Source organism: Thamnophis sirtalis, unplaced genomic scaffold (assembly GCF_051295495.1).
Source record: "Thamnophis sirtalis isolate CommonGarterSnake01/CBP01778 unplaced genomic scaffold, rThaSir2_p1.2 scaffold_6, whole genome shotgun sequence".
Classification (NCBI taxonomy): Eukaryota; Metazoa; Chordata; class Lepidosauria; order Squamata; family Natricidae; genus Thamnophis; species Thamnophis sirtalis.
In genome coordinates, this window is record NW_028261386.1 from 107,447,232 (window position 1) to 107,591,410 (window position 144,179).

Genomic DNA, 144,179 nt, shown 5'->3' on the forward strand with positions numbered 1-144,179 from the left:
CTAGAGAAAAAGAAGCTGAAATGCAGCTGTTGTATATTGAACCATGGTATCATGTTCAGTGGTTTGATCCTTTCCCACCAGGTAGCAATGGGAAACGATGGGATCCTTTAGAATTTGCCACTTGCCCGGGTCCACCCTCCTATAATTCAGCTGGGACAGATGTAATCGTTGTTAAGTGAATCACTGCAGTTCTTAAGTTAGGAACACGGTTGTTAAGTGAATCTGGCTTCCCCATTGACTTTGCTTGTCAGAAGGTCGCAAAAGGGGATCATGTTACCCCGGGATCCTGCAACCTTCATAAACATGAGTCAGTTGCAAAGCATCCAAATTCTGATCACATGGCTATGGAGATACTGCAATGGTTGTGTGAAAAGCAGTCATAAGTCACTTTTTCGATGCCATTGCAACAGTTACTAAATGAACTGTCATAAGTCGAGGACTATATGTAGTGTTTCCCCAATCCTGATTTGGCAACCACTCAAATAAACACCATGGTTGCTAGACTGAAAACCACCGAATGCCCTGAAAAATATCAATTCCCAGGGTGATCAGTATATTTTTCATTGCCATGTATGAATACTGATTGAAAGGGATCTAGATAATCAATCTTCCCTGTGTCTTTAGTTGTCATCTAACAGCTCTCTCTGGAAACTGGGTGATAATTGTTTAAATCTGTCAAGTTATCAGAGGGATTTTTCAGGAGGAGTGTACCATTGCCACCTTCAAAGTGGTATGCAGAGTCCGTCCCCCCAAACTGACACCCCCTCCTTGTGCCTTTGTTTTCTGGAGGAGCCAAATGGTGAGTGGGATATTTTCATTCTCTGCCAGACCTAGAAGACAGTAACTATCAACAAGCTAAGAATTTACATTTGGAGACAGCACTATGCCACCAGCAAGCCATGGTTACAGGTACTGGTTATGCAATTCAGAATTTACCATTAATAAATTATGAATTTGCATTCATATATTGCACTAGAACCTAAAGTCTTGACTGCTCTGTGACCTAATGTGCTGTGTGTACACATATATTGCTTGATTGATGAAGTCAGATCTATTAACAATAGCATTTCGATGCTGGTGTCTTAACAAGAAGCAGTAAAGAACAAAAGAAATCTTGAAACTGGAAAAAAATAGCAAACTTACTTTGGGACCTTCAAAATACACTTATATCGAAGCTTGTTTATCTTCCACGCATCACAACTTGAACTGATAAAACAGTATAACACTGTGTCCAACCTGGCAACTTTAAGATGTGGACTTCAACTCTGAAAATTGCCCAGCCACCCACAACAAGATGGGGACATCCCTGGAGTAAAAGAATGGTCCTTCACAGTGACACCTATTTGATTGATGGACTGCCTTGGTACAACTTAGTCATTGTTCAATCAGAACAATTATGGCCTACATAAGAACTACAAAGATTCGCCGCAGTCACAGGTTCTGTTTACCACACCAGGGTGGATGAAGTAAAAGTGGAGCAGAGGCATTATTGTGGGGATAGAAAAAAATGATAGTAGTTGCACAATACTATGTAGCAGAACGTGGCTAAAGACACGAGGCTAAATACACCTTCAATGTGAAGTTAATGATACCTTGCAGCCTTCCCTGAGCAGGGTCAATTAAATTAATATGGATTACCTTGTCAGAAGGGTGTGCTAAGAAACAGGCTGAACTAGAAGAACCACTCCATTCTACGCAAAGGACAAGTTCAAGAGACTAATTAGGTATGAGGTCTGATCTCTCCTTTGGATCAGTTGTGGAGCATGTTTGTTCCCACATTTAATATCAGTGAGGAAATGTCCACTGACATAACCAGTTTTGTGCTCTGTGTTTGCCATGGGCTCTTTAACTAAAGAAAAACAGGATATCCAAACAAAGATAGTTCAGGCACATAATTTATCATGTGGCAAAGTTTTCTATTGCATGTTGCTTGCTTTAATGTTTTTAGTGCAAACATATCTATTTGATGCTACACATTTTGATCTGTGGTTGGATTTAGAGGAGTAATCTATCCCCAGGTTTTTTGTCTAGGTCAGAGAGTGGCCAACTGTGACAACTTTATGACTTGCAGACTCTATGCTTTCTCTTCTAAATATATATATTTATCAGCACAAATAAAAACACACACACACACACACACACACACACACACATATATATATGTGTGTGTGTGTGTGTGTGTGTGTGTGTGTGTGTTGGTTGTATTTTTGCTGATAAATAAATAAAGGGAGACTAGTATAGATCTATTTCAAGCTATTTAGCTCTCATCAGCTAGCCATACCCTTACTGGGATTCGAGGGTATGGCTAGCTGATGAGAGCTAAATAGCTTGAAATAGATCTATACTAGTATCCCTTTATTTATTTATCAGCAAAAATACAACACAAATGTACAAAAGGCAACAGTAAAAATATTGGGTTTCTGTTGTGATGGACTCTTGTGACGAGCCGATTGACAGATATGGAAGCAGTTAGCTTCCTCTCATAATTGGGGCATACCAGGGGTTGTGACACATATATATATATATATATATATATATATATATATATATATATATATATGTATGTATGTATGTATGTATGTATGTATGTATGTATGTATGTATATGTATATGTATATGTATATGTATATGTATATGTATATGTATATGTATATGTATATGTATATGTATATGTATATGTATATGTATATGTAATGTATATGTATATATTAATTAAAATGGGGTGAAAATTTGAATAGTGTCAGGCATTTTCAAGCAATGCAGGCAGAAGATTTCCTTTCAAGATTTCCTGAAGTAATTTTCCTCTATTCTCTGACACTGCAGAAAATTTAACTGACCTTTTGGCTTCAAGATCTGAAACAAGAGCAAAAATGAGTGTTTAGTCTAGGACATGTTTATTCCTAAATGACATGAGGTGGGAGGAGCAGTTGGTTTTAGCACCTTTTGAAGATTCTACCTGTCCAAATTGTGTGGAGAACTTCTGGCAAGAGATAAGAGATCATATATTTTACTGGGAAGCACTGTAAGACCAGCTGCAGTTTTGAGGAATAGATAATACATTTGTGGGAGGGAAATAGAAAAGGGACAATGTCTGGTTTAGCCCAGAGGCTATGTGAGAATTGCCATAATTGACATCTGTGAACGTTAAAATTTGCTTTAATATCCATTTGCTTTTTTTAAAGTGCATTACGAGTTTCAAAGTTTCTAGTTATTCATTACTGAACAACATGTCTCATTTTTTTACTTGAGTAGTAGAATTGGGTTGTTATTTGTAGAACATCTAAGTAATCAATGCTGATTTAGCTTCTTAAAAGGAAATTATACTATTTCTTTCTTTTTTGTTTTGTTTTTGGCTAGAAGTAGAAAACATTGTCTTTACCAGAAACTCTGTTTAACCGTACTTATTCCACTTTTCAAAATTCCATTCTGTGATGTCCAATTTTCAAAGATTGCCAGGACAATTTTCTTGGCAAGGTTTTTCAGGAGTGGTTTGCAATTATTTCCTTCCTAGGGCTGAGAAAGAGTGACTGACCCATGGTCACTCAGCTGGCTTTGCGCCTAAGGCAGGGCTAGAACTCACATCTCCTAGCTTCTAGCCTGAAGCCTTAATCACTTCACCAAACTGCTCTCACAGTTCATTTCATAATTTATATTAAAGGAATTATATTTTTTGGTCTTTTGTACAACAGGGTTAGATAGAGGATCTAGTTTCCCCAGAATTACTAATCAGCCAACATTTATCCTGAAACAAAAAATCAAAATGGATATGGGTGATGTACTACTTCTGGAATGGAATTGCAATTCCACATCCTCAGTACTAATCATACTGGAATTGCAGTTCAGTCCTATCTCTGCTTCTTCATTCTTACTCTGGATTGTTGTTCAAGTCCATCTTCTGGGTTCCTGGATTCAAAGGCATATGCTTTGTCTAAGCATTGGTCAGATGAAATAGAGTACCACAAGGAATTCCCCCCCCCATCCCCTCCATTCCCTTCTAATTACAAGAGTTTTGAGATCGGGATAACCTAGGACTCTGTAGCAGTGATGAAATTCATTTTTTTTTACTACCGGTTCTGTGGCCATGGCTTGGTGGTTGTGGCAGGGGAAGGATATTGCAAAATCCCCATTCCCTCCCAACTCTGGGGCCAGCCAGGGGTGGAATTTGCCAGTTCTTCGAACTACTCAAAATTTCCGCTACTGATTCTCTAGAACCTGTCAGAACCTGCTGAATTTCACCCCTGCTGTATAGATATTTGGGGCTGGTGAATTTACCTTTCTGATTCCTTCTGAGATTCTGACTTCAAGTTTTAAACTTTCATCAGTTATGTTATTGCTTCATGGGGAATGGTACAATATGGCAATTCATACAAGGGAAAAAAAACATGGGTTTGCAGCCTAATCCAGAGCTGTAGTTTAGCAACCAGTTTTCTGCTCCAGAATGAAAAGGTGGAAGTAATTGCAAGTCAGATATTAGCATGAAAGAGCAAACCAGAAGTCAGGGATGAAGAAGAAGCAGAAGATCAGTCATAATTTGAGGAGGGAGGCCTTTTGTAATCCTGTCTTGATGGGACCACACACTAACTACTGGCAGGATATGTATGTTCATCTGTCCTGACTCTTAGTCCCTTGACTGCCAATTTGAATTATGTTCTACAGGGGACACAGCAAACCACTAGCTTAAAAAATGCTTTGTTGAAGCTCTAAACTAGAACCATCAATTTTGAAGAAGAATAATTTCCATCCGCACTAGACTGTTTAGTGCCTTCCGTAGTAGGAGACACCACTTCTGGCCCTATTATTTCAAAATTCCTGCAGAATGTTTTAGCTATCCAACATCACCTGTGCCCATTAACACAGCAAGTTCTCTGCCAGTTCCAAATCTGTGTTCCTTTCTTGTGTGACCTTTTTAGTCTCCGCTGCTTCTTAAAGCAGATAATGTGGTTGAAGGTAATTCTGTTTAAGAAAAGAAAAATAACATATCTCCATTTGGAGCTATTTTTAGTTTTGGGTTAGCAACCGTCCTTTCAGAGAAGGAAAGTCTGGAGTGTGTTTTAAGCCAAGGGTTGAAGTCTGGGCCAATGAATACTAGAAAATAATGCCAAGTTTCCACCTTTCCCATTTCACACAGAATCAATTCTGGTCTAAACCAGATCTTAAAGTTATATTGGATATGCTTTATAGGTCAGCAAAAGAAAATGTCACATTATTTCCAACAATAAAAGCAACCCAAACAAATACGGTAGCCCTTCATGATATTAAAAACTAGCCTAGCAGGGAGATGATTCATTCCTTGAAGCTTGAGATTTCTTAGCTTCTTGCATGGGTTTGATTTCCCATCTATAGTATTATATCTCTATATAATGAAATTGATGACTTTCTGCTTAGGGCTTCCAGTTTTCTAGAAATCATGATGTGGGGGAATTAAGCATCAGGTTGGCCTACAAGTCCCAATGAGACCTATTGCCTACAAACTTCTCATTGTCTAAAACAATATCACAAGTAATAATGAAGGAAACACACCTTGGGCGAGACATCAAAAATAAATGGATCTCCTCCCAACATCTAGCAAATGGATTCCCAATTAAGCAATGAGCTTCCCCTTGGTCTCCCATCCTGTGGAGCCCCACATATACTGAACTTGAATGAACTTGAACAAATATAGCAGCTTTACAGGCTATAGGAAGAAAGGCATCAATTGTTTTGAAGAAATGGTTGACTGGCATTTTGCAATTGGAAGCAAAAAAAGGATACAGGAAAATGAGGGTTAAAAAGTTGTGCTTCTCCACAAATCTTCTGAGTTGTTGGAGGAGAAAGCATTCTATCTTTATTCTTCCATAAAAGGAAGGAAGGAAAAAAGGAAGCCGTATCTGAGAAACCAATTTATCTTTTGGTTATTTAATATTACTTGTGAAAAGGCTCCATAGATTTTGCCTGATGGGTCCATTATGAAATCATCCTGTTAATACTCTGTTGCAGTAAATCAATGGTGACTTGTCCTCCTTAAAGGTAAATAAAAATGAAACTTGCTGGTAGGAGAATAAACAATATTTTACACCCACAAAGACAGCATGTATTCATTTAGTGTGAGAGATTAGAATAACAGCTTTGCAGTTGTTTTTTAAGAGCATGCAAGAGCTCTCCAGATGACTCCTTGCTCAAAGAGTATTTTCAAATCTCTTAACCACCTAGCATTTCGCCTTCCAGCTTTCCCTTTTTTTTTAAAAAAATGTAGCCGTTTCAAATATGCAGATGATTTAGAAAACAAAACTGTCTTAACTAGGCCAAATTCATTGAATTTCTCCAAGGTAATCTGAAAACTAACTTGGCAATGGTATGAAAGACCTGACAGATTTTGTGATAAGGCTGGCCTGTGCATCATGTTTATTACTGCACTCCATTGAATTCAATGGTTCCTATACTTAGAAACGGAATTAGTAAGAATTGCATTCTTATTGGTGTAAGCTTTATTGTTATGCAGTTCCTTTTATTTTGCATCAGGCACTCATTAGAAGCAAATGTACATAGAAAATTAGGAAGCATAGTCTTCATGGGGCCTATAATAAAACCGTGTTAAGGATGTGGTTTGGGGGGAGAAGGTGTCTTTCAAATTATTCTTGACTTCTGGTGACTGCTTGGACAAGTCCTTGCAATTTTTGGCAACAATTTGCAGAAGTGGTTTGCCACTGCCTCCTTCCTAGGCTTGAGAGAGAGTGAATAGTTTAAGATAACTCAGCTGGCTTTGTGCCCAAGACAGGACATGAACTCAGAGTCTCCTGGCTTTTGGCTTGGTACCTTAACCACTAGACCAAACTGCTTCTCTATGAAAGGTGAATGTGTTCTCATTTTCTTGGAAGCTGTTTCTAATTGTAGTCCTACTAGATGCCAAAGATTATTGGCTCCTTATGTGAACTTCCAGCTTATCTGGAACTCTTAACTTGCCTAAGTGCTGTCAGGGTGATGTGAATGAACACTATACATCTCTTCATGAATGTCAGGGCTTCTTCCCAAATTTTTGCTGTTGTATCATTTGAGGAACACAGTAGATTGAAGAGAGATATAAAGGTGCTGGATCTCCTTTTCCTTTTGGGCAGAAATAAAAAAGATTGCATGGCAGCTGCTCATTTTGAGTGGCAGCTTACTCCAGAGAAGACCACAGAACATCCAGGCCTTTTCCATATCAACCCTTCCTCCTAAAACAGTTGCACTGCTAGAAACGTGAGTGCATGTACTTAAAATCGGTTGTGTCTGCTGAGGTTGCAACAATAAAGATCCTTTATTTTTTAAGAATGGCAGAAGAACTTTTGCTATGAAATGAAAACTAGATTAGGGTTGAAGCACTTAATACTTGTGTTGTGCATAACTCTGTCTAATGAGCCACAGTGGTGCAGTGGTTAGAGTGCAGTACTGCAGGCTACTTCTGCTGACTGCCAGCTGACTACAGATTGTTGGAGGGAAAGATGCTGACTGTGTAAACCGCTTAGAGAGGGCTGTAAAGCACTGTAAAGCGGTATATAAGACTTTGGGCCATAATTCTTCCATGCTGCTGTTTTTCCTTGCCCTTTTCCGTACCCTTCACCGTCCCTTTTTCACCTTCAGGTTTCCGCCCCCAGCCATTAACCTCTACCATTTCGCCTCCGGTGTTAGGACCCAAGCTGTTTGTGTCGGCCAATGGGACCCAGAATCTTTAGTCCCAGGCCCTTCCTCATGACCTTTTGGGAGAAACACTGTTTGCACTAAAACAACCAAGATTCCTTTTGTGTGTATGGGAGGGAGGAGGGGAGAAGAGATATAGTAGATTCACAAGACCTGCCTTTTTTTTACAGGTCCCATCTGGTGAAACTAGACCAGGCCTCTAAATAGGTATAAAAAAGAAGAGCCTTTCCTAGCCTGGCACTTTTCAGAAATATTTAGCCATGCTGTGGCATAACATCCTCAGAAAGGCCAAGTTACAGGTAGTTCAGTTTAGAGCCAGAGATTTCTATAGAAAAAGATCAAGTGTTTTTGGCCCAGACAGTAAATGAAAGTTGGAACTAAAGTAACACTGCTTACATTAAAAAAAACAGAAGACACCATCGGTAAAGCAAGGAACGTTTTTATATTTAATTTACATTTTGACATTTTTGCACATAAATAACAATGTAAACCAGTACGTAAACATAAGATATTTTGTTGTAGCAAAGTAAAAAGCCTGTTAACTTTGGTCAGAACCTATTCTTAGGAGGGTAGGAAAACACTGATTGTTGCTACATTCAAAGTTTTTAAACAGGGGAGACAATTAGACAAAGAAGCAGTTTTAAAGCTGATGCATATAAATCTTTGTAAAATTCGTATCAAATACAAGAAAGCACTATAGGCAATTAATAAAAGCATGTGTGTGTCCAGTGATCGGAGTAGTGGTACTTTGGTTTATCCAATAGTTAATGGCTATGTTTATGAAACATTGCTACATTTAAATTATATTTGCATCACAATTTATGGGAACAGAAATGTTATGAACTGCAACTCTTCCTTCAAAAGGCATATATAAAGTTTTTCTTGGGCTACCTGTAGATTATGGATATGTTTGGTGCTTTATATAAGAAGGCAGCAGAATAATGTCATACTTGTAACAGCCTAATCCCTTAAGATTAATATGAGATATAAAGATATACATACTGAATGAAAAGTAACACTGCCCTTTTTACCTGTGATCAGGTCACTTTTTAAGAAGTAGGAAAATGGACAGATCTTCCAGAGCGCTTTAAAGAACTCATCCTTCTTCTTAATGTTTCAATCCATACAGCATTCAAAAACGAGTAATAATGGGCCCTGTTTGGCTTTTAGCAAGCATGTTTAGATTATTTTTTCCCATCTCCCAAGGCAGAAATTTGCAATCATAATATGAGGGGATGTAAGAGTAAGCCAGTTATTCTTCAGAGAATACTTGGAGAATTTAAAAAATATGATGTGGATGAATCTCTTGAAGCATAAAAAATGTGCACAATCATGCCTCATGATGCATAAGAAAGTTTACAGTATTATGGTTTTGATATTAAGAATTTACCCTTTGTGATAGTGAAACAATCTATTTAAATCAGTATTTTATTATAAGGTTTGGCTCACAAAACTATGTGCTTGCGCACACACAGAGGATAGTGGTATAAGTAATTATAAATACAATTATGTGCTATGCCCTTATCATGACATGTTATCTTTGGGTTCAGCAAAACAAAAGATTTAGAAAAAAAAGAATGTGCATTCCATCTTCTCTACATGTTTTGGTTTGTTTTCTAGATTAGCAAAGCATTAAGACAAAGCATTAAGACAGACAGCATTTTCTGCATCACTGGACACACTCGATGAGGTAACTGTTGTTCAGCAACTTTGCAATGCCCTTTTAATTTTTCATTAAATTAACCACAAAATGTGCTAATACAAATACTGAGAGAAAACTTGACTCATATGATACAGGGAGGAGAAAAAAACACATCTAGTTAGGTATGCCAAGAAGAGAGTTTACCACCCAATTTCTATCCAAGAAAGGGGATGGAGAATGAAGGGATTAGGGAAAGTTGTCCTATTTCTCCCAGAATCTCAATGGGAGCTTTGGGGTGTAGCCAATCAACGTCTCTGCAATACCCCTCTTTGCAGAGAGAATCTTTGGAGTATCCTAAATTGTCTACTTACATAAACAGTATGCAAGAGAAAGAAAATGTTCTTTTCTAAGAGTACTGCTCACAACCATGAGGTAAAACTAAGGGCTTTGGGGGAGGACTGTGTTTTATGCATTCTGCCTAATATTTTACCTTTTCACTCATTCTAGACATATCAGTTTCTCCCTTCTGCTGTACACATATTTCTATAAATAATTCTATATGTTTATCTATTTTGTTCAGTTATACAGCACTGTTACAACCGAATGACTATTAAGGATTTACCTTTGGCAAAACAAAACACCATGTCTGAAATAGGCATTAAAACATTTCCACCCTTGCAGCCTAGTCAATCATGGGTTTTGCTATTATTTTGCAGTTATTAAACAGATGTACAGGATCTATGGAGAACAGCCACGAGAACAAACACACAACAACAAAAAGCATTCATATTCCTTTTACAATGAATATTCTTGTCATTGTAAATATTATTCTAACTATTGCTTTTTGAATGGTAAATTGCATAATAAATTATGAAGTACTATCATTATAAAATGATTATGGATATGAGACAGTCTTTTTGGAAGCAGGAGAGGCAATGAACAGTCTTGGCCTCTTTTCATGCCCTGAGAATGCAACGTGGAAATTCCTTCTTTCAACTGGAGAAGCTACTGTAAGCTGAGGTTGTTTTGCAGCGTTGATACAATATACTGTACAAGCATTTGCTACAGGCACCCTGACTTGCCAGGTCATAAATTAAAATACAAACAAACATCACTCCTTTGCCACACATACTAAACTGCACACATACACTCACACACAATACACACGTACACCCCACAACACTTAAGGGTCCATTGGTTCATCTGTCTCTTGCTTGACCTTGATGGGTACCTGAGGTAGTGGATGAACATGAGGCAACTTCACAACCGATACATCTGAGGCTTCATAAAGGTTACATCCAGAGACCATCCCATTCCCCAGGTTTCTCTGTAATGATGTTTTCAGCGTGGCTCCTTCTATCTCGCTTCTAAGCACAGCGAGTATTTCTTTCCCTATCACCGATGCTACATCAGCACTGTCCTCTACTTCATCCAACCTGTCCGCATTGTCACTAATGTCATATTTCTCAATCTCTTCATTGATCCGGTTGAGTTCCTCTGTAGAAAGGTTGTGAGCATGAATTACAGGGCAGTTTCCCTTCAGGTGGACCTTGAGGCTACAAAGGTGGATGTAACTTTTGTGGCAGTGGATGCACTTGTGTGGACGCTCCCTGGTGTGGAGTCGTTTGTGCAGCTTTAGGTGCACAAACTGGGTGAATTTAGCAGTGCACAGCTTACATTGATAAGGTTTTTCTCCTGAATGCAGCCGCAGATGGGTCTTCAGGTTGCTTGTGCTACTGAATCGTTTATGACAGACCTAAAATTGGGAAAAAGTAAATTGGAGTTAGGTCTACTTTAACATAAAAGCATAAACAAATATGTAATCACCCTTTGCAAAATCATGCCTCCATTCTTCTAGCCTGGATCTGCTCCCTCCAAAGCATGCAATCAGAACGGATATACATTTGTTTTGGAACTGGTGCAAAAGAAATTCTGACTATTTTTTAGAAGTAAAAAGAAGTTTCTCCTTTTCACTGGGCTGGATGGGTAGAACAGGCTGGTGATATCAAATAATGTTTTGGTTGTGTCTTCAATGGATCCAACTCAGGGTTGGATGGGAAGCTTCCAGCATACCACAGTGCTTTAAGCTAGACTAGGAAGTTGAAAAAAGAACACCTCCCTCAAGAAAATATTTACGTACTATTGCAAAGCAAATCTGCATTTCCCCCCCACTCTCAAGTCATATATATATATTCATCAAGTAGCCAGCAGTCAAATGTGACTCAAGGATATCTTTACTTTGATTGCATCTTTTGCTAAAGTCATTCCTTGCAAACTCTACGCACCTGACACTCATGAGGCTTCTCTCCTGTGTGTACCAGATAGTGCTTCTGGAGGTGAGCCAACTGAGTGAATCCTTTATTACAAGTAGTACATTTAAATGGTCTTTCTCCACTATGTACTCGAAGATGAACCTTTCAAGAAACAGAATACTTAGTGAAGTCTCAAGAAACCGTTAACACGTTCAGAATGATTTTCTTATTGAATTAATATTATTGTTTAGCTAGTACATTCTCTATAAGCATTATTTATGAAAAGGGAAGAAAATAGAAACAGTTTGCTACTTAAATACTGCTGCCACTCAAGATTAGCAATATTTTAATATGTACTTAACAATATGTGAGCAGAAGCTTCAGAAATCAAGGAGTTAATCTTTTTAAAAATCTATATACTATTTTGACAGGGTTGATCCATGGCTGAATTTTCCTTTCCAGATTGACATTAAATATTGTTGGGTAAGAAAAGAATATGGAACAATAGTGGCTAAGAACGTATTCCCTCAAATACTATAAAGAAAAAAAATGACTGGACTGCAGAGATCAGGAACTATATATCTGTTTGTTGAGAAATTGAGATATCACCTCAGTGCAACTAGACTCCAGGCAAATGAGTGGCAGCCCAGCTTTTGATGAAATCTCAGCCTCCTCCTGCAATGAGTCCTAGTACAATTCATTCTCCTTTTTAGTTATTCTTAGACTTTTCTTATTAGGTACCACTAGTTTTTACACGGATCATCATCATTTCTCCCCGCACCCAATACTTTATATCTTGGATGCACTCACTTTCTTAGTTCAGTTATTAAAACTTCACACAGCAGGAAACCCTCAGAATTAAAGTGACCAAGTCAAATCCACTTTGCATTACAGCCACTTTAGTGAATCTATTACGAAATGATTACTGCATAATTGTTAATCTTTAAAAGTGAATTTCAAATATTTACAAGTGTAAAAACATAGGCATAAATATAATATCAGCATGTATGTATGAATTGCTAGGGGGAAAAAACACTCTTTAGCATGTTAGCCTCTTTTAGGCCTACCTAAAAAGTTATTTTTGAGGAAATGGTAGTCAGAGAAATCTGCCTAGCCGTAATGTCTCTCTTTAAAAGCTTACCTTCAGATTGGAGAGCTGGCCAAAGGTTTTGGAGCAGACATTGCATTCATACTTTATTTTGCCATTCTGTTTTTTCAAGGGATAGGGAAGGGTTTTATAACCAGTCATATTCCGCTTGCTCTTTATGAGATTTATGGCTTCTTCACTGTTAGTGGCAGCCAATACTGCCGAGGTAGGTTTTGGTTGCATGATGTGTTCAGAAGTGGCTGCAGTGGCTGCAGTGGGTGACCCACTCGTGGGGCTACATGGCTTGTCTTTCATGCTGGCAGCAGCTCCTGTGATGGAGAAGGCACTGTTGTGTGCAGGAATCAGAAGGTCCCTTGGATGATCTGGCTGTAAGAGGTGACGGCTCCCATCTGATGGCAAGGAACTCGGAAGGGTAGATGAGTTCAGGATATGAGGAGAAAGGTTTCCACTGCTGAAGAAGCTGCTATAAAAAGGATACATCCTTGGGAAGAGGTTGAAATTGTTGATGCTCATGCCATATGATGGTAATAGGAATTTGGGGTAGGGAAAGGTTTGTGGAAGATGGCTTGAAGGGGCATATCCAGAATATGACCCTAATCCTTCTGAGTTATACAGTCCATTCAAGTAAGGATAAGGCTCCCTGTGCTCTTGAGTCACAGAAGCTAAGGGTGAAACTGTAACTCCTGGACTGCTGTGTGGGCTTGAACTTTTTAAACTTTGGTCTGGGCTACTTCTTGCTGAAGGACTTGGGGTAGTAGATGGCTGGATAGGTGAGTGAGCAAGGTAACTAGGTCTATCAATCCCATAAGCTAGGGGAACCTTCAGGTAATCTTCTGGAATGTGAGGTCTGATGGGGTAGACAGCTCGAGGGTAGAAAGGCCTCCTTTCAGGACTACAATTTTTCCTTAGGACCTCTAAGTCTTTTTCTTGAGTATGTGGAGCAATATGGCTATAGAACAAATCCCTTCCTCTGGGATGATTGGAGTCAGTTTTTAGGATTTCCTTCACGCTATGTTCTCTTCTAGGAAGATTTTTCTGAAAAAGTTCATCTTTGTCACGGGTTTGTTGCTTTGGTCTGTTGTGGCTTTGTGCTGAAATACAAGGGAAAAAACAAAGCAATGAGTGTGGGGTGCTTGGTACTCTCTGAACTTGCTTGTTTTATGAGTATTTCAAGACATTTATAGGCAGTTGATGGATTCATTTTGCACTCTTATCAAAGTGAGGACAGATAACTCTTGTCAACCATATACTTTTTGAAAACACTTTGAGCTTCTATCGTAAAAAAATTTTTTTTTGAAAATGAATTGTACTAGATTCAACCCAAGGAAATAAAACCACTAACTACTTTCGGTATATTAAATTGTAGAAAATTTGTCAGTACTTTCCTATTACGTTTGTTCTCAACTCAACTCATCTCTTTCTTTAATATGGGGCTAAATGCTTTACTAAATTCTTTAGTAAAGAAATCCTTTAAAAATTATTCAAAAATTATTCAAATAACATTTAAAACCTAATTTTCAAAGATCCTTTTGACAACAGCATGAGTCTTCGATTCCTGACATCTACATAGCTTCATTCTAATTTTTGATCATCATTCAGACAATTCAATTGCATGTCAAAATGTAGGAAGGAAGCATTTTCCTCTGCCACAATATTATAACTTTTAGGAAAATGACATGAAAGTTGTTTCTACAAAGGAAACATTTTCTTTTTGGAACTGATTATGTACTATCAAGTCAGTGTCAATTTTTAGCAACTGCATAAATACTGTTTCTGTATGATTCTTTTGAGTGAGGATATCATAATTTTTTGGCAATATGCTACTGTCCCAGAGAGTCCTGAAGCTTTTTCAGCATCCCAGTTACATAAGACTTGATTATAAAAGGAACACAATTTTCAATAAATTCATCAAAAGAAAATAGCAATTCTGTTTTTTCTCTCCAGTTAGGCTTTGCACAGCAAGATAGCAACCCTACTTTTAACGTCCCTCTATTTTAACTGTGGCTTCAGAAGATATGGGTACACACATGTCGTGTCAGGTAGCTACATAATTTTTTCCTACCACACATATATTGCTGAAACACTGAGGGATGTGATGACTGGTCCCAGCTCCCTGAAGTGTTTCTGTGGTGTGTATGTGGTGAGAAAAGAAGACATGTTCTTCATATTCAACCTTTTTAATACACACCTGCTTTTGCTATGATGTGTGAAGTGGTTTCTAGTTTTAAGCTTTAAGAAAAGATACACCAAGGATGCGGTATTGTAATTAAAACTAAAAATAAAAGCCTTTTCAATTAGTACAAAATTTTCCCAAACTTTATTAAAATTTCAAAAATGTATAAAGTATCAAATGGTAAAGAAAAAAAAGTTAAAAAGAAAGGAAGAGGAGTAAGAAAAAAGCACGATTGGGAATTGCAAGCCAAAGGGGGAAAACTATTTAAAAAGTGAATTTCTTTGATGTAGATAAAAATTTAAAAATCATTACCCTTTGAATAGAGTAAACCATAATGAATGGTACTTCTATCATCATAGACAAATCTAATAATCAAATTTCAAGGTTAAAATTTAAATTCTTTCAGTTTCAAACAAAAAATATCCCAAAATGGTTTCCAAGTAGAAAGTCTTTTCTTCAATCAAACAGTCAATTTCACTATCCCTGCTAACTCCATTAATGTCATAATCCATTATTCCCTTGTGGCTGGCTATATGTGAGTTCTTCTATCTCTGGGCATACGTATGTCTTGCTGCTATGGGCACATATAAAATCAAAGTTCCATTTAAAAAATTGTTTCTCCACCAAACCCAGGAGAAACACTCCCCGGCTTCAATAGTATGTTCAATTTAAGAATTCTCTGAAGTCTTGGGATCCAAAATGGATGCTTCATTTATAAGTTTCCTGGTTTTTGTTCCAAAGATTGTTGTCCTTAGAAGTTCCTCACTTTTTATACAAGAGATCAAAGTAACATATAACCTTCCTCCCATTTTCTTTTTCTCAAACAGCAGTGCTGTGAGCTATGTTGAGAGACCGCCTACTGCCAATTACCTCCACACGACCTATTAGATCTCATCGATTAGGCCTCCTCCGAGTTCCATCTGCCGGTCAATGCCGACTGGCAACTACACGGAGGAGAGCCTTCTCGGTGGCAGCTCCGACCCTATGGAACGATCTCCCCGTGGAGATTCGTACCCTCACCACCCTCCAGACCTTCCGCACAGCCGTCAGAATCTGGCTATCCCGTCAGGCCTGGGGCTAAGACTGTAACCCGCCCGAATGGTATGAACGTTGTGTTTTTAACTATGTATTGTCTTATATGTTAAAAGTTTGTCTCCCCCTCCCCCTTGGGTTGTGAGCCGCCCTGAGTCCCCCCAGGGAAAAGGGCGGCATATAAATAAACTTCTACAATCTACAATGTTGGGCTGGAAGAGAAAGTGACTTGCCCAAAGCATTCCAGTGACCTTCCATGGCTGAGGATAGAGAAGAACCTGTGTCTCTTTATTCCTAGCCTATTACCTCAACTACTTCACCATGCTGATTGTTGGAACTGAAACTGAAGAAACCTGCTCATTGGCATCCCTTTTCTGTTGTCCTTTACATAGTCCCTCCCTAGAGGCTTCTTTCTTTTCATAGTTCCTTTCAATGGATTGGCTCTTCATTCAAAACAAAATATGGTGGGAAAAATAAAGTAGAGAACAACTAAAGATTACTTTATTCTACTCTTATTATTTTTGTACATCTAATACTAATGGCAAGGGAAAAGATAATGCTATTTGATAAATCATAGGAAGTTGAGGAAAATACTACTGGTCTCTTACTGGCCTAGTCTGCATACTTTTTAGAAACTAAAATATAGAAGGTTGCGTCATGAATTCCATGTAGAAAAGCCTGCACATTCTATTTGGCCTATTGATTTTTACCTCTCTGAACATAACTTCGACCCACACAAATTATTTGATCTCCTTTTGATGGTGAGCAGATTGGCAAATCAATTCATATGCCAGTTCTGATTTTTGTGGGGGGAAATAAGACTAAAATTCATTCAAGCATCTCTTTGCACATAAACTCTAATACAAGTTATTAGTAATACAGAAACTGTATTAAAATCATCATATTCATAAATGGCATTTTCTTGGCAAAATTGTACTAAGTAAATTCAATTTATATTTCCATCAGAAATCAAAGACAACTTCTTGTACTAACCTACATATATATATAGACATAAATTACTAATAGTGTGAGAAAAATTGATACCAGTGTAGCCATGCATTGGTCAGTGACAAAAGAAATACAAATAAAGAATGAATTGTTTTCCTCAAATCTAGTTGCAAAAACGTTATCATTTGTAATGCTATTAGCTGCCTGAGACATTTTAATTCTTTCCCCTGAGACCTCAAAAATAGCTGTGGGTGTATAGTGTCATATCAAGAGTAAATGCTGATCAACATTTTGAGTGATTGATTTTAATAATGCTGATTCACATTTTTGTTCTAAATAAAATAGCTGTTTTGCCAGAAAAGAACCTCAGAGTTCTACTTTCCCCCCAACAGAAGCTATTGTTTAAAATTACATTAGTTCAAATTTTATTTCTAAACATGTCACATATTATTGAGAAGATCATTATTAGGCCATGAGAATGAAAAACGTTTATGCTGTTCCTTCCCACAAAATGATAAGAGTCACAAATATGTTGGTCCTCCATAAATACATATATAAAATCCTTTTAAAATCAGTCTAAGTTAATGACAACCTCATCTTATGCCAGAAATTTCTATAAATTAATTGTATGTTATATAATGAAATGTGCTTTTTATTTCGAATCTTCTGCTAATCAATTTCATCAGTTACGCTTAAGTTCTATTTATAAAAAAAAGATTTTAAGCTACAGAATTTAGTGTGTTAACATGCTTACTATTATAAATGTCTGTAATATCTCCTCTGCTCAAACCTTAGCTGATTCCTCAAAACCTAAGTATGCCTTGGTTTGAACTTGGATGACAAATTACTTCATAACCTCAGGTACAAGAAGTCAAAAGAAAAAAAAAAGATATCCCAGAAGGCAACAAAGAAAACTGTGTCTGTATTATCACCAAGAAAACCTATATGTATCTCTTTACTTAGCTGATTATTTTCCTAAATGTCATGTCACTTTAATTCTTTCTCAAAATTAAGATGAAGCAAATTCCTAATCACCTTCTCTATATACGCGCTGGAACTAACAGGGTAACGCTTCACATGCCATCAGAAATGGCTCTTCATGCCAGCTGTGGCACACGTGCCATAGGTTTGCCATCACGGTTCTAGTTTATTCTACAGTCCCCGTATGTCCTTGTATAGAAAGTCCTCACTTAGAGACTATAGTTGGAACTGGCAAATTGGTTGCTAAGTGATATGGTTGCTAAATAATGGAAGTAAAAGTATTTCCACTGAACAAGCATTAAAACCAAATTCTACCTGCAGTTTGAAAACATTAATATTTAAATATTAAATATTAACCAATCCTATACATGCCTACTCAGCAGTAAGTCCTACCACATTCAGTGGAATATATTTAGCCTTAGATTGTGGTGAATATTTTTTTTTGTTAATACATGAAAATACTGGGTGTAAATTTTATGAATGTGATATAAAGCAACAATAACATAAAAATATAAATGGATGTGAATTCACGAGAATTCACAAAAAGTTATGTGAAGTGAAAGCACTGTTTTTTTCCATAAAATAATTATATCAGCTCCTTCAAACATTAGGTGAATTTTCTGAGCAAACAAATCAATAAATCATGAAAATTATGAAAAACTACCAGTCTTGTAAAGATAGGTATATAAGCCTCCCTAGAAACTTGAATTCCTACCATCAAGATTTTGGAATGGCATTCTTTTCTTTCCCATTTTGCACCTGTGGCTTTATCATAAAGTTGGGTTTTCCTTTTCCCACTTGGTAGGTTAGGTTATTAGTATAAACATAATCTCAACAACAGAACATGAACATTCAGATTAAGCTCTATAAGAGCCTCATAACAGGATGTTCAGCCAACAGTACAGCTACATTTTTGTCTCCTTAAATGGGGTTATGCTGAGTTGTGTTGTTTTTAATTAAGAAAAGAACATTTCCTGTTTAAGATGTTTTCTCCTGCAATCCTATTTGAACTCCGAGTTCATCATTCATATGATGATTTATACCCATGATCAACATTCCAGTGACAAAAGATAATTCTTTACAAGGGAGTAAATCTAAATTACTTACTATTCAACATCACCAAGTCTCCAGTGGATGGATAATGCAATCTATCTGCAAAGTCTTGACAATACCAGACAAGCAACTCCTGGCCAGGAGGAATAGGCTTGATGGTATAGAAATAGATGTTTATGCCGTTCTGACATGCTGCCAAGTTCTGTTCCTGAACGGAGTGGGCTGGATTCACATAACGCATCCAGTTGCTTTTTTCTTCATTAAATCCATCAATGAAATGGAGAAATTCACCACCAGAATAAATCTACATGAAAGGAAGGATATATATTTATGGAACATAGAAATGACAAAACCCTAATGATAGTTAAATATGTTATTTATTTAAAAAATCCTCTTCCTATTTATATAAGAGTATCACAAATATAGAAAACAAAATACCCTAAATCCATGATGGCAAATCCATGGCATGCATGCCAGAGGTGGCATGCAGAACGCTCTCTGTTGGCACGCCCGCTGTTGCCCTAGGTCAGATCTCCGTCCCATTTCTTTCATGAGCTTGTTTCCCTGCAAACGAGGAAACAGAAGCTCTCGAAAGAAAAAGATCTTACCTCTTGCCACGCTACCAGTGTTGGGATGCCCCACCTTCCGCCGACCAGCTGGGGTTTGGGTCACTGCTGCACATGCATGCATGTCCACGCATGTGCCCGCATTACTGCACATGCACATGTGCATGCCCATGCATGTCTGTGTATGCTCATGCACATGCCTACATGCATGCTCACACATCTTTCAGGTTGGGCATGCGTGCATGCAAAGTGTCTACTCTAAAAAGTTTGCCATCACTGCCCTGACACCAACAGCGTTTAGTCCAAATCAAAGATGTAGCTTTTGTAGTTATTGCTTAGTTTTGTTGTGGAGTTTTCAATTAAACTCTGTAAACATTCAATGTTTCTGATTTAAAATGCTACCTAAGTCTTGTCAAAAAAGTATTCACTTAAAATTTTATTACTATGTAGCAGGGGTGGGTTTCTCGCCCCATTCCAATCGGTTCGGTTGGAACGGGGCTGGCGGCGTCCTCGTGCACGCGTGCAGTGCACGCATGCGTACTAGCATCTGTGCGATGCTCCAGCTGCTCCTGGAGGATCGCGCAGACGCTGTATGCATCCTGCGCATGCGTGGAAGCGCAGAACTCATCAAAACCGGGTAAGGAGCGTGGGCAGGCGGGTGGGCCCTTCGCCGTTCCCGGAAGTTACTTACTTCCGGGTTCGCCGACCAACCGGTTTGCGGGGACCGCCGCGAACCGGTTGAAACCCACCCCTGCTCTGTAGAGATGCTACGAATCACTGTTACAAAGGCGTAGTTTTCTTATCTTTTCTGCCTTTCTCTTTGTGATTTCCCACTATCACCCCAGATTTAAGAAACACCAGATTCATTCAGATACACCCTGACCCCAACAAATCCTAAAATAGCATCAGATCATATTTAGAAGGCAGCCCTTTTGTACAAAAACTGGGTGCAGTAAAGCGAATTATACTACAGTACTAGGTATATAAGTGAAAGGAAATCTGGAGGCAAGTCTGATCTAATTGTTAAGTGAAATGCTTTCTTCTCTAAATAAGAATGTTTAGGAAAATATAATTCTACAGCAGGTGACAGGACAAATAATGGGAATTGAGGCATGCTTCTTTTCAATGTGCCTGTGAGATTATGAAAATGAGCAAAGAAAGATCCTATTGAAACTTAAGCCATACACTGAATAACTGCTGCTCTCTGAAGTAATTATTTGAAAGTTACCACTGAGGGGAAAAGGTTATTAACTGGAACCAAAAAGGTTTTTATATATTTCCATTGAGAAATACTTCACTCTTTTTTTGTCTTGTTCCCATGAGTTATGGGCAAATGGCAAATATATACTTCTGGTTTCATTTTTACCTCAACTGTTAGACCTGAGGTAAATTAATCAGAAGGACACTCAGTTGAAATGTCACGGTTAAGAAAAGATTTGAGTTTGGATTTGTTGATGTCAAAATGTAAAAACTGCTCTGGTTCCTTCTGTGCTTTTTTTACAGGCATTTTTTGTTTGAATGCTATTTGATGTAAGAATATACCGAGAAGTCATTAAAAAAAAAAGTGGCAACGAAGCCGGCTTTTTAAAACACACAATAAACACCAGAATCACTTTCTTACTTCCTGTCATTTGAGGCTGAGGAAATACATGTGGCCTCATCAAAGAAGCCTGAGAGATTTTGCGGTGTTTTTGTTATGAGAAAGATGGAACAAAGACTCAAGAATTATGCTCTCTCTCTCTCAAAAAAAGAGCTTGTTAACGCCGAAGCTTATTAACTTCCAGGAACTCAGGAGTTCTAGTGGTATGCAGCAACATTAGAGGGAAGGCCTCATTATTCAAATTTAAAAGAAAGGTCTTCCAGTAATATTCCAAAGCTAATGCAATTTATTGTATGCTTCATCACTACACACATGCTGGCAGTGAGACTGTTGTAAAACTTTATTCTGCTGCCTCATCTAATCGTCATGAATCAAACAAGGTTAAAATGTGCTGAGTCATACTGCCACAATTACAAGAAATGACATCACCTTGGCGCTTGCACAGCATATTCATTATTTTTCTTTCTGAAAGGTATCAACTTTATGAAACCCAAATGAGATATTTCTGTTCCTGCCAGACATGTCTATTTTTTACATGACATGCTGGAAATTAGCTTCCAGTTTCCTTTGCATCTACAGGGCTGTTTTCAGGCACTGAGGAAAGAACCTTTTCTAAGAATCCCAGGCACTGTGAATCAGAAGATTCAACCCCAGTACTTATCAAGATTTTTCAAAATGCAAGTACTGTAATGTGTGTAACTTGTGTGATGTTAGCTGTGTCACATCCTGTTAGGTAGTCAGAATTCTTTTCCAAGAGTTGCTGAATTGCAGAGCTCAACTGCAAGCTTTCCTAATCTGGTTCCCTGCAGATGTGTCAGACTAAAGTTCCCACTGTTGCCAGCCAAAATGGATCAAAGAAATTGGAGTCTGATACATCAGGAGGGCCCAGGTTGTCCTCTTCCCTAACAATTACTCTGAATAGGATCACGTTTATTTTTCTTCCATGATGAGAATTTAAAAAACAATCAATATAAAGATTCGACTAAGAAAATCAATTATATCTAGACTGATTACACATCTGCCTTATTGATAACTAAAAATGAGAACAAATGGTCAAAACAGATGTGTCTGCTTTGTCTTCCAAATGCATAATTACATAGGAAAGCAACGACAACATGGCCTTAAGTTACAAGTTCCCATCTCTGTTATTCTTTTTTTGTAACGCAGCATTGCAATGAAGCCTAGCAGTCACTGAGGCACGCCCACAGTTGATCATTTTTTGCTGAATCCTGAGCTAGCTGTCTTATCCATACCTGTACCATAATAAAACTTAGGCAAGATGAAATCTCACAGCTTCAATTCTTCATTTGAGAAACAAAATTTATTCTTCCCATATGGTTGCTGTAAGAGAACACACAATTCATATCATAAAGGACTTGTTTTTTTTTCCTAATGCTATGCTAATTAGAGATCCAGTTTGGTCTAGTGGTCAAGATATAATTGAAATTGGGGAAGAAAAAAAAAGTCAATGATACAATGTATCATGCCCAAGTAACAAAGTCTTCTTCCTTCCAAATCTCATACTTTATGACAAATGTAGTTCATTTTATCTCATCCAATATTTATACTTCAGGATTAGGGTGCAAGAAATTTATTTAGCTTAAATTATTGGATGGTGGTAAGGTGGGAGTAGGATGCATGGTCTCTTCGTTTCTAGCCTGGTGCCTTGACCACTAGACCAAACTGGATTTCTAATTAGCATAGCATTAGAAAAAAACCAAATCCTATATCAAATATCAACCATACGGGGAAGAACCACTCTGGTTTCTCAAATAAAGAATTGAGGCTATGAGAGCTCATCTCGCCTAAGTTTTATTATGGTGCACGTATGCATAAGACATTCAAGATTCAGCAAAAAATGATCAACTAGCAAAAAATTTCATATCAACAACCTATTTTTTTTAAAGAAAAAATTCATGTACATGCCTTATAAAATGACTAATCAAAAAGATATGTTGTTTTTATTTTGTTAGTTAACACTGTAGTAACTCAGTTACTATAAACACTAATTTAAGTATTTATCTTAAATTATCTTCATCCTGTGAGCAGAAGAAATAGCATCACATTTGTGAGATTAATCTCCTGATTTTGGCAGTAACCAAAAGTAACCATCACGTTTTATAGAAGGACGTCTGAGAGAAACTGGTCTATAATATGTATCCCAACTTTCCTCCTGAAAGTTGATGGGTTGAAATAACCAAGACGCAAAAGGCTTAGTATTGGCTGTTCTATTCTCCTAAGAATGGGACTATAGTCACATAATTACTAAATAGAACTATACTAATTCATCAATTTAGCTCATGCAGTTCAAATAATGACAATATTTGTTTCATTGATGACATCTTTAATATTTTGTAATACTTTTATATAAAGTTATTTTCCTTGCTTACCCGCCAGAAATATTTTCTATTTGTATCCTTAGGAACGGTATCACTGGTATAGATTTCACCAACCAATGGTCCAAAGCGTGTTCCTTTGGGGATAATATCTTTGCTAATAACTCCAATAACCTGAAAGAAAAGGAGTTGGATTATGTGAAGAATAAATGCATTGAAAAGTGTATAGTTTAAAATGTGATTCAAACAGAAATTATACATATTGTTTGCCTATTCACTATATTACTATGAACCACATATGTTCCCTTCTACTGTATTTAGAATAACATATTTCAGCAATGAGTTGACACTGTTGTAGAAGGAAGTACTTAAAATATGAATAATATTCATAAAGATTAATTTGCTCTGTTTTTGTGGAAATATTTACATATAGCTGTATAGATTCAATTTAGTTGTAATTCATATCACATAACTAAATTACAATAAATTCCCTTTGAAAAATGCACTGTAAAGCCATTTACAGTGGTCTAGCAGTCTAGAAACTGAGAAGTTGTGAGTTCTAGTTCTTGCTTAATGAACATCATTGAGTGACTGCTTGAAGCTACGATGTTGTTGCTGACTTCACTGAAGGGAGAAAACCTTCATGCAATTGGCCAGATAAGTTTGGACAGCACATGGCATTTGGAGCGGGGCTTCCAGAGGTGTTGTACAGGAATACACATGCCATGAAAGCCACAATTTGAGGACAATATATTTACAGTGAGGCTTCTACAGGCTGTCCTCAACTTACAACCATCCATTTAGTTATTGTTCAAAGTAATAGTAACACTGAAAAAAAAAAGACTAACGTTTTTCACACTTACAACCGTTGCAGCATCCCCACAGTCATCTGGTCAACATTCAGTTGTTAAGTGAATCATGCAATCATTAAATGAATCCTTCTCCCCCCTATTGACTTTACTTGCTGGGTTGTAAAGGGGGTTCGCATGGCCCCTTGTTGCTGCAGCTGTCATAAATACATGCCAAGCATACAAATTTTGATTATGTGCCTGTGGGGATTCGGTGATGATCTTAAGTGTAAGTCACTTTTTTTCAGTGATGTTGTGACTTTGAATGGTTGCTAAATGGATGCTTGTAAATTGAGACTATTTGTACCTTACTAGCTTACATTAGAATCATTGTATTTTACTATCCTACACAGGGAAAAAGATGTATATTATAATCTGAAACAGTGCTTATTAAGGGACAACCACTTGTAAAATCTCTCATATGCTTATTGTGGATTTAACCTAGGACCCACAACTTTACAGTGTAAAATATATTGGCTGTTCAAGTTCCTCTTCACCACTAATTATATCATGGACTATTTGAGTATCTTGTTACATACTGGGGATTTCCTCCCTTCCTCTTGCCTCCTCCAGTAAGTGCGCTAAATTTTAATTTTGCTTTGAATATTATGTAAACAGCAGAGTAACTTTGTAAACTAGGAACCATGAATAAGGACTTTTTGAAACTGATGTCTGTAACATAAATGGAAAGAGGGGGATGAAAAGAAGTCGTTTGTTCCACAGACTTAGTAAACATTCATGTTCAAGCTATTGAGTCATGCTATTCTCACACTATTGACTAGTTTCATTATACCTAATAAAATAATAAAAGGATATAACTGCATTATGGATCCCCTACACTTAACTTTGAAAATAAGGATAATACATAAACCAAAACACCACAGTACCACCTCCCTTTTCTCGAGTTTATATATATTGTAGAACTTCATTAATAATGAGTATAATACTACTTGTGTTTAATAGGGGAGGGATTATTGATTCAAGATAAGGTATGAGTGAGATTCAACTTTTATTTCCATCATTATAAACATTTGATTTTTTTTCTGTCCATCTTTTAGAAGAAATGCATATAAGCATTCCATCTATGTCACTTCTGGAAGATTTTTAAAAATGTATCTAGCCAGTGGGATCTACAATGAACACTTCTGAATCGATCAGATTTTATCAGTCCTGAATAGAGCAGTTTTTCAGTACTGAAATAATGAAAATTAAATGCTCTAGTTCAGTGCACACGGGATTGCCGGAAAGCAGAAGAGCAGCTCCATGGAGCGCACCTGCAGGAGCATTGGAAACCGAAAGAGCAATGGGCAATGGCTGGCGAGCCCAGAGAGATGGCTTGTGTGCCACTTCCGGCATGTGCATCATAGGTTTGCCATCACGGTTCTAGAGTAAGATTTTAGAGACTAAGAGAGAGAAGAGGTTCACTTGAACACAGCCAATTTTCTCATCACTATAGCTTTATCTCTTGACCAGTTTCAGGAATTTGTTTTATAGAAAACGGTAGGTTCCACATTGTGAAAAAGTTTGAAACCCCCTACTATACCATATATATAAAGATTACTAGGAGTTGTAGTTTTCTAATGTGTTGAAACTTCACAGAAACTACAATTTCAAGTATTATTTGTAGCATAAAGGAATGGATGCTAAACTAGTTTAAATCTGCAAGAGGAGGAAAAAAATACTGACAAAGTAGCACAAATACCTAGGATTTGGCTTGATATGATTTTTTTTATGATTATGAAGCAATTCTTGACATTTTCCCTTAAACTTTAACAAATTCAAACCAGTTGTGTATCTTTTAAAAACAAGTAGAAACAAATAGGGACATGCCTAATGGCAGTGTTTATTTTTACCACTCTTAAGCATTTTTCATAGAGGTGAAAAAGGCAGATGTTCTTCTGGCTTTTCCCCATCTGACTTAATTTACATTCTGTTACAGCTTTCAGGAGAAGTTTATAGCCAGTATCTGAATTATACTGAAGTATGGCTGTTTTTGCTTTTCATAGTTATAAGAGATGCACTCTCCCTTACATTTTAATTTAAACATATGTTGAAGTTTTCAAAGCATTTGGCATTTGTCAAATGAAAACAGTTTGGGGATTTTTGTACAATAATTCAAAGCATGCCCAAACAATATTTTGAGGAAGGTCTTTAGAAAGAATTTAGTATGATATGTTAGTTATCCTCATTATGTGTGTGTATGGATGGGCTGGGTATATGGGGAGGGGAGTGGAATGGGTTTGTTTAATGGTACAAGGGACGAAAACAACAAAGAGGAATGTTTGCAATATTTAACCAAGCTGTAGTAGAGTAATACTTGTTAATTCCAGCAATTTCATTCGACTAAGTTTCATATTCAGATAATGGTTAAAAAGCGTTCCCAGATATTTTTTAAACACCTCATGAAAGTTTTGCAAGTTACTATCAGAAGAGAAAAGGGGAGAATGAGAGAGCAAAACTGGCATATACTACTTGCTATTGTCTATTATAATTAGCAACTCTCAGGTTTTAATTCCAACATTACATTTCTGTAAAATCTTCCATGCTAGTCTATGGCAGAAAAACAAAACAAAACAGAGCCTTCTGGCACCTTTAAAAATAAATGAATGCCAAAGTTTTCATATTCACCTCATTAGATGTATGAAGTATCATCCTGAATAAATTATAGCTATTATCAAGCATTGGATACACTGGAAGTATCACATTCTTTGAGTAGGAAAAGGTAAGTGCAATCAGGGTTGAGAATACACACACCGGAATTGCAGTTATTTAGGCTTCCTCATACATATAATAACCTTTGCTGAATTAATATCCTCCATAGAAAGGATCTTAGTGGCTATTTTCTTAGTGTTAGTTATGTGTTACATTTACATTTATTCTAAAGAGCACATTAATTTTCTGAATGTGTGAATGAGATACTATGCTAAGTTACCAATAATTATTTTTTGTAGAATGGTTGCACAAAAGTTATATTTTCAGGATTTAACTACAATGTATGCCCCCAGATAATATGATATATTATGGGGAACTATAGAAATCCAGCTCTGAGCCACAAATAAGGAAATTGAGTTTCCTCATAATTTCTAAAGAAGATATATCATTATGAACTGGTAGCATAGCATTTTTTAAAATGACCATAATATTGAAATATGAACAATTTTAAAAAATACAACCACAAATAAAAAAGGAATGTAAATTAAGCCTTGTTGAATTTTGAGAGACACAAAGTGATGTTTCAGATTTGTCCACTAGGTGTCCTTAAGCACATCTGCTTTGGAATAATGCTGTATCAACACCACAAATTCTCCACTAACTAATGGGAAAGGCGGCAGACCTCTGAACAGTAAAAATACATTTCTGACAAAGAAACTGTGGAATATAATACCTGTGTTTTAAAACGGAATAGAAAAGTTTCTCCTGGTGCTATGATAAGCACAATTGTTAGATGGATTTCCTCCTCTCTTAAGTTCTAAAAATTACAGAAAGTATTTGATTCCCAAAATTACTATACTAGTTCTGCTATTAGTATATGGATATTACTTATGGAATATAAAGTATAGTCATGTGTCACTGAAGGATAAGACCCTTCTGCTTCTTATTCATATAAACCCTGAAATTGGCCTACTGAAAATGAACTGTTGGAAAACAAGACAAAGGAAACTGTCTCTTTCTACATTATTTTTAAAAAAGCAAGTATTACAATACATTCTTATTCACTGAAATACAATTGCAATGTGTTACTAGTGCTTTAGGTATAAAGTTACAGAATTGCTTCTATATTATGCTACTCTGATGTGATCTTTAAACTTCAGATTTTGGGCTGAACCTTGTTGATCGTCTTACAATCAGTTCTTCCTTATGGAAGCAACTTCGTTTTTCTTCATAGGAATGCACACTAGAATTTGACAGAGGGAACTTAGTCCTATTAATTCTCCTGAAGATTAGTGATATCCTGAATGGGCTATTAGCCTTCCTTAATTAAACAAAAATAAACTAAAAGGCAACTTTTTTTTTAAAAAAAGGTCACCAATTTTGGAACCAAGCCACTGTATTACTTATATAAACATTTTTATTGAAATATCTTTCCCAATTCATGTTTTATCTGTATATAGAAGCTACTTCTTTTGATCATTTCTGTGCATCAGCACCTTTTCTGTGTAACATTTTGTCTGTCACTTGATACAGCCCATGCAGATTTTATGTAAGTACCAGTACTCTATATATTTCTCTAATCCTTATTATTAACTTATTAAAATGACCCTTCATAAGATACAGGCTGAATGTAGATAAAGTAGACAAGCTATTATTTCTTTTAATGAGCACTAACTAATACCACTAGCACATATAACTTAATCGAATGACGACAACAACAACAGAATAACAGAGTTGGAAGGGATCTTGGAGGTCTTCTAGTCCAACCCTCTGTTCAAGCACCTGTACCTTTTCAGACAAGTGGCTGTCTAGTCTCTTCTTAGTGATGGAGCACCCACAACTTCCAAAGTAATAATAAATAAAAAAAATCAACTGAACCTGGATTGACATCCAAGGAAATCATTATTAGAAATGCCTGTTACCTTAACCTCCACTTCCCTATTTCCATGATGTCTTGTTCACGTAAGCTTTTATCTGGAATAATACCCAATTTCTTTTGTTTTCAACAACACTGGGAGAATAATGCACTGAAGAGGGCTTACATCCTATAATTTATTCTTTTTTAAAAGGGTGGAGTGAGAGATAATGTTTGCCTGTTGTTTCCTTCTTACATGAACATAGCAACAACATTTGCAAAATATTCAAGTGATAAATATCTATTTAATGGGTTAGTATACAATTTCATTAAATGTTTAGTATGATTTTTCTGTGAAGTGCCATAATCTTCTTACTGGCTGGAAGGGCGGCTTAATAATAAAATAGCATACAAATAAATAGTGAAGTACAATTCTCTTCAAGTGCAGCTAATAAAGAGCAATATCTTTTGTGGGTCTAAATACCAGTCAGTACAAAAATACAGCACCTAGATTACTTCTTGGAATCAGTCCTATGGAACACAACCATATTATTTTCTGAAATCAAAAGTCTTTTATCTGTAATCCCTAAAAAGATGAGACAACGCTATCATAAAAGCACCTTTTCCTTCCCACAAGCCTATATAGAAATTAAAGTCTGCAGTGGATAGGAGCTTGATATGGTCTTCTCTGCTGTGAATGGACACTGCCCAGTATCAACCTTTCCATCTGGCCAATATGTATTCTATTTGTATCCATTTATATGTTTATATTTGAGGTTTTTTTCAATAATCTGATGGTGTGTGTGTGTAGTGTGTGTGTGCCTATTATTTTAAAGGAGCCCAATTTGAAGATTTCATTTAAAAGGAGTGTCCATCCACAAAGAAAATACTGAAAAAAAATAGAAAATACTGCAACATAAATGTCCATAGATAAATGATACACCTTTGAACGTTAAAAACTAAAGTTGCTTTAAGATGCCTATATGCTTACTAATGGAAACCATACAATGAAAAACAGCTCCATAAAGTAATCCCCAACAAAGGTCAACCATATGACACGTCTTGCCTTTTCAATAAAAGGTGGAGTTCCAGGATTAGTAAAGCAATGAGAAATAAACAAAAACAAGACACACACAGGTGCACGTACAAAACACAGGAGTATCTGTAGGCTCTAGGAATATTACTCTAAATACAGTTCCTTAATGACAGCATTAACATTTCATAAGCATATTTTTCTCCATAAAAACAGCTCTCTTCTTGCATCATCGTATGTGATCATGTCTGAGTAATCCATCCCTGAAAAATAGCAAGGCCTTTGTCTGCCAAAAGCTACAAGCTCAAGCCTACATATAAGATGCAGTTGCTTTAGATTATTTCTTTTTGCATACAATATTTTGCAGTATGCCCTAAACCAAGTTTATTAATGGACATACTATGCTATGATAATAAATATGTTCTCATTGCATTTGTGTTTGTGAATTGGTGTAAATAGTTCAAGATCTAGAACACCAAGATATTTGGGTTCTGCGCTCTGGTTCTCTCTCCTTTGCCACAAAATTATTCATAAACTCTAATACCAATTAACCTGATATTCTGCCAAATTGACCAGAGCTGATATAATAATTACAAAGCCAGCTAAGTCAGCATATTATGAACAACATACAGATATTGTATCTTAAATGGTAGGTGGGACTGGGTACAACACTGCAATTTCTCTCTATTTTTCAGATAGCAAAGGAAACTAGAATGAAATGAAAAAACCTTCTCTGTAAAGAGCCATGGAATTACATTTTATGAAAAACAACTACAAATTTTGTACTTTCCTAAACTATTATTCAATATAATGGTTTAAAAATGATTCACAAATATATGAATGTTTGCCAGCATATGACAACACAGGTTTTTTTTTTTAGACTGCCTGCAATGAAACAAAAAGATTAAGACTACAAAATGGATTTTACAATGGATATTAGCCAGTTGGTTTCAGGCCAATCAGCTGAATTCTGAATATATTAGTCAAAGAATTACAACTTTATTACCTAACTCAAGGGCCTAATATATAAAGGGAACACCAAAAACTTCAGTTGTTCCAGCTCATCATTCAGTTCAGATAAGAGAAGGGCAGCACCAAGAATTAAACCGTAGAGATAAAAGGCTGCCACCCAATTTCTGAATAATGTTAATAAATCACAATTTATATCAGTTCACGTTTTGTCCCTGTTTTTTAATACAAGGGTTTCCATGCTGTTTGTTTCAAGAAGAATCTTTTTAATAACTAGAAAGGAATGAATGTACACCCTTCCCTGAGCTCTGTGGTCAGTTTATTTAGCCACAGTAGCAACACAGGTTATAGCTGTTCCACCACAAGTCACAGGAGAGGGACAAAAAAAATATGGGCTGGTCCTACCATTATTAGCCAGCTGAACATCACGCCTAACGATAATAGCTACTCTATATGAAAGAATAAACAGGCAACCAATTGCTCATCTAGGCTGATTTTTTTTCTCTGCCCTTCTGAAACAACAACAAAGAATGCACCCACTCCAGAGACATGGACTAAAATATACCTGTATGTCCAGCTACCAACAAAGTTCCTGCCCTAGATAAACAACTCATTTAAACACAGGGTATTTAAATGATTTCACTTATCTGACATAATTTTATTGTTTCAGGACAAAATGGTCACTTATAAGCAATGTTATATCCTGTGTTTTACAGATGTATGTGTTTTACAACTATGCAAAACAACTAATTCTAAACTGGACAGGGTTACAAGCTTGGAATTGTCGCTCATCTGATAAACCGCATCTTACACACAAATTGCATATATACATCAGCACACATAGGATACATTGAAATACAGGTCAGGAAGTGTTTGTTCTTTTTGATGCAGTAAAATAGGAATGATACAATGATATTAAAAGGGAGGCATTACTTCAAACCTTTTCTGTGCTTTAAGAAAAGAAAAAAAATGTAATGACTATTTCAAAAACAAACAAGAAATCAAAAGGGCATTTCAGGTTGTTGTAATCATTCCTGGTAAACTTGTTCTTACCTCTTTGCAATTTCCTGCATATTTGAAAATCAAGTTCCTTGGCAAAGATGATTCGGCCTGAGTTATGGTGCAACCTTCTGCAGAGCTGGGTTCTGTTTGATGATCATTTACAATGTAGGTACACTTGTCTTCAAATTCAGCTTCTGTCCATAGAGTCATATCAGCATCCTTCATGTCCATTTTCATTATCAATATTGTCCCTTTGCTCTGTCCCTTGGAATTCACAATATATGGGCTACACTGTGCGGCAGCCTGGAAAATATATATATATACACACATTTGTCATTCTCTTTTTAATACTGCTGGCAAATAGATCTGAATGGCTATCTGGGAACACACTGAGAACATGAGCTATAAGTTGCACTTTGGGGCTGCCTTCCTTGACACACCATGTTCAATGGCTAAAGCTAGTGGGGGGGGGGGAGAACAACCTTCCACATCTCTTTCAGATTATTTCTTTATTATCTGAATGTGGGGGGAGGATGGTGATCTGAAAGCCAAAAACCTGTGCACAACACAGCTTGTTGGAAAACAGCACTAAGTAAGTGTCATAAACAAGGAAAGGAAAAGGAAGGAACTGCTGCTGTCTGCGTCTGAAAGAGCTAAAAATGGAAAGTGCAGGCTGGAAGAGCGGAACCTGGCTTGCGTTTTCCAAATGAGGAAGACTGAACTTTCCCACAACTTCCAACATATGAACAACTTTTAAAAACAACATCCCCCCCCTCCCTACCCTGTATTGACTTCCTCTTATCCTCTGGTATAGAAAGCTGAAGAAGGCTGCATCCTGTCGCTACCACTCCAGAAACAATCCAAAGTAACTAGAAATACTACTCAATTAGCATATTCTTACATATTCCAAAAAGTGTGTAAAACAATCCTGAAAATAATTCATGGCTAACAAGATGGACCAAAATGCTTCTATTTCAAATAGTGGCTACACAGTCACAAAATGCAAAGGCCAGATACAGTCTTTCATCTCAGTTCCATATCTATGGTACAGTTACAACATTAAAGGCTACTTTACAATATTTGAATATTATTATTGCATAAAGTATTATTTGTCTGCTTTTCTTTAGAAAAAGTATCACACTTTAAACCCAGGAGAGTAGTATTATTGTAGAATATACTATTAGAGATATATAATAATACAATTGTAACATTTAGCTTTACAGAACAATCCCTATAGTAGAAGTAGCAAACTAATTTGCATATTAAAAACAAGTTAACTTACCATTCTGTTTCCACCAAGTAAAAAGACAATGTATTAGACTATAGCTTTTCCATAAGAAAAACCCGAAGCTCCAGAATTATACTACTAATCCTCTGGACTGAGATCAAGTAGGTCATATTCCAAATTCAAAGAAATATTTTGAAAAAGGCAAAAAACCCCAAAACCTGCTTCATTCTGTATTTTCTCACAGAATTCAACTCTGGCAGGTTTAATAGTTCTTCAGATAAATGCTGATAGCACCGATTCCAGAGACTCTAGCGCAGTATGAAAAAAAGCTTCACACTTTACACGCTAGGAGAACGAAGTAATAGTGAAACTCAACTGACAGTTGCTAGTAGCAGTGAAAGAATTAATCATCATAAAAACAAAGATCCCTTGAACTTTAAGGCACCTTAGAAAGAGCACTTTCAAGAAAAAAAAACGCTTGCCATTATCACCGTGCTTCTCACTATGTTTCATTCAAAAAGCCCTCTGTAGCCATCTGAAAAAAAAAAGTTGCTTACCAAGGTACAGTCCACAAATACTTCCAGCTGGCAGCCTTGCGTTTCAGGTAAGTCTCACACATATCTAAAGAGTAAACATTTCCTCTGCCTTCCACTTGGCCCGTGGAAGTAAGACTGACTCATGCCTCGAGATTTAACTCTTGTTGCTTGGGCTGGCCTCTCGCTCACGAGTTTTCTCTCCCTGTCACAGGTGCTGCTGTTCTTACGACTTTAACTTCTTTGAAAGCCTGGAGAGCTGAGTGTTTCAGTCTCTACTAGCGAAACAGACTCTTCCTTTCTCCTCCCTGCTGCAAGTTTCCAATGAGCCAGTCATTTCTGATTTACACTCAGAGCTGTCAAGCGAAGGGGGTGGGGCTACACCTGATTATCCAAGTCAGTCAGAAGGAATTTTTCCTTTCTGAAAATCACAGCAATGCAGATTTTCCAATTAACACGTAAGCTGATTAATGGGCTGGTGGCACTGGAATTATCTTCCAAGGGAAGGGGAAATATTTGATGGTGAAAAATAATAGAAGGTGGTTATACACTGTGTAGGAACCCAGTATGAAGAATTAGATGTAAAACAGAACATTATTTCTCTATTCCTTACTTCTATCTCTAAACTAAACTTTTCAGGAACATCAGAAACCCAATTAAATTTATGTCGATGACTTTACAAGAGATGAACAAAAGAGAAAAAAATGTTGTTATGCAATTTGATCCGTCATAAGCTTTTAAATTAAAAACAACACCCAAATTTTCTGTATAGCATACATATCCCCCCCTCTTTTTTTTTACATCCCTTATTAAGATTAATATAACTTTTACTCAAGGGAAAGTGAGCGCAGGACTGCAGCCTTACCTTTGTGCTATTTTAAAATAGCATCAGTTAAAGAAGAAACAACACAGCATTGCCCTGCAGGTGTTTTTGTAGAGAGTAGTTCAAATGCTAACTTAGTCCAGAAAGAAAATCTGCATTATTAAAATTTGTAATAGACACAATCACTTAAAGAGTGTGTCACTAATGAAATAAGTATTTGTGTGTGATAATTACACAGGCATGTGTTCTTGCCATTTCTTTTCCTTCTTTCCCTATTAATGTGCTGCCTTGAAGGAAGGACATCCTGTGATGATGGCATACAATGTCCTGTTTGTCTATTATGAAGTACATTAAACCTCACATTCCTATTTCTCATTACCAAACAAACCAGATGCATAACTTCCTTTAGTGGTCCTGGCCCTTCAATGTGGAATCCTTCAGCTCACAACAGTTCTGAGGTTGCATAGCTCCATGCACAGTCACACATAATATCAAAAATACCAAGTCGGTTCAACAAAGGACAAGTCTCCTACTTTTCCTTTTTACCTCGCATCTTCAGACATGTTTATTTTACTGTGCCTTTCCTCTTGCGTAGGAAGGAACCTGTTTTGACTTGTTTTAAAAATACAAGTGAGTATATATGTGAGGATTTTTATTATTCGGAGAATCAATCTCTGATTTTGTTCTAACATACAGGCCATACTGTGGATTTCTTGAAGTCTTGAATTTCTGAAGATGAACGGGATTATTTGTTTGTCTAGATGACACAGTACAGAAAGTAGCATTTATTTGTGTAAAGACCTATTCTAATCAAATATTCACAGATCACTGGGCATTACTAAGACATAGCATCAGACAAGTACTTGATAAGTCAACAAAGGAATTTACAGAAGTTATGCAAATTATGCAATAGAAACAAACATTCAAAACAAAAGAATATGGCCATCTTGATTTTGATAATTGATGATGAATCAGAAGATTGCTACTAACTCAGTATTTTGTATTGAAATATAAAACTGCGGCTTCTATATATGAGATAACTTGCGCCTTACTACTTTCCTGAAACTACAAGTATTCGTCATATTAACACTTCAACAGTTCATTTAGTGACCGTTCGAAGTTATAACAGCACTGAAAAAAGTGACATGATCATTTTTCACACTTTTGACCATTGCAGCATCCCCATGGTCATGTGATTTATATTTGGATGCTTGACAACTGATTCATATTTATGATAGTTGCCGTGGGGGTGGTGGTCATGAGATGACCTTTTGCAAACTTCTGACAAGCAAAGTCAACCAGATTCACTTAACAACTGTGTTACTAACTTCAGTGATTCAGTTAACAAATATGACAAGAAAAGTCATAAAATGGGGAAAAGCTCACTTAACAAATCTCTCACTCAGCAACATAAGTTCAGGGTTCGATTGTGGTCGTAAGTCGAGGACTACTATACTCCAAAATCTGTGGATGTGTGAAAACTGGATAAACCAAACAGAAGCTACAGATAATCTCTTTTCCATATTACCATAATAAATATAAATGGTCAATGTGGTTACTTGATTCTAATCTTGTGGAACAGCACAAGCAAGAGGGCTATTTCTGCATACTGCTCTACCAACAGGTATGGATCATGTGTGGTCAATATGACTTCCCATGGAAGCATTACAGATACCAATGGAACAGCATAAGATCCCACAGACTGGGCCTCCTCCGGATTCCATCTGCCGGTCAATGTCGGCTGGCGACTCCCTGGGGGAGGGCCTTCTCTGTAGCTGCTCCAGCCCTATGGAATGATCTTCCCATGGAGATCCGGACCCTTACTACCCTTCCGGCCTTCCGCAAAGCAACTAAGACCTGGCTGTTCCGGCAGGCCTGGGGCTGTTGATTTTTCCAGCCCCATCCTAAGCTATGAATGTTGTGGAATTTTAATGTTTTTTTTTTTAGTTTTTGTATGTTCCTCCCTTCCTTTTTATTTGTAAGCTGCCCTGAGTCTCTCGAGAGTGGGCGGCATACAAACCCTATAAATAAATAAATAAATAATTTGAAACTGCTTTGATGTAGGAAATAGCTATGCTTCCCAACTCACACATGTTCTTTCTAACGCGAAGGATCTGACTCACTTTATTATACAGAGTATATTAAAGAGTATACGGATAAACTTCATGTAGCAACCACAAATGGTTCTGGCAATTTTGTTGTTAAATAAAGCAGTCGCTTAGTGAAAATTATGCAACTACAACTGTGCTTATAATTTTACTTCAGTTTTTCTTTGCTTCTTGCTACTTCCTTCAGCTGAACCGGGTTCTTTCTCTTTCTCTTTGGGTATGTATTGGTTTTGGGTAAATAAGCAAGTAAAAATAAGATTGGGTTATACTGGTTGCATACATTATACATTAATCTGTGTGTCGATGCTTAATTTAGAATTTGCAGGATGGATTCCAAAAAAAGAGAACACTAAGAGAAATGTCGGGACTGTAATGAAATTTGAAAAAGATTCAGAAATTATCTCTGAATATACTTATAATGTCAGAAGGATGTGATCCAGGCGTGAAATCCAGCAGGTTCTGACAAGTTCTGGAGAACCGGTAGCGGAAATTTTGAGTAATTCAGAGAACTGGCAAATGTCACCTCTGGTTGGCCCAGAGTGGGGTGGGAATGGAGATTTTGCAATATCCTTCCCCTGCCACGCCCACAGAATTAGTAGTTTTAAAAAAAAATGAATTTCACCACTGATGTGATCCCAAACAGTTGGGTAATCCCAAATGGGCACAGCAGGTTTCAAATCTTGACAAAAACAGGGAAAAGGTCAGACTTTTTCCTCCAGAGCTTTGGAATGCTCACCCCAGCTGAAAAAAGGGACATGGTGGCTTTAAGAACTGCATGACACATCGTGACTGTTCCAAAGGCAATTAAGTATTCTAATCAGGACTAGCGGTTCCCTTAGCAATATTGGACACCATGAAAAACAGCATAATGAATAAATAAAAATTATTCCATTTGCCTGCTGCCTTAATTGAGAAAGCAATTCCAAGTGAGGTACATAAAAAGGTTAAAAAACAGTAATACAATAATAAATTGTAAAGCCTGTGCACATTGGAAAAATAAAACAAGACCTAGTAACTCATACATTTTTTCCCTCTAATAATACCTGTTTGCTATGTTTTGGCAGGCAGGCCCTCAATGCCTCTGCTCAATTAGAGACTGCCATCTACATAGGCATGGAAACAGGTCTTTTCAGCTGCAGCTCTCCTCCTTTAGAATAGGATATTCCAGTGATGGCGAACCTATGACACGCGTGTCAGTGCTGACACGCGTAGCCATTTGGGGTGACACGCACAGGATTTCATGCGATTCATCCTCGGCTCCTGCACGGCCACCGAGGATGAAAGAATCTGCGCTGGAGGAACGGGGGGGGACGTGTGATCTCCCCCGCCCACACTCACTTACTGTATCGCCGCCGCCCCTTTCTGAGCGCAGGGGCTGCTGGTAAGGCGTGCATGCCATGTGCACACACGTCATCAGCGCGGCGAGGGAGGACCCGCAAGAGAGGAGCGCGGGAACAGTGCGTGCCTCTCTCCAGTCAGGCCAGCACACAGAGTCTACTCCTGGGACTGTCGGTTACGACCGCACCACACTTATCTCAGTTCACGGCAGGGCTGTGGAGTCTGCTGCTTCCAGCTCCACGTCCTCATCAACATGCCGCTCCGGCCCGCCCCCACTATGAATATTCATATTCTTCGCCCTCGCATCACTAGGAATATTCATAGCAGGGGCGGGCTGGAGCGGCATGTTGATGAGGACGTGGAGCTGGAAGCAGCCAACTCCACAGCCCTGGTTCACGGCACCCCAAAAAAGTTCAATAATATCAAGGGCAACATACGAAATCGACTGATGAACAAAGAAGTTACTAAGCAGGTATGTTAAATAATTTGTTTTTGGTTTATTAAATACAATTATATATTCCAATTATACATTTTTGTAGTTTAAACTATAAATTGCGCAAAATTATGTTTTTGTCGAAGTGACACACAACGCGAGTTATGCTTGATTTTTTGCCGATTTTTGACACACCACGCCAAAAAGGTTGCCCATCACTGGGATATTCAAATGGCTTCCTTCTAGTTTTGAAAAACAAAATAGTGAAAACCTGGTTATTCCATCAAGCCTTGGTGGTTGAGACTACTCTTTTAGATAATGCATTAGTTTTTTTGGAGCAACTCATAAGCCCTCTAAATAAATGAAATCAATCAGTGCATGGAATGGATCACAATCTACTCTACCTGAGGGCTTGTTTAAAGAGCCAGGTTGTTGCAAAAGCATAATGGGGGCAGGGCCACATGGGCTTGGGAGGTGGGGAGAATGCTGGCCTGTGAGGCAGGTGTAGTAATAGAAAAAATTATTTCCTAATTCCCACAAAATGACAATGCTTTACAGAAGGCACCTCCAACAAATCATTTTTGCCAGATCTTACTGAATAGACAGAAGTAACTGGCGAAGATGGTTCCATCAGTACCCAGGTCCTAATTAATTAAAATCTTTATATGGAACAATTAAATATCTTCAATATTTGAATTGTTTCCAGAAGTAACTCAATAAAAATAGTCCTCATTTAACAACATTAACAAGAAACTCCATGGATTGAGCAATATGGTGGTAAGTAAAAAAAAACACATGTGACTACACTACTTAGTGACAATAGTTCTGGCAGTCCTAGTTGCTATTGTTAAACAAGGACCACCAGAGTTGTTAAGCAAGGACTTCAAATGACAACTTCCTGCTGATTTCCCCATTGAATTTGCTTGTGAAAAGTTAAGCAAGGAAGGTCACAAACTGTGATCAGGTGACTATGGGATGTTACAACAGCCATAAATTCAAGATCCAGTTGTAACTACTGTTCAGCCTATCCTAAATTTTAACCGTTGCTGAACAAATGGTCATTAAATGAGAATCATTTGTACTTTGAACGATGTCCATAAGTGGTAACCAGTGCAACTTGCAGAATAGAGGAATTACATATGCAAAATGTAGTAGTATCCAACTACTTACACTACTGCATTTTAGACCAGCTATAAATTTTAATTGGCCAAGTGTAGTCCAATGTAAAGCACAATGCAGTATTGGAAGGAGATATCTAGAGCATGAATGATTGCAAGAATAGCTAACTGATCCAGAAAGCGTCATATATGGTGTATCTGGGAAAGGCTGCCTGGCTATGGTTGCTATTTCTCACAGGACAGGAGCCAAGAATCTAGGAGGACCTTCAAATTATATGCTATTTTTATTTGGGGGAGTGCAGTCCTATCCAGAATCAAAGATGGTAAATCCAAGAAAGCGGAAAGTATTTAGTGTTGCTAGGGTTGAACATAGCCTCTGCAAACCATTAACACATGAATTAATGGATTACTGTATTAATTAATTAATCCACAACTATTCTATTTTGTAGGAGGGATTTTATGCCTCAAATCTCAAAATGATTTGAGTGCCCTACTACACATTTTGACTACTATAGGTAGTAAACTGCTATTTGTGTTTGACAGCAAATTATGTTGAGCTGGGCCTGCTTCTAACAATATTTATGGAAAATATGCTACTGCTTGATAAAGTCTTATTTAGCATGGCATATAATGTAGAATATATTATTGTGTATTACACATGTACAGAGGCATAATATGTATGTTGAATTATGAAAAGAAATAAGACTCATGTATACTGATTATATATCATGGTATATTTTGACTTCTTACGTGTTCCACACAATTTGTCATTCCTGCTCCCCCCCATATTAATATTTAGAAATATATTATTTGCCTGGCAGTTTGTTGTTTTTACATAGAGTTCTCTCACACCATCTGGAATTTGCAAACTCAGTGGTGTTCATTTCAGAAAACACACTTTTTAATCATCCTTTTATTGTTCCTTTTCTGTTCAGAGAAAACCTCAATTACCTTATTAGTCAGCATTTCTCAGATAAGACCTTCTCTCTCTCTCTCTCTCTCTCCCCCACTCTCTTTTTTTTTTGAGAAAAATCATGATGTCAGAAGCTCTGTCTTCACCTTCATCCGCTTCACTTCCTCTGATGCTATCATTGCATGCCACTGAAGCTCAGCAGTAAGCTTCAAAAGTCACTTAAACTGTTTTTCCTCTCCTGCATGCCACTGCTTGAAGGGTATTCTCCCCCCCCCAAAAAAAAGAATGAGCAGGCAGAACAGCACAATGATTGTGTGAGAAACTGACTTCAACAGATGATCTTGAAGATCCTGGATCAATCTACACAGTTTTCTTGGCAGCAATTTGGTTTGCTATTAAAGTCTTCCAGGATATTTGCAGTTTAGCATGGAGTTCTGGATTTCTTAACAATGTCCCCTCCAAGTATTCATTAGATCTGAGCCTTCTATGTTTTTTTTCAATTGGCCAAGATTTTCTGGGTGCTTCTATCTTTACTTATAGAGCATACAAGATTACTAGATTGCCTACCCTTAAAATTGGAACAATAACTGCAAATGTATCAGCAACACCAATCTCATGGTATTGATACCATGCTTGCTGTTTTTAAATATACATTAAATAATTAATCCAATAGGGTCTTTATGCCATTTTTAATTATGCCATTGCTATATACTGAAGTTTGAGTATCCATTCTATATGTATAAATTGTCTTCCATCCATATTCTTATGGTTTTTTTAAAACATCTGATTTTAAAAAGGTTAGATATTAGAGAAACATTAGCTAGAAATGCCAGCACGCACACATCTATTCAGAAATTTCGCTGAGTTCAATATTTCCTGATATACTAATGGGTGTAACATTCCAATCTAATAAAAAAGACAAATAATTTATTACTTTAGATGGCTTTAGTTGGTGATCACTTGCTCTTAAAGCAATTATGCTACCTAACAGAATCAGGCGTGAGGGTTTTTTTTTTAATTACACCAAGATTTAACTCTCTTTGGTGTAGTGGTAACAAGTTGGCATTCAAATTTTCTCTTTTAAATTATCAGCTATGGATGAAAGTTCAGACTTTTTAAAATGGATCTGAAGATGTACTACTAGCTATCTTCTCTGGTCTAAATTATGTATGTCCCTCTTTGAGGGAGATCGGTGATCCAGAAATGGGAAAAACATACAAAGAAATAAAATATATGAAGTTAAAATCCTTTCCAGGATGATTTGAGGAATTGTATTTCTGCAAAGCAAGCTAAAATGTTCTAACAGTTCTTCATTAATATCATTAATAGTCCACAGCACAAGGCAAGCAACCAAAGCATAAGTCAGTTGCATTTTTAATTCATTAATTTTCTGGGTTTTGGATTAAATTTAGAATGTGTGAAACAGAAGTCAAAACTTCTCAGAACTAGAAATAAACTGGTGGTTGAAGAGGAGTGGCTGAACTCTATTTCAAGAAAAATAGAAGGTAATCTTGAGAGAAAAATAAAAGGTGACCTTGACAGGAAGGTTTATTGCAGTCCCTTTTCTTGTTTTCAAAGTGCAGACATGCCTCTTGCAAATTATCAAAACAAGTTTCCAAACAGAATTCAAATTGCATTCTATTTGTACACATTGCTTAGTCTAAAATGTGATTATTAACTTGAAACCAAATGAAACTTATCTAGGCTACACAGAAAACCCTTAATTTTACTTTTACATTATAGGTAACTAATCTGCCATTTTGGTGGTATCTTCACTTCTAAACCTATCAGTGATGGCCGTATCCTTTTTCAATTACAGAAACTGTAAATCTAAAGAGTTCTCTAGTCTCCTTAAATAGCTCATGCCTTCTCCTCTTTCCTGAACCCTAAAAAATGTTAGCTCCATGAAACCTTTGCAAAACAATGCAAGTCAAGAGATTCCTTCTTCCATTCTTACAACTATACGCCCTGACTTTATCAACAGGCTGTATAAACAAGCTATTGTTTCCCAACAGGGTTTATGGAAGAAGGTGGTTAATGTTCAAATAGGTTTTTCTCGGTTCCACTCGCTGACAGAAAGTACCCTAGAGTTTTTTTGCTTTTTTTTTTACTGCTTCCTTAGGAAGACAATAAACCAAACAGTAGCATGGACCTGTTTTGGAATCACCTGAAGCTGAAACTATTGTTCTATTTTATTTCCAGAATCAATAACTTTTGAAGAAAGACCAAGCTTCATGAAAGTGATAATCCCACAATGGAGAGTCCATTAAAGGTATTAAAACATTGGCAGCAGCCTGATCGACCAGAGAAGCTCTGTCCTGACAATAGACAATTAAAGCTGATAAAACTGAACTACTTGTTGCTGTTCTAATTCCATGTAATTATGTGCTCCTTGTCCCTGCCTCCTGTACACAGGGATGAGCCATGCTTCTTTAATCTCCAAAGTACCTGACCTAGTTCCTCTTGTGGTCTTTTCAGGACCTGTTTTATTCCCATCTGGATCTATGTTTTCCACTTCTCTTTCTCCGAACCATTATTAGAAAATTAGAATAAAGGAAAAAGAGAAAGCTTCAAAAAGGAATTTTGTTGATCAATATTTCTTGAGCTCCAAACAATAAATAATGATCAGCAAGCTGCAGATTATCAAATTCAATTATCTTTTTTAAAATTGTTAAAATACTCAATATTCAAAAAGTCAAGTGATACTCTGTGAGAAGTCAAATTATTATATGAAAAGCGGATGCTAAAATGGCATGGTATGCCTCACTTGACATAGACAGACACATACATTTGAGCAATCTCATTCTTCCTCACAGTCTCACTGCATTTCAAAGAACCCTACATAAGTTTGAGTACATGATATTTTTTTCTGATAAGCCATATACATGGAATACCAAATACATTCATGTTAATTATTTTAAATCATACTTTTCTTTTAAAAATAATTCAATTGGAGTAGTTCTTGAATTGTGTTATGTGCAAGTCAGCAAATCAAAACCTGTGCAACTACTTACATGTAGCTTTCACAAGAGTAGTAACTATTTACATCTGTTAATATACAGAGGGAGGGGAATAACCTATCTATGTATTCCAGATGCAAAACAAAATATGTAATTCTTGATTAATAATTTCATAATATTTGGGTTGGCAGCAGAGGAAAACAGATAAGATTATTGTAGCAATGCTACAATAAAAACTATCAAATTATGTGTGTAAGCATGTTACTACTGCAAATTTCACACCAGGGTCATTTCCTACTTATTAGAATTGCAATAAGGCTTTTATACTCTATTATGACAGTATGACAAACCAGCATGATAATCCTTTATTTTCAGACATGTGTAATTTCATTCCACATACTTATGATATTTTCATTTTTTTAAAATAAGGAAGTGCAAGAGTCATGGACTTTTTTATTTAGAATATAGCCACTAAACTGATCAGACTAAATGATTTATTTGATCTCCAGTTAATTTCCAGTTCTTTCTTTCCATTTCCAGTTTTGTTTGCTTGTTTCCTGAGTCAGATTGCCTGTCTGATAGGAACCAACACTTCTAATATTCTACTGATTTCCCATTTGTTTCAAGTGCTGCTTTTTAAAACAGCTTACTAGAATCTCATTTGTGATCCTACATTTTTACAGTTCCAAACTAGGCACTATGATGCAGCACATACGAAGTATTTTTTTAAAGGAGACTGCCAATAAGGATTCTGTAAATGACAACTCATCCTGTATTTCAGCATATTGAGCTGCCACGTGCTTTTCAATGAGCAGAGAGAACAGCTTGCTATAAAGAATGCCCCCAATCTGTTGTTTTCATTTAGGATAACAATTGGGCTTTGCAAAGAAAAGACTACAAGGCAATTTATACTAAATTGGAACTGCCAACTGCAAGTTGGAATATTGCAAATAATTTACTTTCCATGATAAAAGCCAAAACAAACAGCACCCAGCAGGGGCCCAGCTGATAAAACTGTGTCAAAACTCAAACCATTTGTCAAAGGGGAAGGAAAGGAGCGAGCTAAAAGATGGACTCAGGAAGCAGAATTATCTGGTAGAAGACATTAACTAATATAAATACTGACAATGGGGAGGGTAGAGTAAACACATTTACTCAGCAATATCTTGAACTACCCTAGGAAAAGCCATTCATGAAACTGTCTGGGCTGTGCCACCCATATATTCATTTGTCACAGCACTGTAGTATTTTCAGCACAGTAGTGTTTTCTACACTGCATATTATCGTACCCTTTTAATGCACTGTGAGCTACATACGACACAGAATATAACCGATTAAGGAAAGATAAAAAAATGCTTTTCATTTTTATTTCCAGATAATAAAATCTTCCATTTCATTAACATACAATGGAACGCCTACAACTTTCCACCTCTGTTGTGCAATTTTATCCTGATAAATCACATCAGAGGAAAATATTTTAATAGTATCTTAAGCAATGAAAAGCTATCTGGTCTTGTATAATGATGGACTATGAATTTATCAGTGTAAAATCAAGTAGAAAATACTATACTAATACACTATGTTTGCAAACCTATCCATTTTAATAAGTTACCTAAAGTATTTTAGTTCCTTAAAGCAAGTGACAGTGAAATATGTCAGAATCATGCTTAAAGTGCATATGCAAAGACAATTATTTAATACATAAAATGTAAGAATAATGTTTGAGATGTTTAGCAGTACCTTAGGTTAGCCATAGGCTTCCAGTCTTCATTCACAGACCGCTAGTTTTTAGTCCATAGGTATATCTTCCATAAGTCTCCATGCACCATAAGCCTGCCCCAACACACACTTGGGCATACAAGAGCACACAACACACATGCTTTCTACTTCTCACTCCAAATCTCATCTAACTCTGCCTCCAATGTGACTTGGATTTTAGAATTTCTCCCCGGGAGAGTCCCCTCCTCCCTCCCCTTTCCTTCCACTCCTCCCCATTCTGTAATTAGGCTTAACAGGAGCAATTAACAAAATCAACTCTGCTTAGGTTGGTGGTGGGTGATAATTCTGGCTAACCTTTGAAAAATAAGCAAAAAAAAAAAAGACATTACCCACCACCACCATCTGATTTAATGTTTTATTATCTAAACAAGATAACATTCAAACCCAGGTGTGTGTTTGTTTTTTAAAATCTTTCATCATTAAAAATATGTCTGCTTTTTAGTTAATATAAAAAGATATTTTAAAAAGTTAAACACCATTTCTTAGATCAATAGTATTCTAAAATACGTTTAATGGAAAAAGAAAGAGAAATAAAATAAATTGACGGAATCAAATTTGGAGTATAGTTTTGCTACTCGATGGATTCAATTGTGAGATTAAATGGCAATTGCATTTAATCTTAAAAATGTAATGGCAAGTACACCTAATTTATAAAAACAAAGAAATATTCACACTGGTTCATACTTGCAAATATTACTGTTGGACTAATTTATATAAATGTGTTGGAACTACTCTCTCAGAGACAGTTACATAGCTGGAGTCGAGACAGCACATTCTAGACTGATTTTGTAATTTGAGTTTCTTTCTTGACTTGATCTGTCTTCTGATGTGTGGGTGGCAACCGTGGCCTGGAGAGCCTTTGTACACGATCATCTTGTGCACCAGTTGTACCTCTTCTCAACCAGGAAACCTTTCAGACAATTACTCATCCCCTGGTCACTCCACAACTGGATTACTACAATGCACTCTCTAGTGGGCTTACTTCGAAGATAACCCAGAAACTATAGGTGATACAAAAGGCAGCAGTGCAAGCAGTAAAAGGGCACTTCCTGGAATGCCATGTATCAGCACTGTTACACAAATTTTATTAGCTAGTGGGACTCCAGCAGAGTGGTATTCAGCAGGTTCTGACCAGTTCTGGAGAGCTGGTAGCGGAAATTTTGAGTAGTTTGGAGAACCGGAGAGGTGACTGGCCCTGCCTCCATCTATTCTCTGCTTCCCAAGTCCCAGCTGATCAGGAGGAAAAGGGGATTTTGCAGTAACCTTCCCCTAGAGTGGGAAGGGAATGGGCATTTTACAGTATGCTTCCCCCGGAGTAGACTGGGAATGGAGATTTTACAGTATCCTTCCCCTGCCACGCCCACCACGCCATGCCATGCCCATCAAGCCACGGCCACAGAACTGGTAGTAAAAATTTTTTAATCCCACCACTGGACTCCAGGTACGTTTAAAGGTACTGGTCATTACATGTAAATCCCTTTATGGCATAGGTCCTGGATAGCTGAGGGACTGCCAATCTCCGATTGTTTCTGCCTGACAGAAAGGGTACGCTCCAAGTTCTTTCTATTAAATGTTGTAATGTTATGGGACTAAGAAAGCATGTCTTCTCTGTAGTGGCCCCTGCCCTCTGGAATGGCACCCCTCCAGAAATATGGATGGCAATCCCCCTCCTTGGGTTCTGGAAAGCACTTAAGACCTTACCTTGATTGCTAATGGAGCTCTGGTTTAGGTGTTAGGTTTGATTTGATTTGATTTGTTATTGTTTGTTTTAGTTGAGGGTGCCTGTAGGGTTATTTGTTTTAAATTATTATTATTATCATGTTGTATTTCTATTTGTAAGCTGCCCAGAGTCTGTATGAATGGACAGTTAATTTAAATAAATGATAATGATAATAATAATAATGTATTTCAGCTAAATGCCCTTTCCCGAGAATTTATTACAATAGCATAAACTGATGTCTCTGTTGTTGCATAAGCTCATGGATAGTATCAAACTGATCAGAGCAAAATATATTTGAATCCAAAGAAATCCAATACGGAACATATTGCTTGCATTTCCACAATATAATAAATAGTTCCTTTTTGTTTAGTTATATTTCTATTATTGAAAATAAGTGTTATTTGTTCATGGGCTTGAGACAAATCCTTTTAAAAGATAGCATTTTTTGGTATTTCCTGAAAATAATTTGTTGGGAGAAAGGAAAACTAAGCAAATAAAACAAGCCCTCTTCCATCCTGAATGCCCAACAGATGGTAATAGGGCATCCATCCTGCTTCTGCTTTATTAAGCCCATTTGCCACTGAGCTCAAGAACAGAGTGGAAATATCTCATACTATAATCATAATTATTTTAAGATTAAGATTTAAGATTTAATTTATTTGTATGCCGCCCTTCTCCAGGAAGGACTTAGGGCGGCGAACAACTCAAAAAGGGAAAGGGGATACAAACACAATACATATAATTAAAATACACAAGAGTCATATGGCCATACAAGTCGAGAGGGGAGGGGAACTCATCAACCCCAGGCCTGCCGGCACAGCCAGGTTTTGACGGCTTTCCGGAAGGCCTGGAGAGGGGTGAGGGTCCGAATCTCCGCGGGGAGTTCATTCCAAAGGGCTGGAGCTGCAACAGAGAAGGCTCTCCCCCGGGTAGTAGCCAGGTGGCATTGGCTGGTAGATGGAACCCGGAGGAGGCCGACCCTGTGCGATCTAACGGGTCTGTGGGAGGTCATTGGCAGAAGGCAGTCTCTCAAGTACCCAGGTCCAATACCATGAAGGGCTTTATAAGTTTGAAGTGTACACACATTTTTTTTACAAAATAAAGAAAAATACATTGTAGTCAAGGGTGTTCATGTTCTTAGGAAAAACAAGTTTGAATGAAAAGCAAAGATAAGCTAGAAAGCAGAAAAGAAATCCTAAAGATAAAATAATAGGAAACTTCCTTCCTAATTTGTGTTCTGGACAATGGTCACAGTCATTACTGCAGCTATTTTATGAATGGATAAGCTGCTCCCACACAAAGACAACCGGACTTGGTGATGCACACACAATACTTTTAAAATTCCAAGACTGTTTGCTGACCCCCACCAAATAAATTGTATTATTTTTAAATTGAATTTTCATACAAACAGCTTTTATTTATAGAAGCACAAGACTCCCCAAAGAGTATTCTGCAGGGTCAAATCATCTCCCACCAATCTTTTGTCCCTGTACAGAAAAAGTATGATTACATTATGCTGCAAGAAATTTCTGCAGGCATCCTTTCAAATATTCATGTATATGAATGCTGTGACTTGTAAATAGACTAACATCATGTAACATTTCAAAGTATAACTATCTTTCATGTTATTTCTTTATCTTTTCATTTTACAATAGAAGAGAACAGGTGAATTACCTTTCTATTTAAGCATAACTAGTATCACACACACATTCACATGCACACAGACATACACACACAGAGGGAGCAATTTTTAACTGTCTGATAGTTTGCAATTAATGCATTTGACAAAATACCAATAAGAAGCTCAATGTATTTTGGCACTGATAAGAAATGCACAATTACAAATATTCTAATATTGAACTAGTGCAGTAGAAAGCAACTGTCATCCAACAAAAAAGGGAATAATTCTTTTTCACAAGGAGTAATAATGATAAAAACAAGCAATAAATTTTATAAACAAATAAATATATAGGCAGTTGAACTTTAAAAAAACCCACCAAAGAATAATGCCAACATAACTCAAGGCAAATTACCAATGAGATTTTAAAGGCAACTATCTGTTACATGCCTCAATAAAAAGATATCTATTTATGGCACAAAATCAGTAGCATTTGCTATCCTGATAGGGCTACAACATTAGTATTATGCATAGTAATTGGTGTTCTGCAAATCCACATTGATATGCTACGTTTGTACAGATGAAAATATGGTCTGTAAATAAGTGGCATTGATTTGATCTAGGCTTCTGTGCATAACATAAGATGTTTACAAGTCTGTGATACAGCTTCCAAGATATCTATGACTGGATCATACAAAATGCTTACAAGACTGAAATAGAGTATTCTATGGAGGAGGAAGGCAAGCCGGAGATATCTATCTTAGGGTTTATCTAAAGCATCTCTGTTTTTTGTGTGCAAACATTATTATATTATTACAATATTCAATAACAGCTGATTTATCAGGAACAGATTCAAGAACATTTGCCTTGTTGATGGATGTCACTCCTACAGAACATACATATAACAGCTGTGCACAAAACATGACAGTTCAATTTCCTACAAATTTTCACAATTCTAGATTAGAAACTTTGATATTAAGGGTGGAATATAAAACTTTTCCCCCCAGAATTGGTAGGATGTAGCTCATCGGGTGGCTGTTGCAGAGGGAAAAAAATAGAAGGAATATTGTGAACTCTAAATTGAGTCCTTGAGCAGTTTTTGAAACTTGAGTATACTTACATTTGCATAGTTCAAAATCCAGTCCACAGTGAGAAGTCTTAAAAGGCTATTTCTCAAAAACAACTGGTCAAATGTTCATCTGGCCAAGTAATCATGCCTACATAGTTCTCTGGATTTTGTACTTGTGAACCATGAAGTATTTAATTATTAAATTTATATGCCACCCATCCAGTGGTGGGTTTCAAATTTTTTAGAACCTCTTCTGTAGGTGTGGCTTGCTTTGTGGGAGTGGCTTGCCTGCCATGTGACTAGGTGGGTGTGGCCAACTTGTAAAATGTGGCAAAACTCACTTAACAACGCTCTTGCTTAGCAACCAAAATATTGGCTCAGAAACTCTGGCATTGAAGTGTGCAAGTCTTAAAGCTGTCAGGTTACAAGACCCTTGTACCCCTAACCCTTTAGAAAAAAAAACCCAGGGGTTTTCAAACTTGACAGCTTTAAGACTTGTGGACTTCAACTCCCAGAATTCCTCCTCTCACTCTTCATCTTGATGATATGTGGACGGGCGGGGGGAGGGAGCTGGAACCAGTTCTAAATGGCACTGTAGATTTGTGGAACCTTTTTTATAGAAGAGGTTAGAACTGTCAGGAACCCACCCCTGCACCCATCTCACTATCAAGTGACTGTGGAAGGCTTACAATACCATGAAAAAAGAAGAAAACCATCAAAACATTAAAATTACCAGAGGTTGGGTAAAACGAAGAACCAGTACACAAGCTGGATGAGAGTGGGATCTTCTACTTAGTTCACTAGCCACCTCCAGCATGAAGCACATCCATCAAGGCTTCAAGTCAACTGGCAGAACCAATATGCATATGTTCAAACAACACTTGCTTAGATCAGCTGATATTCTAAATTGGGTTTAGCTAAATATATTATGCTGCTTCCAGTATTTTTATTCCTTTTCAGGTATAGAAGAAAAGTGGCGACAGAATTTTACTTCAACACATGTAAAAGTATTCACTACTACAGTAGAAACCATAGGCCAGTGATGACAAACGTTTTTGGTAGCGAGTGCTGAAAAGGAAGCACTTTGCGGACGTGCACGCTTTGCACATGCACACTCATCTGGACTGCGACCAGGAAGAGGAGCTGCCCAGGGGGCATGCGTGTGCTGGAAAAGGAAATTCCAGTTTCTGGCACACCAGCAAGCCTTCTGGTTACTGCTGCATATGTGCCAATCAGTTGGCCAGTGCACATGTTCATGCTGGAAAATGGTTCTCTTCGGGTTTCTGGCACTGCCACACACGCAAAGCCCAGCGATCATCACATGCGCATGCACGTCAGAGGAATGGGCGATGCGGTGCATGCCAGGCAACATGGCTCTGTGTGCCACTTCGGGCGCGCCATAGGTTCGCCATCACAGCCATAGGTTATGGGAAGTGGATTGGACAGAACAAGAGAGGGTAAAGTATTTATACAACTTTCTCCTATAATAGCCAGAGAGCAACTGATTTCCTGCCACCACTTGCTACTTGAAGTAATAGCCTCGCTGGCTATATTAGTACATCTGGGTTGGAGAACACCAGGAAAAGTATTATCTTGGTTCCCTAAAGGTTTGAAAGAAGCCTAGTAAATTTCTCAAAAACACAAAATGCCAATCTACCCATTCAGCTGTTAAGAAGTAATGCAATAGTGAAGGTTACCAAATCTCAAGCTTAGTACCAGTTGGTATAGAAATCTCAGTATTGTGAATCCAGGTTGTCCTGGAATTACAACAGTTAACTTAGTGACTGTTTGAAGTTACAATGGACTTAACATTGCAACATCCCATGGCCACATGATCAAAATCCCAACGCTTGGAAATTGACTCATATTTATGACGGTTGCAGTGTTCCAGGATGATGTGATCCACCTTTTACAACTTTCTAACAAGCAAAGTCAATGGGGAAACCAGATTCACTTAACAACCGTGTTACTAACTTATTACAACTGCAGCCATTCACTTAACGACCGTGGCAACAAAGGTCATAAAATGGGGCAAAACTCAACAAATGTCTCAGCAACGGAAATTTTGGGCTCAATTATGGTCGTAACTCAAGGACTACCTATATTAAGTGCTGTGATATGAACAGACCACGGACATGTTTATGAAGTTCATTAAAACATCCTATTTATACAATATTACTCACTACTTTCAGTTATTTTAAAAATCTATTTTGGATATTTTAGGTAAACAAGATTGATTATTCAACATAAATTTTCAAGGCTTCTGTCATGCATTAGTTTTAGGAAATGGTTACTTAAACATGCAGAGATCAAGAAGGATTACACCATGCTAAAATAAAAGCCGACTCTGCTTTCAATTATAGTTTTGTCAATTGGTAAATAACACCTCTATTAATCATTTTAATTAACTATGAATGTTACACGATACCAGCATCATGGCCCATATGTTGTGCTCCAGTCACCCAAATATTAAAACCTTTTTAATTGATTTACCTAAAGAACATTCAATAGACTCAAGGTGGCATCCAGCCAGGAAATCACAAAAGAAGATGAAAAAGGAGGAATGGTGATTCTTTCTTGGTTTGTTTTTTCTCTTCCTCCTGGACTCACTGTTAATCTAATCATGTCCTGTAAAGCTCCTTTTCAATAATATAAATAAATAGATAAGACAACACATACTTTGGCTCCTGTTCTTCTTGGGAAAGCCCCTTAGCTACAGCCAGTACTTCTCTCAGAGGGCTGTGTACATCAGTACATTTTTATCCTGCAGAAATATTTAGCTTGGCTACCAGCCAAGGAATTCTGGAAGAATAGAACGTATTAGAGGATTTGCCTTCCACGTGTTTGGCACGCGTCATAGAAAAGTCTGGGGTGGCTTTTGGTTTTTTTTTTTTGCTTTCCTTTCCTTTTCTTCTTCTTTCTCTCTCCCTATCCCTCATCCCTCCCTCCCTCCTTTATCAAATAACAGCTTTGTCAGAAAAAGAAACAGAACTCATAAGAAGAGCTGGGAATTCTCTATTTTGGCATGGCGATACTATTCCATATAAGGAAAATTTAAATAATCTATTTACAATATGTTCATGGTGCTTTTTAATTTAAAAAGCACTTCAGGCAATGTTTTAATTTCTTTTGAAAAAAAAACAGTAAAAGTCTTTATAACTAGAAAAGCACAGGATAGCTTAACTGCACTTTATTTTATGGGAACATATTTAAAAGAGATTTTGAACATCTGCAAAATCTCTTGACCCAGACTTAAGAACACTGTCACCAAATAGCTGTATCATAAACTTAACTCTATACAATTAATGATTTCTCCCCTCCCCTGTCTGTTGACTTAAGTGTGTGTTTTGCTTCTTCTTATGCCATTTCCAATTTCTTCACTATTTCTATTGCCAAGTTACAAAAAGAAAATAGCTTAAGAAATACTATTAGGTTTTGTAGCACTCTAGGCTGTCAATGACAGCTTAATTTGAGAAGCCAGGGTGATGTTTGGTTCAACAGATGGTGTTACAATAGAAATCTACAAAGATAAAGGAAAGCTTCAACAGCATTAAAAAGGGGAGCTCTTAACCAGCTACATTTAATTCAGTACAGTGCATGGATCATTTTTATGTTTATTCCGAGTTCTATGAGTCCCTAAAAGAAATAAGAAACACTTTAGCTAAAGCATAACCATTATAAGAAGTATAGTAGGACATTTATAGAACTGGTTGCATTTGCCACTAAATGTTAGAAGGTGAGCATACACTTGGAATACTAGGCAGAAAAAAGGATGTTAGAATGGATGAAATAGCTAGTAAACATTATTTAAATTATCGCATGTAGATGTACTAATGCTGCTGCTGAATATTTTTCTGCATGTGGTCCAAAACTATTAAACCATTATGCCAATTCGATTTAAGTATGTATTATAAAATCACAGCCAACAATTGTTTATTGACTCAACATAGCGTGCAAAATGCAGGATGGTAATGTATCAATGAATCAACAATTCTTATGCTGTATAACAGGGATGTCACAGCAATATACCTGATTTTATTTTTGAAGTGAATATTATTACATTAATATATTACATCATATTATATTATATGAGCCGTGGTGGTGCAGTGGTTAGAATGCAGTATTGCAATTGTGGGCAATATGCTGACTCTGTAAACCGCTTAGAGAGTGCTGTAAAGCACTAGGAAGCTGTATTTAAGTCTAAGTGCTATTGCCATTGCCATTATATGTCATTATTCTAAACCTATTTTATGTCTACGTTACAAGAAAAATATCAGTAATCAGGGAAGTGCTTACAGAAATCTTGCTGAAGATTTCAGAATGGACTTAGTGCTTTGAAATATTTCAGCAGCATTACATGCAATAGCTCATAGTGATTTGTTTGTGATTTATGGTAATAAAAAATGACTAATGAAAATGAGATTTTCTATACTTCTAATAACACTTATATACATGATTCTGCATTTTAAAAAATCCTTTAGAATAAGGCTATTTAAAATATTCAACACAGTTATAAGTCAACAATACTGGTATTTAGAAAAACATGATTCATAGCTTTAGGTGATTTTAAATTATGACTGTAGTGTATCAGAATCTAAAATTGTTATTTCATATTAATTCTGCTTCATTTTCACTCACTCTCAGCCCTACTCACCTCACAGGATTGTGATTATGGGGAAAATAGGAGAAGGAAAATGTGCTGGATATATTTACGGCCGTGAGTTATATGTAAAAATAATAAAGGCAGGATGCCAAAACATAATTAAATAAAACATTATTTTCTCTTAATGCAAAATAAGTGCTAACTTTAATTTGCTTTCTTTACAACAAATCAAGTAATTGAATCACTCATTGTTCTTATCAAAATCATATTTTTAGATTTAAAAAACTATACAGTACTCTTGCTGACATATCCATCAGCAACAGAGAACAGTAATATTAATAATTATTAAATCTCAGATTATGTTTTTGTTTAATATATTTACAATTAATTGAGTTATTTATTTATTACTCAATAAATAACTACACAACTTTAATGGACTCTTTTTAAGTTTTTAAGGACTAGCTCAGAACATTCAGATTTACATCCCTAGCATCTATTGCTAATAGTCCATTTTTAAGTTTAGTCAATGAAGAAAGAAAGGCAATAATATCAGTCTATGCATCAGAGATGCAATAATTTTTTTTAATGCAGTTGAAGATTAAATTGATATGATAACTCGAGTTAAGTAATTAACTTGCTAAAGATTTATAGAAGATGTATGGCATTGAATTGTGGACCTGCATTGCAGTATGTTTCAGATACCAAGTTCTATAATAACAAAATCTAAACATGAAGACTTTGTCAACTGTGCACCAGAAACAGTTAAATATCCACTAGCTTACTAAATTCATATTCAGTAGTTATGTAGTGCAAGCCTTACTTTATTTCAAACCAGGATTTGAAATGTGTTTTTAATTGTAAACAAAACCCACACAACTCCATTAAGCAACTGTCAGGTATAAAGGAACAAACACTTCACATCTAAAAGTTCAACAAAAAAAAGCTTTAGTTTACAACATTAGGGATGCAAGTCGACAGTTTAAAAATATGGACATTACTGAATCACAATGCTGTAAATTGTCTTTCTATAAACCTACTTCTTCATTAAAATCTTATTTGCTTGGTAATCTCCTTTGATCGCTAAAGTTATAAGAACCCCCTCCTTTCCCTTTGATACTATCAGTGTAGCTTTTGACCAGGGAGCGTGATGAATTAAATGTATGACAGATATGACAGGTGAGGAGTGCTTGGAGGGGGCTTAAACAGCAGGGATAAGACAAAGCCCCCATTTAAGAACAACCCCCCACCCGATGACGAAGCCATTAATGACCAACTAGAGAATCCCTCTATTTGCTCTACTGGATGAGGAGCAAGCTGATACTACAGACAAAGCTTTGTTAGCCACAGGGCAGTTTTTCAATCAGGCCACACAGCCTATTAATTGAAAGGTCTCTTCTCCATCCTTGTCCCCTTGGCATTTGATACACTGAACTTTCTTAAGTAAACAGCTCCCTTCCTATAATGTATTAAGCTACCCATTGGAAGTTTACTGCGAGACTCAGGATATTGTAGTTTATAAACCTGAAAGTCTACTTGCAGGAATCCAGCCAAGCTCCAGTGAAAAACAGAATTTATAGATTACAAATCCAAGGAATTTTGGAAGTCAATCTTATTAGGATTATTGGGACAAGCATTCGACTGTAGAAGAAACAGGCTCAAAAATGCAGAATCAAGTGACTCTTTTTTCAGCTTCTTGCATTAAGTTTTAATAACTCATTTTATTGTAACAAATATAACATACATGATATTATAATTATTTGTAATAATCTTTACCAATAGAGAGTATCTATCTATGTGGCTGCTAGGAGTCAAAAACAGCTTACATCATCATCATATTGTCAGTTGATAATGTTGAGTAATATTGTCAGAATATAAAAAACACTTATATTAAACAATTAAGGTATTCTTTTTGCCTTTTTTAATGTTTTGGCTAATCTGGTATGTATAAATAGAGATGCGTACAAAAAGCAGAAATAAGAGATAATTTATATAATGATGGAACCACTGAAGTATACCTATAAAAACTTTCACAGAAGTTGAAAAGAAGAATCTGAAGTACTTTCAATACAGATTTTACAAGGTTATCAAATGTGCAAATGGATAGCAAGTCACTGGAACTCTTTCTCAAAGCTATAGTATTTCTACCATTAGGCAGATATCTAGGTCTTGTGGTTGACGCTAGAACAGGGCTGTCAAACTCATGGTCCACAGGCTGGATGCATCACACACAGGCTATGTCCACGCCAGGTTTAGCAAAGGGGGGAAAAAGTTGTGATATGTCACATGATGATACTGTGATGACGTGAGTTTGACACTCCTGTACTAGAAGGTAACAAAGAATGGGAATTCAGTTCTTTCTTGTGTTTTCCTGAAATATTAAAACCCTTCTTTATTCTGTCACAGAGGTGTGTGTATATGTTACTCAGCCTGCCTCTGAATAGTATAGGTGGAAAGGAAATGATATTGGGCAGCATTGAAACTGTTATAAAGCTCTTAAAATAATTGTTCCAGGGCTATAAAGAAGCTTTTTTTTTTTTTGCTGGGCCTGGAACTAGTGTAGCTATACAAAAATTATCTATGGTTACTGATGAATATATTCTTCCATTCTTTTCAATTTCAAAATAACCAAATTTGTATCATTGTTTAAGATATAAAGAAAATGGTGTTAGGGAAAATTTATGTGAGCAAGATAATTCTTCATGTGAAAGTTACTAAAAGAAAATAGTAAAAGTGGAAAAGGCATTTTTGCACGTTAATGCTGAATCAAAATGAATACAAAAAATAAGCAGCCAGATATGTGATGATTTGTACTAAAAGCCAAGGCTATGTGACATTTTCCACTACATATTCATAGCTCATGCAGACTGAAAGAAATTCAAGGGTATCACATCCTTTCACATACACTACAAAGCAGTTGTGCTGTTGCAATTCCTTATTCGTGCCACTTCTGGCCACTGTATTGTGAGTTGCAGCTTCTGCTGAGAGATGTAAAATGACTTGTATCTAAAACACGGACTCAAGTCCTACAACTCTCTAACGCTGTCAATAGGCCTGCACTGTGTCTGTCTGCAGGTCTGCATTCATACAGATCATTTAACAGAAGGGCAAAGACGACGTTCAGGAAAATGCTTTCAGACCTTATCTGAACAACAATACTTAACTTTCACCACCTGGGCATGGCTTCCGGAGGGGAAAAAAATCATACACTTTTTCTTTTTGGACAAGTCACCGGCAGAGGTTAAATGCAGAGGTTTTTAAAGTCCTTTCAACTCTGTGACATTCTATTCAACCCAACACACTGAACATTTATCATGCATATTTAGAGTACAATTTTTAATTTCACGCCTCCACAATCATGTGAGGGAGGGGAGAGATAACTAAGAGTAAATGAGACAAGGCACACAAATCTGTTCCATATTACTTGCTAAAACTTTTGGTTCAGATAAAGCGCACATTGTAACAAATATTGCTAAAGGTAATTCGTTACATTCATTATAATAGAACTGTCAGAGAGTCATTCTGAGGCATCAAAATGTCCCATTTTGCATATAATGATACAAATCTATATTTATAATGTAGAGATGAGCAATTACCCAGCTTGTTTGGAACAACAACAACAACAAAAAAAATCACTGGCAAAGCCACAGTAAATTTTATACATCTAAATCAGAATCTTGATGTATGTTCATTATATGAAATGAATGTATATCTTAGTGAAAAGTGTAATTTATTGCTCAGTAAATATGTTTACAATAGAAGTGATAACATGAAACAGATGTTTCTATCTGGGAAGATTTCAAGTAACAGAGAGCTTGTCTCAAGAAACCTTAGTGACTCCTAGATTCATTGGGAGAACAATTTGTCAACATCCTAGTGAACATGGCTCAAGACCATACTTGTTTCTGTGAATTACAAAAGGTGGAAAAGGAAATCCTAGAGTTTTGATTTCCCCCCTACATCAATAATCACCCCACCTAATGCCATCTTCTTGCTGCCTGTACTGTAATTAATAATCATAAATACTGTATTCTACCATAATTGCAGAAAATAAGACTGTAGCTATGCTTCTTTTAATTGATCTAAGTGGTACAGTTTCCTTTAATCCTTGGAGACAAACCCTTGGAGATAATTATCTACCCATTAAAGGCTTTTCAATTGTATCCTGACTAATTTTACAAAACAGCATGATTCATAATAAACAATCCCAAATGCTTTCTGCCTCCCACTGCAAATCGAAAATGGTGAGTTCAATTTACATTGACCTCTAAATAACCTACAAGCTAAGTTTTAAAGGTCTTCAACTCTGCCTCAATCTCCATCAGGAAGTGGTGTCCTCTGAAAATATTCTTTGAAAGACAGCAGCATCTAAAGTGACCCAGGAGTCAAAATTCCATCCTGTCTCTATTCAGGAGAACCCCATTCACCCTTTTAGGGTTCCATCCATCTTCATTTGCTGTCATTTCCTCTAACTTTCCAATTCCAGGACAGAAGGATGTTATTATTTCTTCCTCACTTTCATTCATTTTAGAATATTGACAAGCTTTCCTTTATCCGTACAAACACCTTTTTATTATAAATTGTTCTATACTGTATTTTATATTATAAAATCCAAAAAAATGTAGTAATAGAATCATAGGGATATTTATAAACCATCATGTTTAGCATTTTCTGATACAGAATCTCAAGAGTTTAAGATGTAACCAATGAATAAATAGCCAGCCAACATGCCAATTCAAATAGCATCAAAGAAGTCTAGACCAGAGATAGAAGCTTAAAAATGTGTATGTTTGTCTGCAGTATTATTATTCATTATTGGTTTCCTTGGCAACTGCTATTTGTATTAAAAAGCTGTTTTTAATACTTATTCTAACCCGCTTCATAGGATTAAGTACACAGAGAACCATGTATTCCTGCTCTTCTTGTATGGAATACAAATTTAATTAATTCATAGAAATAACTTGACCCAGAAGTATTTTAGGATATAGGGTTTGCAAATAAGAAAGCACCTGAAGAATTAGTGGGTTGACTGGGTAAAAAATGGCAGTGCCTTAAAAATGGGCTTGAGTATTGTTTTTTATTAATGGCTCCATACAAGAATGGTTGTAATTGCTGAGATATAATTCTATTTGAGTTAAATATTCTAGGAAATTATGATGATGATGATGATGATGATGATGATGATTAACTAATTTATTAATCATGTTTTTAGAAAGGGTTGAGTTTAAATTTCTATACTTAATTGTAACTTCAACATGTTTCTTTCAAGTCTACTTGACTTTGGAAAAATACAAATGTTGTTTGTTGTTTTTTGGTTCACTGGTTCAGTTTATAAAACTGCTATTTCCTGCCAAATTCCATCTATGTATTAATGTCCAATTCAGTTTGGCTTTTTGAGAAAACTCAACTAGTTATCTGTTTAATTCCAATTATTGAGCTCACTGACTTGATTCCTGTCCTTTATGACTTGTAGCCTTTCTCGCCTATCTACATAATTTAGCTTCTATTGGATAGTTAGGTATTCTGAACAAAGGAATAAAAACAAACATACATAAGTAAACATATTACAATGTCCTGAGCTATGTATTTGATTGCCACTCTTTCACAATAGAACTAGTTTAATTGAAGTCAGCATGTTGTCTGATCCCAGCAGTATAATTGGGTCTGTTTTCAACTGGTTCTCCCCCCCAAAAAAGTGATGATATGAAGGTATTATACATTCAGTGCTTATATTGTGTAAACACTAAAAATAAACTAAGTAATTCACCTAAACTGAAAATTATGCCTATTTCTGAACGCTAACACTCATATTACTGAGAGAACCCAAGAAGGAAAAAAGGCAGGAAAATCAGAAGAGAAAGAAGACAATCAAAATATATTATATATAAAACATTGAGAGTTAACAAAAATACATAGCAACATTTTTATTGGGCAATGGAGCAGCCCACTGGTTAGTGATGGTCGTTGCCAAGGAATCAGCATTTGTTCAAGAATGTAAAGCGTTGAAATTGACTTTGTATTTAACGATTCTGGAAAAAAGGAGTAGTGGTTAACACATTAGCCTACAAGTCATGAGACTGTGAGTTCGTCTGCCTTAGGCACAAAAGCAGCTGGATGACCTTGGGCTAGTCACTTTTTCCCCAGCCCTAGGAAGACAATAATTGCAAACCACTTCTGAATAACCTTGCCAAGAAAATTGCAGGCAGAATCTAAAAATCAGACATGATTGAAAGAAAGGGAAAAAATGCTGGAAACTAAGGATCATGTAATTCAGAGGTTATGATCAGTCTTAAAATTCTGTGGTTTGTTAAAGCAATGTTTCAAAGAATTATGATGATCTAGTTAGAGACCTTAAAACAATACAATACTGACATGTCAACTGAGTTGTAAATTAAAAAAAAACTACTATGTGGGAGACTGTAATTAAATAACTGCTGTACAGATGTTACCAATTGAGAAAACACTCTATCACTAATGCTAATGTCTTAGGATGTGGTAATAACATAATGTAAAAATATGCAAAGGCAAGAGAAGGGAGCAGAGTATGGTACAGGTGAGAATCCAGAGGCATGGATAGAGGACAGCATGAAATTTCTAAATCAATTTCTTGTATCTTTATAAATACTTGCATTAAAGACATCAGAGCTAACAGTTGACAAGCATGCAGATGATTTAGGAAATATAAACATAATAATAAAAAAAATCTTTTGAAATTATGAGTTGATTTACCCTGCTATGATTTTATTAACTTGAAAAATAAAATTTTGATGGTAAAACTATAGTAAGAAACAAACTGTCTCTATGTACTTTTAACATTATTCACATGGAATACTTTCTGATGTTGCCTAAGCAAGTGGGTGAGACAAATCAAAAGCAGCTGAATTAGAAGCCAGTAAATTATAATTTTAAATGTGAAATAAGAGATAAAACACAAATAAAGCAATTAATAGTAACTGTACTTAACTGAATACAGTTTATTAGAATTACTAATCTTGTATCACAGTTTAGTTTGTCTCACACTTACAAAATTTGTTGTCCCTAATCCTAGCTTGATGTAGAGAAAATATACTCTGCAAAGCCCTGAATCAAATGAAATTAGGCTCTGTAGAGAACTTTTATTTCCATATTTAGAAGAGCTTCAATCTAGGGCCTGAATGTGGACATGAAGTTAATTTTGGAGGTAAAATGTTCCTCAAGCTGGACTGTATGGCAGAAAAGGGGTATCTTCCAGCCCACCTCTTCCCAGCAGCATTCATTAGCTGATAGGACCAAAAGTATGCCCATCCTGCCTGACAGACTAGACAGAGATGGTCAATAACTTAGTCCTAAGCCACAAAGATCTTTAAAGATGGCAACAAGCACATTTGAGTTGCATCTGGAAGCATACTGGAAACCAAAGTAGCTCATGGAGTAGTGGTGTTACATGCACTGAGTAACCACCATCATTTAGGACCAGTGGTACAACCCAAAGATACACAGTGGCTCTCCTAACTGTGGCTGCCATCTGTCTCATGGGTCCTGAGTCCAGGAGGATCTACAGATGATGTCCCTGGTCTGTCTGAGGCAGACAGCACCGGAAGGTCCAAACACCAAAACGTGCTAACTTATATTTCCCTAGCAATATGTAGCAAAATACTACATTGAGAGTTTTTTGGTTTTTTACTTAATTTGCAAAGGGGAATGAATGCTTTATTGGAAGGTGGTAAGATATATGCAAATATACATACACAAACATACAGATACATACAAGGCATATCTTCCTCCACAAAATAGGAATTGAATTAGGAAGACCATAAATACCATTTTTATTACCTTTACTTTCTTGGTGGATACTTTACTTCCTCAGCATACAGTAGTTTCAGTAAAAAAATACAATGCCAGTAAAAAACACAATGCAGCAATGATTTCAATTGCTTTTCAGGTATATTATGGTAGGGACACATTCATCCATTTTCTTGGAAACATTTGGCACCATTCTCAGGATCTTTTCAGAGTTTTCAGTTTAGGATAGAATTATCCTGGTTTACGTTTTTTTCAAAATTGGTTAAAAAAAATTCTCATCACCTATTTAGTTTTTGGCATATAAGGGCACCAGGAAATCCTAAAGTAGATAGAATAGAATAGAACAGATTAGACTAGAAGGGACCTTGGAGGTCTTCTAGTCCAACCCCTTACTTAGGCAGGAAACCCAAGGATACGTCATCAAATTCAATATAATGATCTTATGAATAAACAATCTAGACCAGTATTGGCTACAGCTTTGAATCACATGTGATTTTAAAATGACAAATGCCACAGATTGCTCCTTATTGTTCAGATTTGGTACCTATTAAATGGACTAGAAATAAACAATTTTTACACCTGCCAAGGATAGATTAATTTTCCTGATAAATGTACTTTAAAAATTGCCAATTAGTTCATTTGGAAGGGGCAAAATAACAGTATTATTACCAGCACTCATTGTGCGAATGAATAGATTTGTGTTAGAAGTAACACATGTCTGAGACATTTCACTGGACTCCTGTTGTGCAGAGAACAAAATGCCATTATCCTGATATCAATTGTGCTGTGAGAGATTATATTTATATTACTTGTCAAAGGGATCTTGGTCAAGAGGAAGGTATCTTTCTTGAATTGTACATGTATGTTATTCTATTTGTATATTTGTCTTGAATGGAAAAAGAGGTAATCAATTATACTGAATTTGAAAAACAGGTTTAAATAAAGCCATAACCTTGGCTACTAACAACTGAAGTATCACTACCATTCATGGGACATGTAAAAACTAAAAGTCAGGGCCCAAGGGTTATTCTTTTGACAGATTAATAAACACAGCTAAAATGATAGTTAATAAACACCAGCTAAGCCCTTAAATTACAGCAATAAATTGTTCAATTGGTTAAATGTCCACAATTTTTCTCCAAACCCTGGAGTGAACTGTTTAATCAATAAACTATGTTGTCACTTGGCAAACAAATATCGGCAGCATTCTCTAGCTGACATGAAGTAGCCCCTTAAGAATCGCTTGGCTGGCTATTAGTTTCCTTAGGACTTGAGAGTGGGAAAAAAATGAACTTTTAACCAAAACTAAAAGCAAAAGTGCACTAGAATATCATTCTCAAAAGAGAATGATTCTTTTCTGAAAAAAACCCCAACCCACATGGGTTTTCCGTTCTAAAGTAACTTTTCATGTGGGCTATCTCACAAATACTTTTGCCACAGAAACCCTTCACTCTGTAATCAGTTGTGAGAAAGTGAGATGCATATATAATAATGCAGCATATAAAATTAGACTAGCAAATATTATCTTCATAATAGATTATTTTTTTAAAAATATCATTTTTGCAAGGGAAAAAATCATGTGTAATCTCTCCCAGCACAACCTGTTGTGTGTGTATGTGTGTATGTATGTATATATATATAAATATGTATGTATGTATGTATGATGTATGTATGTATGATGTATGTATGTATGTGTGTATATATCTATATCTATATCTATATCTATATCTATATCTATATCTATATCTATATCTATATCTATATCTATATCTATATCTATATCTATATCTATATCTATATCTATATCTATATCTATATCTATATCTATATCTATATCTATATCATCTATATCTATATCTATATCTATATATATAAAGTCACAACCCCTGGTATGCCCAAATATGGGAGGAAGGTCACACTTCCATTCTCTGTCCTTCGGCTCGTCACAAGAGACCATCCAGATAGAAACTCAATATTTTTTACTGTTGCCTTTTTTGTTACATTTGTTATGTTTGTGCTGATAAATAAATAAAGGGAGACTAGTATAGGTCTATTTCAAGCTATTTAGCTCTCATCAGCTAGCCATACCCTTGCTGGGAATCGGGTTGTGACTTTAAATATATACCTTTCACCCTGGCCTGGCTGATAAGGAGTCGAGCTCTGTAGCTCAATGGTTAACACATCTGCCTAAGAGGCAATAGAGCACAGGTTCAATTCCCAGCGAGGGTATGGCTAGCTGATGAGAGCTAAATAGCTTGAAATAGATCTATACTAGTCTCCCTTTATTTATTTATCAGCACAAACACAACATATATATACACAGACACACAGACACACACACACACCATAATATCAATATATAAATTATCAATATTGGTATAGTTTTATGCTACAGTGAATGTGACAACTTTGTATTAAAGCTATCTGGCCTTCTATTCTGCAGACTTTTAAATACATAGTTCATAACCTTTGTACTCCAGACAGTCTTTAGCATTAATTCTATGGCTATACAAGTTTGAGATTTCAAGTGTACTTTCCACCCAGGCAAACCATTGTAAATATTTGGATATACACTGAAACTGATAAAGTTCTCATAAAAGTGTCAGTAAAGAAACTTCTTTTCACCTGAAACAGTTTTCAAAGCCATTCTAAACTTTGCTCTTTGCAATCAAAAGATGATTCTTAAACAAGGCGGTATTGAAAGCAAAAAGTTGGTATTTTGAAATTCCAATGGCCTTAAAGGAGATCTTTGGGTAGTGATATGTACTGACCAATGCACTAGAGTGCATTGGATCCAGGGATGTCTTGCCCAAGAGAAAAGACACTTCAGCTGCCTTGATATGAGTCTGCTTACTTCCACTCCTGGGAATACAGAATCTAACAGAGATTCATCAACTTGCTCCCCCCTCCCCCTAGGTATGGCTCATGCAACATTTGGAGTATAAGACAAACCCAGATTTTCACCTCTTTTGGGGGATAAATAGGTGCGTCTTATACTCTGAAAAATACAGTACCTTAAGTTGGTATGTCCAAACTTTTGACTTGCCTGGGCCACACTGAGTGAAGAGAAATTGTTTTGGTTAGTATATAAAATATAGATAATGTACATAAATCACATAATAATGTTAAAAATTATCTTGTAAGGCTGCATTACTAACTGTCCAGGGCCGTATGCTGCCTATGGTGGGTTGAACACGCCTGGTATATAAGGAACAAACCAATTTCCGAATGATTGTGCATTCAATTGTATGTTGCGGTCTTTAAACTGAACTGAAAAACACAACTGGAATAGCATATTTAAAGTCATAGATTTCAGGCTGGCTCCATGATGCTTCTTCCTTTTTCTGATTTTCCCAAGTCAGAAATCTTTGGCTCCTACATTGTCTTGATCCTGGTAAGTTACAGATGTATAAGTGATATCATTTTCTTACTTTAATGGTCAGATATTTATTGTTACTTTGAAGCTCCCACCACCACTGGAACTGACCAGAAGCTAACACCTAGTCTTTTAAATAATTATTGGATTAAGTTTTCTCATTCATTCTATTATGTGTACTATCCTACTTGATGTTGTAATTAGTTCTCCAGAAAGAGGGGTGGACAGGGGGAAGGAGAAAGAGGTTTTTATAGCATCCATTGCCTGGGTTCTGTAATATCAGCTTTTTTGAAAAATAAGTTTAGTTCAGAGAAAGAGGCAGGAACAAAATAGCAACCTGTGAGCTTTTGTTTTATGTTCCAACCTCTTTGATTTAGTGCTGGTCAGGGATGGGCTGCTGGAGGTTTGCACAGATTTGGCCGATCCACTAGCTAGGATTCTGCCCAGTTCAGCAAACCCCCCAATGCCACTGCTAGCTGGCCATGTCCATCCCGCCACTCCCAGGACTCTCCACACGACCTGTTCATCATGCCAGGTAAGTGCAGGGCCTGCATGGAAGCTCAGGGAAGGCGGGGGGCACAGGCCTACTGGAGGTTACGAAAGTACGGAAATGGGCCTGCTTGTGGCCTCTGGGGGAAACAGTTTTGCTTCGATTAGAGTAAAATAGGTTATTTCAAAAATTGCTTTGCAGGAGCAGAGACGTGGGAAAGACATGAGCTAACAGATGGCTCAGTTGGTGCAGAGTTTGTTGCATTTTGAGATTGGAGAGCAACCTGGAGAGCTAGCAGAACAGAATGAAGAATGATGGGGTAGGGCTGGCCTAGAATCAGACCAGTCTATTAAATCATCTCTAAGAGAAACAAAAAGCGCTGATTATTGCTGTTTTTCTATTTCTAAGTACCATTCAAAAGCCTCCAAATTTTTAGAGATGGGAAATGAGGCTTCTTCTTATTGTAGCAATAGCATTTAGACTTACATACCACTTCACAGAGCTTTACAGACCTCTTTAAGTAGTTTTACAGAATCAGGATATTGCTCCCAACAATCTGGGCCTTCATTTTACCTATCTTGGAAGGCTGGAAGGCTGAGTCTATCTTGAACCAGTGAGGGCCAAACTCCTGAATTAGCGTGCAATACTGCATTCTACCCACTGCACCACCACAGCTCTTTGTAGGGAAAGTTCATCTGTTTTTGGCTGTCTTGGTTGTGAATACTGTGAACCAGCCATTAGACCACAAAGTTAAAATGCTGCTTAATTTTATCTATTGCAGGAAAAGAATAGGGAATTTTTATAAACTAGAGGGACAAACAACTATCATAAAAGTTTTCTCTCAACAGAAATAGTTTCGACTAAAGGTAAGAGAGATTGTGCTAAAAGAACCCTTTTAGTATCCAATAAAATCTTCGACATTAAAGAAGCTCTGCTTCTTTTTGCAGCCTGAATATTTGGGATCCAAACACAAATCCTATGAATTGCAAAGAAATCTTTATTTTATTGTACTTACTCAAATAATTTAATTTTAAAACTAGGCTGATTGAATTTGTTATAAATATTTTATATTGTCTTTCTGTAAACCAAACCAAACCCACACATATGCCAAAGAAATATACAAGTACAATGTACAAAAATTCCCCACCCCATCCAAAGAAGCACCCTAAAACTTTGCAAAGAGCAATAAGGACATAATCATCATAATAATAATAATCATAAAAAAGGTGTCAACCTTTTTCCTAATAGCAGACAAAGATTATGATGGGGTTATTTTACAGCTAGAGAACAGCATCAAAGAAAAAGCTTTTTTTTCTGTACCTAAGAAACAGGGCTATTCATGACATTTTCAGACGTGTATTTCCTGCAGATATGAAGCCTTGAGTTGATTCATAACAAGACCCAGATCTTTTCAGTTTTTAAGCTTAAAATGAACAATTACTGACCAGTGTAAATCTGTCAATATAGGAGTAAAGTGACTTTGCATCAGATGACTATACTGACAGTTGATAGAATAAGTGTACACATAGCAAATAGTACACAACAGTAGTCTTAAGTGTGATGTGACAAAGCTATAAACATTACCAAATCTGTTAGATTCAGAAAATATTGTACTAACATACAAAATACATTTATGTAAACATACTACTTATTGGGACTATCAACTGAACTTCCTGGAAATGGATTAGAACCGAGGAGCTTTCCAATGTTACAAACCAGATTTGCAGACCACAAGAATTACCTCAGACAGTAAGTTTGGTATAATGGTTAAGGTGCCAGATTAGAAACCTGGAGATTGTGAGTTCCAGTTCTACCTCAGATACATAACTAGCTCTATAACACTGGACCATTCATACTCTCTCAACCTCTGCAGGCAAGGACAAACTATAAAAGGCACCGCCCCCAATAGAAACAACACCTGCTGTAACAACAAAAACATCTTTTTTTTTAGCGCCAATAATTTTAGCCCAGAGAAGGCAGACTTGATGGTCACCAAACAGAAGCTCATCTTGTTTATTCTCATCCAACCCTTTAGTGAAGCTATATAATATCATAACACTCTTTATGTTAAAAAGTGAAAAATGAATGAAATGAGCTTTATTTCTAGAAAGAATCAATATTTGTTTGAAGTGTTGTTTTGGGAAAGAGGAAAGGGGAAGGAACTGGACGGAGCCCTTTTGTGCTATTTTCTTTCTTCCTCGAAGAATGCTATATGGCAACTTTAATGCTATTGTTATTTAGCCTTCACTAAAACTACTTCTGTGCGCTGGTTTGAAGCACTGATAATTTTAATATTTCTAATATCTTAATTTTTTTTTGAATATTGGTTAGTTTGTATATCTTCTGTTATTAACTTTTAATGTTCCTATTATATCTCCCTATTTTATTAGCCATCCTTGTGATGTTCATTTATTATCAAAGTGTGATAATTTTAAAATAGACTTTCTTAGTGTGTACATTTAGAAATATTAGTCTATGGACATTCTCAATCACCCAGGTTGCTCCTTTGTTGCTTTTCCAAAAGGCAACTGGACTTGTGTTTCTTTTTTCTTTGAAAACATTTTGCTTCTCATCCAAGAAGCTTCTTCAATTCATCTTCATTTAGTAATATTAGCAGCAAATACTTTCACAACTTTCAGCTGTGAAAGTTGGACCATAAGAAAGGCTGAGCGCCAAAGAATTGAGGACTTTGAACTATGGTGCTGGAAAAGAGTCCTGCGGGTCCCTTGGACTGCAAGGCGATCAAACCGGTCAGTCGTAGAGGAGATCAACCCTGACTGCTCTTTAGAAGGCCAGATCCTGAAGATGAAACTCAAATACTTTGGCCACCTAATGAGAAGGAAGGACTCCCTGGAGAAGAGCCTAATGCTGGGAAAGATTGAGGGCAAAAGAAGAAGGGGAAGACAGTGAATGAAGTGGCTGGATGAAGTCACTGAAGCAGTAGGCATGAGCTTAAATGAACTCCAAAGGATAGTAGAGGACAGGAAGGCCTGGAGGAAGGCCATGGGGATTGCGATGGGTCAGACACGATTTTGCAACTAACTAACTAACTAACTAACTAACTAACTAACTAAAACAAAGCAACAAATATGCCAGATAAATAGTAGTTTTCACAATGTCAATGTAGTAGTGGCTTTTAATCGTGTTCTGGAAATGTGCAAAGTTGTCAAATTTTTATAAAAAGTATAGCATTCCAACACCCTGCTGTCACTCCTGACATCTACAGTGACTGCTTACAGAAAATATGTACCTAACATTTCCCCCCTTTTTGCTCCTTGAACTGTGAAACAAAAAGTATGTAAGTTATCTCAAACAACCTCATTCTGCATCAGCACCTGCTCGGGCAGCAGTCAATTAAACAAGCAAAACAACAGCTGGATAAGTCAGGTCAGCTCCCCTTATGAACTTCAAGACTTATGCAGAGGGGACCCCACCACACTGTCTCTTTTCGTTACTTGAAAATAGCAAGTTTTAGTAACTTGATGCCTCCTGTATGTGTTTGAAGAGACAGTGAAAGGCTCCCTGAATAATTGCTGCTGTTTCCCTTTCTTCCTTTAAATATGACAGCCTTTCTTTCAACTTGCATTGTCTGCAAGGGGCAATAAGGCTCACTTCAAATAGTTACATTTGCTTTAGGAATGCAGGTTCAAAGAAAGGAATTATTGTTAACTCAAACTCAGGGTGGTCAAAATTCTCTTATGATATACGTCATCATATTTTTAACCTCTGTACAGATTCATTGTACATTTTCACTTTTGTTACTTCTTTAGCCTGTAGACAGAATGCAAGAAATAAGATAAAATGAAAATTAAACTGAGCTGTATAGCATAAATTACTTCAGATTAAATTATATTCATACAATACTGTCAATGTATTAATGTGCAGGCTATAATTTCCATAAACAATTCTATCAAGAGCAAATCTGTCATCAGTTTAGCTAATCTTACCATTTTTGAGGCAGTATTTTACAAAGCTTAAATAAATGAAAAAGATCAATTACAGACAACAGTAAAATGAAATAGAGAGGAAATTGCCTGAGCCAAAAAGGATTGAACACTGTGCTTTCAGCTTTACTAAGGTTGTGTAAAAAGCATGTTGTTTAATAAAAGCATTGGAATTGTGAAATGTGGACAGATAATATGAAAGATATACGCCAATGAACTGTTTTCAGCTGTGCTGGTCTTCACCTTCCAGATTTCTTATTTATTGCAACTGAAACCTGGAAAATTACATGAAATGAGAGTCACTTTTGTATGGTGATTAAGGCACCAATCTGAAAAACAGGAGCCTGTGAGTTCTAGTTCTTTCTTAGGCCCAAAGCCATCAGGCCAGTCCCTCTGTCTTAGTTTAAGGAAGAAGGCAATCGCAAGCCACTTCCAAAAAAAGGTTTGCTGAAAAAACTGCATGGTCTGGAATGGGAGTCAAAAATGACCTGAAAACACACAAATATACATTATGTTCTATTAGGCTCACAATATCCGTCAAGAATCATTTCATACCACATTACCTGGGCTAACAGTGCTGAAGATGGCATTTAGTTCTTTAATCAGTTGTATAATATAAATAGTATTGCACTCACTCTCTCTCTCTTCTCCCTCCCTTCCCCCTCTCTCACCCTACCTACTCCTTTACCTACCCTACCTTTATTATTTTCACAAATAACTCAAGGAGGCGAACATATCAAACACACCTCTCTCCTCTTTTTTTCCTCATAACAAGAACCCTGTGAGTCAAGTTGAGCTGAGAGTGTGTGTGACTGGCCCAATGTCACCCAGCTGCCTTTCATGGCTAAGGCAGGACTTGAATTCAGAGTCTCCTGCTTTCTATCCTGGTGCTTAACCACTAGACCAAACTGGCTCTTCTTTTCACAGGAAGTCCTTGTTTAACAACCACAATTGCAACTGACAACTTGATCATTAAGTGAAGCAGTCACTAAGTGAAATTGTGATTATGCGTTAAGATTTTACTTCAGCTTTTCTTCGCTTTATAGATCTGTGAAAATCAAATATGAGAAGATTGGTTGCAAAGTTACTTTTTTCATCACCATCTTAACTTCAAATGGTTCCTGCCTGAGGTAGTTGCTAAATGAGGATTACCTCAATGGGCAACATAAAAATCATTATCATACACATCTGTTAGTAAGTTTATGCTATAGATAGAATTTGATGAATGCTGCTCTATAATCTAGCATACAAACCAGTTCATTATCTGGCTTTGCCTCTGGAGAAAAAAAAGAGGAAAAGACCTTGAGATATTGCCTTAGACGTTTTGTACCAAAGCCAAAAATGGGACCCCAATTATTCATCCTTTCCTTTTCATTAGGTACCTTTGGTATACTGATGAGTGATCCCATTTCACTGTATGCCAAGGATCAAAATCAATAAAAAGGAATTATATACTGTTAATGTCAGCAGCAAAAATTTTAATATAGTTGGACTTATTCTTGTGAGCATTACTTTATCTGTAAAGTTAAAATGGGCCTAATTTTAATGTACCGTATTTTTTGGAGTATAAGACGCACCAAGGTTTTGAAGAGGCAAATTAAAAAAAAAGTAGGTAGATAGATAGAGTGATAGAGAGGGAGAGAAAGAGAGAGAAATACAGTAGGTAGGTAGGGAAGGAGAGAGTAGGTAGGTAGGTAGATGTTTCCAGGTGTATTTATCCATGTGCTGGAGAAGGAAATCTCTGACAACCTGCAACACCTAAGACTTGTTTCTGCTAGCACAGCACCTGATCAATGTAATTCTTATCAATCAGCTAAAGAGCTTTCCAAAAGGAAAAAAACCCCACCCTTTTTGCACCCTGCAAACCTCCCCCTGTTTTTCACGAAAATGGGTCTGTTTTTTTTTTCAAATAAAAGGCATGAATAGCCTTGGGGGAGCTTGCAGAGTGCTCCTGGGAGGGGGGGGGGGCAAAAATGAGCAAAAAATGGCCAGTTTTTAACATTTTTTGTCAAAAAAATTGCATGTATAGCCTTATGGAGGCTTATAGAGTGTTGCTGAGGGGCAAAATATGGCCCATTGTTTGCTCATTTCTGCCCTCCCCAGCCCCCAGAGGCTGTCTGAAAGCCTCCATAAGGATATTCATGGCCATTTTTGTGAAGGGGTGGGGCTTCAGGAGGCAAAAAAATGCTGTATTCGATGTATAAGACGCACCCAGATTTTCAGTCTCTTTTTTGAGGAAAAAAGGTGTGTCTTGTACTCTGAAAAATATGGTAATTAACAAGGATTAAATACATGGGAAATATGACATTCCACTGATTTCCATAGAGTTTCTCTTTTCAAGGGCTTCTTATGGGTTGCACTAAGGATGGTTGTAATAGTCAAAAAGATCTGGGTGTGTATGTATACTTCAGCAGGATTTTACCCAAAAAAGTGAAAGTGCCTTTTGCGCATTCACAAATAAACTCAAGACAATGGTCTTTTCAGTGGTCATATCTAGCTTTCAAGAAACAGTAGTGGATCAAATTGAGATGAAGTGCCCCATAAATGATTCACACCATTCCAGAAGCTTTATGTGACACAGGGGCACAATACTGCCTAACAAATGAAAAATTGATTGTTTCAAACTTGGTGGTTCATATGCAGAAATCAAATTATTCAAGAGAGAAAAATTCCCAAGTACTCAAAGTAAATCTTTATATAATAGATTTATTATACCTACTGCCTCAGAATCTCTCCTAAACACAGTCTTTATTAGTTTTAAGGGATTTTTTTTGCTGACCTTACCCTTCTAAGCCTTTATGCATTCAATAAAACATGTTTCTCTACTGATAAAATTCCTGCTGACCAAACACACCTCCTTAAAGCTGGGTTCACTGTTCCAATAACACACCTTGTCTACTTCAAGGATGTTTCTGTCAGCTTAGCTGAAACCACCATAAAATTGGTAAACCAGGATGAAGATAGGAACCCTGAGTATGAAATATAGAAATATTCTTCTTTTGCCAATAGTACCTTACAACTGGATATTGAGAGCAAGGGAGAGATCCATTAATTCAACTGAAACGTAATTTTTCACTCAGATGTTTGTTATTTTCATGACTGTTCATGTATCAAATGCTTTTGCATTCTATGGTCACAATTAGAAATCATAGCAGCATATGCAATTGCAAAATTTGCAAAATTAATATACAGGTTTATGTCCTTTGGCAAACATAATTATGTTTCTTTCAAAAGAAGTCATTTAGGATTAGTATATTATATTTTCCCCCGGAAATCTGGACCATACCCACTCTCATGGCCTTCAGGAAAGCTGTAAAAACTTGGCTGTTCCGGCAGGCCTGGGACTGTTGACCTCACTGTTGAGGTCCAGCTCCGACTAGAATGAATGTATGTAGGTGTTTGTTGTTTTTAAATTGTTTTCTTTTATCGTTATGTGTTGTTTTTTTCTTATATTTTTTGTAAGCCGCCCGGAATCCTTCGGGATTGGGCGGCATATAAATATATTTAATAAATAAATAAAATAGAAGAATAGATATGAACTTTATTTAATGTATTATTCATTTCTTGCTTTTAAAGGCCACTTCAATTGCAAGTAATACTGCAATTATTCATATAATAATTGCAACTACACTTTCAATGACTGAAAGTGTAAAACCCTGGTATATCCAAACATAAGCATTTTCTATAAAACATTTCTATAGCACCTAAAATTTCATATAAACACACCTTTTTTAAAATACACATTTTTTTTTAAAATTTCCTTTGAGTCAGTCTTGATTCCTGGCAACTGCTTTGACAACTCACTGCAAATGTCTTGGAAAATTTTACAGATGTGGCTTGCCTTTGCCTGCTTCATAAGGCTGAGAGAGAGTGATTGATTCAAGGTCACTCAGCTGGCTTCGTGCCTCCTGTGTGACTAGAACTCATGGTCTCTTGGTTTCTCTTGCTGTAACCACTACATCAAATTGGCTATAAAATTAGATAGAGTTTCCTTACAGTATCAAAAATTAATCTATTATTTGCAGCTATTTTACATCAAATAGGAACAATTATTTGGCTATCACATAATGAAAGAAAACTTGGTTAACTTGGGTGGAAATATTATAGCCTAATATCAATCCTCATATTAGTTTTCTTGTCTTTAGTGTCAATGAAAATATAATTTTTCAAAAGCATCTTGAAAATCTAAACAATAGTGAAAAAAAATCTCCCAGAAACTACCACCCCTCAAGATTGCTTTAAGTACAGGTACAGATATCTGGACAGACTGATTCATTTAACTAAAACAGATTGCATATGAGAATGATTAATTTAACTCAAACAGATCACATATGAATAAAGCAACCTTTCCGGGAGCTAAAATTTCTGAGAATTCTAATCCAACACTCATGAAGATTTGGGAGGTTAAATACAACAACACAAATGAAGTGTCATCTTTTTCTTTTATCATAATGCTGAAAACATTACCTCACATACAAAAGAATAATTTCTTCTAAGTTGCAGTCTATTCAATTTTTAAAACACTTTCCACAAAAAACTTATTGACTGACAATAGTTTGAAGCTTTTATTGACAGCTTTTGTTTAAGTTATCAAAAGTATGTTGTCAATTACTTGATTAAATCTCACAATTCTAATAGCCTCTGCTTTATATGAAATGTATTAGGAAATCTATCCACTGCAAATACCCACTCCCACACACCCCCTGTAAAGCATTAATGTATTTAATGTAATGCTTAATACATTTAACCAATTACTTGGTTCTCATAGGCAACCAAAAATTTTATGCATGCAATTAAGTGATTTTCTCTGTGGAACTTTTTTATTTTTTATTTTCAATAGTCTATCAAGATGATAAAAGCTAGTATTTGCATGTAGAACACAGGAGGTGTGGTTTTGATGAACAAGCACAGAAATGCAAATTATTGGTTATCTTCTATTGGAGTTATTAATAAATTTTTCTGCAGGCTAGTAACTTGGTAAGGCTATCTAATGAAAGGCTATGATATGCATTGAACTATCAGGTATCGGTCAATCAGTTTCTATGTAATTTATTTAAAACGTTCCACGGGAAAAATAGACTTATTGTTGAAATGGATATATCTGTACTGACAATATATTTCAATATCTGAGTTGAAATAAAGTTTCTTACCCCTCTCCACTCCTCAAATAGCATAACAGGTACATTTGTATGTATGAGTTATTTGTAAATACAAAACAAAAAAAGCTTTACAATAAATTTCAAGGCTATGTTCCGAACATTTGCAACTTGGCTTGCTCAGTTTTATACTTTAAATATATTCACAAAACAGTAATTTCCTACTAAAAATGTAACTTCAAGTGACATGTGCACTGTTCACAATTAAAATGAAAAAGAACTTAAAACTGCTCAAACTCTTTGTATACTATTTGTGTCTTTCTGTAGCAAATACCAATTGTATTACTGGTTTTTTGGCACCAACAGAAGAAAATGATTCTTTAAATAGATGATTTCTTTTAAATGATTCTAAGTATTAAAGGAAATTAAAATATTTTAATATTAAAGTATTAAAATAAAATTGAAATAAAACATATTCTTTATTCGCTTTACTGCAGAAATCCACACTTTATCTTTTGAGTATGTATTTACTGATTTAATGATATTTGCTTTCTTTAAAAAATAGTGTAATAGCACAATTTTATTCCCTTTATATCCCACTATATTTAATGGTCTTTATTATCATGTTGGGATGCCGAACATCTGGGAGAATAAAATATTCAAGTACTGTATTGGATAAACCCTGGACAATAAGAAGAGTCTTTCACAAGCTTTATCAAACGTTACAGAAAAATCACATTTCTTTCTCCTTCCTTCCTTTCCCCCGATGGATAAGTTTTAAATAAATGCACATATACTTACTTTTTCTCCCTACAAAATGCTTCAAAACAATATTTGAGCTCCAGTTCATTGAGAACTGCACAGCTGAGAAATGTTTTCTCTCTTCACAGCTCAGGGGCCACTCTTGCTCCAGACACTCTAAAATATGGTTCCTGAAGTCTCCTGTGTCAATAGCAATATAAGAAAGGGTCACATGACATGGCCCTTTATCCCTTTATCCTTCTCGCTGTCTCTTTCTCTCTCTGTGTGTGTCTCTCTCTCTTGACAGTGTGTCAGTGGTCATGGCCAATGATTAAGGCAGGGAAGTTGCAAACTGATGAAAAATGTTGATCTCTATCCCAGCTATCTAAGCTCTGAGAAAGTTTATCCAGCACACCCTCCCCCTCTTTAACAGCACAGCAGTTTCAACTGATGATTCAGTAGGACAGGACAATCTCAAAGCTCAATCAAAAAGAACCCATTATATCTATTTGCCTATCTATTCTTCTGTGAATGCATGCTTGTTCTTGAATGATCTCCTAAAAGTCAGAGCAACTGCTTAGCATATCTATTAAGGATTTAATAATTTAGCAGGGTCAGCCCTGGATCATATTCAGATGACTGATCAGCTGTAGGCTACACTAGTTGAAACTATATCTGAGAAAGCAGTACTGCCAAGAAAACTATATTGATGAATTGTCTAATGGCAAGTGTGATTAATTTAAGGAAGTTAAGCATGTTGGGATAAAATCAATGACTTGACATATGCAGTAATGAAATCTTACGTTTTCTGTAAAATGGAGATTGAATTGCCAACAACTAATCAAGAAGATCTGAAAAATCATGAGTTTTACCTTTTCTCAAAGTAGTATATGAGCCGCGGTGGTGCAGTGGTTAGAGTGCAGTACTGCAGGCTACTACTTTTGCTGACTGCTGGCTGCCTGCAGTTTGGCAGATCGAATCTCACCAGACTCAAGGTTGACTCAGCCTTCTAACCTTCCAAGATCGGTAAAACGAGGACCCAGATTGTTGGGGGCAATATGCTGACTCTGTAAACTGCTTAGAGAGTAAAAGCACTATGAAGCGGTATATTAGTCTAAGTGCTATCGCTACTAGTGCTATTTGGACCAAAAGTCATTCCACAAAACTGAGCAGAATGATAACCAGAATATTCTTCACATAAGTGCATACTTGCTTCTTCACACAGTCCATAACCAATCTGTATAATTAATTATCACAGTACATGGTATCTGTCACTCATATGAATGACTTTAGCAGGAGACAGGACAAATTCAAAGAATGCTGGTTTATCTAATGCTGCTAGTCTTGACAGTCAATGTTACCACCAGATAGATGGGCCTTGTAGAAAAGCACTATTTTACATTCTAATGGATGAGTCAATGTGATCACCAGGAGACAAATTTAACTCAATCAACTATATTTTTAACTTAGCAAACAAAACAACCAACTGTATACAACATCTGGAATGTATTTCTAAACCTAATTTATTTAGCATTATGTGTGTATTCCTGCAACTGCCTGGACTATTCCTTGCCTTCTTGACATGTTTTGCCCTTGCCTCCTTCTTAGGGCTAAGCAAACGCAACTGCCCAAGGTCATCCATCTGACTTTGTGTCTAAGGCAGTACTAGAACATACGGTCTCCCAGTTTCTAGTTATCAGATTTCTAACTCTGACAATAACAAATGAATTTAATGTTTTTAAAATATTATCAAGAAAAAAAATCCATTTACACATACTATGCATCATCTTACATCAGATTGCTGATGCTGTCCTTATTAACTCAAGGGCAAGTAAGGAAAGTAATAATGGATTAGCAACAACATAATACTGATTCTGTTCCAAAATCGTCATGACTTCCATATAACATATGAAACCATTGTAGTGCTGCATTAATGACAGCAAACAGAGCCACTATTGGGGGGAAATGTTTATCAAAGATTTTTGAATTAACTTACTGTCATGGATAAGAGTAGGGGGGCAAGGATAGTTGATGCGCCAAATATAGCCTCTCCACTATCAAACGACAACCCGGCCTTCACGTGGTGCCCCCTGTTCCTACCAATCGGGCTCTGTCGACCCTTGGGACTGGCGTCCCCTTGGGTATATCCAGCCGAAACAGCTTCCATGGATCGCCATAACTTTCCATGGAAGTCGCCTATACCCACGTTGGGTGAAGAGGCATCGAGTGAGTGAGTGAGTGAGTGAGTGATAAGAGTACCCATTTTCCTCTTAGTGGGAATAAATATTCCTGCATAATTCATTTTACTCCGACCTCCATTTTGAATTTAGACAATGAACTAATCAGAAAGCTAGCTTGTTTATAATCACCAGAATGTGGATAAATCACACACCCACAAAATACATTCAAGTATATGAAACAAGCATCAAGTATGTTTCAGGAATCCATTTAATATTGGAAAGTACTTTTATTAGTACTTATATATGTGAAGATTTCTATATTATTCGTTAATCATGATTGATCAGCAACCTGAGACTGATGCAATGCAACATAATGAAGACCTATGTGCAAAATTAGTGGCACCTATGATGTTCCCATTCATGACTAGTGTATGATTTGATGGAAGCTGTAAGTCATAAAAAAAGAGGTTATTGAAAAAGAGTTTGCCATATTTGACCTTCATATTCCTTTTTATAATTAATTAACTGCTAAGGTGATCTGGCCAAATACAATTTAACCCCTGTCACAGAATTATAAGATGAATTAGAGGCTTCTGCTGCAATTTATAGCTGCCAAGGTCTTAGCTGATTAAATTTTCCAGACTCAAAAGTAATCTCAAGTGTCAACACTTTTATTTAACTCACAGTCAACACTGGGACAAATGAAGAAGTTGTGAGGGTTGAGGCACCAAAGCACTTTTCCCTTCAAATTATCACATGATTTGATTAGTGCTATCTTCCTTTTATTCCAAGTGGCAAACAAACAAATGTTAACAGCTTCTCTTAAGTCTTCCCCAGAATCACTTCTCAGTAAAAGATTTCCTAACGTGAGTTAAGGCAGTTTATACACTTCGGATGCTAAAAATATCCCATAGTTTTTAATGCCACTAATTTAATTCTTTTTTGTATTGTCAGGTTTCAGTGTTGTTATCCATCTAAGTCACAAATAATTGCTTCTGAACTTAAAAAAAAATCATTACTGACCTCTGACTCAAGCTATAATTTATGAACAGCATAAAACATATCAGTCCTAATAAAGTTGCTTGAAGACTCCATTGAAAATTTACTCCTTTTCTCTGCTTTACAGTAATTCATTAAACATGAGTACACTTATCCATAACACTAAGTTTATTCAAAAATCTTTGAATCATCCCCATCCATGTGCCAGTTGATATTTTCAGAACAAGCAAAAACCCTGAAGAAAATTACTTTTGCAAAATCCATGTTGATTTTTCCTTTAGCAACAATTGCTTTGCTATGTTCAACTTTTTTTAAAGAATCTGATTACTTTTTCTACAAGGGTGTAGCTGATTGGTTCTCATGTATAAGTCTGATAGATTCTCAGATAAACAGGACAGAGAGCAACCATTAGACAGAAACCAATAGCAATAACTGAAGCACAGCTATATAAAAAGGTGGGCTAAGCAATATTCCTTGAGATGTTGGAATTAATCTGGAAAAACTGCCAGATGCGAACTGCTTTCTCTTCCAGGTCTCAAGGAATATTAGGCCTTATATATAGAAGACTAAGGAGTAGTAAATCCTTAATATGGAGGTTTTGCTGAATTATATTTCCTGAAATGTCTTAAATAATTTGCCACATAATTTGTTCAGAGGTGATGCTCCCTCCAGTAATTTTTAAACCTGTAATCTGACAGTCTCTTAGCATTTTCAGCCGCTCATGGCTGGTCCTTGCTGGGAGTTCATGTGCTTTTCATAATCTTCTGAGACCCTTGGCTGTCTGGAAATTATTGCCCCCACATCTAGAACTTCATGGTGCTATTCATTGACTTCCTGGCTAGTAATTTACTGTTTCAATTTCTTTTTAATTTTCTCAATGTTTGTAAGCATTAATTTATGTCGAATGTAGATAAGATACATCATTGGCCTATAATCTCTTGGATTTCCTTTTTTTTTAAAAAAATGTTACATTAGCAATTTTTGAGCAGACCTAGAAATCTGTTGCTGTGTCATTACTAAGGATGTCCTAGAATATCCTTTGTTTTTAATTAAATTGAGCTACATCTGCAAATAGTGGGGGGGAAAAGAATGGCAGTAATGACCATAAGGAAATCCCCACTCCTTTATACTTGTTGACACCTCAAGTGCAAAAGAGTTGGAAATTTTATTGCATGTCCACAATTGCCGTTCTGATTTTTTTCTCCACCTTCTGCAGATATTCCAGTCAATTTACTTTTTCCAATTCCCTCCCTGAGGCATAGATGCCAATCAAGACAAGTGGACACCATTTATTCATTTAAATAAATAAATGTAACCATAAATAAATGGTTTATAATTTATCATTAATAATATGGTTATTAGTCAATTTTACTTAGTTTAAGCTGTACATAAAACAGTTAAAAACTCGAAGTAATATTTATAGATACAAGTCAATCCATGTGAGGATTGAATATCTCAAAATGTTAGACTTCTGAAGAATAAAATACAAGAAATATTACAATGCTATTTTTTATTCACCTTTTTACCTTGGCCTCAGTTATAAATCCGTGCAATTTTTCAGTGTAGGCATGCTTGGCTACTGAAGTTTTTTGGACACCAACTTAGTTATTTAAGATTTACGGTAGCTTGAACTAACTGCAAAATATTTTATAATGTAATCAATGTAGAAATAATAATTACATTTATCTTTTAGTTTACAGATAAGACAACATATAAACTAAGTTATATTTAGCTTTATTTATTTTTAAATGACATGCATTTTCTGGCTATGTGTATTTTCTTTTCACCTCCGTCGTGGCACCTATTCTCATCAGATGCATAGCATTGAAACATAAAAATTCCACAAACAGGAAAAAATCATAAGCTTTACTTTCTATATAGATCAAACCTCATATCTGCAGCTAATATAGATGTGAATAAGTATAGCCCACTTTTATAATAAGTTGGTTGCAAGAAAAGAGCCTTTATCCAATGAAACAGGTTGTATTTTGTTTTGCAGAATATTATAAGTTTCTTCCATTCTTTTAACCATTACCAGTAACACATAAACTTTTCATTATATATTAAAGATTCTCTCCTGGACTAGTTGCAAAAGATTTGGAAAAAGATGAAGTAAAATCAATTAATGCAAGGGCTCACCTTTCTGTCATCTATGACATCAGACAAGGTGGGTTAATTTCTTCATTAATATGTTTGAGCTAAGACAATGGATCTGCCATTAAGTATCACATAGAGCAAGATAAGAAAGTCCTAAACAGATGACAATTGGTGCATTTAGTTGAATTTCAAACATTCTGTTATTTAATCATTTGTTCTTCACTCTGGGCTGCTGTCTAAACATACAGAGAACATTTGCGATGCCTTAGGTTAAGACAATGAAATAAGGAAAACCAAAGATAGGGGATAAGGAACAAGCTGAAAGCTGTTGTGTATAGCAAATGGATCTCATTGCAAATCTTCTTTCAGGGAAATTAAAGAGTCTTAAATGCCACTAAAAACAGATTAAATAAAATCTTATTATGTTTCCTGAAAATAGATTTTAAGAAACAACAATGAAAACCCATGATAACATTCTATAGTGTCTAGAACATGGGTGTCAAACTCATGGCGTCATGTTGTCATGTGATGACTTTTTTCCCCTTCGCTAAAATGGGGGGTGGGGTAGGGTGGCCAGCGCGTGATGCATCAAGCCCTTGGGTTTGACACCTCTGGTCTAGAATGTCTGATTTCTTCTACTTTATCATGCTATTATCTACTATAGATATGCTATTATATACTATAGCAAATGTTCCTACTTCACTCATCATGGTGTTTATACAGGAAAGCATTGCTTTTCCTAAGTTTTAAACTAATACCTGCCCAGATTGACATATGCATATTCCCTGACTTAGCTGGCTTTCTAAGCAGCTGAAATAGCATCTATCGGGCTGCTATGAGGAGTTTTAAAGATGTCTATAGGATAAAAAATGTGCAGTTTCACTTAAAGGTTGATTGTCAATGGGCAGGTGCCATTAACTGTCTACAGTGGACCTCACCCCATTCTTAAAAGGTCCATAAAGGGGTCATGCATAAGCACACCAGCGTGCCTACCATCCCTGTCTTACTGTCCCTATTTATCTGTATTTACTTTTTTGTTCATGTTTATGTTCATACCTATACTTGTTATCTTGACAAACACATAAATAAGATAACTGAGCTGCATCTTGCCAGGTTAGCTGGGAGGAGTCTGATCCTCTGAACCCTGATGATGTAGACAGGTTCCTTTGGAATGTTACTCTATCTGACTGTGGTTTTGATTCTTATTTTCCTAGCTGGTAAACATCTTTTGAGGAATAACAGGATCAGAGTGGTGGCTAATCAATCTTTGATAGGAGAATGAGCCCCCTGCTTTGAAGAGGATAGTAATGTTCTCCATCTCAAGAAGCCATCACTTAACTCAACAAATTTGAATAATCATCATTTTAATCTTCCCTTTTTAGGAAAGGCAATAGAAAAGGTGGTTGGTCTGTACCCATGAAGAGCTCTGGAGGAAATGCATTATCTGTATCCCTTCCAATCGTATTTTGGATCTAGATATTTACTGAGTCTAGATCCTGAGACAACTTTGGTTGGTGATATGGATGACTTCTGGCAAAACTACAAAAGTAGAATGCAGCTGCTCTGCTTATACTGGGTCTCTTAGGGACTTTTGATATGATAGCTTTTACTGGAGATATGTTGGGGGCTCAAATGAGCAGTTTTCTGGGGGGGGGAGTTGTGTGCACGTGTGCACATGCTTTAAGTAGAAGTAGAAGGGAAAAAGATACAGAGCCACATGATCCTACCTATATATCATTCTAACATGTAATTAGTGTAACTGCAGTTACTGAAATAAATTGGCTGAGTGCATGCAGTATACTAAAACATTAACCATGGTTTGCAAATAGCATTGGCTGGGTTCACATACCAAGTTACAAACAAGGAAACCACATTTTTTACTGAGCATAAAATAAAACCAGCCGGTGTAAAGGTCTACTTTCCATCAATCCACCAACATCCTTATATTATTACTCATAATGCTACCCAATCTGCATATTCATTTAGCACCAGCATTATACTACTTAGGGAATAACATTCCTTCCCTGAATGTTCATATTATTAGTAAGGGAAAACAGGTAAAAGTGCAACAAAAGTATGGCCTTATTATTATATAAGTAAAACTAATGACACGTCTGGAGATCAGTATAATTACAGGTCAGTTTCAAACATTTAATTTCCTGGGAAAGGTGGTGGCTCTGTAACTCCAGATGCATACTGTATGTACGATACTATCTGGAGTCATTTCATCACTTGGCTAGTATATAAACTGAGTCTGTTTTGGTCACCTTGATGTATGACCTATGTCACAAATTAGGTAAAAAGAATGTAGTCCTGCCAGTTTCCCCAGATCTCTTAGCAGTTTTGAGTACCATGAAGAATGGCATCCTTCTGGAATGTCCGCCAAAATAGGTCAAGGGCATCAGTCCATCAGATGATCATGTGCAGAAGGTAATTCTGATAATTATTTTTCACTCTTGGACCCTTGACTGGATTAAGAACAACATTAAATCCAGATAAAGATACCCTTTCCCAAGGTATTATGCATAAATCAACAGAAAAACACTTTGGAACCGGGAGGCTTTTAAGAAGAGACTGGACAGACACTTATCTGAAATGGTATAGGATCTCCTGCTTGAGCAGAGGGTTAGACTAGAAGACCTAGTCCAGTGATGGCTAACCTTTTTGGCGCCGAGTGCCAAAAGCATGCATATGCTCATAATGCAATGTGCGTGTGACCCCCCCTGCATGCACCCCACACATGTGTGCATGACCTGTCCCCCACACATGACTCGTGTGTTCACCCTGCCCCCACGCATGCGTGGATGAGACCCAAAATCAGCTGGCTGGCAGGAGGCAGAACTGAGCTGGGGCAATGGCTCGAGTGCCCGCCGACAGGGTTCTATGTGCCACCTGTGGCACGTGTGGCATACATTCGTCATCAGAGACCTAGTCCAACTCTATTATTCTGTTTTCTGTATATAGTGGCAGTTGCAAGGATTGTGTGTGCCAAACATTGGAAAGAAAAAGAAACGCCAACAGAGGAAGAATGGGTTTTGAAACTTTCAGAATTGACAGAGATGGCAAAATTAGCTTCATTGATTAGAGACAATGATTTGGATAAGTTTATAAGAGACTTGAAGCCGTTTGTGGAGTTTCTATACAAGTCAAATATAATAACAGAGGGATTTAAAGCTTAATATTTTGGGGGGTTAACGGATAACAGGTTTTTTTTACAATGGACATGCACTGAGTCAATTTGATTGATATGCAATAGATTTGTATATTTGAATATTTATTTAAGAGAATGTGATATAGACTAGTAATTTGGCAAGTATAAATGTAGACCCGCAATGCAAGGGAGCAAACCTATTACTATAGATTTATATGAGATATAGGTAGCAGCATTCGACTAGGGCTGAGGTTGTATGTTTATTGTTAATTTTTTATTTGTTGTATACGCGCCACTTTTCCTTTTCCTATATCTTATTTGTAAATTATTGTTTTGTTGTTTTTCTTTATTCTGTGTTTGTATTTTATTTTTGGATATATTTTTTTTAAAAGATAAAGATTCTGTTGGTCAGTATGACACAGAATAGTTTGGATGGGGTTGCAATAGAGCACAATTTTTGTAGCTTAACTGTCACTGAATTCATAGATGGTGGTTCTAATAAAGTATGCAGTTGTACATTAGTTCAGTCTTTTTAATATTTTCCATCCAGGGGTGGTATTCACTTAGCTTCACTACCAGTTCGCAAATGTGAGCGTGTGTGTGCTTCGCTTGCATGCACCACCTCTGTGCATGCGCACAGCCTTCCACACATGCATTTTTTGTGAAAAAAGGGCCTAAATGGGATGCTGTAGAGCTGGAACTGGTGGGCGGGGCCACCCGCGATTTCTGCTACCAGTTCAGGCGATCCGATCCGAACCGATAGAATACCACCTCTGCTTCCATCATGTCTACAGAAATATGATCTATGATCTTTATATTTTCTATGGGAAACTGGGAGGTTTCCCATAGAAGCTTAGGAGCTTGGGAGCTGGGCAGGCAAAATAACATTCCTTCTCAGAAAGTCAAGATTGCATCCTCCCTGCACCTGGATGGAGTTTGTGATGGTCAGTCTGGGTGGTTCTTTGAAGCAAGACCCTTTCAGAATGGCTGGGGACAACCACCGGAGAGACTGAGGGACTTTAGCAGGTAGACATACCTTGACTGATGAATTGCTGGTCTTCGCTCTCTGCATTGGCAGGAGAAACCATTGCAGAGCTCTCGTGTGGAGTCTTGCCCAAGGAACGATCGAGAGACACAAGATCATCTTCCCCAGCAACTTCAACAAGGTGACGATATGAGTGCTGGGGGAAAGGCGGACTCGTTGGACCAGTTCTCAGAGACATTTGACGTGGTCTGGTGACAGGAAAACCTGGCAAGACGAAGTGTCTATCACGGTCCCCAGGTGCAGAATCCTGGTGACCGGAGCCAAGTGGCTCTTTTCGAGGTTGATGGTAAACCTGTAGTTCTGTAATGTCTGCATGGTGATGCACAGATCTCATGTTGCTTGCGCTGGTGATGACGACTGAATCAATATATCATTGAGGTAGCACTGTAGGCAGATTGGTTGTGTTCTTAAGTGGGTGGCGACAGCAGACAGGATCTTTGTAAACGTCCTTGGGGCTGATGACAGGCCAAGAGCCCTATACTGAAAGTGGGACCCGGTGTAGAAGAATCTCAGATAATGCCTTTGCTCGGATCTGATGGGGACATGGAGGTATGCTTCCTTCAAGTCTACTGATGTTAAGAAGTCCCCCTGTCGAATGCAGCCCAAGATGGATTGGAGGGACTGAATTTTGAACTTTTTGTAGGCCACATATTGGTTCAACATCTCCCCACCTCAAGCTTTTGGGCACTAGAAATAGAATGGAATAGAACCCCCTGCGTTCTTGCCCAGGGGGAACTGTTTCTATGGCCCTGTTCTTCTTGAGGTGATGGATCTCGGCCTCCATGAGGCCCCTCTTGGTGGGACACCTGGGAGTTAGGCAATGAAGTGGCACAGGGTGGGAGAGAAATTCCAGAGTGAGGCCTATCCAAATTGTTTAGAGCAGCCACGCATCCGAGGTAATCTCCTCCCACCGGGCAGCAAAGAGTTGCAGCTGCACCCCTATGGGAGGATTGGGATGGTGGTCACTTGTTTTGACAGAAGGACTTGTTTCCAGACCCTCCCAAAAGGAATGATGGGAGTAGGGCTGCTGATGGGCCCTGTCTCTGGCTGCCTATACCGATTGCAATCCATCCCCTGAGCATAGGAACGCTGAAAGGAGTAATTGCTGGTCAGAGGATCAGCTGGATAGGAGGTCTACCTGTGGAAGAAGGTCAACCTGCGGTCCCGTTTCTGGGAAACCAAAGGCATCACCTTCCGCTTATCCTTGTTCTCAATCAAAACTGAGTCGAGGGCCTCCCCAAATAACTTGCCTCCTTTAAAGGGTGTGGAAGCAAGCTTCCATTTTGAGTGCATTTCCGCGTTCCAGTGGCGAAGCCATAGGAGCCTACGAGAGGTGACATTAGAGGCCATGGCACACGAAGCAAACTTTGCAGCATTAAGGGTGGCATCTGCAGAATATTCCACTGTGGCTACAATTTTGTTACGTCATGCCGCAGTCTGGCATCCCCTGCTGGGAGCCTAGTGAGTAACTGGTGAAGCCAGGCTATTGTGGCCCTATTAAAAAATGAAGTGGATGTGGCCGCCTTAATGGCCCAAGCTGTAGCTTGATGGGTCTTGTGGCAAGCCCGTTCAGCTCTTTTGTCCTCTGGCTTGAGTCCCTCTAGAAGGTCAGGTGGGAGCACTGAAGAGGATGTGAGAGCTTGAACTGGAGGATCAACAGAAAGGAGCTTAAGAAGCTCCTCCATGGTGGGATCCACTGACTAAAGGCGTTTGTCATTTCCCCCCACAGTGGCCAGGGTCCCAGGGTGGACCCAATGACGCTGGACCACATCTTTAAAGAGTTTGGGAGAAGGGACAATTTCCTGGGTGGGAACCTTTGCATCGAACAGGCCTTTACTGTGATCCGCAGCTGCCTGATCCAGGGACACCACCACCTCCATGTGAGTGGACACCTTGGCCTTGAACAGAATTGACTTGAATAAGGATAGTTGAAACAATCCAGCAAAGGCTGGTTTATCCAGGATGGTGTTCTCATCATCTGATAATTCATGACCCTCAGCATCCTCATAATCCCACACTGATTCAGCACTGGCCACAAATGGGGGTGAAGAGGAAGACCTGTGGGATCGAGGATGCTCTCCAGGGCCCTGAGGGGGCTGTGGAGCTAGAGGGGCCTGAGGAGCTGGAGAGGCCTGAGGAATGGGAGGTGCTGGGTGTGGAATCTCCAGTTGCACCTCACGCCTTTGGAGGCCCTCAGTTATCCTCTGGGAGATTGCAGTAGCAATGATCTCCCTCATTTCTGCTGAGAGGCCTGGGCCCAGGTCTTCCACTGGGCGGGTCCCCACCACAGTGGACCTGAGAGTGGAAGCCCTGGCCGGAGGAACAGGAGAGGGAGAGCCCTCCCTATCAGAACCCAACTCACACTCAAATAGGTCTGCACACACACACCAGGAGGGGGAAGGGGATCTGGACCTCCCAGAGAAGGAAACATCTCTGGGAAAAAACCCAATCTCAGAGATAGAAGGAGGGGGGCAACTGGGTCCTGACCAATAGGACTTCCTGGATGATCTGGCGGTGGACTTGTGCCACTATCTGCCTTTGGGCCTTTGCAAATTCCTTCTCCAGGGTCTTCTAGTGTCTGGTTGCATCCTTCTCCTGCACCTTGGTGGGCTTCTTGGAATAAGGCTTGCCGGCCCTAGTCCCCCCCAATGGCTTCCCTAGCAGCCCTGCCTGCCTTCCTAAAATAGGGCCCCGTCAGATTAGAGGACTAGCCTGCCAGAAGGAGATCCACTGAGATTTCATCCGCCATAGTGGTAAGTCGGCTTCTGTGTTCACCGGGCAGAGATCTGGTATGTGGAGTGATTGCTGGCAATCCATCAGGAAGCAGGGCAAGCGTGTGCCAAAAGGACAAAGAAAAAGCTGCTTGGGGGAAGGATTGCATTGAAATGTACCAGGGTTCGATAGGCTAAATGTAGAGGGTGGCTGCGGCCAGAGAAGCCTCTGAAATTGCCTTTAATTTCACCACCTTGAGAGAGCGCTCCGATAGCAATCTCCCAAGCCGCCACTGAGAAGATGTGGCAATTTGCGCAGACAGCGGGAAACTTTGATGCTTGAAAATGGCCACCGGAAGGGGGCGGCACAAAATGGCTGTGCCCAGAGAAGCACCACATTGTCTTCGCTGTGGAAGAAAAAGCCGGCTGCTGCTCTGGTTGGTAAAAATAGCCTCCAATGAAGTCTTCAGCGTCTTGCTGCGCGGGTTGCCTGATGGACCAACCCGGGTGGTAGAGAGACAGCCGGCTAATGGCTCCCAGTGCCCGGCTAATCCCGGGATGCCTGGAGAGCCAAATCTCCCTGTTGGGTAATGCAAAGAGGTTGATGAAACCTGGAAGGAATCAAATGCTGGCTAGAAAGTGAATATCTAGGCAAGGGAAAACAAATGTAGAGAAAGAAACCTAAATTTTTAAAGGATACAGATAATAAAAGGAAAAAAGTCTCTGGAGAGACTGTAAAAAGCATCCTAATGGGCAATGGACTGAATTGAAAAACTGAATGTACCAAGAGACCAGGAGGTGTGGTCAGAAATTTCAATCCAGTCCATTGGGCAGAAGGACAGAATTTAACCCTTGCTTGGACTCTCCAAGCAGCGCACAGGACAATAAAAAAGATGTAATGAAAGCTGCTGAGAGATCTAAAAGGAACAGAAGAGATATGCTAACTTCCTCAGGCCCAGCAAAGTTTATCCACATTAAGGACTAATACAATTTCCATTAGTGGTGGGATTCAAAAAAATTTTATTACCCGTTCTGTTGGCATGGCTTGGTGGGTATGGCATTGCTTGGTGAGCATGGCTTGGTGGGCATGGCAGGGGAAGGATACGATAAAATCTCCATTCCCTCCCCTCTCCAGAGGAAGGTTACTGCAAAATCCCCATTTCCTCCCGATCAGCTGGGATTGAGGAGGCAGAGAATAGACGGGGGCAGGGCCAGTCAGAGGTAGTATTTACCGGTTCTCTGAACTACTCAAAATTTCCTCTACTGGTTCTCCAGAACTGGTCAGAACCTGCTGAATACCATCTCTGATCTCCATCACAAAATAGCTTAGACAAACAGTAATTTTTGTTTTAGTTACCTAGGAAGGGATGGTCCAGGAAACATTCATTTAAGGTTGCTGTTAAGACCTTCTTTTGAAGTGAAATATTGATACCATATATTGAGCCATTCATTACTAGCATTAATCTCTACAACCTAGGGAAGAAATAAGGAAAGTCATAGATCCAAGTCACATGTTTAATACTTGCTTTCTAATCCTGCTCCTCTCCCTTTCTTCCTTTTGTAGTTTCTCTATGAAGATAATGTGATTACAAGCCAGAATCAAGTCATATTCCTTTAAATCATACTGTATAAGCACTATGAACACACCAACCATCCATCATAGTGTTCGGTATTAAAAATATAGGTCATCCTCATTTAGCAACCACAATTGGGACTGGCAACTCAGTCATTAAGTGAAGCTGCTGCTAAGCAAAATCATGGTTATGACATCACTTCAGCTTTCCATTGCTTTATAGATGTGCGAAGGTTGTAAATGTGAAGATTGGTTGCAAAGTGACTTTTTCATCACTGCCCTATCTATTAACGGTCTCTATCTAAGGCAGCTGCTAAATGACACCTACTTGATTTCTATTATAATAAGAAATTTTTGTATTCCGAATGTAAATGTATTAATGTAAGTGGTAGTACCTGGCTGATCTTGTTTGGGCTCAGACACAAAACAGACTCAAGCTTGGCTGGTTTTTGATTGGGAGATCACTGCATTCCAAGGCACTAGGCTGAACTTGGAAGCTGAAAAAACATCATGTAAACCAGTGGTAGTCAACCTGGTCCCTACCGCCCACTAGTGGGCGTTCCAGCTTTCATGGTGGGCGGTAAGGGTTTGCTGTAACTCTGCTTTATAAATTTTATAAAGTAAAATTACTTCCCTACTTTATAAATCACCATTACTGTGGAACTGGTGGGTGGTTAGAAAATTTTAATACTACCAGAAATACAAAAGTGGGCAGTAGGTATAAAAAGGTTGACTACCCCTGATGTAAACAATGACAAAAATTCATACACAATTATTCACTGTGTTCAAGAATATCTCCACAAAGTCACCCCAAAAACCATCCTTAACTTGAGAACGTAATTTAAATGAATTTAATTTCATTAAATTCCAGAATAAATAAATTGCTATATTAACTAACTTTAGTTATAAACTAAAGTATAATTGACTAGTATGAGAAAACATTGAACCATAACTTAAGGTATTTTAATGTCTCTACCTAAAATCTGCAAAAATGTAAGAACAAAGGAAATTAACATACTATTTGGTTTTAAAGTCATACGTTTACCATAAGTTTAGCATATATTCTGATAAACTAGGAATACTATTCTTTTTAAAATCATAAATAATTTTGTACACAATTAAAGTTCAGCACACAAAAATTGACCGATGAGAAAGAAAAAGACCCAGCAAGTTCATGGCCAGTCTATTTTTACACTACTGCTATCTCATGAGTTATGGTGCCTTATATTCATTTTAAGGTTAATGTTCATTTTAAAATTAATATAAGAAATAATTACAAACGCCCATTTAATCAAAAAGAAAGAATCCAAATAACATATAAAAATACTAATAACCACAATGCACAGAATCAGAATATGGGAATTTTAGAATTGATGTACTTTACAGCAGCTGAGCCTTCTACTTAATCATTTCAAGACCTAAGGAATTTTCTTCCACTCAGTCTTAGACTTAAAATGAACTTTTTCTTTAATTCAGGCACCCTAAGCATAATAATGCACCCTGTTAGAGATACCAAAAGTATTGTTTTGAGACTTCTAAAGGATTTTGTGGTTGATGTCAATTCCCAGCTAACATACAGACAGACCTTCTGCAGGGTGATCTGTTCCCAACCTGGCTTCTCAAGCATTGTCTTTTTATGTAGCTTTCTTGGTAAAGTACAGGAGTGGTTGACCATTGCTTTTTACAACTACAAAACACCGCTCAGTGGGAGTCACAGCTATGCTGTCACAGGGTGCTTTTGTGCATATGTGTGTTCATATGGCGAGCAACACAGAAATTCCATACTGTAACCATAAATCATTCCAGATTTTTAAAGAGTTATTTGTTTTCATAATCTTCTCTCTCTCTCCCTCCCTCCCCCCCCTCTCTCTTTTAAGATTGCCTACATTGAAACAATGAAACAAAGGTTTGAATTAAAAGCAATAGAGGACTAGTAAGGAAGATTAGTTTTAATGTTCAAAACATGACAAGCTGGAAAACAAGTTACCTCTGAATTAATGACAGATAAGCCAGTTTGGCTTGTATGAACAGGCCAGGTTTTTTTTTAGCAAACCAATTATGGAACCACCATACAAAGTAATCTGGATTGTATAAAACATAAAATGTTTATCAAGTGACTTCAATGAATAACTTGTTTTTGAAAGTGACTAACACAGTTGTCTCTGCCTTTCTTTTTTTACCCAAACATCCAATAAACGTAGCTCCAGATTATATTACCATAAAGAATTAATACAGAACTTGCTACGTGCTTTAAAGAGAGAAAAATCTCTAGGTCACCATAAACCCTTCAAACTTTCCATCCTCCTCCCTGCCCAATTTGCATGGAGGAGTCTATTTTACAGCTTTATCCATGTAATGGTCTCACAGGCCTTTCTACCATGCCAAAATTTCTCTTTGAAGTTTGCCCTCCCATTAGTGCTTCAGTGTAGGTATTCAGAATGATTGGAAAAGCACAGCAAAAGTCCTAGAACCGTCCCGTTCTGTCGGATACAGTTGTTTCATGTTGCTGTGATTTACTATCTTCATTATTACTCAAAAGAAGAAGAGCACATCTTTGGTTAAGCACCCCCTCCCTTTGTCTCTTTCCCTCTTTTTTCTCCCCCTTTAACAAACAGGACTCTCTTGAGTTTTCTTGGACATTGTGCAGGATGCCTTTTGCCAAGTCGAATGGAACACACTTAATACTTTTCCTTTATAACCTTTGTAATAAATCAGCTGTCACTCCATTTGCACAAGTGCAGCCATTAACGTCCTGTCCCCTCCTCCCAGCACTTCCCGAATTTTAAACAAAGTAGGAATAAACTGAAGCTGAACAGAGACAAGGAGTCCAGTAAATCAGTTTAATGAGAATGGAAACAACTGTAAGAAGCTTCCATGAGGTGGGCATCACAGGCCTCAGGTTTGAAATAAGATTTGGGAAATGATGGACGTGATTCTGAATAATTTGCTGTTCAGATGAGATAAAGATCTGTAATGAGAATTGTGTTATTCCTTTTACTGAAGGAATGTTTGGATTAATTAGTCTTTGAGGGTTATGCTTTCACATTCCTGGATTTTCTTGTAAATGTAGCGAATGGCATGTTTATTCAGTCATTACTGACCTTTTACTTCATTCAGTTAGCTGGTCTAGTTATTCCTTATTTTGCCTTCATTACAGGTGACTCACAATGGTGTATATTTCTATTTCAGTAAATGAACATCTATTGAAGGAAGTGGGTTTTTCTTTTTTCAAACTGGAAGTCAAAATAATCTTCTATTTATATCCATGAAGTGTTACTATATCCTATTTTCATCACTGGTTCCATAAGAAATTATCCACATGTTTTTAAATTAAATCACTACGGGTAGTCCTCGACTTACAACAGTTTGCTTAATGAACACTCAAAGCTACAACGGGACATGACAATTTTTCACACTTATGACTATTGCAGCATCCCCATGATCATGTGATTTATACTCGGTTGCTTGACAACTGACCACATTTATGACACTTGCGGTGTCCCAAGTTCTTGTAATCATATTTTGCCGTGTCTTGACAAGCAAAGTCAATGGGGAAGACAGATTCACTTAACAACCATGTTACTAATTTGATAACTGCAGTGATTCACTTAACAAATGTGGCACGAAAAGTCATAAAATGGAAAAAAAACCTCACCTAACGAATTTTTCACTTAGCAACATAAATTCTAGGTCCAATTGTGGTTGTAAATTGAGGATAATCTGTATTCCCAGGAAACAGATCATAAAAGCATATTTCACTTTACATGTGGCCACTGTTCATAAAACAGTTTTCAGAATTCAATAATCTGGTTTCCAAGGCTTAAAAAAATAGAATGTTTAATATATGATTGCATAAATATAATTATTTATTTTGACTCAAATCCTATTTTATTCTATAATCTGAATCTTGATACCACATGGACTATTTCTTTAATGAGAACTGTGGTGATATTTTAATAGGTGACTTTTTATTAACAGAAAACATTTAAAATACTGGATATTTCCATTTAAATAAATACAATAGTCATTTCTCTCAGACTTTAACTACTGTATTTTTTGCTCTGTAAGACACATTCCCCTTCCCCAAAAGTGGGTGGAAATGTCTGCGTCTTATAGAGCAAATATTGTGGTGCAGAGGGGGTTTGTGCAGCACTGGCGATGGGGGACCATGGAGCCTTCGCTGCCAAGCACTATTGATGGTTGCATCGGACTCCCAGAATACTGCCGATTAGTTGTTCTAGGCAGTGAGGATTGCCGCCACCACCTATCACCCCCATTTACCGCTGCCTATCACTGCCAATTGGCGGCAGCGAATGGGCGTGCGAATGGGCGGTGGCAAATGGCATAAATGCGCAGTACTGAATGGCAACAGCAATTGGTGGCGAATGGGCAGTAATAATCCCCACCACCTACAACAGCTGATCAGTGGTATTCTGGGAGGCCAATCCAACCGCCAATCAGCTGCTTGGCAGCGAAAGTTCCAGTGTTCCCTGGCGGAGGCAGGACACAGAGAAGCAGGCTGTTTGCTTCAAGGATGCTAGCCAGATGAATACCAGATGGATGCTGAGGGGCAGAGGCAGATTCCCCCCCCCCCATTTTCCTCCTCTAAAACTAATGTGCATCTTATAGTCCGGAGTATCTTATAGTTCAAAAAATACGGTACATCCTTCCAGTCAATATAGACTAGTTTCTCTCAAATGAGGTGTCCCCCAAATATACTGGAGTTATGAGAATAGTGGCCCTCCAGTTTTGGAGAAAACTCATTCAGAAATGCTGATACAAACAGTACTTAGGAAGCCAGTAGTGATTTTATTTAAATATCAGCAATGTAACTTTCAGGTCAAGGATGGACAACCAGTGACTTGAATATCATCTTTAAAAAACCAAAAATTGTTCCATATAAATTTGGCCATGAAATGGCCCCATTTTCAGTAGTTCAGTTTTTGGCATCTTTTTACATAAAGGATAAAATGGCAGCAGGTAGCTTGTAGAAGAACAACATTCCCAAATCTACTCTTAAAATGGTCTGCATTATATGGATGCTTTATAATTTCTTTAGAGGATTTTGGAGGGTTTAAATTTTTTTAAAAGGCTTGCAATGAGAATCATCTACTCCTAGATGCTTCCTGCTTCCATTATAATTTTTAAAAAAAAACAGGCTGAAAAATTTGAGCCTTTCTTTTTCTAGTAACATCATCACAACATTAAATGTCCTTTTATACGTATGTGCCCATTGCTACTTTAAAAGTTTAGATAGTAAGAATGATTACACATAAAATTAATTAGATGGCAATTCTCTCCCCATTTATCTTCAAGTAATTCTATAAATAACTTCTATAAAATTATATAACACAGCATCAGTAGTCGGTTTAGAAGTCATATTTAAGCAGATAAAGTCTGCACTCTATTAACTAATCCATCACCTCTAAATTCATCACACTAAAAGGTACACATGAAATGAAACTGAGTTTTTAAAGAAGCCAAACCAATTTATCTAATCATTCATTCATTCATTCATTTTATTAACTTCCATGCCACCCACTCTCGGAAGACTCAGGGCGGCTTACAAATAAAAAAGGGAAAGGGGATTATAAAAAATAAAAAACAACAGTTAAAAATACAACAACATTCATAACACAAGATGGGGCTGGATAATTCAGCAGCCCCAGGCCTGCCGAAACAGCCAGGACTTGGTCGCTTTGCGGAAGGCCGGAAAGGTAGTGAGAGTCCGGATCTCAACGGGGAGATCGTTCCATAGGGCCAGAGCAGCAACAGAGAAGGCCCTCCCCCAGGGGGTCGCCGCCCGACATTGGCCAGCAGATGGAATCCGGAGGAGGCCTAGTCTGTGCAATCTAATAGGTCTCAGGGAGGTAATCAACAGAACTAAAATCATAATTATAATCTAGTTTTAAATTATAATCTAGTTTAATGGAGAAACATTTTACTAATACTCAGGTAATCATTATTTTACTATATCAACTATCATTAATTTTAATTATTTTGAACAAACAATATTTTTAAAAACACTGTGGAACACAAATCTGGATATCCGTGCACTTTTATATTTATACTATACTATATAGTTTTATCTGACTGCAAATCTGACTTGTTATTTAGCAAAAGAAGAACCTATTCAGATGCACACATAGCCCAGTTCAGTCAAATGAATGTACACACTGCCCCTATTATTCACCAATGTTTCATTCCAGTTAACACTCTCAGGTAAAGAGGCCATGGATAACAACATCTTGGAAAAAAAGCATATGTTATAGCTGTGCAAAAGTCTATTCACCATTTTGTGCATGTGTGAAACACACAAAAGATCCTCTAAACAGAACCACATGACAAAAGCCACAAATAACAAAATCCTGTACTGTGGATAAGAGGGTCTGGTTTATATTTACCAACTGTGAACACATGAAAGCATGGATGATGTCACTGTGGATAAGGAGGGCTGTCTATATTGCTTTTAAACACACATATAGTACATGTGACAAAAATCAGGTTTTATATTTTATATATATTAAAATTATTATTAATTGTAAACATGTTTAAAAACCTTTTCAAACCATTGTAATTGTAACTATCAAAAATTATTAGCATTTATTTTATTTATTTGTATCCAACCTTTATTATTTTTGCAAGCAAACATATTCACCCTTCCTTCTTGGGTGAAGAAGACAGTGGCTTTGACACATATTCAACTGGATTTCAGGTGCTTTACTAGCAGATGATTGAAAATCCTTTCTGTTTGAAAGCAGCCCCTCCAACAAAATCACACTGAATGCTGAAACACTATTAAAATCAGGAAAAAGGTTCCATCTTCTATCTTATTTGTAAGACTTCAGCAAAAGGAATATTTTGACAGGAGGTAAAATGTTATGCAATATGTAGTATTTTCTACAACTGTACAGTTGAAAGATACAGAGAACAGAAGTCCACAGTGCGTTCAGATGGGCTACAGTTATTGCTAGAATAAGCAATCAGTAGTCCTGAATAACTCAAAAGCACAAACTCTCCAGTTAGCCTTCCTAGTGAAGGTAGACAGGAACAATTATATCTGGAGAATCCAAGTTGTCTTCTCCAGACTAGAGTAAACATTTCAGCTACTAATTTTGCAACAATTCCTCTGCAAATTTGGAAGATATGGTAAGATAAAAAAAAGGAGGAAGAAGCTCCAGCATAGATATGGAAGCCTTGTGGTTGAAATTCAGTTATTATTTGAAAGCAATATCCTGGTGTATAAACAAAATATCCCAGAAAAAAAGTAAAATATTTATAGAACTTGGCTTGTTATATCACACAGAGTACAATGTCATTAAAAAGCCATAACCTCACTTTCACAGAGAGCATTTGGCTTCTTTAAAGATAAACAAGAGGAACTTGCAACACTGAATTGAATTAAATAAGCTGGCTCTATTTTTGGTCAAAAATGTTTATTAAATCATCACCATCTTCATATTCACTGTGAAATAAAACTACACTGTAGGCCCGTGATGGCGAACCTATGGCACACGTGCCACAGGTGGCAAGCGGAGCCACATTTGCCGGCATGCAAGCCATCAGCTCCGGCCATCAGGAGAGCCCGGAGAGCCCATTTTTTGCCCTACCCAGGTTTCAGGAAAGCCTCTGGTGCCTAGGGAAGGCAAAAAATGGGCCCAACGGGTCAACTGGAAATTCAAAAATGATTGGTTTCTGGCTTCGAGGGAGATTGTTTTCACCCTCCCCAGGCTTCAGGAAAGCCTCCGGAGCCTTAAAAGGCAAAAACTCTCCCATGCAGGGGGTGGTGGTCATGCACACAAGTGGGGGGGGGCGGATGTCGTGCACACATGCACAAGTGAGTGGTACACATTGCATTGTGGGTGTGAGTATGTGCATGTATGCGATAGCGTCCGTGCATACAATTTTGGCACATCTTTGCAAAAAAGGTTTGTCACCACTGCGGTAGGCTGTAGTGATGGCTGTGCAGTGAGGGGGTTGTGATTGTTGTTGGAACTGAACTATGATCAGTATCAACTATGTAGAAAGGAGCTAGGATCACAGTAGCCACTGGATCTGTAGAAACAATGCTGAAAGTCTTATTATAATGTAGATGCACCAAAAATCTAATAAGTCGCACTGCTACCCACTCCTACCAGAGCCAGACATACATTGCACCTTGGATCTCCTTGATAATTCCATGCCTCCTATATAAGATTTCTCAGCCTTGGGAGAACGAGGAAACAAGGCCATTGGAGCCAAACCAAGTCAAAGGGGGACAGTACTCCCAGTCCCACATCAATATATTGTCATACTGAGAGATGGGATCAGTTCACAGTGTTTCTCCTTGCCATGGCTATAGTAATGCATTTCTCCACACAATGACTTCAGAGCTACAAAGCAAGCTTAGAATCTACTCAGAATCGTGCTTTCCACTTTCAAGCTGAAACAAGAAGGAGCAAATGTGGTGTGCGTGTGTGTCTGTCTGTCTGTCTGTCTGTCTGTCTCCCTGCCCAAAATTTGAGATTGTCACTCTAGTGTCATGTTGGCAAACTTATGGCATGCGTGTCAGGTGGCACATGGAGCCATATCTGCCGGCACGCGAACCGTCAGCTCCAGCACGCACGTGTGCACCGGCCAGCTGATTTTTGGCCTTCTGGAGGGCCGTGGACGCCATTTTCACCCTCCCCAGGAGGAAAGCCTCCAGAGACTGGGGAGGGTGAAAAATGGACCTGTAGGCCCCTTGGGTCCATTCTTCGCCGACTCCAGGCTCCGGAGGCTTTCTTGGAGCCTGGGGAGGACAAAAACGGCCTTTCCCTTGGAGGAAATACCAAGCTCAGTTTGGAGGCAAGCAGTGTGGCATGCATGTGGGAGGGGGCAGGGTGTGTGGGGGTTTGCATGCATTTTCAAATGGGGGCACGCTTTGCATTATGGGTGCTGGCACACACATGCATTATTGTGCACGTTCACATTTTTGCCATCCAACAACAAAAAGGTTAGCCATCACTGCTCTAATGTTTTTCATGGTCATGTGGACTTCAACTACCAGAATTCCCCAGTCAGCATATGGTTGTTGAAGTGCATTCATCTAAACTCTTGAACACATCTGAACTCACAGTTCTAAACTCCTAAAGCTCCAGCCATGATGTACAATAACTCTTTAAATATATATCAAGCTTTATCAGCATCTTTAATGGGAAGAATTAAGGGAGTTTATAAACTTCCATCACTACTCCTTTATATTTAAATTTAGCAACTTTTCTCTTAGCATACTTTGACCATAATGTTATCTATGTTAATTAGCAGGGTAATTCTTTGATCACAATATCAATATTCCTTCAGGGTCTGGTTTTGAACAGAGGGTTGTCTCTGCAAATGACCTTCAAAATTCAAAAGTGGTTAAAATGGAGCTGTCGCAGTATTCATAACTGTACTGTGTGAAGACATTTGCAGAAAATCTAAGTGGCAAACACTTGCTATTGTGCTAAATATAGACTGCTTCTTAAAATGATTCATTTTGCTTGAGGGTGGGTTGGATAGATAGAAGGTGAGGTCAATGAAGTCACAATTGTTACAGAATTCCAGAAAGAGCCAATGAAAATGCACACATAAAAAGGGCAGGGGGCATTTTTTAATAGCTTTGGTTTCAATAAATCTTACACTTCACTTCAAATATTTTGTCTTTGAAGTAGCTAAGGAACAAGTACTTCTTCCACTGACCAAAAAAAAAAAAAGTTCAGAAAGAGGAAAAAATGGACTTCTTCATTTGAAGCAAATTCTAAACAAATAAGATCAGAGCTGCTTCAGAAGCAAAGGCAGCTAAACTACTTTTCAAATGTCCTTTAAAGGGGATAAGACGGGGGGGGGGGGTACCCAGACCTCTCCATCTTCATGTCGGTTTTGACTGAAGGTAACAGACTAAGCTTCATTAGTTTAACACATCCCTTTTGTAAATGCAAGATAAGAAGGCTTTCCAAGTCATTCTTATGATTTATTACTTGCATGTCCCCCTTAATTATTAAGACATCAGCTGGTTTCATTTATAAATCCATTGTGGCATCTTTTTCCATATGGCTCTTATACTCTGCATTTTACAATCCATTTTCAGATTCACAACATTTTTTTCTATATCAGTTTTGCAATTTGGTATTTTCTGAGAAGCCAAATCCACATTTAATCAGTCTCAATCTCTGTTTCATCCAATAAAAGCTGTTGTTCTTTATATCCTCTCTTAGAATATCGAGAATCATGTAGGTACTTTCTGAATACACTGTTCCCAAACATCCTTAATTTATTCTACAGTCAAACAGTAGTGGTTCACTTTATTAATGGATCTCTTCTCCTGTAATCTTTTGTTCTCTCTGGTTCTCTCTAGTCAACTTCCAACTGTTATCTGTTCATTTTCCAATCAACAAGACTTTTGCATGGGTTTTATTATAATTAATTTAAAAATTTTAATATATTCTTTTATAAAATATTTTTTTATATTAAAATTTCCAAAATCAACATTCTAGTTCCCCTTTTGCTGTTTTCCAAAAATTAGTTTTTTCTGTTTTAATAAAAAATTTTTTACATAGAACTTCTTTCATTTAGAATAGAAACAGACTTGTGGCATAACAAAACCTGCCCTTCAGAAGGTTCTTAACATCTAGAAAGTAAAAAACAAGCAGTTTCCTACAGTAGTTAAGAAAGGAAGCAGGTAAACCCAGTGTCCTTTTGAAGACACCAAACTGGGGCTTAGGCAATATGATTTCCCCGCTCCCTTCTGCAGCTCCCAAGGAACTCTCAAACTACCAGATATCATTATTTTATGATCTCACAGAAAGATTTTGTATGGAGAAAACTTATGGGTGATCCTTGTTTTCTTCTTAATCCAGAGGGGACTTCTCAGGAGACAATCCATTCAATGGCTCCTCTTTTCACTGTGGTCATTATCTCTGCAATAGTGGGGACATCCTCAACCCACCATTGCTGTTCCTGAAAGTGTGCCAAATCAGACATTCTGATCTGTAGAACGGATTCTATACAAATAATAACAAGTAAGAAGAAGGTAATTGTTTCTTCCAGCTCAGTTAAGTACAACGCCATCAAATACACAGCATCTTGGTCAAATTGCTTTACCTTGTTCTACAAATTGTGACATAAATTCCTATAGAAAGTTTGCATGATGCAATATGTGGCATCTCCTTAATTATCCCAAAAAGTTCTTTTTTCAAGAAGCAACTACACTTTCTCGTTTTTCTTTGAAGATGTTTCACTTCTCATCCAAAAAGTGAACCATTTTTCAGCTCTGGAGAGAGCTCCCTGAATTATCCTCTTTTTTTCCAAGAATGTTCTGGTCTCCACATACATTCTTAGAAAATAAAGCTGATAGGTGATTGCATTCCAGAGTTTCATTTGCAAGTGTACCTGCCTGCCAGAAACAGGATAAAGGTAAGCAGAAGTAATATGGAAGGTCATGTGGGAGAAGGGACAAGGGAGAAGATAATGTTCTGGTAAATTAATGCATTCTGCATTTCGTGAATATATTCCAGGCCCATTCTTGAGCAAATGTATTTTTACTTCTTAAATAGTTGTTGAAAACTGTAGCCCTCATATTTGTTTACTAGTACAAGAACAAAGATATTTTGGATAGGATTAAGACAAAGTGGAACAGTATCAGAGGAGGGAGAAGAGGATGATTAGGGAAGTAAGACTAAATTATAATATTAGGGAAGTAAGACTAAATTATAAGAAGAGCCTAAATGAACTGGATATATTTAGCCCTGAAAAGTGAAAACTGATGATATGATATCACTCTTCAATATTTGCAAGGATGTCATACCGAAAGTGAAGGCACAATCTCTGATATCCCAAAGAATGAGCACGTAATAATGGGTTTAAATTACAGGAAGGAACACATCAGTTAAATACCATATTAAGAAAAACAGACTTGGAAATAAATGTAATTTAATAGTGAAACCAATGTATAAGAAGATTCCTATTCATGGATGCCTTTCAACTAAAGGTTAGAAAATTATTTGTCATGTATGCTTCAATTTGGATTTCTGCATGGATCCCACCAGGATTAGATTTGATGACTTTAAACCCTCCAAATCTTAGGGTTTTATAATATATTATTTTTAAAAAGGCAGTTGCAACAATTCCAATCTTTAGTTCATTATTAGAATGTTTATATATGTTGTATTGGTTATAGAAGGTTTATCTATCGGTTGTGCCTTATTTTCTCCTGTTTTAATTCATTATGTGAATATCTTCCCTTTCAAACAAAGATCCATGCTTTTAGACATCTGGAGTCTAGTTGTGTTTTTTATATTACCTGCACTTCCCTATGAAAAAGTGTGTTGTTTAATACCCATGTGTACACAGATAGAAAATATATTTGTTTTAAAGTTATAACAAAATAGTTCCACTCAAAACATGATGAGTTGATTATGATTCATTTGAAGAAAAAAGTTGTTTCATTGCTCTGTGTTACATAGGAACAAAACCATATTCGGACATCAGACTTAGCTATAAGTCTCTATTGTTCTAGAAACTTAATGTCACATTTTGGAATTCATCAAGAGTTCCCTCATCAGGAAGATGGCTGACATAAATTTAATCTATATCTATAAAAGCAAAATGGAACTCATGTGGCATCATGAAATCTCCAGAACTGTAAAGCCTACAAACTTGAAATTTGGCACATATGTTCCTCTTGGTTTCTAGGTGCTCGCTAAGAAAGGATTTTTCAAAATGACCATCAGATCATTAGTATTTCTTATATTATTATTAACACATTCTGATGTTAAGGAGTTAGACGTTCTACTCCCCCTCCCAACCTGAAAAGAACTCTGTTCCAACTGCCACTTGGGCGTGGCTAGTGTATGACTCAACTGGCCTGTGGGCTGGGAGTTTAGAGAGGATCAATATAGCCAGCTGAGGGAGAAAAGGGGATAAGATAAGAGAGGCCTCTGTGGGGAAAACCTGAGGGAGATAAGGTGATAGGAGAGGATCAATGGGGTCAGCCTGAGGGAGAGAAGTGGGAGAGGAGAGGAGAGGCTTCTGTGAAGCAAGCCTGAGGGATCGTAACCAGTCATTAATTTTCAAGTGGGTACTCAGCTAGTAAATGCGTATAAAATAGATGAAGCTGAAATTTTAAGGACTTTCAAACACAGAAATCAAATTCTATGATGTAAGTCAGACATAGAGTTAAATATTAAAGCCTCTTTGCCCTCACCTTTTGATCAACAGAGGTTTGGCTATTCTTTCCCCAGACATGAGAGTGGAACATATCTCATTTGTGTTTATATAACAGTTCTGTCTGGTCTGAGCAATGCTGGTTCCTGATGTTCCAGCTTCAGGCCTTCTTATCAATGAGAATTTGAGATCACTCGCTGCTGCCTTATTGTTCATTCCTGGCCACAAGTGTAGATTAGGGGTACTGCAGCTAAGGTGGTACTGAGTGCTACTCATCACCTAATTTACAGATAATTTAGCCAACAATATGATTTTTAAAATGAAAATATTAAAATGAATCCCCAAAGGGAGTAAAACAACCCAGACAAACAGAATAACCTCAAACCACAAGATGGGTAGCATATAAATATAATAAATAAATAAATGTAATAAATAAATAAATAAGTGCTACTCTGAAAAAAAAACCTGTTTGAATGAACTTTATCAAAAATGTCCCTCCCCCAAGAACAGATGCTACTTTTTCCTAACCATCTAAATAAACCTTCTGGATCACTCAGCCAAGAGATTATAGACAGAGCAGCTAAAGTCTTTTAAACATTCCTTTCAATTAGCACATTTCCATAATAAGGGTTTTAAAATCTTCTTGTGTGGTTTTCTGTGTGTATTTCTTTTTTTTTTTTTTTGGAAACATGTCTGCTCCATGCAGGCCAAGCAAAAGCAACTATGCTGTTTCCTCCTGATGCTGGTTGCATGTATTGGATGCATCATCCATGATCCCCAAAGTATTTATTTCACAGTACTGGAGAGATAAAAGGCTCACCTGATGTTCTACTTTCTACCTCTGTTCTGCTGCTTAATCAGGGGTGGATTCCGGCAGCCACTACTGCTGGTTCACTCGTGGGTGTGCAATATTCGCATGTGCAGTACAATAAAAATTGTTCTGTTCATGTGCAGAAGCCAAAAACAAAATGCCAGTGCCTTTGGCGCTGCCAGGAAAACCAGTTCAGGGGCTTGGCAGGCCTGGGTCACTGCTGGTTCCAGTGACACAGGCTGCCAAACCATTACCAGTTCGGCGGAACCAGTCCAAACCTGTAGGAACCCACCACTGTGCTTAATATGCAAACAAGAGGATGAAAGTTGGAACAACCACAGCCAATGTCTACACTAATTATCCCCAAGATTGTTTTAATTGTTTCTTGAAAATTCTGTGCCCTTTGATATATAAAGATATAAATTCATGCCCGTTCTTCTGGTTTTTGTGCCTGTTTTTGTCCTGTTTTGTCAGTTAATAGTTTTATAGTGTACTGATCTTTATTAAAGAGATATTAGAGTGTATTTCTGCTAGCTGAATTGAGAGGCAGGTGTGTATGTTCCAATCTGGATTTAGGGATTAACTGGGAGTGTTCTAGGCGCAAACTAAAATGGAAATTACCAAGTATAGTTTTCCAACAGGACACACGGCTAAGTGAAAAGCACCCCTTCACAGACACAAAGGAGGGGGGCGATTTAAGAAAAGATTGCAGGTGTTTCTTATCCTTATCCTATACCTGAGAGACCGCCTCCTGCCGATTATCTCACATAGACCAATTAGATCTCACAGGTTAGGTCTCCTCCGGATTCCATCTGCCAGCCAATGTCGGCTGGCGACTCCCGGGGGAGAGCCTTCTCTGTTGCAGCTCCAGCCCTCTGGAATTACCTCCCCGTGGAGATACGGACCCTTACTACCCTCCCGGCCTTCCGCAAAGCCACCAAGTCCTGACTGCTCCAGCTGGCCGGGGGGCTTGTGAAACATCCAGCCTCACAAAAATTGTGAATGTTGCGTTTTTTAAAGTGTTGTCTTTATCTATTTATCCCCCTTCCCTTGTCTATTGTGAGCCACCTGGAGTCCTTCGGGAGTGGGCGGCATACAAGACAAATAAACTAAACTAAACTACAAATAACAGCACAATATCACTGAGAAAGAAAAATAAGAGACCTCAGGTAAAACCAGCATGGCTGCATTAAAGAACTCATTGATAAAGACAAAAATGACAAGTATAAAAAATGGAAAGAGAATACATAATTAAGGCAGAATACCAGCTAATAGACAAATCTGCAAAGATGAAATTAGGGAAGCTAAGTCTCAAAAAAACTAAGATTTGCAACGAATGTCAAAAATAATAACAACAACGTTTCTTTCAACATATAAAAAAACCAAGAAACATGTTAAGGAATGATTGGTCCACTAATGCCAAGGAGGAAACTGGCATCAGGAGAAGGTGGAACTGTTTAATTCATTCTTTGTATCAGTCTTTATACAAATGGAAAAAATAATCTAACCCAGGGGTGTCAAACTCGATTTCATTGAGGGCCACATCAGGGTTGTGCTTGACCTTGGGGGCTGGGTGGGGATGACTGGGGTGAGCGTGGCCAGTTCAACATCACTTTTAGCAAGGACACCCCTTCCAGGCTCCATTCTTGGCTGCGATGGTCTCCTGCAGCACTCTGACAGTGAAAATGGAGCTTGGGAGGGCTGCATATGGTTCTCCCAAGCTCTGTTTTTGGTGGCCAAGGCACCATGAGCCAGTCCTTCACTGTTTCCAGGTTGACCCTGTGGGCTAGATCTAAGCACCCCCGTGGGCTGAATCTGGCCTGCGGGCCTTGACTTTCACACCCTTGATCTAACCTAACAAAAATAGTACCATAAAAGATCAAGAATACAAGTCAAAATAGGCAAGAAAATAGTAAGACAACACCTATCACTCTAAAGGAGTTTATATCACCAGAACCAGATGGATTAATCTCAGGGTGCTGAAGAAGTGGGCAAATATGATCTTTTGAATCATATCTTTCAAAAGTCCTGGAGAACTGGGAACTACCAGAGGACTGGAAAAAAAAACTGATGTGGTTCCAATGTTTAAAAAAAAGGGAGGGGGGCAAACAGACTCAGGAAACTAGAGACCAATCAGTCTGACATTAATATCTTGGAAGATCTTGGAAAAGATAATCAAACAACAGATCTGTGAACATTTTGAAAGAAGCAAAGCTATTACTAGAAACCAATGTGAGTTTTTCAAAAACAGATCATGCCAGACAAATCCTTTTGAATTCTTTGACTAAATTAGGGGATCAGTAAAATGCTGTGGACATACTATACTACTTGGACTTCAGTAAGGCATTCAACAAAAAAGACCATAATCTATTTTTTGGTAGGATAGAAAAATATGGAATAGACAGCATCACCATCAGATAGATTCATAATTGGCTGACTAATCATACTCAACATATAGTCTTCAATGGAACTAAATTGACATGGAGGGAAGCATGCAGTGGGGTACTACAAGTTTATTTCTTAAGCCCAGTACTCTTCAACATCTTTGTAAATAATTTAAATAAAGGAATAGAAGGGGAACTTATCAAATTTGTAGATGATACCAAGATGAGGGAGGTAGACAACACTTTAGAAGACAGGCTCAAGATCCAGAAGGAACTTGGAATATTGCCTCCAATTTTGGTCACCAAGAAACAAAATGGTTGTGGGAAATTGGAATGTCTAGTCTAAGGAAGAGAAGGACTAGTGGAGACATGATAGCAGTTTTCCAATATTTGAGAAGCTATCATAGAGAGATGGAAGTCAACCTATTCTCCAAAGCACCCAAGGACAAGACAAGAAGTAACATATGGAAGTATAACAAAGAGAGATCCAACCCAGAATTAAGTAGAAATTTCCTATCAGAAAGAATAAATGATCACTGGAATAGATTGCCTCCAGAAGTTGTTCCATTACTGAAGGTTCTCAAGGAAAGATTGGGCAGCTATTTTTCTGGAATGGTATAAAATATAGGATTGGACCAGAAGACATCAATGTCCTTTCCAACTCTGTTATTCTCTCTATTCTGTATACAAAAAGATGCAAGAGCATAAGCAAAACCCATCCATCCGACTGTTCAAAAAGGCAACAGTGTACAGTACTAATTATTTTGATAAATGTATACCTGAGCAGCATTAGAAACCTTGTATTGGAATCAAAGTAGCATACTCTTACAAGCATTTTCATACATACTCACATTAAACACAATAAACCACTATTGGGCAACCGAGCCCTCACTTGCTTTTCTAAAAACAGCAAACATGGTACTATGGGCAGCCTTTTCTGCCCAAAATATCTGCTTGTTTTTTCTCAACAATGCATCAAGAATGAATAAAAGTGAAATAGGATTGGTTGTTATAAAATATTTGGTGAAAAACAAGAAAAGAGCAGTCCAATCTCAAGCCACAAAATAGCAATGTATCTAATGTTAGAACAGGCATGGCTGGCTGAGGAATTCTGGGAGTTGAAATCCACAAGTCTTAAAGTTGCCAAGTTTGGAGACTCCTATGTTAGAATATACAAAAAAATGCCAAGAATTGTTTCAACAGTTGGAGAACTCAGAAGGGTTGTTTGGAGACCAGAACTGAGCTGAAACAGCACATTCTCATATTCCAATTTTTTAATTTAACTTTCAGGAGCTGTGAATGGGGGGGGGGGGGGGAAATGATACTATTACCATACCAGAGGTAACGAATCTAAAATTATATTTTTTATCATATCTCCTTTTATACATTAAAGGAGATTAATGTATGCATTAACACAAATACATACATTTTTCTGAGTGGTTCTTCTCTCTGAATAATGTGTAGTTGAATTCTGAATCATCACATTACTTTAATTTTTTCCTCCAAATATTTTCATCAAATTTACTGCATTCCCTGAATATTGGAATGGCTTTGGAGAATATAAATGAACTTTCTGATTTGAAGAAAATCTTTGGCAGGATGAGAAAACAGAAAACAAAGTTCCCTTTATAATTGGGCCTGTTGATATCCTATAGAGATTCTGATATGAATTCCACACCTGATTTATGCATTATTCAAAAATCTTCCTCTTATTGTTTATAATAAGGATGTCCAACTGGCAGCCTACAGGCCGGGTGCATCATGCCCTCGCCATACTCACCCCAGTTTAGCGAAGGGGGAAAAGTTGTGATACATCATGTGACCACGTATTATCGCAAGGTTTATACCCCTGGTTTATAAGGTTTTTCATTATTCACCTTTCTTAAAGACTTTAGGCCCTCCCCTTTTCTCATAACATTCATACCGACATTTTATATACCACTGTAATATTATTTCTGTTGCCTCCCCTTGCTTTTCATTTAAGTTAAAAACTGCTTTATTGTACATATCATTTTGCAAAGATTAGACTGTATAAAGCATTAAATCAATATTTTCACAGATTTATCCTCTACAACACTATAATTTATTTCTTGCCTAAACACAATTAGTTTAAACTTCATCAGAAAACATATGAATTGGGGGGGGGGATTTGTCTCAATAGTTTTTCTGTTTCACACAAAGAATATGTTTCATTTTTATGCCCTCCTGGGAGACCTTTGCTACTGTTTTGTGTTTAATCACACTGCTTTGGTACCATTAGCCAATTTCTGGTCACTGTTACTCATTTTATCTTAATATGGAGCCAGTATGCACTTCCTTCAGGGTAAGAGCTGTGAATTTATTCACAAATGCTTCTTCTTCTGAAGCTAGTTAGTGATTCATAGTTATTTCATAATGTTTTGAAAAAGGATTTCAAACTTGTGAATTAATAATTTTGTGTGTCTGTGTGAAGATTCATATTAGTAATTAAACTATATTTTTTGCTATCTTTTGTGAAATCATCTCCTAGTTGAGTTAAACTAGGAATATTTTGTGCTTGGACAATTGTCCACAAACTCCAAATAACATTCCTTTATTATTGTGTCATAATGTGTGAGATATTAGAAATATCTTTTTTATTTACATAGTTTATAATGCATTGGTTATTCAACTGTTGGGCCATGATTATATTGAGAGGCTAGTTAACTGGAAAAGAGGAATATAGAAAGGAAAGACATTAGTTTAAGGCAAATGCTAAGATGGATGGCTCCACTAATTATAGGCCACTACTTATTCCTGCTGAGCTGAAGAAGGCGAAAAGACTGGTTTCCAAGAAGGAAGATTTGCCACAGGTTGCACCTATTAAAGCCATCATTTGAATGTAGAAAAGAGATACAAGAGAAAACTTAAGAAAGCAGCTTGTGCATAACCAAACAGGCATTTGCAGTGAAAAGAGACTCCCTCAAGTAACTTTCTGCTTCATTAGCACATGAACACAAAGGTAATTGAACTCTATTTTCAAGTGTAAAGTTGCATCATTCATGGAAACTGAGTTTTGATAAGGAGATATGCTAAAAATAAATTGTTTGTTTATATTTAGGTACATAGAGATTTAAAAATTATTACCAATAATACTGGAACTTGGTAACAATTTGAGAAAAAAAGTCAACTTTTAATCAGGTAGTTCTAATTAAATTATTTCTGAAATGAAATATTAATTTTCCTTTGGAAAATTAGTATTTCCACCTGCTTAGCTTGCAAGTACACACACACACACACACACACACACACACACACACACACACACAAATAAATTATATTTTATTCCTGGTAAAATCACTTGACATATAAATTAGTATATCAGCAATAAGTGAGAGAGGGGTAAAGATTAATAATTTTTATTTTTCAAATAATGGTTTCCAGATACCTTTTAATCATGAACAATAAAGGACATATTTAAGATTTTTAGGATTATAGAATGTAATTAGTTAATCTTGAAAGTTAAGTAACATCATGGAAAACAACTAAAAAACCCACTATACATACAGCTTAAATGAAAATTTTACTTGCAAAAAGATACTTAAAAGGGAAGACAGACAGAGCACAGACAGTGCTCACTTCCAGTATTTTAAAAACCAGTTGTTCCAATAGAAGATATCATCTCATTTGCAAAGATAAAAGGATGTGATAACCCTTGATCTTTAATAACTTTGTTAAAGGACATTTTGACTCGCAGCAAATTACAGACTCCTTGCTGTTTCCTAAAAAGATTACTACACTTACACTGTAGAAGAAAAGTCACACATAATTATAAAAAGGCAAAGAGAGGAAATAATTTGCAGAAGCCTGAGAAAAGGCTGACAGATTTATATGAAGAATATACTGAGAAATGAATGAATGAAGGTGACAGACAAAATGTGAATTCCACAAGCTGTTGCTGAGCATAAATTATTGATTTCTGAACCACCCATATAATGACCATTCGCAACACATTCTGAGTTCTCTTTGGACTCAGTCACATGAATTTACTCAACTACATTCATTCTATATTTGAAAATATATAGTGTTCTTTCTCATCAGGTTCGCTAACTAACCTGAAATCATAAGTTGGTTCATAATTAATGTTGGTTGTGGCAAAGCAGAAAATGGAATAATTTATGTTTCTTATTGCTTATATATCATAACAGAAATATACCCACATGCACACTCACACCCACACAAAGGTAAATGCTAAAGCTTAATTTTAAAGAATATAAAAATTATTATAAGGGAATGAAAGCACTTTTGATTCTATTTTGTAAAATTGAATGTTGGTTTGAACTGAAAAGGTTAAAAGTGTTCAGTCTTTTAGACAGAAGTGCATTTAGTCAAGAAACTCTCAAACAAAATTTCCATGTGTCTGGAGACAACGTAATAACTTTAAAAAAGAAAAACAGTCCAGATTGAATTGAAACTACTCTACCCACATTAAAAGAAAATGTTGTTCAGGGGAAAAATACATTCTATTACTCTTTTTTTGATGTTGCATATCGAGGCAACAATAGATTCTTGATAGGCCGATGCCATCTTGCATCATTTTATGCTTAATTTTTCTTAGACTTTAATGGTAAAATGTACCAATATTATGCAGGTCTTCAACCTAGGCTGAAAACACTTCTGTTTTGAAGTTCTGCATATCTTTTTTTTAATTATTTATTTAAGCCGTAACATCAGCAACAATGCAATAAAAATCAGAAAAGCAACCAAAGGTTAGGGAAGGTTCATATGTCAAAATAACCCTCAAGGTAATGCATTCAGGAAATTACTTGTGAAAAAGAAATCTTGGTGAACAATGTCCTTATAATAAGGAAGAGAAAGTTAGCGCTGCCTTTGGGGGATAATTCACTCTCAATAACTTTTGTAGTTCTACATCAATTTACATGCCCTACAATTCTAATTTCTAAGTACTCTAAATATATATTTTAATGCTATGCAAAGCATAGCATTGTGCACAGTATCTCTGTGAAAAGATAAAATTAAAAGACTACATAATTCATATACTTTAGAATTGCACTTCTGTTTCACTCTTTCTGTCCTATTTCGTATTAAACAAATTTTAACTGAGCATCTTGATATATTTTTTTAAAGTCTCACAATGTTGACAATATCCTGTTTTGCTAATTTTAAGAAAAGAAGAAAGAAGTAATCTATTTCTACTTGTTTTGTTATTTTGGTAGGAGGATCAATTTTGGGGTAAAATTACATTTTTTATTAACTACTTTTTAAAACCAATAATTTTATTAACTTCTGCCCTTTTCAGTATTATTTTGGATGTTATAAATGCTGTAAAATTAGGAAGTTCCAAAATTTTATTATAACATGCTAATTTCCAGTTTCCTTCTTTATACTTTAGTCAGTTGCATCCTGATATAAGTAAACATACACTAGATAACAGACTCTTGAGAACAAAGAAAACTCAGAACAAAAAGGAGAACTGTTCAAGCAGTTTTGGTCTATGGCTACCTTTTAGTGAAAATTTGCTAAGGATGAGCAAGGTTGAAAGGTCAGGTGAGTAAGATACTTTTCCTTGCTCTTTTCCCAATCCTGCTGGGGCTGTCTTTGCCAATTTAAAATATGCAAACAGCTAATTCTCTTTAAGGATCACAATGTTCATTCCTAAAATGGTCATATTGCACCAAGATCTGTAATTGCTGTAAAAAATAATCATGCTTCTTCAATTCCTTCCATCTGGAAAACAGTGAATAATAATACCAAGTACCGTACAGTCTTTCAAAATTGCTTAAAGGCTGGTGTCATTCATCCATCCATCCATTCATTTATTTGTTTGTACATTCATTTATTTGTTCATTTGTTCATTTTCTATAGTTGTCCAGCTCAGCCAAGTGACTCTGGGACTTACAATTCTAAAATTATAAAACAGTTAAGACAATTAAAAAACAGCAATTGTTTTAACCAACTAATAAGAAACATGGTCCTTAACACATTGACAGGCACAGGCTTGGGTACACAGCCACGTTTTTAAAGCTTTATGAAAGCCAACAAGGTTGGGACCATACTAATCTTCGAGGGATGAATATTTTGCAAGGCTGGGACTACAGCAGAGAAGGCCTGTCTACGAATCAACTCGTTGAATGATGAGATTCTGCCCAATCTGCTGAATGCAATTGGATGGGTAGAGACTCTTGAAAAATACCCCGCCTTTGTTATTTTATAAATAATTCAATTCAGGAAACACACATAATACTCCTTCTCCTATTATCTTATTAAAGAAAATATATTTCCCATTATAATCCTATTCAGATTGCCTTGAATACTGTTTCAGAATCTTCCCCCCCCCCACTTATTTATCCTTCATCCAAAAAACATGTTATCTTTTGGGCCTGCTTACTAATGTTTCCTGTTATTTATTACATTTACCTTCTGCTTTTTCTCCAAGCAAAACACATATCTCGCCATTTAACTATGGGTTAGGCTACATTGAAATAGAGTAACCGAAATCATCCTATATATTTCATGACTTCATGAACATTTGAACTCATATGCCCCACACTCCCAGTCCAATTTTTTTTAAAAAAATCACATGACTACATCTTGCTGTAGTCATGTGTAACAATTACCAAAAATTGGTAATTTTTGTTACTCAGGAAATGTGCAGTGTGAGTGTATGCGGTATTTAGAACTAGACAATACTAAACTTAACACCCACACATTTTTGTGTGTATAGTAACCTATGAGCAATTGGCTTATGTGTGCCACATGTATGAATGGAATTTTTTTGAGAAATCAACTTAATGCAAGTTGTCACAAAATAGTAATATAAGGAGTTTCCATTTTCTTTAACTGGAAATATATTTGGAATCCACTTCCCTTAGGAAAACTGTTGCAAAATTCCATATTCTTTGGATTATTTAAAAAAGGGAACTTAAAAGATATTGAACAACACATTTTCCAACATTCATGCAACAAAACTGCTCTTTTGGGCAATAGATTTTTGAAATAAAAATAAGAGACCAAAAAGTATATATTTTTCCCTATCATAAAGGCTTTGTAAATGCCTTATCAACTGGATATTGTTCTCATCCTTCTTTTTAAAGTGTGGGCAAAAGAGGTTTCAATTTAGAAGCAGAGAATAACAAAAAATAGAATGCCACTATGATGATATATCCATATATTACATAAATATTTATTTAAACAATAAATATGAGGATATAAAACATGAATTCATTACTTTGTGAATAATATTACTGAACCTAATAGCAATCTTCTATACAAAAAACACACTTCCTACTTTGTTCATGTATGTATTTATTACCAGTATGTGAGAAAAAGTATTCAGTGTATCTATAGAAGCACACTTCATATTGCTATCTAAGAAAAAAGAAAATAATTTGAAACTGATTTTGGAATTTGGGCTTATATCTGTCTAATTTTTTGAAAAAAAAACATGTAATCTAAAAATATGTCTCAATTAAAACTGAAAGATGTCCTCTCAACAACATATAGATAGAAAAGAAAGCTACTGTTAAAAAGAAAAAAACCAAGCAGACTTTTAAAGATTCTGATCAATAAGTATTTCTAATACACTTTGCCATTTTTATATTTACTACGTTTACTGAAAGAACATTATAGCCACCTTAATAAATGAACTTGTTTCATAAAACATTAGGTGATAATTCTGTGCACATTTTTATTTCAACTAAAAAAACAAACATTCCAATTTCATGAAAATCAAGTTATATCCACCTATCCTTGATTTGAACCAGGGAGAAAAATATTTCTTAAATATCTATTTGCAATATTAATACATATTTACATGTTATTATGTGGCAAAGTTTTTCATTTGTTATAGGTTCAACTGTGGCAGGCTATTATATCTATATGAAGTTCTATTTGAATAAACTCACATCAAAGCTACTTATGAAATTCCAGATTTTTCAATATTTAAAACAAATTATTGTATAGATTGGCGGGGGAATAATTATTACAAAAAACAGTGCTACCTCTAGCTAAGAATTTAAAATTCTACCATGATAAATATAACATTAATTCCATTTTGAATGCTATGTTTCAAATATAATAAAAGTAATAAATCATAACTCAATAAAATATATTTTTAAATCTAAATAAGAATGGATATTAAAGTTATCATACAGATTTTGAGCAACATCATCTAAGAAACCATCATAAAATATTGAGTTTGCATCAAGAGTCTTTTAGGATAAAAATGCTGCAGTTTAAAGTTTTCATCTACTTAACTGCCACAACTTACAGTATTTAAATAAACAGGTAGGGTTTATAAATCACCATTTGTCACAAACTAGAGCCAGAAATCTAAACTCAATTTAACACTCACTTTTCAGCTGCTTATTACTATAGTTTTCTCATACTAACTTATTACTAATACATTACACTTTGGAATATCACGTCAGTAGTTATAAATTAAGAAAGGATATTTTTGGCACCGAAGAGATATATTTTTAATATAACAAGAGCAGAAGAATGTAAATGGTATACACAAAGCAAATAGAAAAAAATATTAAGTAGGAATGTTTGATTAAGTCATGATGGATTTAACATTATATTGCAGCAAGAAGTAATTGTTTTGGATAGTATTATTTCAGATTATATTGATTGTAACTTTTGTGAAATTTCATAATTATTTCACCTATTTCTGAAACAGTTCATTTATGCAGAAAAGTAAATGTCATGCTTTAATTATACAACCATTGGTGTTACCTAGGAAGCATTTTTTAAAAATAAACATTTAAAATAAACGTGCACAAGCTGTTTTCTGATGATCTCTTTTCAACAAATGACTAAACCCTACTCCCTAAATCTTTCTCTCAAATTCAGGACTTTTAAATTTATCAAGTCTTGATAATGCACATCTAAATTGGACATCAAATACCTATGGAAGTAGTAGAAGAGGCTATAGAACAAGAGCAGCAGGAAATATCAATTTTGGAAAATGAACTGTTCCTGTTTATTATTAGGTAGATTGAAAAAGAAAAACTTGCTTCTGGATTTTAAAATATATGCAATATATTGCTCCTCTGAGACAATTATTATTTAAACTATATTAATTCTGATGTTATATTTTACTTTCTTGTTCAGGACTGCATGGTTGTATATAATTATCTGGAGGAAACTTCTCTAAACTTGAAATTTTATATGCATTGGACTTCACAGCAACACTTTTAATAAATTTGATGCCTCAGTATGAATTAACTAAGCAAGTGATTCCTAAATTGCTAAACCCACTTAATATTTGCAAAAGCTAAAAAGTTATCATAAAACATTAATGCCACTCACTTTCATGGTGACTTTAGCTCTTCTTACATCATAATAAAGATAAAGATTTAAATCCATGGTGACTGTGATAACTTTTTTTAAAAATGATATATTTTCTTAATTAAGCAGAAAAATCTGCTTATATGCATGCCAATCTTTAAAATCTTTTACATAAAAAAACCTGATAATAAACGGGTTGTGAAAATGAGTGTTTAGAAATATTTAATCACAAATATGGTACCAGCATGAAACCAATATATTACATCTGATTACAGAGACAGAGGTGAAGTGTGTATAAATAAATGGAAGTTACTATTTAGGTGTGATTAACCACATCTGACTTTAAGGAGGACAAAAACTTTGAATGGCTTTTAGTGGGATTATGAAAGATATGATTAATGAAATGCATGTCTTGGTCTGAAATAAATTCCAACCAAAGACTGCATAGCTGAGATGAGCGTGGGAAGCTAGAAGATCCACCCTTTATTCACATATATTTCTGGAATGTGAATTAAAAGATCACAGCACAACTTTAATGTATTGGCAAATACGTTAAAGTACTGTAAAACACTTTAATCCACAACAAGCAGAAGACCCAACCTGCTCTGATATTAGTCTTTCTACATCCATTGCTTGAAATAAAATTAGGTATGTAATAGTAATAAAGCATAAAATACATGGTTTTTATGAAGTCTATATAATTCTATACAGAACCCAGCCAATATAATAATAGATTAAAAGGGAGGAGGGAATCTTTTCCTAACTTCTAAGAGACAAATATTAGGTTCTGTGTTTACTCTTTTTTTGTACATGTTCCATTGCAACTTTCAGTGTAAGCATTTGCTATAAACTGCAAAATGATAATACCAATGTATTAAACAAATCCCTTGGTTTAAGCAAATCTATACCTCTCATTTAATTAATACATCCTACCATGGCTCCTCTGAGTTTTGATGGCAACATAATCCAGGGAATTTCACAAGCAGGTTGTGAACAGAAAGAGAGGACCCCACTTCCCACAAATCAACCAACCAAACACTTTAATATACAGTAGTTAACTTGCTTACATTGCAACCAACCAAACAAACACAGCATAAAATCTTTTTTTTTAGAATTGTTTTTAAAGTATAGCATGAACAATAATTATAATAGCAATCACATGCCTGGTTGGGAACAAATTCTTTTGAGTTACTTCCATGTAAAGGGAATAGTTAAAAATCTTATTGCAATATCTATCCTTTTTCATGTTTAACATATGCCTTGAGGATTGAAAAGGCAACTTGAGCATTGAATAATATGAAAAGCAAACATTTAACTTTCTAAGGGGGAAAAAAAGTACGTTCAAAGAAACTGAGATAATAGCCAAAAACTGTGATCCATACAAAATAGAAAGTATTGCTCAATTTTTAAAGACAAAAATTAGTTATACTTCTTTACCTTAAGTAGTGAACAGAAAATAATTGTTTAACATTAAATATGAAAAAAATGAAGTTGACTTATGGTGCTTTCACTCAAATATTGTATAAAGGTATTTATAGTCATATCAGACAACTGTTTAGACAAGCTATCGATTATTCCATTTATTCCTGTATGCTTTATACAGAAGCTCCTGTTGAAATCAGGTAGACTATCCCTCAGAAAGTGAAATACTTTCACTATATAAGACCGTGCAGTTTTTCTATGCAGATTATTACTGTTTGCCCAAGTGAATATAAGTTCCTTAACTTTCACTTAAAAATGTTAAACTTTTCAGTCTCCTAGTATTTTTAATTTCCATGCATTTTGGTATTGTCTTGATACATTTCATAACTTGGTTGTCCATGTTAAGGTTACAGGCAACAAGAATTGGTTTTAATAGCAACTTCAGAGATAAATTACAGGTGCCTGGTGTTTAGTGTTATGATGGTAGAATGTGAGATCAATTAAATAAATACTATTCTATTAAATAAGTTAACCACTGAGATTAGCAGTAAATATTGTTAAAGGCAACATCTTAAATTTATCTGCAGAGCCAAAATGGGTGCTATGAGATTAAATCAGGTATATTGAAACTAAACCGATTTATTGCCGTAAGTACATGATTTCAGCCAGTTGAGAAACTATTGCATATTTTTTGTATAATGTTTTTTTTTGTATTAGAATTGAATGAAAAAAATTCTATGGATGTTATCGCATAAACAAACTTTATAGAGTTCAATGGGGTCACTCTCAAGTAACTAAGCGTAAAATGGACAGTAATTCAACTACATATTAGACTATTTTATTTAACAACATATTTGCCTACTTTCTATTAACATTGATCGGGGGGGGGGACGACACCCAATTTTGTTTCCAAAAGTAAATAAATGTAAAATACTGTATTAAAATTGAAAGTGAGAATACATCAAAAATTTAATATAAGTAGTTTGGAGAACATCATTGTAAAACTATTTAATCATGATGGCACTCTCAAATTGCAGCATTAAGATTAATTTTTTAGTGCAAACAGGTTGAAATTGATTTGTCAGTGAGATTTATCATACACAATCTATAGATATAGAAAGTACGAAGCTGACAGGCTAACTTCCAAGAAAGTAAGACAGGGTTGCAGCTTCATCACAACTACTGCATGCTGAAGACTAGATAGCTAATATTATTCATAACATTTAACATTGCTTAAACTGGCATTATGCCCACATTCTTTACCTCAATATGCAAGTTCATTTGTTGCTGGCAGACATAACCAGCCATGTGAAGAAGTAATAAATGAAGGAGACTTAACTGTAGCTGAACAAAATGTAACAGGTAACCTTTACAGTACATATGAAAAGTGTCACTTTTGCCACACAATGAAGCTGCTACAGTATTTTATTTATCTTAATTTTGCTACAATTTTATGTATAGAGAGTATAGATTCATTGTGCATAAAGGTACAAACTTTAACAGATATATTTTAAGTATTTAAATTTTAAATAACTATGAAATGAATAACCCTGCTTGTTTGTTGAAAAACCATAGCAGAATAAAACTATTGTTTTTGCCTTCCTAATATATGAACTTCTTCAAGATATCCTTAAGCGTAAGAATGTTTAAAGAAGTAACATCTAAATAGCCACAGGAAATAACCTTGATTTTAATCAATGTCTTACCTTTCCCAAATCTTCTTTTAAAGCTTTCAAGAATAATCTAAAGGGAAAGGAAACAGATTCCTAATGGAATAGAGTTCAATTTGAATCCAAAAATCTTTCCTAATCTTTCCTGCCCCCAATAATTAAGATTCACTGATTTGAACTATATAGACCGTAATATCTTCATCGCACAATACTTTTGCTCAAGCAAACAAAGCAACAATTTAACCTTTCAAAATCCTGCAAAAAGCAAACAAAATAACCATTGTCAAAAGCTTTAAACATGTATGAATTCGTAATCAAATTTAATACTTAAACTGCTTATTTCTACCATGTGGTCCAGCCTGCCCCCAAGAATGGGAATTTCCTTGAAGATATTAAATGCTTTTGTCTGCTCTTTGCATAGCTAGATAAAACTACCACCATTTCTATTTTTCTTTACAAATTGAGCAACAACAGTTACTTAAGCTTTGCCACATTTGAGAAGTTAATCTTGGGGGGAGGGACTACTTCTCAAAAACTTTCAGATCTAACAAACTTTGGTGACAGGTATTAAGAATAATTGATTTAAGATTACGCACTGCATTTTCTGAAGATTAGAATAAACCCTGTTATGACAAAACAATCCTCCACAATTCCCGCTTATTCCTTATACCCATCTCCAATCCTGCATGTCCCACCTGCTTCAAAATCTAATAGGATTCCAGGCAAGGAGTTTTTAAAAAATCATCTCAGTTGCTCCTTTTCAGGTGGCTTCTGTTACCTTCTTCTCCTTCAGTATGCAGCTTGAACCCTGAAAAACAAACACACCTCCTGAATTCAAAGGCTGAGATAATTCTCTATCAGACAGCAAGTCTCTGCATCTGGTTACACAAACATACCTTCAGTCAGGTTGGAAAAAATAGATTGGAGAAACCTTAGAAACCAAAAAATCACAACCCAGATAGATGATGATGATGAGGGGGAAACGAGTTCCTGCAATCCTGTTTTGGGGTGGATTTTTGGTGAGGACAAAATAAAATGGGCTATAAATAAACTTGTTGATTTTTTTAAAAAATGACACAGAAACGTGGAGGTAACACCCACCCCCAAAATGCGATCAATGAACCCAGTTTCTGCAGGACGCTCTATCAGTTGAGCGACACGCTGAACATTTAAAAAAAATCACATAACTTCACAATCGTAGCATTTAAGGAGACCTGCAAGCAAAGCACGGGTTTTAAAAAGTAAAAACCCTCTCTCAAGTATATATATCAGCCTAAATCAGAAGACCTAAGCCTAATGCTCATCTTAATACATAGATTTCCTCCCCGAGGTTACTTTCGGGATAAGCATCGATACTTCCTCTCCGCCCTCTTCATCCTCCCCCTCTCTCGCATCCACCCCCCCCCCATGCATCTCTGTAGCAACCCACCGGAGCAACTTACCTTTTTTTTTTTTTACTTGGCTGAATTGCAGGAGTAGCAAGACTTCTGTTTCATCTTCCTGAGCGACGTCGCCCGGCACGTGGAAAACGAGAAGACCCAACGCTCTTTGCCAAACGGAGCAAAAACAAAACAAATACAAAACGCCAACAACCCGCAGGCGGCGAGGAGGAGGAAGACGAAGGTGCGCAAGGTCGCTCTGAAAGTTGGGGGTGGTGGTGAAAAAAAGGGGGAGCCAATCCCGAAGCAGCCGCGGATGCCTTAGAAAGCCAATGCCGCCGCGTATTCCAACACGCGCAGTCGCCACCTCAAACTCGGGTGGGCGATGGGCGCAGTCCCCAGGCAGCGCCGTGCGTAAAAAAAAAAACAAATATAAAAAAAAACCAACCCTAGAGGAGCCGGCTCTCAGAAACTGCCCCGCGAGCGAGTTTCTCCCATGTCTTTTTCTCTTAACGAGGAAGTTTCCCTCACAAGACTCCCGTCTCTTCGGACAGGGACCCCTGCGAGCGTCAAGCCTCGTGGGTGGCGAGTGACTCCCTGAGGGAAAGGGAGCCAAGACTGGAGACACCTACGCGCGCGCTTCACTCCCCACTTTGCCTTTTTAGTGCGCGCGAGGGGGGAAATGGTTTTTTTGGGGGGGGGCTGGGAAAGGTCGGGAAGCGCTCGGAGATCCTCCGCTGACGAGCTCGCCCAATGCCGCGCTCGCCCACCCCCTTCTTTCGCCGCCACTGTCAGTCCATTTGGGAAAGAGGGGGGGGGAGAGAGGAGAGAAATAAAAAGTAACCAAACTCTCCCCTCTACAGACGCACGCAGCCCCGTCAAGCTTCTTTTCCCCCACGGCCCCCTTCGATTGGGCAGTTTCCCGTCTGTCACGTGCCCCCTTTAATTCCCCCCTTCCTGTTTTTTTTAAAATAAAAAACCGCGTCGTGAATCATTCACTTTCACTTCGGCTCCTGAAGGCTCCATCCTGAGGGGACGATAGAGGGGGGGGGGAAAGGAGCGGAGGGTTACAGCCCAGGGAGGTGGTGAGGAAAGAACGTTTGTTTGTTTGTTTGTTTATTTATTTATTTATTTATTTTTGTATTTTGACTGGAGGAATGATGCTGAAGCTTCCCTGGGAAAGGAGTGGGTGTGGTCATGGTCATCCTCTATCTAAACAAACCTTCATATATTATAGCTGTAAAAAAAAACTAGTGCAATTATTGCTACATTAAAAAGAAATCTTGTATATTGGCCTTGAAAGGTCTTTCCTAAAATAAAATATTTACCACTGGAAGCAGGGAGATTTTAAAAAATAATAGGAGAATGCGCACTTTAAAAAACCTGGAATTGGAGTTAAAATTGGATACACTTCAAAACTGGACTTATGCTTGGGTAAATTCACGGTAGGATTAAAACCAAACCAAACCAAACAAAAGGATTCAAAGATTCAGTGAAAAAGCTGCTAGTTTAACCATGTCATGTGAATAGCAGGAATGCTATTCTAGAGGTGCTGCCATGTTGAAAATTATGGTGGTATTGCACTGAGGAATAACTCAGTATCCTGTAATTCCTGAAACTATGTACATTTAATAGTTATTTAAATGTAGTTGTACAACATAGATCAGCATTTCTAAATCTCACAAGTTATGTAAGGTATGTTCTGGCATTCTGAGAATTGAAGTCCACTAGGTATTAAGATCAAAAAATGCTAGTATAGAGTATTAAAGCCATTCTTAAATTATGACTATTGATGTTGTTTAACTCCATGGCATTTTTCTCCAAAGGCTCGCCAGCTCTTGTTGCTACCAAATTGCTTTGTAAACGTCTTAGACACCATATCTGCAACTTTATAGTCTGTCTTGTGCAAAATAGCCTATGTGCTAAGTTTATGTTTCAATGTACAGTATTGGTTAAGTCAGAAAAAATAGCGCTTTGAGAGGCTTGGATTTCTTTCATACTGGGATGGAATCAGATACTGTGAAAAAAATGCAATTTATTTGGATATTGATTAGTACAAAAATTATTGTCAGGACAAATTTCAGTTCATTCTTGAACTATCATGATTTCTATGCTTCATTTTAAGAAATGTTGGTTATTACTATCATGAAATATGCACATCTTGTTCTTTATGGATTAGCGTTTTCAAGACTTACATTTCCATGCATCTCTTTTCTAAAATCTTTCTTCAGGCTATTATTTTAGGACTGTATATTCATTTTATTGATACAGGAACATATGCTTGCTAGGCAGTATTTTTTTTAAAGTGAGCCTTCAAGTCTATCATGATACTATGTTCTCTAGACATAGAAAAATAATCCTTCTGACTGAAGTAACAGCTATTTATAGAATAATGAGTCATGCAAATTCAGGTTTGAGAAGATGGAGGTAGAGTGGGGATGAGTTGAGGAAAGTTTAGTTCTTCAAAGAGTAAATTAATGGAGAGTTTCTGGAAGGTTTCCTTTCTCTTTTGATGAGATGTTTATCTCTATGACTTTAGGCTTTATGTGATAGAAGTTATTTGGAGCTGAAATACTTCATTAGTATTTATTTATTCACAGCTGTCTCCATTGAGGACAATAATTTGTCCTACTTTCTTGGAAACTTACTGTACATCCTTGCAAAGAGTTACTACAGATGTTTCAGCACACACTGCAAAATACTTACTAGTAAATTATGTAACCCATATTTAAAGTAAGGTTCCATCTGGCCTAACACTATTTTCAGGATTGCACACAAATGTTTCCAGCATGTGCATTTAAAAGAAATATACCAAACACTGTCTGTGTGGCCTGGATTCCATAATTGTGAGATAATGATTGTGCTGAAATGGTGAGAGGAATCACTTAGGGATATAACCACTTGTATGATCATCCTTCCATTTGACTGTCATTTTTAATGTTGTGGATATTCATGTGAACTAAGTAATTGATCAGTTTTATATAATTAGATCTCCACTATATACATCATTTTTATAAAGCTCTAGGATACCAATGAAAGGAAAAAATAGCCAGGTGCAGGGAATAAGAAGACACTCTCAATAATACTTTTTATTAAAAAGAAATAAATGCCAATATATTAATAGCTTTCTCCATATTGCAGCCCTACAAAATAGGACATATTCTACTAAATAAGTTTTATTTTGATATTCCAAACCAGCCTTCCTAGACAAATAAGGGCTGAATGAAGAAGAGCATAATCTTACTTAACCCCACTCCCACCATAGATTGTTGGGAATAAAATAAAATAAGACTCTATTCTTATTTCTTTAAAAATATTACTAAAATAATTTAGACTTGATAAAAAATTAAGTGATAATTAGTTACATTTAATATACTGTATTTGGAAATAATATAAATGGATAGAAACTAGCTAAACATGTTCATGTTGTGATTTTCTAACTAATTGAAATGTTTCATTTAAAAGCACATGGCCAAGATAAAATCATTACTATTGCTCCCATATTGCAGGAAAGAAATCTTAATCTTACTTAAGGCCACTTTCTAATGTCTGACTGAGAGTGATTTGAATGGCTTTCTAATTTCCAGCTCAATCTTTTAGCTAAACTGTTCAAATGTCTTAACAATACAGTATGCTCACTTTTGTGTTGTTAATACAATCACGTGTTGGTAATATTATTCATAAAACACTCAGCATAATCTGTGTCATTTCTTTCCAACCATGTCATATGTTCATTGCAAAAGGAATCTGTGATACATTGGAAACTGGGCCCCATGTCTTTCTCCCTTCTTTCAAAATAAATTCTAGGGAAATTTACTAGGGAATTATACATTGCTAAGTTCCATTACATGAAAAATTAAATTTTAAAGTCCTTCATTCTAGGATAACTGCCAGTATTAGTGCTTCTGGTATAAATAAAAATCCAATCCAGCATTATATTTCATAATGTCTTATTTCGGAATCATTATTCTTACCAGCTAAAAACTAGGACACTTAAGTTTGATACCTTTTAGTTATGTCCTCAAGTTACTGAAATTGCTGTGATGAAACTACTAAAAGGTTTGGTTTTTAAAATGCTTTGATAGACAAATGGAGCATAGCACAATAATTGTTTCTTGCACTAACAAGAGCCGAGGTGGCACAGTGGTTAGAGTGCAGTACTGCAGCCACTTCAGCTGACTGCTAAGCTGCAGTTCGGCGGTTCAAATCTCACCGGCTCAAAGGTTGACTCAGCCTTCCATCCTTCCGAGGTGGGTAAAATGAGGACCCAGACTGTGGGGGCAATATGCTGACTCTGTAAACTGCTTAGAGAGGGCTGAAAGCCCTATGAAGCGGTATATAAGTCTAACTGCTATTGCTAACAAGAATTTCCTTTAACCTGCTCATGTGTCCATTAATTCCAGCAATCTTTATATATAAGCACCTAGCAATCCTGTTCTAAGGTGATCTGTGTGCTATTTATATCTTTTTCCATTTTCTCATATCTAAATATAAAAAGAAAGATTCATCCAAAATGTTTGGTTTGGAAAATCCTCCATGTTAAAAAGACAGTCCTAAGAGCCATAGCACAGTGATTAGAATACAGTATTGCAGGGTAATTCTGCGACTGCCAGCAGTTCAATTCTCACTGGCTCAAGGTTGACTCAGCCTTCCATCTTTCCAAAGTCAGTAAAATGAGGAAACAGATTGTTGGGGGAAATATGCTGACTCTGTAAACCACTTAGAGAAGGCTGTAAAAGCACTATGAAGTGGTATATAAGTCTAAGTGCTATTACAATTGCTAAATGGCTTTTTAGCAGTGTTTCTTAAAGTGTGGTCCAATGAATGTTGGGAGTCCCCCAAGATATGCTCAGGGATCCAAGAAATCAAAATTATTGTCAGTTATTGAAGATATTTACAAAAAAGATAAAACAATGTCACCCTTCTCATTATTATTTTTATTTCTTAGAAATGTTTTATCGTGAAAAATATTTGTGTTATTATCTAATGGTTTAATGTTATTATTTTACATGATTCCATAACTCCAACTCTTCCCCTAATTAAGGGATCAGAAAGTCATAAAAAGGGATTTAAAAAAATAAGCATTAATTAATAAATGTAATATTTATCTTTTATAAATACAAAATATAAAATGCATGCATTTTACTTTTTAAGATGGTAAATAAATGCAACCCATACAAACAAAAACTCTTTTAGTGTCCTCCACAATTTTTAAAAGTGTGAGCAAAACGTTTAAGAAACAGTGGCTTATCAATAGATCGTTCTTGTGTTATAGGACAATTCATATTTCTAACTATTGTTAAATATCTTCACGTTCTAAACAAGCAAAAGTACCCAAAGCATCAGAAGCAGCTTAGAAGAGGTTACTTAGTAAAAAGAATTCTGAATTTTTCTAAAAAATATCTTCATCAAGCAGGGATATTTAAAACAAAGCAAAACAAATTCTCCAGCGACAGAAAGTTCCACATGGCAGTATGTCTATTCCAACTGGGATACTGACCACCTTCCTATCCAATTTCATGTAAGCAAGGTGGTAATTGAGAAACTAGTCCTTCATGTTTCATGGATAAAATAAAAAAACAGAAAATCATAACCACAAGGAGAAAACAAAAGATATACAACATTTCTAAAAGAGTTTTTTACATGCCAGCCAAGGCTTCCTAGGGAAGTCATTCTTAAGATGGGTCAGAGAGTCTGACAGACTTTCTCCCCGTTCAACCACATTATCTCTCACATTAGTGGCACTTTCAGAAATAGGATCCTGATCCAAACAGGATAGAGCTATAAAGATAAAATCTGCTTTCACTGTTACAAAGCAGTCTGGAAACCAGTGACGCTGTCTAAACTCTACTGTGGTATGTTGCACTCATAATATAAGGGATCTCTTTGAAACTGATAAGACATTATTAAATGAAGATTTTGTCCAATTTACTGATCTTATATTTTTCCAGTAGGGCTGCTTGTTGTACATTAAGTCTAATGCATGTTATAAAAAGTAGAATGCTAACTCTAATTTTTGAGACGAATAGAGAAGTAGGGATTACTTTGAAATAGAAAGACTCTTAGTAGTAGCAAGAAGGTTTAACTTTGGGTAGTAGCCGTAGCACTTGTGGGTTCCACATGTAATGATTGCTGGAGTCCTTGTATATGCTAGTAATTGAATATGCTGTTTCCTTTGTTCCAGAGAGTTTTATAAAATGATTTTATCTCGGAGGTAGAGATAAATTCAAACACTTCAGTGAGTAAATTTTTTTAAAAATGATATAAACCTATATTTCTAGAAATGAGCCTAATGCATATGCTACGTTACTTAAGTTATACTTAAGACATTTGATTATCATTCATTTTGAAAATAGCAATATTATACATACAGTATATTCCTTGAAGGAAACCCCCATTGAACAATGTAGGCCAGTTAAGTAAACATCATTAGACAATAAATTCCTTACATTTTCACTAGCCCATTGTGCAATTTATCCAATACATATTTGTTAATTCAAAAAATATTTATACACAAAGCATATATCTATTAGAAACACTATAATTTTATAAACATTTGCGTGGCAGCATTTTTGTGGAACTCAGTGGGATATTTTGATTCATATGTAAGTTTTGTTGGCTAGGCTGTAAGGCAGGATTGAATCAGGCAATCTGAAAGATCTATATTTCAATTTAGTTTGGTGTTGTTTTCCTAACTAGAATGAATAAAAGTCAATTAAATGTAAATGGCCTATAAAGGTGATTAATAAATACATTAGTCTGTAAGATTATTTATCAACAAAAGTTAAATTCTGTTAGCTTTTTTTACTCAGCTTTTCAGAAGAGTGTACAATGTTCTGTTCTGTTGCTGATTGTGGCAAAATACATACATAATATTGTGAAATAATGCAAGTCTTTTGTTTTAATCAAGTGTCAGTTCTTCTTAAAGTCACTCATCATTACAATTTGTGAAAAGCAAAACTAACTCTTCCCATATGCAGAACTCCCACTGAGGCTTTAAAAGAAAATCCTACGTATAATAATCCAAGGCCTACATGGATTAAAAATAAAAAAACTCAAAAAAACTCTATTCATTGTGGTTTTAAGAAGTCCTTTCTTTGGGGCTAGATTCCTAAAATGTATTACACTACCCAATGTAATTCATCATTAACAACCCTGCATATATATTTAACTGTTTTAAATGAAGCATAACCCCTAAATTCACTTATGATTACTTCAAATCTCATGCTCAGAAACCATTTTTTTTCCTTCTTCCAGTCATCCATATCCAATTCTCTGGGATTGCCTAGACAAAAGCCTGCAATGTTCTTGGCAAGTTTTTTCAGGAGTGGTTTGCCATTGCCTCTTTTTTTGGGCTGAGTGAAAGTGATTGGCTCCAACTGTCTTCGTGCCTAAGAAACAGGAAAACCCTGGTCTCCTGGTTTTTAGTCTGATACAATACCCACCACACCAAACTGGCTCTTGAAATTGTGCAATGAACCTCAGATTGGCTGAGTTTGGCAGATCTCATTTTCATAGCACCATGTTGTTTTGCAATCTCATTGAAGTTCCATCTACAAATATGTTACACACACACACACACACACACACACACACACGGAAATTGACTCATTGAATTAGGAAAAACCATTTACTGGGGTTGCGAATGTTTTGTCAAATATTTGGAAGAAATGGTTAGGACTTTGTACAAGCACGATATCTCTGTGCTACCCAGGGGAGATGGGTGTGTGTGTGGGGGGGGGGGGATGACTGCTTTAAGAATTGCATTTACTTTTTTGTAGAGCCCTCCACCCCTTTTTTCAGTTTGATGCAGTAATTTAGAAAAAGACAGGGTGCTTTATCTTTAATAGCAGTAGAAACTTGTACAGGACCCAAATCACTTATTAAAATTATCTGAATAACTTTCAATGCATGCAGACTGTACCATGTGTGGTTCTGGTCTTTAAAAAAGGCCTTTTGAACTATTTGGGATATCTGAGTGAAATTTGCTAAACACACCCAGATAAAAGGGAGCCCAGACATTTTCCCATATAACTGGCTTGTTGAACTACTTTTACTGTTAGGAGATTTCCCCCCCCCCCATAAAATTGAATAAAGGTTCCTGTAATTTAAATACATTATTTTGTGTTCTGGATTCTGTGAACAGGTCATGGCCTCTTTCTGTGTAACATACCTTCAGTTAATTAAAGTTACGGTCACATCCTCACCCTTTACTCATCTCTTCTTAAGAATAAACACACATTACCTCAATCTTTCCCTGAAAAGCTACATCTCCATCGCCCAATTTTCCTAGTTGCCCACTTCTGGACTGTTCTGGTTTGTCTGAAACTATATTAAAGAATACCCAGAAAGTAGTTTGAGTTTGCTTTTGACATCACTCTGCATAATTTGAACACTATCAAATTTAAAGATTCCAACTGTTTTCACTGCAATTCTACTAAACCTGTATAAGACAAGTATTTCTTGATAGGTACAAAAATAGGTACAAAGACAAATATTTGTTCATAAGTATATTGCAGGCACTTGAATTACACAGCCTTATTTGTGTTTTAAAAGAAGCATATTTATCATTCCCCATTTCTCTTGACAGTGGGAATTAAATGTCCAATAATTCACACTGATTTCAATATATATTTTTGGACTTCAAAACATCTTCTTTGTCTACTAGATTTAGATTCAGTAAAGGCTAAGGAAATACTTTTCACCTGAACTCAAGTTAAAATAACATATCCTTTGCTGCCTAATAAACAATTAGTGAACTATAACTACACTGTGATTTAAAATAATAGTTTTTCTTGTAAATTTTTGAGTTATAATAATATGAAGAAGGCAAGCAGGCAGGCAGGCAGTGAATTGTGCTGTGTAGCAAGAATTAGAGGGGACAAATAGAATTTATTTTTCCCTATACAGTATCAAGTTTATCCAAGTTGTTTTTTCAGATTTAACAAGTTGCAACAATATAGCAGAAGCAGGAAAAAATTGAAATAGTTATAAAATGTTTTTTAATTAAAGAGGAAATAGGTCTTACAAATATTCTTTAGACTTTTCTAGGAGTGTGTGTGTGACAGACATTTAAGTTGTCTTCTTAAAAAAAGTGTTTTAGTGAGCTCTCTTAAGGAAATTTGGTGAACATTGCATGTACATAACACATTATACATTGTACATAGACTTGCTTAGATGGTTCATTGGTGATGTGGTTATTTTTATCCATCTTTTGCATATGATTTGTATCTGGTTTTTATGATGTTTATTAATACGGTTTTGATATTTTTCTGTTGTTTTTACATTTGCTATTTTATCTGATGCTTGCGTACCACCCAGATGCACTTTTGGTGAGCTGAGCTGCTATATAAATTTTATTCTCTCTCTCCCCTACTCACCCCCCCCCAAATAGTGTATCTGGCCGATTGTTGCAACTCTAAGCAATTGTTCCTCTGCTCCTATCAGTTTTTGTTTACCTTTTATCTGCTCAGAAGGTCTAAGGAATCACACTTACTGTTTTAAAATTTCCTTTAGGATTTAATGGAAAGAACCAAGAGAAAATCAGGAATGATAAGAAAAACTCTGCTCCTCTTCTACAGTACAACAGTGCCAGTAGCCTCTCTTTGCAGATTTCCTAAATCACAACGAATGTGCTTCACACAAAAGAATGTGAATTGTACCAAATGTGTGCTCTTAATTGAACCACCTAGCAGCAAGATGTCCTGGAGTTCAACAACCAAATGAATTCATGATTGTGCTACTGATCATCCAGTTGTCAGATCCATACAATATATTTGCATATAATATAATCGACAGGATGCTGGTGTAGCTTTAGACTAAATCTGGAATAAATACTACAGCGCTAGGATCGCGCTGCGGCTGATGCCGCGGAATTCGATTCAAACCATTTAGCGAGGCAAGGCTAAACACAAGGATAGCGAGGTTTATTCCAAGGTGGGCCGCCCATTTACTGTCGGATCGGCTTGTTTTATTCAATAGGACTGAAGCCCGGGCCTGGGACAGCGCAAATACCGTTGTTTTTAGAAGTGTGGTGTGTGTGGTCTGAGTAGGGGGGGGGGGAATTGGCGTGTAGTCGCCTGTACACGTGTGCTTTTAAAATATATATGTTTGATGGATTTCTGCGGTCTCTTCAACTCGGAAGTGGGGACTCCGGGCGGAGTGCCTAATTTTTCTGCCTTCTTATTTGGAGCCGTGGGTGTAAACGCAGCTATACAAATGTTATAATCGGGCTAAATTTTCGTAGGGGAGGGGGGCTGCCTTTCGACCCTTGCGCCCAGCGCCCTTTGAGCCGCAAATGCCGTCCTGCTCGCACGCGCCATTTCGCCGAAGAGAAACTGAGGCCTGTCAGAAGCTAACTCGCCGACCTGTATAATAAGCCCGTGCCTGGAAAAGAGATGGGAACACACAACCACAACCCATTCCGTGGGTTAACTTCTGATTTTAAACCGCAACGAACTGCGCTTCCTTTTGTCCCTGAAAAAAATATATATAGAAAGGGTCGCTTTCTAAGTAAAGGGGGCTGCTGTAATTCCATTTTTAAAAACTCACGTCCCACCCAATTCAAATGATTCTTTATCAGCCAAAATGTATATAATCCTGATCCAAAGGTGATTTTCCAAGAGGCAACTGAACTTTCTGGTTTTTCCTTGAAGACGTTTCGCTTTTCATCCAAGACGCTTCTTCAGGGCTTCAAAGAAAAACCAGAAAAACCAGTTGCCGCTTGAAAAAGCACCTTTGGGACAACCGCGACCTGGATGACTGAGGATCTCCCATAGATATATAAGCCCGAGTTCTTTCCCTCCCGCGCTTTATATTGCGTACGCATGCGCGCTGCCTCTTCCATTCACTGAAAATTCCCGCACACCTGATTTTCTCTCTCAGTCCTGTTGTTCATTGCACTCTTTGACACACACACACACACACACACACACACACACACACACACACACACACACACACAGACACACAAACTCGTGGAAACGAATATTAGCATGTATCTGCAATAGCATCCCAGGGCAGCTGTAGTTCGTAATAGATTCTTGGCACAGCCTTAGACGTTAATCTGTCTCGGATTCAGCCAAGCTATACTAGCTATCGCTGCACAACAACATGTAAAAAAACAACAACACAACTTTGTGTTTTGGAATTAAATGTAAAATTCTTCAGCAGTGACAAAGTAGTTACCACTGGAAGAATTGGAGAAATGGAATTAGAGATAGAACTATTGAAGAAGGCAACGAGTCTGCATTCATTTACCACCTTACAAAGAGCTTTCACCCACCTTTAGTCAGAAATGTAAGTCCGCGGATTTAAACAGGGCTTAATTTCAGGAAACTGGTAAATACAATTTTTTTAGGGTCTAGAATTCGCAGATCTCCACCTGCCAGGTCCATCTTCTCAGCATTTTACAGAAGAGTAAAACTATAGGAAAAGAAGTCCACGCAAACGACAAACCATATTAGTGCAATCTAGTGAGCTACAAATATTACATCTATCTTATTTCAATAATCTACTTCCCTCCCATAACAACTTAATGCTGCGCGCCAGATACCAGGTACAGAGATCTTTAAGTGGAACAAATTTGGAAAGACAGCGGCCTCTACTAATAAGGATATAAAGATGTCATTTTATGGAGTATTTGCAACCGTCTTGAATTGTATATTATCGAAGATCATCTAATCTATGAGGGAGCCTGAGAGCTTCAAGCGAAGTGGGGGGTGGGAGGAGGGGAAATCGTGTCTTCCTGATTGCACAACTGACGACGTATGAAAAGTTCCAGAGGAAAACAAAAGTTTTCCAAATAAAATAGCCTATAACTGCAAATAGACATTTCAAATATATACTTGAGAATAGGATCCATGTACTCAACAGGAACTATTATGTTCCAGGATAAAATGTTTTGCCTAGTAAGCAATTCCAAACATCCATTCTTTGGTTTGCTCTGTGACCAAAACGATCGGAGACGGGCCAATGACTGTCAAATAGTCGGGGGAGGGGATTGGGGGTAGGGGGGATTACTTTAAAACCTCAACCGTCTGGCGCAAAAGACAAAATGAGACGCAAGCAAAGGGCAGGATTTCTTTGAATTGCTTGTTATGACGAATAATTATTTTTGTTCATATTTAAGAAACTTCCATCTCCCTCCCGAGATGGATCAGAGCTTAAGAGTGCTATGTATTTAAAGAACTAAAATAAAGCAACATGAAAAGGGAAATGATCATGATAATCATCGCAATAGGGTCACGATCCGGACCAAAGTGTTAGGAACGGAAGGCCTTTTCTAGTGCCCTGAGATTGTCCCGCAACACAGATTTATTGCGGCGAAAAGCGAGCAAACCACAGCCCACTTCAGCAGGCGGAGAACACGTCTCTCTCTCTCTCCCCCCCCCCCTCTCTTCCAAGCTGGCTAAAGAAGAATAAAATCTACCCAGTAGTCAGTGACATTCCAAAAAGAGTCGGCAATAGTTGAACGTCAAACATTCCCAGGGACATTAGCACGGGGCCTTGCACGGCCCCAGGAGAGCGAGCACCTGTTTGGGATCTAACTGAAAAGTCGACGGGACTGGAACTCGCTTAACTTGGGGAAATAGGTCGTTCCCGCATGATTGATGGTCCGTACTCTTTCAGGGGGGAAGGGGAGCATAACACAAACCAAGATTCATCTCCAGTGGTACCGCAGACGGCGGCCCAAAGTATGAAGATGATGGGGGCGAGGGAAGCGGTACATATACATATGCATATACACGACGCAGACAGAGCTTCCCTCGCATCGTCGCATCCCACAATCTTGACTATTTGACCACAGCCTGCGACGTCGGAACCAATTCCGTAGCGCCTAGTGAAATGGCAACGAAAAGGGCCCCAAAGATGCCACCAGGGGCCACCCATCAGTCAATAGCTGAAGGTAAATCGCAAAACATCCCGACTGTGTCCCGCTTCTCTCGTTCCTCCATCCCTCGGGATCAGAAGAAGAAGGAGGTAATGGCCAGTCGCGGGGGGGGCGAACCTCCTTCTCCCGGGATGGCGTGCCAACTGGGAACTGGAACGAGCTGGATGGGAGCCCGCGGGGGGCGGGTGTGTGTGTAGGAGGGCGCAGCTAAAGCGGGCACCCCCAGGCTAATGACCCTCCCTCTGTGGTCCTCCCCCCGTCCACATGTCCAAACGAAATTGCCTGGTGTCCCCTGGCAGATTTCGTCCCGTATTATCCTCCGGCTTATGTACTTTGGGCTATCTGTCTGCATGTCTGCCGGGCGAAGGTGCCCTTTCCTTCCCCTCTTTCGGCTCTTGGAAAAGCACGGCAATTGAATGATAGAGGGGAATTACATCGTTTCACACGACAGGTCCGTGCCCAAGAAACCACTTAAACCTGTGCAAGGTGTCTGGCAATCCTCAAGGCTGTGTATTTAGGCAAATTCTTTCTAGCCTTTGGGAGCAAAGCAAGCTCAATTAAACATGATTGTTTTAAAAGCTTCCCAAAACGATGATCGCGCCTTAAACTGTTTTATCAGATCTTATAGGTTATCTTAAAAGTAATTTAAAAAAACAAACAAACACGAAGAGCTTTTTAATCGTGAAATGACTTTAGTTGAACTCATATTGATTAGCTTGGAAATGATTCGTGCTTTCCGTTTGAAATTATTTTTCTCCTCCTTCCTGCCGGATCTAACCCTCTGATGGAATTTTTCCGCAAGTGATAAAACTCCTCCAGCGGTAATTCCCAGAACTAGGAAAGAGGAACGCTTCATCAAGAAGGGAAGGGATCCCGTCCTCCCGGAAAATCAAGTGATCGATAATACAACTGAATTGACCCGCCCGAGCTGGAAAGAGGAGGCCAGATCTTAGGTAGCACATGGGTGGGAGATCAACTCCAAACGCCTACTTGATTGCAAGTGCCTAGATTGGCAAGCCATTTCCGCATTGTTGGCCAGGGAACTTCTAAGAAGGCGTTTGATCTAAAGCTCCTAACACTGAAAGAAAACCCCGAGGCAACTTTTAAACAGGTGGACCGGAATCGGTTCGAACGCAACTTTTAGTTTTTTGCTTCTTTGCAGAAATCCTGAGCTGATTTTTCTTTGTTTAAAATTCTCCCAGGAACACTTGGCAACTGCACACATTACTCTGTTTAGTATTGTTCCCTAAAGGAGCAAGCGCATGTGAGAAAGCAGATATGGAAAAAAAGGAGAGGAGGACCCACACCAGCCTATAGTCGCCTGAGTAATCCTTAGCTCTACCTGGGCTAAATGGCAAATTAATCTGATATCAAAAGGTCGATGAAGTACACCGTAAATTGTAGGGAGAAACAAGGTAGAGAGGATGTCTTCTCCTTTCTTTGGCTCTGAGCAGGCAGGTGTCACTGAAATTTCGTCTCAAAGGGATACAAACTTATTTATAGTCTTATCCTTTTCTTTTTTTAGTTCCACAACAATCTGTAGGCTGGGCTAGTATATATATATATATTTGCAGCATTAAGTGCAGTTTATAAGTCAAGGACTTATTTCACAACCAGACAGCCTACCCAGACTGCATCTGTTTCAAAAACAGTATGTGTATTACTGGGTAAAAGGAGGCCTTTCAGGATAAATCCAGGCAAGCCATGAACAGACATAATATTGTGTATTGGCCTGCTGGATGACAGCCTTGTGATGTTGCGCAATGACTGTATTCTTTTATTAGGATGTAGTTTTCATTGTGTGTTGTATTAAGTAATTCACATACCTTAGAAGACAGGATATCAATTCATATATACAATATATACATGAAATAAACAGTTTTCCATATGGTGAAATTTTATATATATATATATATACTCCACACACACACTGCTTGACAATGAACACAAGTGCTCTACCAAGCAGGGGCAGAATGTTTCCTTATTCCCTTTCCTGTTTCTTTTGGAGTTTAGTCAGGTGCAGAGTAAGATTATTATTATTTTTTGGCAAAAAAAAAAGTCTACTTTACACAGACCAGAAATACAGTCTTGACCATATCTCAAACCTTTATCTCATCCCCCCAAGACAGATTATTGATTCCTTTGTGGTTAAAAAGCATATCATGGTAAGCTATCATTTAGCACATTGCTGATTAGTGTATATTCAATGTTCATTCTGAAGAAAAGGAAAGGGAAAGAAAAAAATAAGAATTCAACAACCTCAGAAATCACACACTTCTCCATATCTTTTATTTTAATAATAAAATGGTAAATCTCTGCAATTTTCATAGCAAACTGTCTTGCTACAGTCACATCTCAAGGATATATTTCTATGCGTGAAAATTATAGAATCAAGGGAAATTGTGTCATTTCCTTCTGAGAAACATTGTCTAATACCTTATTCATTATTAATTGAATGACATTTTTTAAAAGAAAGTCCACTATACCCTTTCTGTAAGATGTAATTATGTCAAAGAATTTCCAGATGAGGTTAAAGCATGTTGTTCCACTTGTAATTTTTGTCACCTAGCGTTAAACTTTTAAAAAATCCAGTGGGCTGATTGAATGCTGGATGTATATTTGCCTGATTTTGAAAAGTACACTGAGATCGATGGCACCTAGTCAAAAAAACACGGATAAAATATAAAAAAAATATTTTAACTGATGTGTGAGCAAAAGAAGAAATAGAGCAGAATGTTAGACAGTACTACACATTTCCAATACCTAAGAGTAAACCTTCCACTTGTTTTTAAAAGGATCCACCCACAGCCATGGAACTGTCAGTTGAAAATTTTCAACTGATAGTTTCATTTTCAGAACACTCATTTGCTATAACGGCACTCTTTTTTCTTGTGGCATATATATAGATATAGGTATTTGGCCTGATAAATTGGGGGGCGGGGGAATCCAAAATACTGAAATAATTAGTGGGAATATATTTGAATTTTCATGACAATAAATAAATAAATAATGAATAAACAACTAATCCCCTCCAAGTGGTTAACATTCTGAAGCATACATCAACTGGGCTCATGATAGTAAAATCTGTATCTGCAAAGTTATATCCACCGAATCTCTTTTAAGTGCCCACAAAGCTCTATGACCCACAATTTTAAAAAATGATAAGTCAGGGGTGGGGAGCTGTGGTTCTTTTTATGACTTCTGGACTTCAACTCCCAGAATTCCTAAAGCAGCCAGCATGGCTGATCCAGGAATTCTGGAGTTGAAGTCCAGAAGTCATAAAAGGCCATGGTTCCCCACCCCTGTGATAAGCAAACATATTACAATGCAATATGCTAGCTTCAGTCATCATCTCCATGTCTAAGGATTCCTCTGAACTGCACGTAGATCCTGGAGGCATTCTTAGAAAACAAAAATGGTGCATGGGTGCAATCCAGTATTTTGTTTGTTCCCCTAATACACCAAGTAAAAATTCAAAGGTAAGTTGAGATAATACAGACCATTCCCATATAATGGGAAGCAAACTCTTTCTTATTTTCTGGGCAAAATTGTTTTGTAACCAGCCATACATTCATATTTCTTCTTTCTGAGTGCTCATCAGAGATGGTATTCAGCCGGTTCTCTCCGGTTCAGGCAAACCAGTAGTGCTGTGGGAGGCTCTGCCCGCCCACCCCAACTTCATGTGCAAGCATTGTGCATGCGCAGAAAGCAGTGCGCATGTACAGACATGACACGTGCACTCACATTTGCAAACCGGTAGGGAAGGTAAGTAAATCCCACCGCTGGTACTCATGTCACATATTCAAAATGCCACATCTGCCCAAGGGCCCAGGAGATTACAGACCTAAGGTCTTGAAGGCTGTCAGGTTTAGCATAACCTCACATTTCACCAGGGAATACATTTATCTAGCAGATCATACTGTTCCATCAGCAGAATCAAAAATTAAAAACTCAAATGTGACTGTTAGAGAATAAGCGCACTCCAAAATAATTTTTTGGCAAACCAGGGAGAAAAAAACAAAGTTATTTTTAAGAGGGAACAGCTGAGAAGCTGCTGGCAGTTTAAACAGAAATCTTGAAATGCTGAAGCTGGGTAGAAGACTGAAAATGGGAAAGCCTGCTTTTTGAAACAGTCATACAGAAATTCTCACACCTCCGTTTTATTGCTCTATAATCTACTCCTTGCTTCAAAGGTTCCTATGGCTAGAGTAAGTAAAAGAAAAAAAGAAGCATAGATTGCCCCTTATTCACAGGAGAATTCTTCTTGCTTATGATTAATCTATCCAGAAGAATGCTGTCTGCCCCCTTTGTTTTGTGGAAGGCTAATAGTTCAGGGTAGGGGGATAGACTAGAGAGTATTACAGGTGAAAGGTTACTGGGTCTCTTGTTCCCTACTTCTCTTTTCAGGTGCTGGGCTGTAAATAATTGCTAGTGGTAAAAGATCCTAGTGAATGTTGTAAATGCTTACACTTTCGGCTATTGCTAGTGATACTATATAATAGAGACAACAGATCAGAGTGTTTTCTGATTGGGAATCACCTCGTTTCATTAGGCAGCAGAAGGGCTGAAAATCTGGAATCATATGAATAGTCAAGGAGAGTCACATTTTCATAAAGGGAGTCATTATGACACTAGATTTTTTTTAAAACTCTGCAGCGACTTTGCATATCCCCATTTACCAGTATTTACCATAATTCGTATATTTATTTATACCTGTTCCATAATACATCCAGGCCTAATATTGCTGTGAACTACTCAGAACTGGGTCACCCAAAGTGGCACGTGAGTGTGCATGAGCACCCCCACTTGCGCGAGCAGCGGGCAAGCATGTGTACACGCACGCTTTATTTGTGCGAACGGCAAGATGTGCATGCCCACCGCTTCCACAGATGGAGATGTGCGTGTGCTTGCCTACCGCTCACACAGAACCATCCCCTCTCCCCACTCCCACTGGTCTGCAAACCAGAAAGGTTAGGGGGACTTTGACCTAGGTTGTACTTTGGGTGGTCTTTCTGACTCTAGTATTGATGCTATCTTGATGGTTAAGAAAAAAAGGTTAGGAAAAACTCTATGTTTTGGTGTGGCCAAAAGAATCTGGTAACTTAACCTCATGCTAAGGCATTTGAATTCACTTTTTCTTGCCAAAAAATCTATTCCTTTTTATACATTGACACAAAGTAGTGATAACAAATCTGTGCCTTTATCATTCAGCCATTAAGGAAAGTGAGTAACGTTATGATTTGTTGACTGATCAAATGCTTGAGATGAGGTTCTATTCTTTTTTTGCCTGCCACTGACTGTCATGCAGCAATCTATTATTCCATTTTTTTTTCTTGCCAAATGAATTAGGTTTTGGGTTATTAACTGATGGTTGACAGCTACATCTACAAGTGTAATATATCCATATTATAACCCCACGAATTGTTTATATCTGCAGAAGGCCAAAACCTTTTGGATCTGAGAATTTAATGCAAAAAAACAACAACAAAAACAGGAGAAACTGAGACTTGGAACTATATGCCCATTCTCACGTTCCTTCACATCTTTTTTGGGGAATATATTCTGGACTAACTTGTATTTTTTTTAAAATCAAATATTTCAAGCAGAAAGAAAGAACCAGTACAGGAAAGCCCAGCAACCAATAATTTATTGTAAGAATTGAGACCTTTCCAATACTGTCAGGATTCTATGCTATTTTTTTTAACTTATGCGTTGAGTCATTATGAATAGTTCTGAAAAACAGTACCAGCAGTGGGTTAATTTGGCCTGTGACTCCCACTACAAGTAACCTAATCAGCAGCTTATTACCAGGAAGTTTTTTTCTCTCTCTTTTCTTAAGAATAAATTGAATTAACGGCATCAACTGATTCTGTTAGTCAACCTGAGAGTTGAAAAAGAAAAAAAATGATGTAATATTTATCTATGGCCAAAGCTGCTTATTATTTTTGATCCTCCCATCCTTCTGTTGTAGCTGAGTTATATTTATTGAACATGGTTTACATTTTAGTGTTAGCTGTTCATAAGTGGTAGAAACAGGAGTAATTGTAGTGCATACATTTGCACTGCAGTCTTTTTAGTGCACCAGTTAGTGCACCATGTGTCACATTCAAAAGGCTATGAAAATCCCTTCAAGTTTCGGAATTGATCTTTCTAAGGGCTTGTGGGTGGGGGCAGCTTGCATGGCCATATGTTAAAATCCTCTTTTGTCACTAATTTTGCAGTTTTGGGGATTCTGGAGAATTATTATAACAGGCAGGTGCAATGTTCAATGAATGTTTACAATTCTTTGTATACAGTTTATCCTTTTTAGCCATAATGTGAAATATGCAAATAGAGGTTCAATGTAATATATGGCCTGATCTTGAAACCTTTAAAATGAGTAGCCTTGACATATAATAATTACTTTTATTAATATAAGAAGATTATTTGACCATCATCAGGTAATTGATTTAAAAGTGTTTTACCTTCTGTTTATACTCAGCCGGAATGAGAACTTCAAATGATTTAATCATTTAATAGCATTAATCATTTAACAAAACCTGATGGTCACTGCACTATACATTCTGCTAGACAGCAGCTTAACTACTCATTCCAAAGACATTATGGCTTATTTGAAATGAGCTTGGACATAATTTTTTTTTTGAAAACTCTTTGTAGTGAATCTCATTATAGGATTCAGAATGACAGATCATGTAGGTATATATGTGTATTTGTATGCCAACATTAAACAGTACAAAAGAATCTCAACTCATTTATTTTCCTGACTAAGTGAAAGTCATTGTTTGTTGTATTAGAATTTCTTCTTGCTTTTTGTCTTTAATAGTGGTTGCTAGTTAATTATTGGTTATTTTAACCAAAAATAAGGATCAATAATCGTGACCCGACAAAAGGGCGAACGACAAAACCGCGCCCGACTAAACCGCGTCGCTGACGTCATCAACGCGTCGACAACAGCCAGCGTGGAGAAAGAAGGGCGCTTTAAATAGAGCGTCGAAAGGAAGCCGATTTAACTTAAGGTAAGGGTTATGTTTAGGGTTAGCTTTAGGGTTAGCTTTAGGGTTAGGTTAAGGGTTAGGGTTAGGGTTAGGGTTAGGGTTAGGGTTAGGGTTAGGGTTAGGGTTAGGGTTAGGGTTAGGGTTAGGGTTAGGTTTAGGGTTAGGTTAAGGGTTAGGTTTAGGATTAGGGTTAGGTTAAGGGTTAGGTTTAGGGTTAGGTTTAGGATTAGGTTAAGGGTTAGGTTTAGGGTTAGGTTTAGGGTAAGGTTTAGGTTTAGGGTTTAGGGTTTACAGCGTGCTTCTTTCTCTGCACTGTTGTCGCCCTGTTGATGACGTCAGTGACGCGGTTTAGTCGGGCGTGGTTTTGTCGTTCGCCCTTTTGTCGGTGAACCTCAATAATGGGCCAATAAGGGAATCAATAAATAATTGTACATTTATTTACTAACCATACTTACATGCTACTCTGGTCTAATCCTGAATTGCTCATAGAACTATAACTATGTACAGGAATCTTGTAATAGTAGTAACAACACTGAGGGCTTACCCACATATAAATGGTGATTTACCAGAAAAGAGCAAGACAAATACTTCAGAACCAGGGGTGGGTTGCTGCCAACATTACTGTTGGTTTGGCATGCAAAAATTTTTTGTTCTGCGCTTGCACAGAACCGAAAACCAAGATGGCGCCTTCACCACTAGAACTGGTTCAGGGGCGTGGCAGGCCAAGTTACTATCTACTTGGCTAAACCGGGCCGAACCGGTAGGAACCCACCTCTGCTCAGAACCCTAAGCCTGTTGAAAAAGCAGATCTTAACAACTTTGCAAAGGGCAGGTGAACTGGTCTTTCTCTGATTTGAGATAACACATATTCCCAAGAAGTGGGATAATGATGCAAAAGGCTTGCTTCAAAATCACAGAAGATGACATTTCTTAAGGGATAGTTCCAGAGAAAGCCTTTTTTTCTTAATGGATGTGCAAACACTGGGAGTAAGTGATTTTGAAAAGAAAAATACAGTCTTGACCTATAAGCAGCCTTTTAAGTGACCACTAACACTTTGGATTGTATGCTAAAGCACACTAGTAACTAATGCAGCTCTCAAAGCAAAGGTTTTCATGGGCCAATCAATTGGGGTTCAGAAATGCTTGATTTGTTGTATTTTGGACCGAATGGAGCTTCTGAGTGACCTTTAAGGAAGTCACATATAGAACACATGGATGCAGTACAGATAGGTCTAATAAAACATTTTTTTAAATAATCCACATTAATTTTATTTTTTAAAATCATAAATATACATGCTATCCAAACCTGTTGTGTTCTTCTAATTCTAAAATCTTTTGTTTCTCAGCAACACCTATTCTTTCATCCAAACCAGACCAGACCAGACCAGACCAGACTAGACCAGACCAGACCAGACCAGACCAGACCAGACCAGACCAGACCAGACCAGACCAGACCAGACCAGACCAAACCAAACCAAACCAAACTAAACCAAACCAAACCAAACTAAACCAAACCAAACCAAATGACAAGCTGCAAGACCAGGAAATTCAATCTTCCTCTTTTCTCTTCATCTTGTAAAACTTTTTATTTAACACATATTTCTTTTCCTTGGCATACAAAATTAGACATATCTTTTTGCCATTGTTTGGATGGTACATCAGTTGCCAAATCAGGTATTGTCTATAATTTGTGTTGTCTGAAACAATATTGGATTCAAATACGGACGTTGATACAGAGGATTTTATAGATTAATATTTGATTAAAGCGGATCTTTTCCTTTTAGGACTGGTAGATGCACAATTAGAAAACTGGAACTAAAGATTATTTCAGTGTATGATTACTATGGTGAGACTACATGCACAAAGATGGAACGTAATTGGCAACACTCATCATGGGGATATGGTTGATGAAATTGACTGAACTTTTTGAAATAGCCAAATCAACTTCTTTGATTAGAGAAAGCTAATTTTGGACATTCAGCAATGATTGGAAATCCTGTCTGGACTTTTTGCATAAAAAAAGAAAGTGAATTTGTGATTTAGGGTTTTAATGATTAGAAAGAATAGGTTCTAGAAAGAATAGGTTCTAGAATAGTTTATATAAAATTACAGATAATTTTAGAGAGATTTGATTAGAATTGTAGGTAGAATTGCCAAGAAAAAGATAAGTCAGTTTTTTCTAAACAAAATTTTGTTTGTTTGTTCTACTGTTTTGTATTTTGTATTCTGTTTTCTATGATAAAACAATACATTTAAAATAAAAGTCATGTTTTTTTATTTCTTTTTGTGTTTTCTGTTTCTTTCTTTCTTTCTCTTTATTCTTTTAACTTTTCTTTTCTCTTTCACATTTACTAAGCGTTTTCTTTGAATGTTCTATTAACTCTTTTAATAAAACTACTTTTTAGAAAAAAGAAACTGCCAGATAATAGGTAATCAAAGCATGACACATATGATGTAGATATGCAAAAGATCCCCATAATGAAAGGCTCTTCTGAAGGAACCACCCATTCAAGAAGGAGAGTCTTTGCAACACACTGCCCCATAAACGCAATCCTCATCAAATAGATTTGAATAGATGATGTATGTTAAGGTCATAGAGAGATTAAGCTACTTCAGAAGGGCTTCCTTTCCCTTATCAATCTGTTTCCTCAAGAACTTTTCATACAGCTCCACCACCAGGAAAAGCTGGTGGTGGCCTTATCTAAAATGGCAAGTAGAGCAATGACATACTGAGGGGACACACCACTACCTGCTTCAGACAATTGGTATCACTTCATTCCTCAAAAATGCTCAACCGCACTTATAGCCAAACTTCCGTCATCTTTTTGGAGGCTTTAATTAACCAAGAAGGGAAGGAAACCAGGATATCAAGCAGGGGTGGGATTCTACTGGTTAGGCCTGGTTCGGGAGCATGCTGTCTCTGATGATCAGCTGAGAGTGAACTGGTGGGCCCACATGTCCGCCCCTGTGCTATACTCACCTATATTTCCTTGTTTTTTAGGCCAGCTGATAGGCACGGCAGAGTGGATTGCTGCACCTCAGATGTTTTCCTGTGAACTGTGCAGGAACGGGCAACACACATCAGCGAACCCCACGCTCAGTGAGCCGGTTGTTAAACTGGTAGGATCCTATTTCTGGTATCAAGTGTTGTAGCAGCTATTCCAGAAGACTACATCCACCTCTGCAGGACCAATATGTGCTAACTCATCCCAGATAATTTTCAGAGATGTAACTTTACTCATCTCATAGTTCCTATCCAGCTAGCATCAAAGTCTGAGGCAATCTGAGTGATTTTATTCCCCAGATTATCTGCAAATTCTTCACAGTAGCCTATAAATATTCTTTCAATTCATTGTTCCTTAATAAGATCTAGGTAACTTAAAATAGGACTATCCATTCTGACTCTGAAGATGCGATAAGGGTGAAGAAATATTATCATTTTATTGCTCTTATTATCATGATCGTGACCCGTCAAAACCGCGGAGGACAAAATCGCGCTCAACGAAAGCGCGCATGTGACGTCATCACAGCGCAACGAAAAAAATTAAAAATTGAAATAAAATTAAAATTAAAGCAAGCCGATTCACATAAAGGTAAGGGTTAGGTTTAGGGTTAGGGTTAGGGTTAGGTTAAGGGTTAGGGTTAGGTTTAGAGCGTTAGGGTTACGTTTAGCGTTAGGTTAAGTGTTAGCGTTAGGTTTAGCGTTACGTTAACGGTTAGGTTTAGGGTTAGATTTAGGGTTAGGTTAAGGGTTAGGTTTAGGGTTAGGTTTAAGGTTAGGTTTAGGGTTAGGTTTAGGGTTAGGTTTAGGGTTAGGTTTAGGGTTAGGTTTAGGGTTAGGTTTAGGGTTAGGTTTAGGGTTAGGTTTGGGGGGGTTAGGGTAAGGTTTTCGCTTTATTTTTACATTTTTCGATCACAGCGCAATGTTTTCGTCGCACTGTGATGACGTCAAATGCGCGCTTTCGGCGAGCACGATTTTCTCCTCCGCGGTTTTGTGGTGGAACCATCATGATGAGGTTTGAAAATGACTTGTCTTATACTGAATTTGCTGAGGTGGTCAGCAGCCCTCTAGGCATCTTTTTGCATGGCCTTCTACATGACTCAGTTTCCTGATGATAAGGCACAATCCCATTGTTGTCATAGTGGCTACAGACGTTTTAGCTGGCTCTAATCCTTGCCCCAAGGAAAAGGATTTGAAGTCCTACTACTCCACCACCAATTCCAAGATAAGTGACACTGTAATGCAATAGGATGGAATGGCACAATAAGCAATCTAGCGTGTCCCCTCAGCTTCAGGAATAAGATTTCACATTGGAGCAAATCTGATTACCTGCAGAGGTAAGACAAGTGCCATGCTACTTCCTCCATCCTGCCCCAATGAGATTAATCATGAGAGATTTAACGTCAACATTAAAAAGCACCAACCAGATCCCAGGACCTCTGGCTCCTGAAACAAGCATGGATGTTGGAAGTGACAACTTCCCTCAAATGTTCAAGAGCGTCTTCCTGCTATATTTCTCGCTGCCTGTGACCATCCTGATCTTCATTCCTTCTCTAATAAATAGTTTTATTATTTGAGTTTTATTATATTATTCTGGAATTTTATTAATTGTATAAAAACTTTCCCAAGAAAAAGATTCAAGTTATTTCTTATTGATACTGTCAAGCAGAGACCAATGACGTATATTCAAATATAGCAATTCAACAAGTACAAAATCATCTGCTAAAATCTATGCTAATGAGAGTAGAATATTTATCTTCACTTTTAATGTGAGCTAAAAGGTAAAAAAAACCCACCTTCCTGTTTAATCATTTAAGGAAACTCAAATCATTCAGTAACTATTTTAGATTTTCTAGAAGATAAAATGCAAATATTCATGTTGTAATGGCAAGTAGCCCATAATTTACATAATGGTACTCTTAGTACTCAGAATATCAAATTTGCATTTAGAAATGATAGAAATAATTCTTAGTTCATCTTAAAACTAGCATATCTATTATAGCACAATTTTCAAAGACTATGTTCATCAGCTGATTCTTACCTAATTTTCAGAAATGAAGTAAATG

At 37.1% G+C, this 144,179-nt stretch overlaps 1 protein-coding gene across 3 annotated transcripts; it reads right to left on the reverse strand.

The window, feature by feature from the left end:
- Positions 1-8,076: 8,076 nt before the first annotated feature.
- Positions 8,077-118,650, reverse strand: PRDM1 (PR/SET domain 1). Of its 3 annotated transcripts, XM_087718702.1 has the most exons (8): positions 118,542-118,650; positions 117,883-117,919; positions 31,755-32,006; positions 23,399-23,518; positions 18,897-19,146; positions 12,689-13,746; positions 11,581-11,709; positions 8,077-11,051 (listed from the first exon to the last, which is right to left on the reverse strand). In XM_087718702.1, exons 3-8 carry the CDS (start codon positions 31,938-31,940, stop codon positions 10,479-10,481), a joined length of 2,316 nt encoding a protein of 771 aa, XP_087574828.1. In that variant the 5' UTR covers positions 31,941-32,006; positions 117,883-117,919; positions 118,542-118,650; the 3' UTR covers positions 8,077-10,478. The 3 variants fall into 3 exon arrangements, with proteins under 3 accessions (XP_087574828.1, XP_087574827.1, XP_087574826.1); XM_087718701.1 differs by lacking the exons at positions 117,883-117,919; positions 118,542-118,650 and adding an exon at positions 33,489-33,717; XM_087718700.1 differs by lacking the exons at positions 117,883-117,919; positions 118,542-118,650 and adding an exon at positions 32,986-33,436.
- Positions 118,651-144,179: the final 25,529 nt, after the last annotated feature.

Excerpts from the sequence above, each read along its gene's own strand:
- PRDM1 (XM_087718700.1), bottom strand. Across the intron at positions 23,519-31,754 it reads ATGCAGGAAATTGCAAAGAG|GTTATTGGAGTTATTAGCAA; the intron begins GTAAGAACAAGT and ends CTTTTCTTTCAG. Across the intron at positions 13,747-18,896 it reads AGACTTGGTGATGTTGAATA|CACAAAGCCACAACAGACCA; the intron begins GTAAGTAATTTA and ends CTTGTATTTCAG.